General features: G+C 43.3%; 3 protein-coding genes across 4 annotated transcripts; 2 read left to right on the forward strand and 1 right to left on the reverse strand.

Moving 5' to 3' along the window:
* Nucleotides 1-8,969: 8,969 nt before the first annotated feature.
* On the reverse strand, nt 8,970-9,941 carry LOC110533104 (odorant receptor 131-2-like). The gene has a single exon (XM_021617198.3). The coding sequence runs from the start codon at nt 9,939-9,941 to the stop codon at nt 8,970-8,972; it is 972 nt and encodes a 323-aa protein (XP_021472873.1).
* Nucleotides 9,942-33,134: 23,193 nt separating this feature from the next.
* Nucleotides 33,135-41,995, forward strand: diablob (diablo, IAP-binding mitochondrial protein b). Its single transcript, XM_021618318.3, has 6 exons — nt 33,135-33,227; nt 33,508-33,640; nt 33,799-33,924; nt 38,176-38,286; nt 38,474-38,570; nt 40,906-41,995. Exons 1-6 carry the CDS (start codon nt 33,187-33,189, stop codon nt 41,097-41,099), a joined length of 702 nt encoding a protein of 233 aa, XP_021473993.1. The 5' UTR covers nt 33,135-33,186; the 3' UTR covers nt 41,100-41,995.
* Nucleotides 41,996-45,388: 3,393 nt separating this feature from the next.
* On the forward strand, nt 45,389-121,088 carry nectin3b (nectin cell adhesion molecule 3b). 2 transcript variants are annotated; one of them, XM_036990195.2, is made up of 8 exons: nt 45,456-45,617; nt 90,108-90,455; nt 91,947-92,246; nt 93,806-93,923; nt 94,037-94,188; nt 103,963-104,107; nt 118,791-118,893; nt 119,721-121,088. In XM_036990195.2, the coding sequence occupies exons 1-8, from the start codon at nt 45,512-45,514 to the stop codon at nt 119,886-119,888; spliced, it is 1,440 nt and encodes a 479-aa protein (XP_036846090.1). In that variant the 5' UTR covers nt 45,456-45,511; the 3' UTR covers nt 119,889-121,088. The 2 variants fall into 2 exon arrangements, with proteins under 2 accessions (XP_036846089.1, XP_036846090.1); XM_036990194.2 differs by lacking the exons at nt 103,963-104,107; nt 118,791-118,893; nt 119,721-121,088 and adding an exon at nt 97,540-100,777 and having other exon boundaries at nt 45,389-45,617.
* The last annotated feature ends 7,431 nt before the right edge of the window (nt 121,089-128,519 follow it).

Here is a 128,519-nt window from a genome sequence, read left to right on the forward strand (position 1 = left end):
ATTGTGTGTATTTTAATTTTTTTATTTAACCTTTATTTAACTAGGCAAGTCAGTTAAGAACAAATTCTTATTTACAATGACGGCCTACCAAAAGGCAAAAGGCCTCCTGCGGGGACGGGGCCTGGGATTAAAAATAAAAAATAAATACAACATAAATATAGGACAAAACACACATCACAACAAGAGAGACAACACAACACTACATGAAGAGAGACCTAAAGACAACAACATAGCAAGGCAGCAACACATGACAACAAAGCATGGTAGCCTCACAACATAACAACAACATGGTAGCAACACAACATGGTAGCAGCACAAAACATGGTACAAACATTATTGGGCACAGACAAAAGCACAAAGGGCAAGAAGGTAAAGACAACTATACATCACACAAAGCAGCCACAACTGTCAGTATGATTGTCCGTGATTGAGTCTTTGAATGAAGAGATTGAGATAAAACTGTCCAGTTTGAGTGTTTGTTGCAGCTCGTTCCAGTCGCTAGCTGCAGCGAACCGAAAAGAGGAGCGACCCAGGGATGTTTGTGCTTTGGGAACCTTTAACAGAATGTGACTGGCAGAACGGGTGTTGTATGTGGAGGTGAGGCCTAAGGGGGTTTTATAAATAAGCATCAACCAGTGGGTCTTGCGACGGGTATAAAGAGATCACCAGTTTAGTATAGAGGGATGTGTCCTATAAGGAGCATTGGTGGCAAATCTGACAAATAGTAAAGAACATCTAGCCGCTCGAGAGCTCCCTTACCTGCCGATCTATAAATTATGTCTCCGGTAATCTACAGTGCCTTGCGAAAGTATTCGGCCCCCTTGAACTTTGCGACCTTTTGCCACATTTCAGGCTTCAAACATAAAGATATAAAACTGTATTTTTTTGTGAAGAATCAACAACAAGTGGGACACAATCATGAAGTGGAACGACATTTATTGGATATTTCAAACTTTTTTAACAAATCAAAAACGGAAAAATTGGGCGTGCAAAATTATTCAGCCCCCTTAAGTTAATACTTTGTAGCGCCACCTTTTGCTGCGATTACAGCTGTAAGTCGCTTGGGGTATGTCTCTATCAGTTTTGCACATCGAGAGACTGAAATTTTTTCCCATTCCTCCTTGCAAAACAGCTCGAGCTCAGTGAGGTTGGATGGAGAGCATTTGTGAACAGCAGTTTTCAGTTCTTTCCACAGATTCTCGATTGGATTCAGGTCTGGACTTTGACTTGGCCATTCTAACACCTGGATATGTTTATTTTTGAACCATTCCATTGTAGATTTTGCTTTATGTTTTGGATCATTGTCTTGTTGGAAGACAAATCTCCGTCCCAGTCTCAGGTCTTTTGCAGACTCCATCAGGTTTTCTTCCAGAATGGTCCTGTATTTGGCTCCATCCATCTTCCCATCAATTTTAACCATCTTCCCTGTCCCTGCTGAAGAAAAGCAGGCCCAAACCATGATGCTGCCACCACCATGTTTGACAGTGGGGATGGTGTGTTCAGCTGTGTTGCTTTTACGCCAAACATAACGTTTTGCATTGTTGCCAAAAAGTTCAATTTTGGTTTCATCTGACCAGAGCACCTTCTTCCACATGTTTGGTGTGTCTCCCAGGTGGCTTGTGGCAAACTTTAAACAACACTTTTTATGGATATCTTTAAGAAATGGCTTTCTTCTTGCCACTCTTCCATAAAGGCCAGATTTGTGCAATATACGACTGATTGTTGTCCTATGGACAGAGTCTCCCACCTCAGCTGTAGATCTCTGCAGTTCATCCAGAGAGATCATGGGCCTCTTGGCTGCATCTCTGATCAGTCTTCTCCTTGTATGAGCTGAAAGTTTAGAGGGACGGCCAGGTCTTGGTAGATTTGCAGTGGTCTGATACTCCTTCCATTTCAATATTATCGCTTGCACAGTGCTCCTTGGGATGTTTAAAGCTTGGGAAATCTTTTTGTATCCAAATCCGGCTTTAAACTTCTTCACAACAGTATCTCGGACCTGCCTGGTGTGTTCCTTGTTCTTCATGATGCTCTCTGCGCTTTTAACGGACCTCTGAGACTATCACAGTGCAGGTGCATTTATACGGAGACTTGATTACACACAGGTGGATTGTATTTATCATCATTAGTCATTTAGGTCAACATTGGATCATTCAGAGATCCTCACTGAACTTCTGGAGAGAGTTTGCTGCACTGAAAGTAAAGGGGCTGAATAATTTTGCACACCCAATTTTTCAGTTTTTGATTTGTTAAAAAAGTTTGAAATATCCAATAAATGTCGTTCCACTTCATGATTGTGTCCCACTTGTCCCACAGTTTTATATCTTTATGTTTGAAGCCTGAAATGTGGCAAAAGGTCGCAAAGTTCAAGGGGGCCGAATACTTTCGCAAGGCACTGTACCCTACATTACTCATCTCATATGTATATACTGTACTACTCTACTGCATCTTGCCTATGCCGTTCTGTACCATCACTCATTCATATATCTTTATGTACATATTCTTTATTCCTTTACACTTGTGTGTGTAAGGTAGTCGTTTTGGAATTGTTAGGTTAGATTACTCGTTGGTTATTACTGCATTGTTGGAACTAGAAGCACAAGCATTTCGCTACACTCGCATTAACATGTGTATGTGACAAATAAATATTATTTGATTTTGATTTGATTCAACTGTGAGAGACGGAATCTAAAACAAAAATCCAGAAAATCACATAGGATTTTTAAGTAATCAACTAAAGTATTTGATCACCTACCAACCAGTAAGAATTCCGGCTCTCACAGACCTGTTAGTTTTTCTTTAAGAAACCCTCCTGTTCTCCACTCATTACCTGTATTAACTGCACCTGTTTGAACTCGTTACCTGTATAAAAGACACCTGTCCAGACACTCAATCAAACAGACTCCAACCTCTCCACAATGGCCAAGACCAGTGAGCTGTGTAAGGACATCAGGGGTAAAATTGTAGACCTGCACAAGGCTGGGATGGGCTACAGGACAATAGGCAAGCAGCTTGGTGAGAAGGCAACAACTGTTGGCACAATTATTCGAAAATGGAAGAAGTTCAAGTTGACCCTCGGTCTGGGGCTCCATGCAAGATATCACCTCGTGGGGCATCAATGATCATGAGGAAGGTGAGGGATCAGCCCAGAACTACACGGCAGGACCTGCTCAATGACCTGAAGAGAGCTGGGACCACAGTCTCAAAGAAAACCATTAGTAACACACTACGCCGTCATGGATTTAAATCCAAGGTCCCCCTGCACGCAAAGTCCCCCTGCTCAAGCCAGCACATGTCCAGGCCCATCTGAAGTTTGCCAATGACCATCTGGATGATCCAGAGGAGGAATGGGAGAAGGTCATATGGTCTGATGAGACAAAAATTGAGCTTTTTGGTCTAAACTCCACTCGTCGTGTTTGGAGGAAGAAGAAGGATGAGTACAACCCCAATAACACCATCCCAACCGTGAAGCATGGAGGTGGAAACATCATTCTATGTCGATGCTTTTCTGCAAAGGGGACAGGACGACTACACCGTATTGAGGGGAGGATGGATGGGGCCATGTATTGCGAGATCTTGGCCAACAACCTCCTTCCCTCAGTAAGAGCATTGAAGATGGCTCGTGGCTGGGTCTTCCAGCATGACAACGACCCGAAACACACAGCCAGGGCAACTAAGGAGTGGCTCCGTAAGAAGCATCTCAAAGTCCTGGAGTGGCCTAGCCAGTCTCCAGACCTGAACCTAATAGAAAATCTTTGGAGGGAGCTGAAAGTCCGTATTGCCCAGCGACAGCCCCGAAACCTGAAGGATCTGGAGAAGGTCTGTATGGAAGTGTGGGCCAAAATCCCTGCTGCAGTGTGTGCAAACCTGGTGAAGAACTACAGGAAATGTATGATCTCTGTAATTGCAAACAAAGTTGTCTGTACCAACTATTAAGTTCTGCTTTTCTGATGTATCAAATACTTATGTCATGCAATAAAATGCAAATTAATTACTTACAAATCATACAATGTGATTTTCTGGATTTTTGTTTTAGATTCCGTCTCTCACAGTTGAAGTGTACCTATGATAAAAATGACAGACCTCTACATGCTTTGTAAGTAAGAAACACTGCCTATTTTGCAGGTTATCAAATACTTGTCCTCCCCACTGTAGGTCCGGACCAAATTTGAACCAATAATAGATGTCTATGTTTCACAAGTTTGGACAGCACAGTATAGCACATTAGAGCACCGCAGAGTACAGTTCCGTACAGAACAGTAGAGTGCAGTGAGTACAGAACAGTAGAGTGTGGTAAAGTACAGTAGAATGTACTTTATTCTACTGTACTTTACTGTTCTCTACTGTACCGAACTAAACTGTGCTGTACTTTACTGTAGTGTTCTCTGCTGTACTGTACTGTGCTGTCCAATCTTGTGAGACATAGATGTCCTGTCTGGACAAAGCAAATGTGGTCTTGTTTTGGGGGCGGAACTCATTGGAATATTACCCAGCATGTTTTCCAAGTGTTCCTTTTTACATTTAAATTTGGAGCTTTTAGCAGACGCTGTTATCCAGAGATTCAACTAAGGTAAACAACCACATATCACAGTCATAGCAAGAAAAAGTGTTCTGGCGTTTTTTTTCTGTTGGTCTGGAAACATTGAACAGGAGCACTGCAAGCTCTAAAGCTTTTGAAAAAGCCAATATACACGACCGTTCAAACGTTTGGAGTCACTTAGAAATGTCCTTGTTTTTGAAAGAAAAGCACATTTTTGTCCATTAAAATAACATGAAATTGATCAGAAATACAGTGTAGACATTGTTAATGTTGTAAATGACTATTGTAGCAGGAAATGGCAGATTTTTAATGGAATATCTACATAGGCGTACAGAGGCCCATTATCAGCAACCATCATTAAAATAACATGAAATTGATCAGAAATACAGTGTAGACATTGTTAATGTTGTAAATGACTATTGTAGCAGGAAATGGCAGATTTTTAATGGAATATCTACATAGGCGTACAGAGGCCCATTATCACCAACCATCACCATGTGTTCCAATGGCACGTTGTGTTAGCTAATCCAAGTTTATAATTTTAAAAGACTAATTGATCATTAGTAAACCCTTTTGCAATTATGTTAGAACAGCTGAAAACTGTTGTCCTGATTAAAGAAGCAATAAAACTGGCCTTCTTCAGACTAGATGAGTATGTGGAGCATCAGCATTGTGGGTTTGATTACAGGCTCAAAATAGCCAGAAACAAAATACTTTCTTCTGAAACTCGTCAGCCTATTTTTGTTCTGAGAATTGAAGGCAATTTCATGCGAGAAATTGACAAGAAACTAAAGATCTCGTACAACGCTGTGTATTGCTCCCTTCACAGAACAGCGCAAACTGATCTAGGACCAAAAAGCTTTTACCCCCAAGCCATAAGACTCCTGAACAGCTAATCAAATGGCTACCCAGACTGTGTGTGTGTGTGTGTGTGTGTGTGTGTGTGTGTGTGTGTGTGTGTGTGTGTGTGTGTGTGTGTGTGTGTGAGTGAGAACCGGCCAACCACTCTTTTACACTGTTGCTACTCTCTGTTTATCATCTATGCTCACTTGAACTAATCTTACATGTACAGTTGAAGTCAGAAGTTTACATACACTTAGGTTGGAGTCCAAAATTTCTTGATAGCAAACTATAGTTTGGCAAGTCGGTTAGGACATCTACTTTGTGCATGACACAAGTAATTTTTCCAACAATTGTTTACAGACAGATTATTTCACTTATAATTCACTGTATCACAATTCCAGTGGGTCAGAAGTTTACATACACTAAGTTGACTGTGCCTTTAAACAGCTTGGAAAATTCCAGAAAATTATGTCATGGCTTTAGAAACTTCTGATAGGCTAATTGACATCATTTGAGTCAATTGGAGGTGGACCTGTGGATGCATTTCAAGGTCTACCTTCAAACTCATTGCCTCTTTGCTTGATATCATGGGAAAATCAAAATAAATCTGCCAAGACCTCAGAATTTTTTGGGGAGACCTCCGCAAGTCTGGTTCATCGTTGGGAGCAATTTCCAAATGCCTGAAGGTACCACTTCATCTGTACAAACAATAGTACGCAAGTATAAACACAATGGGACCATGCAGCCGTCACACCGCTCAGGAAAGAGACAGGTTCTGTCTCCTAGAGATGAACGTACTTTGGTGCTAAAAGTGCAAATCAATCCCAGAACAACAGCAAAGGACCTTGTGAAGATTTTGGAGGAAACCGGGACAAAAGTATCTATATCCACAGTAAAACGAGTCCTATATCGACATAACCTGAAAGGCCGCTCAGCAAAGAAGAAGCCACTGCTCCAAAACCGCCATAAAAAAAGTCAGACTACGGTTTGCAACTGCACATGGGGACAAAGTTCGTACTTTTTGGAGAAATGTCCTCCGGTCTGATGAAAACAAAAATAGAACTGTTTGACCATAATGACCATTGTTATGTTTGGAGGAAAAAGGGGAGGCTTGCAAGCCGAAGAACACCATCCCAACCGTGAAGCACGGGGGTGGCAGCATCATGCTGTGGGGGTGCTTTGCTGCTGGAGGGACTGGTGCACTTCACAAAATAGAAGACAAGTGATGTGGATATATTGAAGCAACATCTCAAGACATCAGTTTAAAGTTTGGTCACAAATGGGTCTTCCAAATGGACAATGACCCCAAGCATACTTCCAAAGTTGTGGCAAAATGACTTAAGGACAACAATGTCAAGGTATTGGAGTGGCCATCACAGAGCCCTGACCTAAATCCCATAGACAATTTGTGGGCAGAACTGAAAAAATGTGTGCGAGCAAGGATGCCTACAAACTTGACTCAGTTACACCAGCTCTGTCAGGAGGAATGGCCAAAATTCACTCATACTTATTGTGAGAAGCTTGTGGAAGGCTACCCGAAACGTTTGACCCAAGTTAAACAATTTAAAGGCAAAGTTACCAAATACTAATTGAGTGTATGTAATCTTCTGACCCACTGGGAATGTGATGAAAGAAATAAAAGCTTAAATGAATCATTCTCTCTACTATTATTCTGACATTTCACATTCTTCAAATAAAGTGGTGATCCTAACTGACCTAAAACTGATTTTTTACTGAGATAAAATGTCAGGAACTGTGAAAAAGTATTTGGCTGAGGTGTATGTAAACTTCCGACTTCAACTGTACATATTTTTTTATTGACCTTTATTTAACTAGGCAAGTCAGTTAAGAACAAATTCTTATTTTCAATGACAGCCTAGGAAAAGTGGGTTACCTGCCTGTTCAGGGGCAAAACGACAGATTTGTACCTTGTCAGCTCGGGCATTTGAACATGAAACCTTTCGGTTACTAGTCCAACGCTCTAGCCACTAGGCTACCCTGCTGCCCCATATTACCTCAAATAGCCCGACTAACCGGTGCACCCACACATTGACTCTGTACCGGTTCCACCTGTATATGGCCTCGCTACTGTTATTTTTTACAGTTTAAATAAAAAATGTCTTTACCTATCTATTGTTTACCTAATACCTATTAACTTACTTAAAAACTGCAACAATTTGTTAAGGCTTGTAAGTTAGCATTTCACTGTAAGGTAAACACCTGTTATATTTGGCACACGTGACAAACTTTGATTTGATTTGACCCTGAGGAGCAAGCCAGTCTTTTGTGAATCGCCTCAATGTCCTCTGTATTGACACCTTTCAGCTGATGTTAAGCGTGTTGTTTTACCTATTTGTCGCAGGCCATTTTTAAATGGTTTGCTGTTATTGTGTCATTTTTGCCATTTTGGGGCTAGTCTTAACCCGTGCTTCCCCTCTCAGCTTGGCAGTGATATCACTGGAGAGAAACGTGACCATCTGCTTCCCACTGAGACACACTCTGCTTGTCAACAGCATAAACACAGGTTGTGCCATCGCCATGTTGTGGATCCTGAAAACTGTCATTGAGCTGCTTGTGTTCACCACTATTGACCCTACCTCTCCTAAACAGTATATGCAGGACTTCTTTCCAAAGTGTTTTTGCACTGAAGGTGTATGAGGACATATACAAAGCCTTCACTACCATCTACATCAGTTTGTTTCATAATCATTTACTCCTACTTCGCTATAATGATGGTTGCCAGGTCAGCCTCCTCTAAGAAATCTTCCACCAGTAGGGCCCACTACATAGTACTGCTACACCTGGTTCAACTGGGCCTGTTTCTCTCCTCAACCCTCCATAGCGTACTACAGGATTTCATTGACAGTCACGTTGAGAGAATCACATCTATAAAGACTTGATATGCTCTGTTCCACTCATCACTATCCTCCCCAGGTGTCTGAGTCCTGAAAACACACAGAGAACGCATTTGTACAGACACATGAACTTGACTACTTACCATACCAGGCCTGGACCACAGTGTAAGATCAGCCAAAGCACAGGTCCCCCTCTATGAACAGAAACATCATTCTACACCTTTCATTTAACAATGTATTAATATTAAGTTGAGAATATCTTGATTCACTTTTTATTCATATTATTGGGGGGCAATAAAGGTTGACATTGTTGTGTTCATTCTGTGGAAATAAAAAAGTATACCCCTGTGATTTAGCTTGCCCAGCAGTCATGATGTGAAGTAGAAACACAAAATGCATGGTTGGTTTTTATTAAAAGGAAATTTAAAAACAATAGTGGTGTTTGTACAAGAAAACACGCACATTCACACAATCCCTTAACATATATATTTTACAGAGAATACGGACCACGGAAAATCCATGTTATAGCGCAATTTACATTTAAAGGCAATGTTAAATGCGTTCTCTGAGTTTGCATTCACGGTAAATGCTGCATATGTAAGCTCAACCGGAAATTACCTTTAAATGTCAAGCGTGGTATAACTCTGATCTTCCTCAGTCCGGATTGAATCTAGGCCTCATTGGTTCATGCTGGTTCAAAACAAATGAAATATAAAAGTGTGTGTTCCTATATGTTAGTGTTTAGTGGATCTGTGTGGGGGCTCCACCCTCCTAACAGAGCAGCAGATTAAGTGTTGTCTGAAGGCTGATCTGAAGACCTCGTCCCTCAGGCCATAGATGAGGGAGCTCAGGCAGCGCGGCAGGATCAGCACTACCATGAAATTGATAAAGCGCATTTGTGTGTAGATGGCTGGGGGCAGTTTGGCCAGCAGGGACTCCAGCACCACATACATGAAGGACATGATGGACAGGCCCAACTGGAGCGCGTGCAGCAGTACGGTACGCATGGCTCTTTGTGCCGACCCAGGTTCAGAGGATGAGGCAGACCGGGCCTCCAGCATGATGGCCACGTAGGTGTAAACCAGCACAGCTGTTACTGTCACAAACAGCAGTGTATTCAGGGCCACTCCCTTCTCCTGCTGCCACCCAGCTGTCTGCAGATGCTCGATGGTACACAGCACAGGTGACAAGAAGAAGGACGGCTCTGTGAGGAAGAGAGCACACACATCGATTAGCACGTTGATGACGCCCAGCGCCCACACCAGCCCCACAGCCAGCTGGGTTCTCCTTGGCGTGGCCAGCTCACTGTGCCGCAGCGGGAAGCAGACGGCTGTGTACCTCTCCAGGGACATAACAGCCAGGTTGAGGGGGGCATTGACGAAAGTGCAGGAAGACAGCAGCACCATGAAGGCGCAGGCAACGCGGACCACAAACAGATGGAAGTTCCCCAGCATGTATAGAGTCAGGGTGATGGTCAGGTGGATGGTGTCGTTGAACAGCATGTGGGCAAACAGGATGTAGCGGGCGGTGTGGCGGAATGAGGGTTTGCTCCACAGGGTGAACAGCATGGCCAGGTTGATGTAGATAAAGACCATGTGGATCCCCACCACCAGGAACATCTTGAAGATACGCTCCTCTGTGGTGGCCAGCCGCATGACCTGCAGCTGCAGATGAGTCAGACTCAGAGGCCCAGACACATTGGCCATTTAGGCTCCTGTTGGAGGAAGATACAACCAGAGTGAGGAGGGAGCTGAGACTTTACAGTATGTACAGTCAAATTCACACTGATGTTCAGGTTAACTGTGTGATGTTCAGGCTGACTGTGTGATGTTCAGGCTGACTGTGTGATGTTCAGGCTGACTGTGTGATGTTCAGGCTGACTGTGTGATGTTCAGGCTGACTGTGTGATGTTCAGGCTGACTGTGTGATGTACAGGCTGACAGTGTGATGTTCAGGCTGACTGTAGATTAAGTTTACAGTAAAGTGCACAACATGTCATGGGTAAATGGAGTTGACCTAAACTGCCTTTTCAATCCCTAACAAAGCATCTATACCTGATGATAATGTGTGTCCTTTATATCCAGCTGTGACACTGCAATGCTGCCCAATCTCACTGGAGGGTGGCCAGTTGAGTGGAAATATTATCTGCTGATCATGTCTCAGGAACTAATCTGATTCAATTTAAAGCTATGTATTGCAAAAGCTAGTAAAATAAAAAAAAATCAACAAAAATTAGCATCATTGAACACAACATGTTAAAAGCATTTTGAAAACTGGTTATTAAAACATTAGACTATGCAAAATCATTTAAATCCCTCTGTATCCAAACCTTGAAGCTTCCACTGATACTGTGTTTCTCTCTCTGTCTCTCTCTGAGGTGCCAGGTCCACATCTTAAGATCTAAAAGGTGCATCCCTTTTAATACGTTAGCTACTATAGTGTCACTCGCTGACGTTGACATCACCCAACGCACCCAGAGACTGGGCCATGAGTAAAAACACAACTAATGACCCCCAGATAACTCCTGCGCTAAGGGAATTGAGCTCACTACTACTTCACTAAGGAGATTGAATAGGTGCTGAATCACCGCCTGGTACGGCAACTGCAGCGCTCTCAACCGTAAGGCTCTCCAGAAGGTAGTGCAGTCTGCACAACGCATCACCGGCACAAACTACCTGCCCTCCATGACACCTACAGCACCCGATGTCACAGGAAGGCCAAAAAGATCATCAAGGACAACAACCACCCGAGCCACTGCCTGTGCAGACCGCTACCATCCAGAAGATGAGGCCAGTACAGGTGTAAAAGCTGGGACCAAGAGACTGAAAAACAGCTTCTATCTCAAGGCCATCAGACTGCTAAACAGCCATCACTAACACAGAGAGGCTGCTGCCTACATTGAGACCCAATCACTAGTCACTTTAATAAATGGATCACTAGTCACTTTAAACAATGCCACTTTAAATAATGCCACTTAAATAATGTTTACATATCTTACATTGCTCATATCATATGTACATACTGTATTTTATACCATCTATTGCAACTTGCCTATGCCGCTCGGCCATCGCCCATCCATATATTTATATGTACATATTCTCATTCACCCCTTTAGATTTGTGTGTATTATGTATTTGTTGGGAAATTGTTAGATTACTTGTTGGATATTACTGCACTGTCAGAACTAGAAGCACAAGGACACTCGCATTAACATCTGCTAACCTTGTGTATGTGACCAATAAAATGTGATTTGATTTGACGTTATGGGGAGAGATGACCAGAAGGTCTAAAACGCCCTCAGTGTGTCTGTACTTCTAAAGCAGGCCTCCCCTACCTGTCACGTGTGCTCCCTCTCTGGCCTCTAGGTCACCAGGCTGCTCGTCAGGGCACACACCTGTCAACAGCGTTAGGCGCATAATGACACTCACCTGGACTCCATCACCTCCTTGATTACCTGCCCTTTATATGTCACTCCCTTTAATTTCTTACCCAGTCGTCATTGTTGCTGTTTCATGTCAGTGCGCTGTTTGTGGGTCTTGTTGCATGCATGCATGCATTCATTAATTCACTTACTACATTTATTCACGCCTTGAACTTTCTCAGTGTACATAATTACACTACCACTCTCCTCAGCTCTGGGCCAAAGCTCACTGCTGCTGTTCTGGGAAAGACGAGCAGGTACTAGTCTAACCCAGACAAGACAATCACATCAGTGACTCAACCCACTCAGGTGATGCACCCCTCCCAGGGACGGTATGAGAGAGCCCCAGTAAGCCAGTGACTCAGCCCCTGTAATAGGGTTAGAGGCAGAGAATCCCAGTGGAAAGAGGGGAACCGGCCAGGCAGAGACAGCAAGGGGGGGTTTGTTGCTCCAGAGCCTTTCCGTTCACCTTCCCACTCCTGGGCCAGACTACACTCAATCATATGACCCACTGAAGAGATGAGTCTTCAGTAAAGACTTAAAGGTTGAGACCGAGTTTGCGTCTCTGACATGGGTAGGCAGACCGTTCCATAAAAATTGAGCTCTATAGGAGAAAGCCCTGCCTCCAGCTGTTTGCTTAGAAATTCTAGGGACAATTAGGAGGCCTGCGTCTTGTGACCGTAGCGTACGTGTAGGTATGTACGGCAGGATCAAATCAGAGAGATAGGTAGGAGCAAACCAATGTAATGCTTTGTAGGTTAGCAGTAAAACCTTGATCAGCCCTTGCTTTGACAGGAAGCCAGTGTAGGGAGGCTAGCACTGGAGTAATATTATCACATTGTTTGGTTCTAGTCATGATTCTAGCAGCCATATTTAGCACTAACTAAGTTTATTTAGTGCTTTATCCGGGTAGCCGGAAAGTAGAGCATTGCAGTAGTCTAACCTAGAAGTGACAAAAGCATGGATTAATTTTTCTGCATCATTTTTGGACAGAAAGTTTCTGATTTTTGCAATGTTACGTAGATGGAAAAAAGCTGTCCTTGAAATAGTCTTGATATGTTCTTCAAAAGAGAGATCAGGGTCCAGAGTAACGCCGAGGTCCTTCACAGTTTTATTTGAGACGACTGTACAACCATTAAGATTAATTGTTAGATTCAACAGAAGATCTCTTTGTTTCTTGGGACCTAGAACAAGCATCTCTGTTTTGTCCGAGTTTAAAAGTAGAAAGTTTGCAGCCATCCACTTCCTTATGTCTGAAACACATGCTTCTAGCGAGGGCAATTTTGGGGCTTCACCATGTTTCATTGAAATGTACAGCTGTGTGTCATCCGCATAGCAGTGAAAGTTAACATTATGTTTTCGAATGACATCCCCAATGTCAATGGCACTGCCCATGCTGTCACATACACCGCAATGGCATAGATACAAAGATGAGACTTCATTCCATCTAAGTAAATGTTCACAACACTCTTTCACCTGAGCAGGTGAAAGTTCAAGAAGTTGTCGTCCTCATCATTAGTGAGAGATGCCACATGAGCGGCTGTATTGCAGCAGGCCCTGGTGTCTGTCTGTGCTGTGAGAGGGAGGGAGGGAGCTGCTATTGCAGACCTCCAGGGTGCCAATCAGAAACATCCCCTCTGACCCTCTCCCCTGCCCCCTCATTAATACACACATACATATTTAATGTGATGATTTGACTTCTAATCCTTTATGCCATCATTAATGCTCTCAGTCAATATTTACATCATTAATGTCTGCTATGTTTGTGTTTACTAGAAGCCAGATCTCATCTGTGGCACTGTGGATGCTGTCCTCTGATAGGGCCCAGAGAGAGAGACAAAAGGCAGATAGGCCTCGGTCACATACATCAGGGTCACTGCACAATATCCTCAGTATTGTCTTTAACTCTTTGGATATAATGTTATGGAAGTGGATTTGTATCTGAAATTCAAATAAACAACCATATAAGACCTTGTCGACTGTATATGTGGCGAAATGGAAAAGTGAAGAATACTGAGCCAGCTACCAACAACTATTGGGTGTTTTGGTAGAGACATGGATAAGATGCATGTATGTAATGATTTATAGGAAGGGACAGGTTTGTGTGAAACTGTACACAGACTCAAAATACATCCCGTAATGTGGACTGAAGATATGATATGAGTTTGATGCCAAGAGTGTGCAAAACTGTCAAATGCAAAGGGTGGCTAATTTGAAGAATCTCAAATATAAAATATATTTTGATTTGTTTAACACTTTTTTTGGTTACTACATGATTCCAAATATTTCATAGTTTTGATGTCTTCACTATTATTCTACAATGTAGAAAATAGTACAAATCAAGAAAATATGGAATAAGTGTGTCAACTGACTGGTACTGTATGCCAATTAAATTCTGTATTATTTACTATGGTAAAGTTTTTTTTGCAGACATTTCTGTATTAACTAGTGTTTTTTGTGTATAATGCTGTAGTATTTACTACAGTATATTACAAAATGACATACCAACTACTACACATGATCGAGGGACACTACAGTGTTTAATATTCTACAGTATGCTACAGAATTCTATAGTAAGTACTGTAGTATTCTATAGTATATTTTATGTTGGCTCTGATCACAAGATGTTGAATTTCTTGTTGTTGCAGAGCTGGTGGTGACAGAGCTTTCTCCTACATAGCTAATTTGCTGTGTCGAACCATTTTCTTTTGTTTTGATTTAAAACATGTTTCTATTATTCCTACTACCTGCCTGCCTCAGAAGCCTGCACTACCTCCTACCCTGCCTTCTTGCGTCTCATGCTGTAACATTCCCCACCCCTTGTGTGTAATGTCCACAACATGGCTGTAGGATTATTTACTAGCCTTGTCAATTTTGGATGACAGCAAAGGACATTTAGGAGGTCAGGTGAAAGACAGGATATGCTAGACAACTCTACATTTCCCAGTGGATAAATCATTTAACATTTGACCCCTAATCCCTGACGAGCAAGGAGAAAAAAACACTACAAACCCCTGTTTCCTTCACAGAAATACAGGCGTGGTCATAACTGTAATACATGTCAATTTACCAAACCAGGCCATTGATGATTAATAAGGGGCTATTTGATATCAGCAAAAAAAAATGCTTTTCCATTTTCTTTAACCTTTGGCACTTGTTTTCTCACATACTGTAAAGGCAATTAGGATGTGTCATTACTGAAGAGTAGCCCAAGTCATTAAGTATAGGCCTAAGGCATTACAAAAGGGTCATCAATAATTCACAACAGAAAATAAAAGTGCAGCATATCCCAGGGACCACATTACTCCTGAGGGGAAGAGAGAGCCCACAAACAGAAAACAGACAACCCAGTCAGCACATAACATTTGGAGAACCATATGTTTCTTAGATCTTGGTGAGAGCGTGGTTGTCCTATGGTTATTTTGCATACAACCTTCCTACAAATTCTGGGAATGTTGCAGGATACCCAGCTAGCACATAACTTTCTGAGAACCATACGTTTCTTAGATGGGAATTTCAGTATTTCTGAATAACGTTTCCTACATTTTTCCTCTTGGTTTTATTTAAAGTAATGTTCTCAAATTGTTCAGAGAACGTTAAGAAACATTGTATTTCAGTACTTCAGCATAACATTTTCTGCAGGTTTCCTCGTGGTTATATTTAAAGTAATGTTCTCAAATTGTTCAGAGAACGTTAAGAAACATTGTATTTCAGTACTTCAGCATAACATTTTCTGCAGGTTTCCTCGTGGTTATATTTAAAGTAATGTTCTCAAATTGTTCAGAGAACGTTAAGAAACATTGTTTTTCAGTACTTCAGCATAACATTTTATGCAGGTTTCCTCGTGGTTATATTTAAAGTCATGTTCTCAGACAATTAATAAAACTTTCCATAAAAACATTAACGTTCCAAAAAAATTCTAAGAATGTTATTTAAAAACATGTAAATTCCGTTCTAAGGATGCATATGTAGGATACCCGCTTGAGATGTCAAAGTGGAGTCTGTCAGAGTGGCCAGCAGTGGTCTTACTTTGATTAATTGTATTTCTGAAGAACAGAGGAAGATTGCAGTGATCCTCAAAAGAATCCGGACAACAGAAGTTTTGTGTTTTGAACTTCAGAACTGAGCAGCCATCAAAGGAGTCATCTAAGGGGTGATGAAGAATATTCAGGTTGAATCCCTGAAGAGAGTTCCTGGTGTGGTTGGTGCCTGGCGTCTGTCCCACTGGGTGAATGGAGAAAATAAGAAAGTCTGTCGGTCCTGTTGTTTTTTGATAAAGAGCAAATACCTACGCATGTGAAGCTTGGTTATGTAAGATACGTTGTAAGAGCTTTCGTCCCTAAGCCATTGCAGTATAAGAATTGTAAAGGATTTGGCCATGTTTCAAGTATGTTCTGACGGACAGAGTATGTTGAAGAACGGTGTGTAGAAGGAAGACGGTGTTGCAATTGTGGTAGGGATCGTGATCAAATCAAAATGTATTTGTCACGGGCCTCCTGAGTGGCGCAGTGGTCTAAGGCACTGCATCGCAGTGCTAGCTGTGCCACTAGAGATTCTGGGTTCGAGTCCAGGCTCTGTGGCAGCAGGCCGAGACCGGGAGGCCCATGGGGCGGCACAGGTTAGGGAGGGTTTGGCCGGAAGGGATATCCTTGTCTCATCGCGCACTAGCGACTCCTGTGGCGGGCCGCTGACACGGTCGCCAGGTGTACGGTGTTTCCTCTGACACATTGGTGCGGCTGGATTCCGGGTTGGATGGGGGCATTGTGTCAAGAAACAGTGGGGCTTGGTTGGGTTGTGTTTCGGAGGACGCATGGCTCTCAACCCTTGCCTCTCCCGAGTCCGTACGGGAGTTGCAGCGATGAGACAAGACTGTAACGTAACTACTACCAATTGGATACCACGAAATTGGGGTGAATTATTATTTGTCACATGCGCCGAATACAACAGGGCTTACTTACAAGCACCTAACCAACAATTCAGTTAAACAAAACAAAAAATGTAAGAAAATAAATAAAAGTAACATAATTAAAGAGCAGCAGTAAATAGACAATAGTGAGGCTATATACAGGGGGTACCTGTACAGAGTCAATGTGCGGGGGCACCAGTTAGTCGAGGTAATTGAGGTAATACAGTTAAAGTTGGAAGTTTACATACACTTAGGTTGGAGTCATTAAAATCCTTTTTCAACCACTCCACAAATGTCTTGTTAAACTATAGTTTTGGCAAGTCGGTTAGGACATCTACTTTGTGCATGACACAAGTAATTTTTCCAACAATTGTTTACAGATTATTTCACTTATAATTCACTGTAGGCTACCCAAAATATTTGACCCAAGTTAAACAATTTACAGGCAATGTTACCAAATACTAATTGAGTGTATGTTAACTTCTGACCCACTGGGAATGTGATGAAAGAAATAAAAGCTGAAATAAATTATTCTCTCTACTATTATTCTGACATTTCACATTCTTAAAATGAAGTGGTGATCCTAATTGACCTAAAACAGGGGATTTTTACTAGGATTAAATGTCAGGAATTGTGAAAAACTGAGTTTAAATGTATTTGCTGAGGTATATGTAAACTTCTGACTTCAACTGTATGTACATGTAGGTAGAGTTATTAAAGTGAATATGCATAGATGATAAACAGAGAGTAGCAGCAGCGCAAAAGGAGGGCAATGCAAATAGTCTGGGTAACCATTTGATGGTCAGGAGTCTTATGGCTTGGGGGTAGACGCTGTTTAGAAGGCTCTTGGACCTAAACCTGATGCTCTGGTACCGCTTGCCATGCAGTAGCAGAGAGAACAGTCTGACTAGGATGGCTGGAGTCTTTGAGGATGTGTTGTTACCTACCCTTACCACCTGGGGGCGGCCCGTCAGGAAGTCCAGGATCCAGTTGCAGAGAAAGGGGTTTAGTCCCAGGATCCTTAGCTTAGTGATGTGAATCCAAGATGGTGTAGCAGTCAGGCGTCTTTGTCTTGTCGTGTATATATATTTTTTCTTCGCATATATTTCATTTTTTTTTTTTTTAATGTTTTTTTAACCTCAACTCCAACATACTCTCCTGCAACCTACCTTAACCAAAGTGGTATGGATCTGCTACTTTCTTTACTTTAGAACCGGAACCCCCCCAGCTAACTAGCTACTAGCTAGTAGTCAGCTAGCCACTGCTAGCGGTCATCATCTAACCTGGACAACTCCTGCCAGTCTGCACAGCGCAATTCAACCCAGAGCATACCAGACTCTTTTCCCCCACATTTCCGGATTCCTACTGTAAGATCAACCTTTTCACATGGATCTTCGCAGCTAGCTAGCTGCTATCCGAGTGGCTACTTTCTGGCTAACGTCTCTGTCCTGAAGCAAGCACCAATTAGCCTGGAGGTAGCATATGCTAGGCCCATCTTCCGGCTAGCTGAAAAGGTCCATCAGCCACTCCTTGGGCTACAATACCTATTTTGCCAATTGGTCAGGACCCCTTTTTTCTGCCGATACAGAGCCCCGCCAATCCTTCACGACTGGTGTACCGACGTAATCCACCTGAGGGGGTTTTCAACAGGCTCCTCCATCGCGACATCCCCTGAATGCCCATCTGATAACCTGCTATCCGAGGCCCGCTAGCTGTCTAGAGCATATCGGACTGTTAGCTGAAGAGGTCCATAAGCCAATTTTCTTGGTCTACTATATATATTTTGCAAATTGGCCTGGACCCTTTAACTACACGGAGCCCTGCCGATCCATCCCGACTGGTCTGCCGATGTAACCGCCCGAGGGGGCTACAACTGACTCTTCTGTCGTGATGTCCACCTAAGGCCCTTCTGCTATCCCTGGCCCGCTAGCTGTCTGAATCGCCGTGTCTCCAGCCCGCCTAGCTACTCACTAGACCCCATGATCACTCGGCTATGCATGCCTCTCCCTAATGTCAATATGCCTTGTTCATTGCTGTTTTGGTTAGTGATTATTGTCCTATTTCACTGTAGAGCTTCCAACCCTGCTCAATATGCCTTAGCTAACACTTTTGTTCCAACTCCCACACATGCAGTGACCTCTTCTGCTTTAAATGGTGTCTCTAGAGACATTACCTCTCTCATCTTCGCTCAATGCCTAGGTTTACCTCCACTATATTCACATCCTACCATACCCTTGTATGTACATTATGCCTTAAACCTATTCTTCCATGCCCAGAAACCTGCTCCTTTAACTCTCTGTGCCGAACGCAGTAGACAACCAGTTCTTATAGCCTTTAGCCGTACCCTTACCCTACTCCTCCTCTGTTCATCTGGTGATGTAGAGGTTAATCCAGGCCCTGCAGTGCCTAGCTCCACTCCCATTCCCCTGGCACTCTCATTTGTTGACTTCTGTAACCGTAAAAGCCTTGGTTTCATGCATGTTAACATTAGAAGCCTCCTCCCTAAGTTTGTTTTATTCACTGCTTTAGCACACTCTGCCAACCCGGATGTCCTAGCCGTGTCTGATTCCTGGCTTAGGAAGGCCACCAAAAACCCTGACATTTCCATCCCTAACTATAACACCTCTGCAGTAGTTGCAATCTACTGCAGAAATAGTCTGCCATATCAAATCAAATCAAATTTACATCAGCCGATGTCACAAAGTGCTGTACAGAAACCCAGCCTAAAACCCCAAACAGCAAGCAATGCAGGTGTAGAAGCACGTTGGCTAGGAAAAACTCCCTACAAAGGCCAGATCCTAGGAAGAAACCTAGAGAGAAACCAGGCTATGGGGTGTGGCCAGTCCTCTTCTGGCTGTGCCGGGTGGAGATTATAACAGAACATGGCCAAGATGTTCAAATGTTCATAGATGACTAGCAGGGTCAAATAATAATAATCACAGTGGTTGTCGAAGGTGCAACAGGTCAGCACCTCAGGGGTAAATGTCAGTTGGCTTTTCATAGCTGATCATTCAGAGTATCTCTACAGCTCCTGCTGTCTCTAGAGAGTTGAAAACAGCAGGTCTGTGACAGGTAGCACATCCGGTGAACAGGGTCCCATAGCAACAGGCAGAACAGTTGAAACTGGAGCAGCAGCATGGCCAGGTGGACTGGGGACAGCAAGGAGTCATCAAGCCAGGTAGTCCTGAGGCATGGTCCTTGGGCCCAGGTCCTCAGAGAGAGAGAGAAAGAAAGAGAGAAAGAAAGAAAGACAAAATACTTAAATTCACAAAGGACAACGGATAAGACAGGAGAAATACTCCAGATATAACAGACTGACCCTAGCCCCTGACACATAACATGACACACACTACTGCAGAATAGATACTGGAGGCTGAGACAGGAGGGGTCGAGAGACACAGTGGCCGTCCTTCAATCTAAGCTAGATGCCCTCAATCTCACACAAATTAGCAATGAACCTACCAGGTACAACCCCAAATCTGTAAGCACGGGCACCCTCATAGATATCATCCTAACCAACCTGCCCTCCAAATACACCTCTGCTGTCTTCAACTAGGATCTCAGCGATCACTGCCTCATTGCCTGTGTCCGTAATGGGTCTGCGGTCAAATGACCACCCCTCATCACTGTCAAACGCTCCCTAAAACACTTCAGCTAGCAGGCCTTTCTAATCGACCTGGCCTGAGTATCCTGGAAGGATATTGACCTCATTCCGTCAGTAGAGGATGCCTGGTTATTCTTTAAAAGTGCTTTCCTCACCATCTTAAATAAGCATGCCCCTTTCAAAAGAATTTAGAACCAGGACCAGATATAGCCCATGGTTCACTCCAGTCCTGATTGCCCTTGATCAACCCAAAAACATCCTGTGGCGTACTGCATTAGCATCGAATAGCCCCTGCAATTTGCAACTTTTCAGGGAAGTTAGGAACCAATATACACAGGCAGTTAGGAAAGCCAATGCTAGCTTTTTCAAACAGAAATTTGCATTCTGTAGCACAAACTCCGAAAGGTTCTCATCCCCACACTGTAAATTCCATGGAGAATAAGAGCACCTCCTACCAGCTGCCCACTGCACTGAGGCTAGGAAAGACTGTCAGCACCGATAAATCTACGATAATTGAGAATTTCAATAAGCATTTTTCTACAGCTGGCCATGCTTTCCACCCCCTTTCTACCCCTACCCCTCAGCAACTTGCCCAGGCCTCTCCCATTTCTCCTTCACCCATATGCAGATAGCCGATGCTCTGAAAGAGCTGCAAAATCTGGACCACTACAAATCAGCCAGGCTAGACAGTCTGGACCCTCTCTTTCTAAAATGATCCACCGCAATTGTTGCAATCACTATTACTAGTCTGTTCAACCTCTTTCGTATCGTCTGAGATCCCCCAAAGATTGGAAAGCTGCCGCGGTCATCCTCCTCTTCAAAGGGGGTGACACTCTAGACCCAAACTGCTACCTATATCTATCCTACCCTGCCTTTCAAAGGTCTTCGAAAGACAAGTTAACAAACAGATCACCGACCATTTCGAATCCCACCGTACCTTCTCCGCTATGCAATCTGGTTTCAGAGCTGGTCATGGGTGCACCTCAGCCACGCTCAAGGTCCTAAACAATATCATAACCGCCATTGATAAGAGACAGTACTGTGCAGCTGTATTCATTGACCTGGCCAAGGCTTTCAACTCTGTCAATCACCACATTCTTATCGGCAGACTCAACAGCCTTGGTTTCTCAAATGACTGCCTCGCCTGGTTCACCAACTATTTCTCAGACAGAGTTCAGTGTGTCAAATCGGAGGGCCTGTTGTCCGGACCTCTGTCAGTCTCTATGGGGTGCCACAGGGTTCAATTCTCTGGCCGACTCTTTTTTTCTGTATACATCAATGATGTCGCTCTTGCTACTGGTGATTCTCTGATCCAGCTCTACGTAGACAACACCATTCTGTATATTTCTGGCTCTTCTTTGGACACTGTGTTAACTAACCTCCAGACAAGATTCAATGACATACAACTCTCCTTCTGTGGCCTCCAACTGCTCTTAAATGCAAGTAAAACTAAATGCATGCTTTTCAACCGATTGTTGCCCGCACCTGCCTGCCCGTCCAGCGTCACTACTCTGGACGGTTCTGACTTAACAAATATGGACAACTACAAATACCTAGGTGTCCTTAGATTGTAAACTCTCCTTCCAGACTCACATTAAGCATCTCCAATCCAAAATGAAATCTAGAATCGGCTTCCTATTTTGCAACAAAGCATCCTTCACTCATGCTGCCAAACATACCATCGTAAAACTATCCTCCTGATCCTTGACTTTGGCAATGTCATTTACAAAATAGCCTCCAACACTCTACTCAGCAAATTGGATACAGTCTATCACAGTGCTATCCGTTTTGTCACCAAAGCCCCGTATACTACCCACCATTGCGACCTATATGCTCTCGTTGGCTGGCCCTCGCTTCATATTCGTCGCCAAACCCACTGGCTCCAGGTCATCTATAAGTATTTGCTAGGTTAAGCCCCGCCTTATTTCAGCTCACTGGTCACCATAGCAGCACCCACCCGTAGCAGGCACTCCAGCAGGTATGTTTCACTGGTCACCCCCAAAGCCATTTCCTCCTTTGGCTGCTTTTCCTTCCAGTTCTCTGCTGCCAATGACTGGAATTAATTGCAAAAATCATTGAAGCTGGAGCCTCATATCTCCCTCACATTCTATGTTTTGTGTGTCTAGGTTGTTTTTCTGTGTTCGGCCTAGTATGGTACTCAATCAGAGGCAGGTGTCGTTAGTTGTCTCCGATTGAGAATCATACTTAGGTAGCCTGGGTTTCACTGTTTGTTTGTGGGTGATTGTTTCCGTGTCTGTGTTTTACACCACACGGTACTGTTTTCGGTTTTCGTTATTCACGGTACGTTTATTTTGTATAGAGTGTTCAGTTTATGTGTTTAATAAACAACCATGGACACTTTTTTTGTGTTGTTAAAAAAAATTATTCCCCTTTTTCTTCCCAATTTCGTGATATCCAATTGTTGTAGTATCTTGTCTCATTGCTACAACTCCCGTACGGGCTCGGGAGAGACGAAGGCTGAATGTCATGCGTCCTCCGATACACAACCCAACCAGCGGTACTGCTTCTTAACACAGCGCGCAACCCGGAAGCCAGCCGCACCAATGTGTCGGAGGCTACACCGTGCACCTGGCCACCTTGGCTAGCGCGCACTGCGCCCGGCCCGCCACAGGAGTTGCTGGTGCGCGATGAGACAAGGAGATCCCTACCGACCAATCCCTCCCTAACCCGGACGACGCTAGGCCAATTGTGCGTCGCCCCACGGACCTCCCGGTCGCGACAGAGCCCGGGCGCGAACCCAGGGACTCTGATGGCACAGCTGGCGCTGTACTGCAGCACCCTTAACCACTGCGCCACCCGGGAGGCCAAACATGGACACCTAACACGCCGCATATTGGTCCTCCGATCCTTCTCGCCTCTCCTCTTCAGACGAAGAGGAGGAAAACCATTACAGAATTAGAACGATAAACTTCAGTCTAATAAGGTTTGGTCGAGACAAGTAGAAATGTGTGTGTGACTAAGAAAATACAGAGAACAATTAAACTGTGCATGACCTGACCTGGTTAGAACTCTGAGAAACTTACAGCAGGAAAGGGAGTCCCGTCAAGGTCCCTCTAATCTTGGGAGGATGGAACTGCCAGTGGTGAGAACTATGGGGAATGATACATCCCACCTACTGTTTGTGTGTCTGTATGTGCGTGTAGTAGGTAGGGAGGGGGTGAGTTATAAAACAGCATGTCTTTGTATTATGGACTTTAGAACGTTCTCGTGAATAAACTTTACAGACCTTTTGCATAAGAGTCTTTGCCTAACTATTATTAAACCCAGGGTCTTACAAACCTCGGGGATTAGTCCAAGTTTAAATAATTGTTAGTTATCATCATTGGGATTGAAAATTCTCGTGTCAGTAGTCCAATAGTTTGCCAGCCCTGCCACTTCGGAGCCGCTGTACTACGATTCTGTCACGTTCTGACCTTAGTTCTTTTATTATGTCTTTGTTTTAGTATGGTCAGGGAGTGAGTTGGGTGGGTTGTCTATGTTCCGTTTTCTATGTTGTGTTTGCGTTTGGCCTGGTATGGTTCTCAATCAGAGGAAGGTGTCGTTAGTCGTCTCTGATTGAGAATCATACTTAGGTAGCCTTTTCCCACTTGTGTTTCGTGGGTGTTTATTGTCTGTTCTGTGTTTGTATTTCACCGTTCAGGACTATTTTCGTTTCATTCTTGTGTTTTGTTGTTTTTGTTTGAGTATTCGTTTTCATTAAAAGAGAATATGAATACTTACCACGCTGCACCTTGGTCCTCCTCTCTCTCTCCCAACGACAAGCGTTACAGATTCGTTCTTAGTCCTGCATTGACGATTTGCCTGTTTGATGGTTCATCGGAGGGCATAGCGGGATTTCTTGTAAGCTTCCGGGTTATAGTCCAACTCCTTGATAGCGGCAGCTCTACCCTTTATCTCAGTGCGGATGTTGCCTGTAATCCATGGCTTCTGGTTGGGGCATGTATGTACAGTCACTGTGAGGGACGAGGTCATTGATGCACGTATTAATTGAGCCAGTGACGGATGTGGTGTACTCCTCAATGCCATCAGATGAATCCCAGAACATATTCCAGTCTGTGCTAGCAAAACAGTCCTGTAGCTTAACATCCGCTTCATCTAACCATTTTTTCCCACTGATGCTTCCTGCTTTATTTTTTGCTTGTAAGCAGGAATCAGGAGGATAGAATTATGGTCAGATTTGCCAAATGGAGAGCGAGGGAGAGTTTTGTATTCTGTGTGTGGAGTAAAGATGGTCTAGAGTTTCTTTCCCCTTTGGTTGCACATTCAACATGCTGGTAGAAATGTGGTAAAACAGATTTAAGTTTCCCTGCATTAAAGTCCCCGGCCACTAGGAGCGGCGCCTCTGGATGAGAGTTTTCCTGTTTGCTTATGGCCGTATACAGCTCATTGAATGCGGTCTTAGTGCCAGCATCGGTTTGTGGTGGTAAATAGACATCTACGAAGAGTTTAGATGAAAACTCTCTTGGAGATAGTGTGGTCTACAGATTGTCATGAGATACTCTACCTCAGGTGAGCAAAACCTTGAGACTTCCTTAGATATCGTGCACCAGCTTTTGTAAACAAATATAAATAGACCGCCACCCTTTGTCTTACCAGAGGCTGCTGTTCTATCCTGCCGATACAGTGTATAACCCGCCAGCTGTATGTTATTTGTCATGACGTTGCTCTCTTTGGGTATAGAAAGCCCCATCCCCCTCTCCTTGCCTCCCCCTTGCCTCTTTCAACTAGGCTGCTGTGGTCAGAGAGAGGTCATAAATTGCAGAGGAGAAGACCCTGCCACATGGCCACACAGTATAAGAGGCAGAGTAAATTTTCATAGAGAACAAAGGAATTTTCATAGAGAACAAAACTCTCCAACAGAAACAAACTTTTCAACAAAGATCCCGACGACACACTGAGTGTAAATATATATATTGATTGCAATTGTTCCCGAATGAGTGAGCGTTCATGTGCAAAGGATTAGTATTTCAATTGTTATATTTATCAACTTTGTAGTGTCCTACCTTCATTACCTACTTGGGCCCTGCCGCCCACGTTGGCTTGCCTATCTTACAACTCAGAGAGCTTGCAAGCACAGCTTTTGCGGCATCAAAAGTTAAGAGCCCTGACCACTCGGTTTTGAAGTTTGATCAGGAGCACTCACTCTAGTTAGAGGGTGCATTTTGAGGTATTGGAGCGTTGAGAGATGACGCACAACAACAGTTTCTACCACGAAACCATGATTCCAATAACCTCCGCGGTCGAAATAACTGTAAAGTACGTCGCCATCAACATGACTACCGCTACAATTGACCTGTTCACTACGTTCCTTCACCCAACCCACACAAAGTGTCAGAGCACAAGGGTAACAAAGGGTTAAAGGACGATCAAAACGTAGACCAATGTTCTCCAGAAGTTCCACTATGTGAAGAACTAAAGCGAGAACAATTTGAGAAAAGGGTAAAAGATAAGTCACAAGGACTAGATGAGGAATTACCGGACACCAGGTCCGCAGGAATTAACACCCATAGCAAGGACGTTAAAGTTCAAATTTCTCCCGCTCTCACTCGAGACCCTATCCAGGGCCCGCTTGATCAAGAAACAAGCCCCCGGGCTTTATCTATACACTCTGATACAAAGGTTGCGAAGAAAAAGGTCAAACGCTTCGTTAAAGCCAAGCCCACTCAAAATCGGAAAAGTCAATCTGCTTCCACCTTGAACATAAATTACACATCACGTCGTTGCGAACGACCACTCCACTTTGTGGGGAATATGTCCACTAACCACAAATCTAAACGGCCAAATCTAAACGGCCATACCTTAAAACAGTCCTGGAGGACTGCTTAACTTGTCATGCGCTAATTGATTCGGGTGCGACAATAACACTCATCTCTCAAACATTGTTTGATGATCTCAAAATGGCTTTGAAGCCAACTAAACGTTGGTTAAAAGTGGAACGATGCAACACTACACTTCGAGGGGTCACTCAGACTACCTCGCCTCTCACATTGAGAGTCATGCTGAAACTACACTTCAAGGACGTATCGCTCGTTCACCCTGTGTATGTTACCAGCCTCGAAACTGTAACCCTTCTACTTGGAGCAGACTTGATGGATCGGTTACTCCCATTGATGGATTGGAAAACCAACCAGGTATGGTCACAGGCCACCGTGCCTTCTCCACTGACCACACTGTCTTCCCCTAACGCTAGCTGCAACGCAGTCATTCACGAGGGGTATCTGTCGAAAGCACCACTTGGGAAAAATACCTTTAGAAACCTCTTGGGGCAGAATCCGATCCAAGGAGATATTGCGATATCTCGACACATTCCATCAGCCAACTTGTTTGACCATTCTTTTCATGATTTCGAGCCAGCTGTCTCTGTGAATAAGCAACTTCCCTCCTCCTTGCAGTCGTGCAATACGGTAGTTGAGATGAAATCCTCTTCCCCTTCGGACACTTCCGCAAGCACTGCGGCAGTCTCTGCAAGAAAAACATGGATGCACAGAGTATACTCTGCTTCCGATGATACACCTTCCGCTTTGTTGGGGACTGTCACCCCTTACAATGACACTAATGGCGTTAGTCCAGCAACTGACCCGATGACTCCCACTGGTGAAACACTTTGCGATATCACAGACCGATATCCTCGTCTCAGTTCGCAGGTACTGAAGAGGTTGCCAAACACGGACGCGGTGGTGACTGACATGCCTCGACAGCCACTGAGCGTTTTGAAGCACAAACACCAGGAGATTTTGTTGAAAGGTTACAGCCATTCTCATAACAAAGCGGTCGCTGACAACTCGTACATAGGGTCCGACCTTTTCGTTTGTGTCTCAGACACCAACACAACCCGCTGGTGGTGGGGGGTCCGGAGACACAAAGGGGGGAAATAGTAGCCAAGACCCATGATGAGCCTCATCGAGGCCGGTGGGGGGGTCGAGACTACGGACAACACCGTACGAGGCCGTCAGAGTATAAATCAAATCTAGTTGTAAACTCCCGTATGAGAACAGTGAGGAGCAGACAGGCTCCTAGACGGGGATTATTTTAGTACTATCTTAGATGTGTTCTAAGGTGTACCACACTGGTCGTAAAGGAAGTCCAGTGGACTTGTCCACCTCCAAAACAAATGGCAACAATAATCATTCCTTGTTATGTGTAGGTTCAACTACAACACAACTAGTAAAATGCTCCAATCATGTGTTCCGGTAGTATAATATTTCAGAATAAATCGGTAGGATAACTGGTCCCTTTGAGCACCAGTACAGTGCCTTGCGAAAGTATTCGGCCCCCTTGAACTTTGCGACCTTTTGCCACATTTCAGGCTTCAAACATAAAGATATAAAATTGTATTTTTTGTGAAGAATCAACAACAAGTGGGACACAATCATGAAGTGGAACGACATTTATTGGATATTTCAAACTTTTTTAACAAATCAAAAACTGAAAAATTGGGCGTGCAAAATTATTCAGCCCCTTTACTTTCAGTGCAGCAAACTCTCTCCAGAACTTCAGTGAGGATCTCTGAATGATCCAATGTTGACCTAAATGACTAATGATGATAAATACAATCCACCTGTGTGTAATCAAGTCTCCGTATAAATGCACCTGCACTGTGATAGTCTCAGAGGTCCGTTAAAAGCGCAGAGAGCATCATGAAGAACAAGGAACACACCAGGCAGGTCTGAGATACTGCTGTGAAGAAGTTTAAAGCCGGATTTGGATACAAAAAGATTTCCCAAGCTTTAAACATCCCAAGGAGCACTGTGCAAGCGATAATATTGAAATGGAAGGAGTATCAGACCACTGCAAATCTACCAAGACCTGGCCGTCCCTCTAAACTTTCAGCTCATACAAGGAGAAGACTGATCAGAGATGCAGCCAAGAGGCCCATGATCACTCTGGATGAACTGCAGAGATCTACAGCTGAGGTGGGAGACTCTGTCCATAGGACAACAATCAGTCGTATATTGCACAAATCTGGCCTTTATGGAAGAGTGGCAAGAAGAAAGGCATTTCTTAAAGATATCCATAAAAAGTGTTGTTTAAAGTTTGCCACAAGCCACCTGGGAGACACACCAAACATGTGGAAGAAGGTGCTCTGGTCAGATGAAACCAAAATGGAACTTTTTGGCAACAATGCAAAACGTTATGTTTGGCGTAAAGGCAACACAGCTGAACACACCATCCCCACTGTCAAACATGGTGGTGGCAGCATCATGGTTTGGGCCTGCTTTTCTTCAGCAGGGACAGGGAAGATGGTTAAAATTGATGGGAAGATGGATGGAGCCAAATACAGGACCATTCTGGAAGAACCTGATGGAGTCTGCAAAAGACCTGAGACTGGGACGGAGATTTGTCTTCCAACAAGACAATGATCCAAAACATAAAGCAAAATCTACAATGGAATGGTTCAAAAATAAACATATCCAGGTGTTAGAATGGCCAAGTCAAAGTCCAGACCTGAATCCAATCGAGAATCTGTGGAAAGAACTGAAAACTGCTGTTCACAAATGCTCTCCATCCAACCTCACTGAGCTCGAGCTGTTTTGCAAGGAGGAATGGGAAAAAATGTCAGTCTCTCGATGTGCAAAACTGATAGAGACATACCCCAAGCGACTTACAGCTGTAATCGCAGCAAAAGGTGGCGCTACAAAGTATTAACTTAAGGGGGCTGAATAATTTTGCACGCCCAATTTGTCAGTTTTTGATTTGTTAAAGTTTGAAATATCCAATAAATGTCGTTCCACTTCATGATTGTGTCCCACTTGTTGTTGATTCTTCACAAAAAAATACAGTTTTATATCTTTATGTTTGAAGCCTGAAATGTGGCAAAAGGTCGCAAAGTTCAAGGGGGCCGAATACTTTCGCAAGGCACTGTACCAATACCAGCAACAGTCAGTACAGCTACAATCAGTAAGAAGGTTAGAGACCTCACCAATCAAATTACCCTTGACAATAGCGACATAGGAGTCACTCAGAGTGCAACGCGTGGAAGGGAATCTCCAATGCACTCTTCCAATGGTTAACACACGTCACTAATAATTAGAATCCTCAATTCAGGAGGAAAGTTATTAGAATCGTTAACCATGATCACACCACGTACGACTGGTCCAAGACTTGAAGAGTACTTCCGTCGTGAGGTTAGCTCCTCCGTGATAACATAGCTATGAAATAGACTTCATACCTATCACCACTACAATAGTGGAAGACACAGTGACTTGTAGTAAAAACTACTACAGACTCCCTCTACACCAATTCTGACTGAACTCCAGGCATTGACCTGAAAATTACCTGACTACGTCAGACTCATTCTGTACAAGTTGTAATCTGCCAGGATACTTGGTTTTCTTCCCTTGACATGTGCGCTTGTGTAAGCATAAACACACATGCACAATGGAACATCCAATTAGGATTTATGTAAGGATCACTTAAGGGTCCAAGCAAAATACCAGCCTTAGTAAAGTTGAACATTTACTTCTGGGCCTTTGACTCTACAGCACTCACCAGTTTTCTTCCCAGAAGTCCATAGGTCATCCCTGTAGACTGCCCAAAACTAGTGTCTTACAGCTGTAAACGTATCATGTAGTTATCAACTTAGGATAGTGCCTAAGCAACACACCTAGATATGGCATTAGAGACAATGCCATGATAGTCATTTTGCCAGAACATTGGACGTATATAGATGTCGTGTCTTTGGCTATGCCGGATTAAGTGATGACATGCTATTCTATAAAATAATTTCTCCGTAATTAATATCACCTGATTGAGCTAATCATATAAATGTAATTAGCTAGAGAGTCGGGCAGTACAAAATAATATTTATAGAGCTGTTATCATCCGAATAAACTCTAAATACCTAACTAATCACACAGAATTACACATACACATGATTAAATCATAACTTGACTACAAATTACGTCATAAAGGAAAACGTCCCTAGTGGGCGGAACAGATATGACAGCTTGTTACACAAAGGAAAAGGGCTGGGTTTGAGTGAAAGAGCGGGAAGACTAAGGGACACAGGGAGAAGCTGTGCTATCGTAAATACAGTATCTGATGCATTCTAAATTACCGCCCATTTGGAAAAGAAAAATGCAATAAATATTTACTCTGAGCTGCGCTTCGGTAGGTTGGTGGTAGATGGAAGGCCATGTTGCCAAACCGAGTCCTTTGAAGAATGTCTCTGGTGGTCAATTGGATACGTTGTAGTAATGTCGTTGGGTGATAGACGGGATACTCTGTCTGTTCCTTCCTATTCCTCAAACTGACATCATATTCATTAAGTACCACCGCATATGTTCAATTGTTCGGATTACCAGAATATAGATCATTTCCCCCCACCTTCTGATGTTCCCAGAATATCTATGTTAACCAAGGTTTTTGCAAATGTAACATCAGTAGGGTAGACAGAGGAAAAAGGTGGGGAAGAGGTATTTATGACTGTCATAAACCTACCCCCCAGGCCAACGTCATGACATAGAATATAGTCCAATTAGATTATTTTTGTGTGAGAACTATATTTTGTATATCTTTTGCTTATGCTTTCATTCCTTTTCGGTTCAGTTCCTTTGACACTTAGGAAGTGATAGAGCCATAAACAAAGTCCCCATACAACCATCACTTAGTGCCACAACGCTGCTCATTGGGGAATTAATGTAATTATATATATTTCATGAGTGTGTGTGCGTTGTTAACATCTGCCTAAGTTACTGCTCAGATCTTCCAGTCTGGACGACGACCAGACGACGGGTCCGGAACGGCGACCCTAAATCCGGACACCCACGGCCCATCCTTGTGGCGGCATGCCCTGCTGTCAGAGAGCCTACCAAGGTAAACCACCGGGGGGGGGGGGGGGGGGCAACGGCGAGCACCAACCAGGACATCCCCTGGCCCGCCCTGGGGGGAAGCCTACCAAGTTCAACCACCAGAAGGGACTGCAACGATGATCTACAAACAGGACATCACGTGTTCATGATTTTATGTTGATTTGTAACTTGCAGGACAAACAAGATCCAAACCATCAGGGGGGGGGTATGTCATGACGTTGCCCTCTTTGGGTATAGCAAGCCCCATCCCCCTCTCCCTGCCTCCCCCTTGCCTCCTTCAACTAGGCTGCTGTGGTCAGAGAGAGGTCGTAAATTCCCGAGGAGAAGACCCTGCCACATGGCCACACAGTATAAGAGGCAGAGTAAATTTTCATAGAGAACAAAGGAATTTCTTCCACCTCACAGAACTTGAGGTACGAACAAACAAATGTTCCGGAGAAAGTATAAAAGATCGGTGAAGAATCCAGCTACGAACTGGTCCGTTTGTTACAACTTCGGGAAGCGGTGTGTCCGCAATCTGTTTTTTAATTTTTTTACCCCTTTTTCTCACCAATTTCATGGTATCCAAATGTTTTAGCTACTATCCAATATGTAGCTACTCGGGAGAGACATGAAAGTCATGCGTCCTCCGATGCACAACCCAACCAAGCTGCTTTTTACCGGCGCCATCCAACCCGGAAGCCAGCCACCTGGCAACCTTAGCGTGCACTGCGCCCGGCCCGCCACAGGAGTCACTGGTGAGTGATGAGACAAGGATTTCCCTACCGGCCAAACCCTCCCTAACCCGGACGACGCCCCACGGACCTCCCGGTTGCGGCCGGTTACGACATAGCCTGGGCGCGAACCCAGAGTCTCTGGTGGCACTGCTGGGGCTGCAGTACAGCGGCCTTAACCACTGCGCCACCCGGGAGGTCCACTGCAATCTGTTTTTTTGTTGACCTATCCGAAAATAATCATTTGGGGTATCATCTTCTGAGGGTTCCATCTGGATTCACCCGCCGACGTTCCTCTGCACTGCCACATAACTTTTTCTCAGCTGGCACAATTTGATTGGCTGCTGTCCGATTCAAACTGTAATCCGTTAAATGAAGAGTTGATGCACTGCACAGTTTTTTTAATAGCATCATTTTTAATATTTGGGCTTGGGGAGGGTATCAAGTCAGGTCGAGTCATAAGGCTCAAGTCCAAGTCAAGTCACGAGTCATTGGTGTTAAAGTCAAAGTTGAGTTGCAAGTCATCGTATTTGTGACTCGAGTCTGACTCGAGTCCAAGTTATGTGACTCGAGTCCACACCTCTGAATAATACCGATGGCACAGGCAGATTAGCCACTCACCCCAATCTCCTTCCGCGATATCTCTGTCTCTTTCTCCTGTGAATGACGGGGATGAGGGCCTTGTTGGGTGACTGGAGTAAATCCCTCTCGTCTGACTCATTAAAGAAAAATTTGTCCAGTTCAAGGTGAGTAATCGTTGTTCTGATGTCCAGAAGCTTTTTCCGGTCATAAGAGACAGTAGCAGCAATATTATGTACAAAATAAGTTACAAACAAAATAACACGGTTGGTTAAGAGCCCATAAAATGGCAGCCATCCCCTCTGGCTCCATCTTATACAAATTCCTAAGTTTCCTGGAGTGCCCTGTAAGAGTGAAGGAGATTGAGGTGGCAAAAGTTAGAGCCGTCAATTGAATCTCCTATGCGGAGTTGATTTAAAAGAATTGTGATAACTAGTGAAGATTTGGTAGTGGACGCACCAGAGCCTGTAGTAAATGTTTGCTGCCAGTCAAAAGATACCCTCTGTGTTAAAAAGGTGGATTTTGTGGCGTTCATTGCCACAGTTATGAACTGTACGGCACAAGTCTCAAAGAAATCTAAGAAACTGGACATTATTGTGTCTTCAGCAGAACAGTTTTGGGGATTTTACACCTGAAGACTTGCAAGGGATAATGGCCCCGGAAGACCCGCCCTTCCTGGTTTCCTTGAGCTTGTGTAGGGATCAGATTTTAAAAAATTGTATAAATATTTTCTTATTTAGTTAAGTTTATTTTTTGGTCGGTTGTTTTTATAGTTTTGGTTGGTATTTCGGGGAATCCTGTTTCCTTCCCGCACAGTAGGTGGCGAATGCACATTAAATTGTGCAATCGTCAAAATACCATAGACGAAGAATAACTTCCTCTTACGTCAGACTAATATGTCGGCGTTCAGGAGAGGTTTTTTTTGTATTGGCTTGAGGTAAGTTATCAGCTAATTCACGTACTAAATTATACATGTGTCAAGTTTGACCTAATATTAACAGCTAGGCTATGTAAGGCCGATGTATTTCCAAAGGGTTAACGTTAATTAGCGTTTGGATATGTCGAAACAAAACTAGCTATGCGAGCTAGCTAACATTAGCTAGATATGATTGTTTAGCTAATGTTACTGTTCTTAGCTACTTCATTACACGTAGGTAGTGGTATCTTGAAATGGCAATTCACTTCGTGATTTAAATTTTTATCTCTCTGTCCTATAGCTATGCCTCAAACCTGGGGAGACTCAGTGGGGCGTTGGTGCGCCGACAAGCCATGAAAATCCCCACGGTGATCCGGAAGAACTGGATATCGCTGTCTGCTATTGGTGGCCTATGTGCAGTGCCCTTCTCACAGGTTGTTTTACAAATTTAAACGATATACAGTTAGCTAGTCATGCATACTTGTAAGCCAGTTGTAGATTCCTTCATCAGTTTCATGTTTCAATTCAGTCGAAAACTAAACCAAAAATAAGACTAGCTAAGCTAACCATCCATCTCTATGCCCTCTTCTAGAAACAAGACAACCTATCTCATGAAGCCTTGGTCCGCAGGGCATCCTCTTTGGTCACAGATAGCACCAACACCTTCCTCTCTCAGACCACCCTGGCACTCGTAGACTCATTCACACAGTACGTTAAGGTAACCGCTTTTTCACATTACCATGTGTTAGGAGACAATTAAACTTGGGTTTTGATGTTATACTTTGTATCCCATGCTATATAGAAGCTTTGCAGGAACATAAAACACGTTGATTCATTAGGATAGGACTTACCATAGCTGAGATCTTATTTTCAAGTTATCGGAAAAGTTCAGTAGTCACGGCCAGGTCAATGTTAATCCTTAGTCAATTGTGGCTCCAAATCACCTGTTTGGATTCTTAAATTCAACACATTTAGTTTAGTATTTCAATATAGCATGGTCATATTGTAATGACATTTTCAGGGCTGATGTAGAGCAGGGATGATTCAAATGAAAGTATAATTTATTAAAATTGTATTTTATTCAAGATAGACATGTAATATACAAATTAGTCTTTATGGAATACGTATTTACTGTCATTTAAGCTCAATAATTTAAAGTAGGGTGGTAATATTAACAAATATGACTGCTTTATGCAAATCTGAGTTTGTAACAATTTATGAAATTAGAATACAACTTTTTGTACACATTTATGGAAATTAGTTAATACACACAGCACCTACACAAACACCATCTGACACACAGCCTAACAGACGCACACTTCTCACTAAGTCTGAACTTCAACGCAGAAGGCTACTAGTGTAAAAGCTTACTTCTAAGGTAGGCCTACCTGTTAGGTTACATTGTAATGTTATTTTTGGTGTTGACTAGTTGCTCTTGGCCATGGGAGGTTTAACTGAAGCAAATAATTTGCCTATGCACAGACGAGACAGTGAGCTGCCTCCTATCCAGCTTCACAGTAAGATAATGTAGATGGAACACATTTTCAATTCACTGGTATTCAGCTATGTTTTTATCGACTGTAGGGCTGTAGCTACTGAATTCTGGTAGTTTTTACTTTAAAGAATAAAACATCACAATACAGCCAATGCCACGCAACGTTGCCTCAGCCAACGGTGTCAGGTACTCCCACACAGCTAGCAGTTACCACTTGTCATAGAAATGTGGGTGGCTAAAGGTGAATTTGGACCAATTCCTGACAACCCATCTCTGAAAACATCTGAATGACAGAAGCGAAGAAAAAAACAATTTACCTTATATTCCAGTCAAAAGGCATCCGATGACTGTGAAACACCCTCAGGATATTCCTGCACTTCTTGGCCATACAATGTTATATTGATCTTAATCTGACAAGTTGAGGAATACACATCACAAATATTAACTCACCAATTTCGCGGGCTTCACAAAACAGATTAGAAAGTCCTTAGCACGGCACTTGCTTTACATTTGAGCTCATATTGTGTAAATATCATAATGTACAGTATTGGGATTTTTTTTTGTCATGGGTAACAACTGCCACAATGTTTTCAAAATATTTTTTTGTCTTAACTATCACATTGACATTTACCATTTTTGTAAAGTTCTTTCATATTGTCCATTGTTTGTTGTCACCTAACATCCTTCATATGTCACAAAAGTGATTATCCTAGGCCAGTGTTCAGCATACTTCACTGTATTAGGGGAGAGTGGGGTATGTTTAGCCAATTACATTCAGCATCACTACGTCAGGGAAATATAGAATTAGTTCTAACAAAGCTATCGACATATATTTCAGGATGTTGTGTATCCCTTTAGAAACATATGTTTCTGAAAACATAGCTTGTCCAAAAAAAGTGGTCTCTTGGCACACCCATTACCCGGGGTAGGTTAAGTTAAGCATAGGGACAGGGTAAGTTGAGCCGCCTTGGGATAAGTGGGTGATGGTGCTGGTAGGTCAGTTTAATTAATGCAATGTCGGTATGATATACAATATCTTAAATGTATGCCTACATTCAGATATAGATCTCTCTGTTTAATATTATTTACCCTTACATTTCTTGACCAGTTGTCTGGGACAGGGATGTGCCAATTCATAGGAAATTTCTCTACATTTGAGGTTTCTAAGCCCACGTGAAATTCTTGATAGGATTAGCAAGCTCAGACTCCATGGCATCGGATAAGACCTTGTGCACTTCTGCTACTCTGTCATAACCTCTCTTTTGCAAAGTACATGTTTTATTTTTGTCAATTTCTCTTCAGTGTTATTCAGTAAATAGGATCTTGCTGCTGCTCAAATGGACTTCTCGCACTTCCTTGGCTGCTCTCAATAACCTCGAGGGGGTCTTGTTTTACTTCAGTATACATGGGGTGGGAAAGTTGGCTCTAACAATGCAAATCTTGAGTTCATTGCAAAAATACTATACATGTGTAAAACAGACAAAATATAATCATAATTTGTATGGTGGCCTTTGGCTCAACTTACCCCCAGGCAAGCATTTTTACTATTAGCCCATACAGCTACCAGGATGCACTTTCATGATAGGTTCAGGACCTCATATTGTGGCTTATAAAGACCCCAACTGATGTAGAAAACTATCTACTTTGGTATAGTTTATTGATTGCTTGTATCTACAACACAGTACATTCGTTTGACTTTGTGAAAATCCTTTTTAATTTTTTTGACATGCGCTACATGACAAAAATTATGCAGACACCTGCTCGTCGGACATTTCATTCCAAAATCATGGGCATTATTAATGGAGTTGGTTCCCCCCCATGCTGCTATAACAGCTTCCACTCTTTTGGGAGGGCTTTCCACTAGATGTTAGAACATTGCTGCGGGGGCTTGCTTCCATTCAGCCACGAGCATTAGTGAGGTCGGCACTGATGTTTGGTGATTAGGCCTGGCTCACAGTCTGCGTTCCAATTCATCCCAAAGCTGTTCGATGGGGTTGAGGTCAGGGCTCTGTGCAGCCCAGGCAAGTTCTTCCACACTGATCTCGACAAACCATTTATGTATGGACCTTGCTTTGTGCACAGGGGCATTGTCATGCTGAAATAGGAAAGAGCCTTCCCTAAACTTTTGCCACAAAGTTAAAGCACAGAATTGCCTAGAATGGAATTGTATGCTGTAGCATTAAGATTTCCCTTCACTTGAACTAAGGGGCCTAGCCCGACCCAATGAAACAGCCCAGACCATTATTCCTCCTCCACCAAACTTTACAGTTGTCACTATGCATTGGGGTAGGTAGCATTCTCCTGGCATCCGCCAAAAACAGATTCATCCGTCGGACTGCCAGTGGGTGAAGCGTGATTCATTACGCCAAAGGAATGTGTTTCCACTGCCCCGGAGCCCAATGGCGGCGAGCTTTACACCATTCCAGTCGGCGCTTGGCACTGAGCATGGTGATCTTAGGTTTGTGTGTTGCTGCTTGGCTATGGAAACCTGCTGACAGTGCTTCCAGAGGCAGTTTGGAACTCTGTAGTGATTGTTGCACCCGAGGACCTATTTATTTAAAAAAATGTATATATTTTTGTTTCAGCACTCGCCAGTCCCACTCTGCCTGTAGCTTATGAATCTGAACTTCTAATATTGTCCAGTTTCAGTATATGTAGGTGTTCTAAACTAGTGCTTCTGCTTCTAGAATCACAGAACATAAGATGGCGGACCATACAGAACACAAAGAATGTACACTTTGCGGCTGAGTTGTTGCTCCTAGACATTTCCACTTCACAATTACAGCACTTACAGTTAGTTGACTGGGGCAGCTCTAGCAGGGCAGGGATTTGATGGACTGACTTGTTGGAAAGGTGGCATTCTGTGATGTTGTAAGTCACTGGAGCTCTTCAGTAAGGCCATTGTACTGCCAATGTTTGTCTGTGGGGGGTTGCATGGCTGTGTGCCTAATTTGTTTAAATATTTTTTTTTTTAAATAAATATATACGCCTGTCAGTAACGGGTGTGACTGAAATAGCCAAATCCACTCATTTGAAGGGGTGTCCACATACTGTATATTAAAAACTGGCTTACCAGTTTGTTCCATGTGGTTTCTTCCTTCATAAATTGAATAACTCTTCCTAAATGTGGTCACATGATTTTGTGTATTGTTTCCTAGAAGCAAGGGTTGGCTCAACAGACCCCACTCTCCTCTACTCAGCTTTTACTGTGGATTCATTCTACTGTCCATTCATAAACTCTGAAATATATTTGTCTGTGACAGTGGAAGTCTGCAATCTCCAGTAATGTGGCTTTATCTTAGGTTTGACACAAACATAGCCCTACTGTAGCTGCACGAGCAGTGTATGACATCACAGCACCGTTCAATTTAGGACACTCCACTTGTGTACACACATTATATACTTGCACGTGTTGGTTTGTAAGTTTGTGCGTCTGTCTTAGCCAGCTAGCTAATGTCTGCATTTTCTCTCTAGACTATACATACACTGGTGACCCTACACAAGCACTATGTTGCCTCAGGCAGCAAGCTGACCCCTTCGGAGGAGGACTCTGTTTGGCAAGTGATTGTTCGCCAGCGCCAGGAGGTAGGTGTCATCAGTGGTTTAAGAGGTCAAAGGTCATGCACTACTCAGGCTGCCTTGTTAGCTTAGACTATTCCCTGTCAACATTCACCCGCTGTATTTGTTAATTTAACGTCACAGAAATTTATGTTTTTACCGGATGAGTAACTCAAGTCCTGTCCTTGTCCCATCTCTTGCTGTCTTTGTCTAGGTGAGTGATTTGAGGGAGGACTGTAAGAGGTTTGAGTCTAACTGGATGATGGCCATCAACCTCTCTAAACTGGCAGCTGAAACGGCATACAACGCGGGTACTGTATCCTATGTACCTACTCCCAGATTGGATGGTAGAAAGTAGATTTGTTAGGATTTTTATGTTCACTTCAGGTTGACCCGCCTATACCCCTACCAGTTAGCCTGCGTACCAGCCTGTTTGTGCTATCATTCCACTCCTTGTCATGCCAAACATGACATGATGGCACAAACAGATCTGGGACCTGGCAACCTACCAGTGCTTCTGGGTCTATTGCAAGGAACATTTGCCAGTGTACTAACAAGGTAATCTCTTGTTAAACCATCAATACGTTCTAAAATTACCCGCACAGCTGATATCAATTGCAACCCATGGCCACTGATTTACCACTCCCTAAAGTGGATTTCCAGGTTCTTTTAGTTCTGATTGCTGCCAACATTTTTCAAGATTTTGCGCTCTTGTGGGTATAATAATCAGAACAAATGAATCCTACTTTTTAAACAGACTAAGGGCGACTTGATCTATTTGACAATCATTCCATACAACTGAAATAAAGTATTTACTATTTTACCATGGGTAATCTACTGTGATAATTTACCCTACATGTTGTATGAATGGAAAACTCATGTTTGTGCAGCCTCATTAATTTAGTTTCCAATTAATGGAATTTTAATTACAATTTATCATTAAAGTATAATTTCTTAGTCAATTGTGATGAGTCATATCATTTTATGAAATGTAGTCTAAAACTCAGCAAAAAAATAAATTACCTCTCACTGTCAGCTGCGTTATTTTCAGCAAACTTAACGTGTAAATATTTGTATGAACATACAATTCAACAACTGAGACATAAACTGAACAAGTTCCACAGACATGTGACTAACGGAAATAGAATAATTTGTCCCTGAACAAAGGGGGGGTCAAAAGTAAGTCAGTATCTGGTGTGGCCACCAGCACTGCAGTACTTAATGCAGCATCTCCTCCTCATGGACTGCACCAGATTTGCCAGTTCTTGCTGTGAGATGTTACCCCACTCTTCCAACAAGGCACCTGCAAGTTCCTGGACATTTCTGGGGGGAATGGCCCTATTCCTCACCCTCTGATCCAACAGGTCCCAGACGTGCTCAATAGGATTGAGATCTGGGCTCTTCGCTGGCCATGGCAGAACACTGACATTCCTGTCTTGCAGGAAATCACACACAGAATGAGCAGTATGGCTGATGGAATTGTCATGCTGGAGGGTCATGTCAGGATGAGCCTGCAGGAAGGGTACCACTTGAGGGAGGAGGATGTGTTCCCTGTAACGCACAGCGTTGATTACCTGCAATGACAACAAGCTCAGTCCGATGCTGTGACACACCGCCCCAGACTGTGACGGACCCTCCACCTCTAAATCGATCCCGCTCCAGTGTACAGGCCTCGGTGTAACGCTCATTCCTTCAACAATAAACGTGAATCTGACCATCACCCCTGGTGAGACAAAACGGCGACTCATCTGTGAAGAGAACATTTTGCAAGTCCTGTCTGGTCCAGCGACGGTGGGTTTGTGCCCATAGGTGACATTGTTGCCGGTGATGTCTGGTGAGGACCTGCCTTACAACAGGCCTACAAGCCCTGAGTCCTGCCTCTCTCAGCCTATTGCGGACAGTATGAGCACTGATGTTGGGATTGTGCGTTTCTGGTGTAACTTGGGCAGTTGTTGTTGCCATTCTGTACCTGTCCCGCAGGTGTGATGTTCAGATGTACCAATCCCGTGCAGGTGTTGTTACACGTGGTCTGTCACTGCGAGGCCGATTAGCTGTCCGTCCTGTCTCCCTGTAGTGCTGTCTTAGGCATCTCACAGTATGGACATTGCAATTTATTGCACTGGCCACATCTGCAGTCCTCATGCCTCCTTGCAGCATGCCTGAGGCACGTTCATGCAGATCAGCAGGGACCCTGGGCATCTTTATTTTGGTGTTTTTCAGAGTCGGTAGAAAGGCCTCTTGTCCTAAGTTTTCATAACTGTGACCTTAATTGCCTACCGTCTGTAAGCTGTTAGTGTCTTAACGACCGTTCTACAGGTGCATGTTCATTAATTGTTTATGATTTATTGAACAAGCATGGGAAATGGGAAACCCTTTACAATGAAGATCTGTGAAGTTATTTGGATTTTTACAAATTATCTTTGAAAGACCGGGTCCTGAAAAAGGGATGTTTTTATTTTTTTGCTGAGTTTAATTATTTCAAATGGCACACATTATTTTGGGATTTAATAAATAAATAAATAATAATAATTAAGATGAACGTTCATTATTTCATTGGGGGTGGGAATAGAGAACCTAGACAATGAGTGTCCACCTGTGTCTGTTTTGGTCCTTGGTTGTAGACAGTTTTTTTTTTTTTTTTTTCAGGTGCTGACCAGGCGTCTGTGACAGCACAGACCAGCCTCCAGGTGGCGCAGTCTCATGTCAATCAGATCAGACAGCTCTTTATGGAGGCAGAGAAGAAACTAAAGGAGTCCAAAGCAGAGGACAGTCAAAGGATCAAGCTACCTGCCGCCATGGAGGAAGAAGACATCCCTGAGGCATATCTGCGAGAGGACTAACTCTACTTTATTACATCCATTCCCACAGCTTTGAACCATTTACAGTCTTGTCCACCTGATTCTGTTTGTATGATGTGACTACTAGGCCACATGGACTGTACATTGATGCTGCCTGTATGGCAGCCTAGTGGTGATACACCTCTTGATGAATGGAATTTAGAGTGGAGGGGATTTTCTTGTTATGACCGCTGATCAGTTATTGATACGTTTTGACTCATCATGGGAACCAATTTGTGTGTCCAATACTTTGCATTGAGTGTGGGATATAAGCTCTACAAATTAAATATTGTTATTTTGTTGCTAATGTGAATATACTGCTGTTGTGTTTGTGTGCATTTAAGCAGAGAAGTGCAATTTGAGATTACAGCTTTCACTGCTGTGTTTTTAGATAATGTATTAAGTACTTTTAGGAGTTAAGTGCTGAAAAATGCAAGTATTGTTGTGACTCTAAAGGTAGCCAAAAGGTGACTTTTTAAATGTTTTATTGCTGTCTGATCTTGTTTGTGTATCAGTTGTCACTTTTAAATGCAAGTAAAAAAAGGTTGATTTCTGATTCTATTGTTACTAGTATGTAACATGCCAATAGCAGAGCGTTTGGTCTGGGCAGAAACACTTACATTTCTTATGCACTTTGCCTTAAGTTGACTTAACATGAACTAGAGTCAAATGTTGCCTTAAGTCCATGTTAAGTATTCTTATCTCAAGTCTGAACCGGGGTCCCAAATGAGTAGCAGCATGCTGTGTTCCCAGTGTCACTGCCTTTTTGATTTATTTATGGCCAGCAGATGTCGCTGTAGGTTCATGTCTTTTCTGTGCAGCTCTCAACTCAATCTACTCATGCATGATGAGGTGCAAGCTTGGGAGGAATAAAGATACTCAATGTGAGTGGAAATTCAGACTAGGTTCTAGTGAATGAATGCAACACTTTATAGTGGTATTATTATAATGCACTCACTTTAGAGATCTCTCAGTTCTCTCTTTCAAATGGTGTCTATCTTTCCCCTTCATTGACGCGTACAACTTGGTCTTCGGTGTGAACTCATCTTGATATTAGAGTGCTGAGGTTTAAAACGTCAGGCCCTTAGTATACCCCAGGTTCAATCACTTTAAGGCACAAAATCCATGGTATTTTTTTCACTGTGATTCTTTAAGGATTTAGCCTTCATGTGAAAAGCTGAGTGAAATGGTCTAGAACTCTAAAAGTAACTCAGCCTGAATAGAGTACAAAGTATAACTGTCCATGGGAAAACATGTTGTCCAATGAAAACCTTGTAGGGATACAGAGAGTGTTATCAAGGGGCACCTAAGGAGCTGCAGATGAACATTCGTCCATCCATCCCCTGGCCTGGGAAACTGGACACTTGATAGTGTTCAGTTTGTTCCCTCTGTTTTCTAAATGACTTATTATGCTAAACAGTCTCAGACCTGCCCATGGCCAAGACAGACACGTGTTTAAGAGGGCAGGAAAGATGGATAGATGTATGGGGGGAGGAGACCCACAGAATAAAAGGATAAAGGGGGACTTGCACTTATTACACTGAGCTTCACTTCCACCAGCCCCTCCAATCCCCCTGGCACTCACTGAAGAGCCCTTGAGGCTTACTCAACATTCCTCAGAGAGACAAAGTGCTCTGTGAAAGGCAACAATGTGAACACGGATTGCACGACGGGATGTTTGTTATCCCAGCCACAGGACAACAGTTTTAAAGAGACCACAAATCCACCATCAAAAATGTCGTCATAGTTCCTGTTCAAAGTGAAAGTTATGCTGTTACACAGTTCCTTTTCCTCTATCGCCCTCGGCTTCAATTTATTGTTTCATTTCATCAGTTATGCTTTATAACAGGTGTATTATGGTCCCACCAGAGAATTTGTGTAACTAATGTGCTCTGGTGTCTGACAATGGTAGTGCAATTGTTTTACTTCTCTACCTTTTAATAATGCTGCCTCTCTCAAAACAAACCATCCATGTTCCTGCTAAAGATATGCAGATGTGTTCTTTCATTAGCAAACCATGTGGGTAAGGTGATGACAAGAACATGCACAGCATTCATCAGACTAACATGGATCAGAGTGCAAAGTATTAATCTAAGATTAACAGGAGAGGACATTAACTGCCGGTGATGTTTCCATTTGTTTGTGTGTGTGTGCTTGCGTGTTTGTATGACCTATGTCTGGTGTAAAGTCTGGTGGGTGTGTGTGTTTGTTCTTAAGGGTAGAACTTGTGAAATGGGGTGATCGGGAGAAGAGGATTCTGCAGTCTGGTTCTAGATTATTTGCATAGCAACAGATGTATGTCTCTATAATGATATAGAGGGGAACATGCAAGCAGATAAGACACATTGATTTTAAGTCACACACAAACAAGTTCCATAGACTTAAAAATTGAGTTAATATGGTAGATCTGAGATTAAGAGTCACTTGCAAGACCAGCTTATTTTTATATTTTCTGTTGGTGAAGCAATAAACACACTGCACTGTGAACACAATAATGAAATATGTTTTATTTCATATTCACTTGACTGCTTTATGAAATCCTAATATATGTCCTCATTGCATGAATTAAGGTATTGCATCAGTGGAAAAGGTTGTGATGGAAAAAGTGAAGACACCTGAGGGATGTGAAAGTTTAAAAAAATAAAAACATTGAAGTTTGAGACAGCTAGAGGGGGAAATAGATTGAAATAGAACACGGTGTCGAGTTTCAGGTCTCAGTTGATCTAATCCATGGCAGATGAGAAGGTCTTGAGCTGAATGAGTGCCTCTGCTCTCAGGCACATCGAGGTGAAAGCTCTCTGGGCTCTGCTGCTGGGGCTACTGACAGGCAGGCACAATGTTTCTGTAATGACAGCCACTCGCTACCCCGTGAAGAGGGGTTGTGGGAGAGTTTGGTCAAACTTTGAAGTCATTGTATTTTGATGAGGCCATGAGTGTGGTGTAACCATAGATCATAAAATGAAACAAATGAAGCATGTATCGGTTCCACTTTTTCTCACCATCAAAACTCTGACAGACTCCCTAACAATAAGACTGCACCAACAGTAAGCCTGCATCTGTGCAAGTAATAATGGCTCTGGCTGACTGGTATCTAGCCTAGTAGCCTATAAACATTCTCTCTTTTTTCAAACAGTCGGATATCAGTGTCTGAGCACTTTATAACCCCATTATTAATGGAATTTCATTACTAATCTGACAATGTATCTCTTAGAATCCAATACTAGGACATTGTGCTTTTAAAAAAACAGTCTTCTTTTGTTGTGGTCGGAAAAGTATTCTTAGCATCCTTCACAATGGCTAGGGCACTTTAAGATAGATTCTTCCCCATCTCATAAATCAGATGGAAAGACATTCAGAACACATCCCAACACACACACACACACACACACACACACACACACACACACACACACACACACACACACACACACACACACATGGATGAATAGGGTGTCAGGAGAGTAATTGTGTCCCTGGTGGCTCTTGAGAAGACAGAATATGAGACTCAAATTAAAGCACTGACCTGGTTAGGTTCCAGCCAAAAGGAGGGGTGCCCCCCACAATTGCTGTTTGCAAGGATTAGCTAGCTAATTTCTGAACGCCCCAATTAGACTTGGGGTTGTGTGTCCTAGTTGTTGAAGAACGGCAGGGGGACGGATGCACAGATTGGGTTTTTGGAGAGAGGTTAAAGTGGGGGGATTACCAGTGGGGAACAGGGGATTAAGGCTGATGCTGGTCCTGAGTTAACTTGCCTTCAGAGAGAGGTGACTGGGCCAAACATGCATGGGAACAGGAAGGAATTCGGACATGGGGAGCAGAGATAGGCTTACAGCAATGGATGTGGACCACACTGGCACATGTGCCATGCTCAATGTGCTGCGTTCTCCATGCTGTATATAACAATGTGTCTGATTACAACCTCCACTTGCTTAGAATACATATTTGTGTAATATCCCTTTAACTAAAGATTTGTTGCAAACCGCAAAATATGTCTAATCAGCTGTTGATCAAAATTCAGGCCATATTGTTACTCATGTCTCTTATATTGATCTCATTCAGAAAAATCTTTATTAATTATTCAGTTAATTAATGATAGGTAATGTGTTTTTACTTACCAATTACCACGGGGAAATGACCCCCGTTCAGAAACACATCTTATTTCATAGGCCTACTCAGTAAATGTGCACTTCAACTGTAGCATAAATTTATAAATCTTTATTTACAATATGGATGACGTAATCTATATATGACACAATTTTTTCAGGGATGGTGTGCTGGAGGATTGCTTCTCATTTGACTGTATCGCTGGAATCAGGTGAGCCCCCCTATTGGGTGCTCTAGTGGTACAGTCCAATCGCAGTTTGGAGTTGTTGCTGAGGAGGTTTCGTAGTCCGGCGGACAGACAAACGTGTTCGATGGAAGACGGCTCTACTTTCAAAATGTTCCTGCCTTGCCTAAGGAATTACCCGCTTTACAAAGGACAGCATGCTGTATTTATTGTTCTTCTGTACATCTTGACAGGTATGCTATACACTGTGAACGCTCGGTAACATTATCCAATGTAAAAGATTTTGAGAAGTTCTGAGTGCATTCAGTGAGAGCGCGGCAGCAAGCCGACTTGGGTCTCGTCTTACACAGTCTACAAAACATTTGTTGTAGTAGTTTATTTGAGATTTGGACTGTAATTGTTTCTATACGAAAGGTTGACTTGTTTTTCGATTGCCATTAACGACTGTGCAAGGTAGGGGAACTTTTGTTGAGAAGTTTAGTGCTGGTATGGTGCCGCTGCCCGATGATGGTGTGATTCGCGGCTGCCATGGAAACATTGCCATAGGAAACCACCGAGGAGCAACGTTGAGGTAGATGCTCTTAATAAGTGGTGGGGCAATTTGAAGAGCCGCACGGTAGCACATATGTTGCTCTCATCAGTACATTTTGGGGCCCTTAAACGATATTTGGTTGGGCCTCCCCACCTTGCAGGCAAAACATAAAAGTTTGAAAGTTAATATCCTGCAATTCTACACATTTTGCCATGGGGTGGAGTAAACATTTTGCAGTTTTAAAGCAAGATTTTTCAGTTCTACACCATAGGAAGCTGCTGAGGAGAGAACAGCTCATAACAGCCAGAACAGTGTAAATGGAATCAAAAACATGGAATTCTGCTCCAGCCATTACCACAAGCCTGTTCTCAATTAAGGTGCCACCAACCTCCTGTGTTCTACACATTTTGCTATGGGGCAGACTTAGAAAAAAATTGCAGTTTTACCGCAAATTTCCTGCAATTCCACACATTTTGCCGTGTTAAATATTTCTGAGTGAGTGACAAGGTAAATGGGAGCCCCCTGGAGGTCAAGCATGTGCCAGTTGGTATTCGTTCATGATTACTACTAGTTTAGGTAGCTAAACTAACTTACCAATCTCAACATTATCTGAAATGGCTAATTGAGTGACTGTTAGTGACTGACATAACGAGGAAAGTTGCTGATGCACAACCAAATTTTGAACTTGCACCTTGTGCATTCTACCATTCGATCTCTCAACCGTCAGTTGAGACCCCGTAGGCAACCAGCCGGCCTAGAGACGACCCGTAGTCCTTTATCTTACCTGAAGATGTCTGACCAAACAGCCAATCCTTACATTTTGTTATTTAATTGAAGTTATCATCATTTTTGTATTTTTAAGTGCTCCAAACTATGACTCGTTTTGGAGAGTGGAGACCCATTGCTGCTCCTTGCATAAATTCCAGAATATAACATTGTCAGTCATCAGTGGTGTCTTATGTCCTAGAAGTAGGAACTAGGTATTCTCTGATATATGTAGGATTTGAGGAACGGGCCAGAACGAATCAATATGAGCTGTTACTATCCTCCATCTGTTTGATTTGGGGACAATCTGTTGAGCTTTTATCATCCAAGTCAGAGAATTTGACTTGGTAGCCTTTTGCTGGTTATAGTCAATTGTGGGTAATACAGTGCTTGATATAACTTACGAAGATGATCTATAAAGTTTATTTGTGGACACCTGTCTCCATTTACTAGACTGACAAATATCAAACAATGGTCCCCCATGACAGAAGATGAAATAAACGTGTGGCAAATTGGTCCAATTGGTCTGCAATAGGCAGCACCTGTCACCGGTGTTGAAACAGTTGCTGTCAAGCAAGGGGACATAAGCTGATTGATTTAGGGTATGTGTGAAGTTTGTTCAGTTTCTCCTCTCCTGGAATTATTGATATGCACTTTTGGTTGTTTTCAGTTCTTTATTTTGGGTGATATTATTTTGTTGTTGTGCAGCCTGCCCTAAAGATGACTTTCCAAGAATATTTGAGAATCAATGATGCCCCAATATGGACCGTATGGTAGGTAGTTCTGTGATCATTGAACTCACCTCTTACATGATAAATGGTGGGACATATTTTTTTCCTGGTTTTTCATGAGCTAGAGACCCGTTTCTGTTGTCTGTCTGGTTAATAGTCAATGTATTTAGTAATTATTAAGGATGCCCTATGCAGAATCACTCTTCCATTTCCTGGTTGCAAAAATGGCAGTTTGTGATAAAACATGCAAGTATAGTGTAGTGCACGTGTCAAACTCATTCCACAGAGGGCTGAATGTCTGCGGGTTTACACTCCACATTTGTACTTGATTGATGAATTAAGGTCAATAATTAGTAAGATACTCCCCTCACCTGATTGTCTAGGTCTTAATTCAAAGGAAAAAACAAAAATCTGCAGACACTCTGCCCTTCATGGAATGAGTTTGTGTAAAGAATCGTTGTACCGTCTAAATCGCTGTGAAATATATTTTCCATAACCAAAAATATTGTCTTTTCAGCAGTTTGAAGCTGATGTAAAAAAACATTAGTAACATGCAAAAAATGAAACTTAAAGTAAATATTCACCCATTTTATTTTGTTTTTGTGCATCTCTGAGCGACGTTCTATTAATTCCCTGGCTCAATTCATGTTTTCACGTGTATCTGAGATGAGATATTGCAGTTGGAGCAGGCAGAAATGTGTCTGGTATGACGTAGCATTGAGATAAAGCCACTCTCACTACACTAGAAGTGAATAGGAATACGACTTTTAGATCGCGGAAATGTCCATCATACGTGTCAGATTTCAATACTGGCCAATATCATGTCTTCTCTCGAATGAGCCATTGATCATATTTTTGCAATATTTCTACCTCGAGGAATGTCATTTAACAGAGGGTCTAACACATTTATCCTATTTGTCTGCCTCTTCAGTCCAGAGTGCATTGCATGGTGCTGTTGCAAATGTCAGACTCAACTCTGTGATGCACATCGAGCTGCAGGTTGAAAATGGTGTGTTTGTATTCCTAAATTGATAGCTGTAAAATTGCTTAAACAAATTGCACCAACTAGCTACTTCACATGCTGATATTGACTTTGGTATTATTGTGTGTAGCTACATTTGCTACCTAGCTACCTAGCAGTGCATTGTTGGTTTTGGAGTCAACTTGAGCTGCAACAGATTACCACAATGATTTTCATATATTGTTGCCAACCTTATTATAATGATAAAATGATTTTTTTTAACAAAAAATATTGTTCTCACATATTAGTGTTATGTAGCACTGTAAATGATAGTTATGAGTGGTTTTGGGTGGAGTTTTCTTTTAAGAATGGGAAGCATAGAAATAGCGCACAGAACATTATCTACTACTTTTTAGACTTGCTTTTAATGAGAACAGATCTTTAACTCACATTTCTATGTGAATTTTGGTTCAAGATCCCTATTGACTCACTCAATCTCTCTCTCACACACACACACACACACACACACACAGAGGTGTCTCCAGCCAGCATGTGACCTTGGGTCCGATGAGGTGGGACAGCTTCCCCAGGTGGCCCAAGCAAGGCCATTAGCTGCTGTGTTCAGACTGACTGATGGCAACAGGGGAAGGGGAGGAACTGTTAAAATACCACAGGGGAGCGGGGGATTACTGCCGGCATTCCTTCTCTAATATCACTGGTGACTGCTGTGTCTCTGTTCCCTCTGTTCTAGGAGAATCCTCTCTTCCTTTCCTCCTCTATTCTTAATTATATAGTCAGCCTCTGTCTCCTTCCCCTTTTGTCAGTATGTCTGCCTGCTTATTGCCTTGGATCGATGAAGGCACTGATGTGACTTGGGAATTGAAACATTAGTAGCCCAATCCTTCTACTGACCCCACACCCACCCTCTCAATGCATCACTGTTGTCTCTAAAGTATTTGTATGTCATTGATGGTAGGCATTACAAGACAACAGACACAATGTTAGATGGAATTTTATTGTTTGACCTGTAGTAACATTAAGACAGCATGTTGTGGCTGTTGCGCTGTGAAGGGCAGGCCAGGGGCTTCTAAGGAGAAAGAGGGGAAGCTGAATAAATCATGTTCTCTTCACATGGAGCCTTTCATCTACTTAGGTGTCAATGTTCCCACAAGCAGACCCCCCCCCCTCGTCACTGTTCCTACTGCTGCAGGTTGGCTTTTAATAGGCAGGTGGGAGATTCCACGCCAGGATAGCCTGAACATATCTAATTGTTCTGGCAATTCTCACAGAATCTTAATTGGGAGGAAGGATATTTGACATGCTTTGTATCACAAACGATATTTGGAAAAAAATTGTGGCAAAGTGGCAATTTGTTCAAGGCCCTTTTTATACCTTGACATGTTTACCCGTGGTGATATTATACTCATAGTGTGCTGTAAAATATAGAGTAAACTAGATTCTGTGAGAAGAAAAATCAAATTTGTCACATTTATTAAACATTTAAAATATATCTCAAGTATCCTTTTAGATTTTTTTTACACATTTATTAGTTCCAAATAAGGCATTCAACAATTACAGAGAGAATGTTCTTGTTTCCAGTTCCAATGCTTCTACAATATCACCCGTTTGCCAAAATAAACAGATGGATCCCAAATATCATGACAGTCTGGGGCTTTCTTTTTCACTATATAAATACATTTTTCAAGAGCTAGTCTTGATGTTCATTATTTTAACCAATGACCAAGTGAGGGGGAACTGACATACTTCCAGTGGAGAGCAATTAAACATCTAGTTTATAATAGACAGGTCAACCATTTTATTTTCTCTCCTATGTAAAGAGATATTCTGTAGGTAAATATTTAGGATGCAAAGTCTAGCGATTAGTGGCATTGGGGTAGGGGTAATCTCTGAGATATAGCTCAGTACTGAGCTCCTAAACTTGATCTCAGCACACTCCCATAAGCAATAATACAAGGTGCCTAGATGCATGTTACATTTAACACACAAGTCTGGGATATTAGCTTCACATTTGTGAAGCTTAATAGGGGGTGATACGTGTTCTCGTTATCCAATTGTATTGCAACGATCTCAGGCGGGCATTTATCGTCTGTATCTGAGCTCTAGTGCATATCATACCCCAGTCCTCTGCTGAAATATTTTCCTGCATATCTTAAATCCACGGAAGTATCTTACTATCAGAGTTGTCTTTAAGAGTAGCTACTATTTTCCCATAGTGACGTAATTTGACCTCTCCCATATTTGAGTGTGCTCCCGAGTGGCCCAAGGCACTGCATCTCAGAGCTTTAGGCATCATTACAGTCCCTGGTTCGAATCCAGGCTGTATCACATCTGGCAGAATTTGTTCTCAACTGACTTGCCTAGTTAAATAAAGGATAAATAAATAACACATTAACAGAGAGTGTTTCTAAAGTGGTCAAAGGACGTTGTAGGGCAGATTGTTTTAGACTGGAAAAAATAAAGATTCTCAATTGTAAGTATTTGAAAAAATGCTTTTGTGTTAAGTTACATTTTCCCTTTAGTTCATTCAAACAACATGAGCCCAGTTAGTCCATTACGCTAACAATACCTTTTCTAGCCCATTCTTTAACCCCCATGTCATTTTTACCAGGTGTGAAATTATCATTGCCCCAAAAAAGGGATTAGTAGTATTCTTCTTTAGTGTTTTAAAGGGAGCAGAGTACAAATATCCATCTAAAGTTAAGCCTTTTGTGGACATTTCAGTCAGCAGCTAGGGTAAGTATGGTTTCTTGGAGAACCAAATATTGCAGCCCAGTGATACCACTGTAGGTTTGCCCCCCCGTCGTAGGGCAAATAAGGAAGAGAAATTCTAAGCATTGGTTTTCTGTTGCTCCAGATACAATTTGAGAGGATCTTTGGGAAAAATAAAGGTGTTGGAGCCAGAGGAATTGATTGCAATAGATTAAGAAATCTGGGCAGAATATTAATCTTAATGATATTTATTCTACCAATAATAGATATAGGCAATGATGTCCATCTGTTGATGGATTCTGTTAATTGTTACTATGGGTTCATAATTTGTTCAACTCAAGAATCAAATTTCTGGTGATTTTAATACCAATATATGTGAAACCTTGTTCTGCATTCACAAATGGATGCTGTACAACTGGATTCTGTCTGTCTGTCTGTCTGTCTTGCTTGTTCAGGAAAAGGATGGAAGAATTGGTTTTATTAATTCTAAAACTATAGAAAACTGACAAGTTGTTCATTAAATTGGAGAGGGAAGATAATTATTTAGATCTCTTAGGAATAAGAAGGTATCATTGGCATACAGGGCCACTCAATGTTCAAAATCGTATGTTTTAATTTCACTAATTGACAGGTGGGCCTTTACTGCAATGACAAAGGGTTCTATTGCTAAAAGCAAGAGTCCTGGGCTGGCCGGACATCCTTGTCTTGTGCCCCCCAAAAAATTAAAAGCTTGTGAAATCAAGTTGTTAGTGGCAACTTCTGCAGTGGGGTCGGTATATAATATCTTAATCCATTTACAGAAGTAGTTCCCAAACCCAAATATCTTAAGCACTTCAAAAAAGATCACTCAACTGTATCGAATGCCTTCTCTGCATCAAGTGAGAGTATGGCAGTATCAGGGGACCCTTCACACATGTGCACTATGTTTAGTACTCTCCTCACATTGTGAAAATCTTGGTTTTTCTTGAAGTATTTTTGGTCTTCGTGTATTAAATATGGGAGCACTCTAGCCAATCTCCTGGCTAAGGCTTTACCAGCATGTTTTTTTTGTCCGAGTTCAAAAGAGATATCGGTCTGTAACTTTCCCATTTTGTTGGGAATTTATCAGGCTTCAGAATAAGAGTGATTAAACCACTCCTTACAGAGGAGGGGAAACAACCTTGATGAAAAGATTCAGCATACATTTCCAAAAGTGGCCCTAGAAGTTGTTCCTTAAACATCTATTGGGAGCCCATCTGGACCTGCCTCTTCACCTCCCTTCATATTGAAAATGGCATCAGAAATTTCAACACCATCCCATTCCTTTTCCAGATCAAATTCTGCATCTTCTGAAATAGAGGGAAAATCAAGACCATCCAAAAATGATTAGTTAAGTTCTCAGGAGATTCAGAGTTGTAGTATAAAGAAAATGTTTGGTTTATTGCTACAGGATCCATTTATAATTGTCCTTAGCTATTAATGCAATTCATAAATTGTCTGAATTTAACTTCTTAATGCGCCAAGCAGGCAATTTACCAGGTTTTTCACCTTGGTTATAGAAGGACTGTTTCAGCCTCATTAAGCTGTTTGGAGCCATTGAGGTTGAAAGTTCTTCATACTGAGCTTTAAAAGCAAATAATTATTGGTTTACTTCTACTGAGTTATCCAAAAAAGCTTCCCTCTCCAATCCTCTGATTTTGCTGTCCATCTCTCTCATTTTCAGATTTTATTGATTTGATTTGAAACTGGTAAAACGTATCATTTGCCCCCAAATATATGCTTTGAAAGGCTCCCTTCTGGTACTCGCTGATATTTGGTCAGTGTTCAATGTAAAATAAATGTAAGAAGTCTGGATCCTGTAACCATTTGGGATGCAAATGCCATCTAGAGTATCCTTTTACTAGTTTTGTATCCCTTTAGAATAATGACACAGGGGAATGGTCACTCAGAACAATACTATCATATCCACGTCCTGCTACATTGGGAAGCAATAAGCAAAAAACAAAAAAGTAGTCTATATGAGAATATGATTTAAATGTCGACGAGGAACGTGAATACTCCCTTTTACTCGGGTTCTGAGTCCTCCAAGGATCACATAGATTTAAGTCCTTAATGAAATGCTGTAATTTCTTTAGACACTTTCTGGGAACATTGTGCGTCGCCCCACGGACTTCCCGGTCGCGGCCGGTTACGGCAGAGCCTGGGCGCGAACCCAGTCTCTCTGATGGCACAGCTGGTGCTGCAGTACAGCGCCCTTAACCACTGCGCCACTCGGGAGGCCCTCGGTCTGGAAAGTTTTCTGTCCCCAATGCCTTGGGCAGTCATCTCTCAAAATGCAGCTGCATCACCATTTCCCCCTTTTTCAGGTAGATTAACCAGTGTCAAATTAGACCACCTGTGGTGGTTCTCGAGCGAGCTTAGTTTTGAGGTAAGGTCCGCCAACTGTTTTTCCAACTTTTTGGTTGTTGTTTTTACAGTGACGACAGTATCCACCATGCTAAATCGTTCCTCTGCTTCGTCCAAGCGTGTGGAATAGGCTTGAAGGTCACGTTTAACATCACTAATCCCTGTTAGGTTGAAAAGTCAACCCTCATGGCAGAGATTGCTAAAACCCCTTTGCTCTGGTTTAGGTTGTCGACATCGTTGGTTGCCATGTCGGACTCATGGTGTGAGGAGCTAGCTGAGCTTTCCTTGGCTTATTGGGTTAGTAGAGCTAGCTGAATTTGCAGGGCTAACTGGCCTAGCCTGGACCATGTTGTCGATGCGAGATGTTCTTCTTGTTTTAGGAGGATGTTTGAGTCGATTCATAATGGATGAAATTTTCCAAGAAAATTGCTGTTTGTGTTACGAGGATTTAAAATAAGATATTAAAATAAATGTAGCCGAAGTTGGCAGGAGAGCACAAACACTCCCGCTAAGTTTGTCATAACTGTATACCAGGCTATTTGGAAATCATCACGGGATGGTTTTTCAGTACCGTCAATACTGTTGAAACTATTTATTTGAAGTTTTTCTATTCATTTTAGTATTTCTAGCTACTTTTTAAGTAAATATCTACAGTCAACTTGTGCAACTTGTTAGAAGATAAAGCAGATTGCTTTATTTCTTAATTTCATCTGTCACATTATTTTACATTACGACACTTACCGTAGTTCCCCAGAACAGTTGGGCCAATCACGTGTTTGTTTGTAAATAGCACAACTGGAGAAAGCATGAGCAGGTGAGTCCAGCTGTGTATTGACGGGTCACGTTTTATATTGAAAGTCAAGTGTGTTCATTGTTTTTGCTTCAATAGAGTGATCAGCGATTTGCATCTATAGTTTTCCTTCACAGAAAATACATTTGTGCTACACATTTTGTTATAAAATAGCTTCATTTTCATCAGATGAAAACAAGTGGAACGCTATTTGCCTGGCAGCCACACAATATGGCAAAATGAGCTTACAATATAAAAGCAAGGTACTTTTTGCAAAAACTGTTTATCATAAAAATATAGCCAACATTCATTTCCCAATGTTTAAAAATGGGTAATTTTGCATTTTACAGGAGAAAACTAATCTGGCTACACCAAGAAAAGTACAGGAGAAAGGTAGCTACATATCAGTCAGAGCGCTCTGCTGATAGCATGCCCGTTTGTGAATTCTCATCTGAGTGGAGAAGTGCAACTGAAGCACTAAATTAGTCTAATGCCGAGCAGAAAAGACAATGAGAATAATTTTAGATCTGCTTTTACAAAACGCAGCAAGAGATTTCTTATGGATTAGAAATTATAAAGATTTCAGTGTTAACGTGACCCCTAAATTTAATTTACTAGTTATCTAAGTAAGTGGCTGAATTAATAAGGTGACGGGGCATCATATTGTGTTAGATTTCTGACGTGTTCAAGTTGTCAAAGCCCTTTGGATGAGTTATCTGTACAGCTGCCACTTCTATCTTTTGATTTCCTTGCGTTTTTCTCCTCTCCGTTCTTGCCGTCTGCTCCTCCCCCATTGAGGAACCTTGACTGGCTGCATCACCACTTGGTACGACAACTGCAAGTCACCCGACCGCAAGGCGCTTACAGAGGGTTGTGAGTCTGACCCAGTACATCACTGGGGCCAGCTCCCTGCCATCCAGGACCTCTATACCAGGCGGTGTCAGAGGAAGGCCTAAAATAAATTCTGACTCAGCCACCCAAGCCATAGAGTGTTTCTCTGCTACCGCATGGCAAGCGGTACCAGTGCACCAAGTCTGGAACCCTGAACAGCTTCTACCTCCAAGCCACAAGACAGCTAAACCAAGACTGCTAAATAGATCATCAAATGGCTACCTGTGTTGACCTTAGTTAAAAAAAAAAATTTAAAAAAAAGAACTCTCTTGCACTCACTCTATGCACACACTAGACTCTACTAACACATACTTACACTGACACGCCAACACACACTCACTTCATGCGCCCGCACACACACAAAATGCGCACACATGCATACTGACGCCACACACATGCTTTCACATTCACCACATGCGCTGTTGCTACAGCTCAGTCTATCTATCCTGTTGGCTAGTCATCTTACCCCTACCGATATGTACATACAGTAGCTACCTCAATTACCTTGTAACATCGATTCGGTACTAGTACCTTCAGAAAGTATTCACTCGCCTTATTCCACATTTTGTGATGCATCTTGAATTCAAAATCGATTACACACACAATAACCCATAATGACAAAGTGAAAGCACGTTTTTAGACATTTTTTGCTAATTTATTGAAAATGAAATACAGAAGTATCTAATTTACATTAGTATTCACACCCCGTGAGTCAACGCATGTTAGTTGTAATCGCACCCAAACGTGATTCTGAGTCTTTCTGGGTAAGTCCCTAAGAGCTTTACACACTTGTATAATATTAGCACATTATTCTCTTTAAAATTCTTCAAGCTCTGTCAAGTTGATCATTTTTAGACAGACATTTGTAAGTCTTGCCATAGCTTTTCAAGCTGATTTTAAGTCAAAACTGTAACTAGGCCACTCAGGAACATTTAAATGTCGTCTTGGTAAGCAACTCCAGTGTACAGTGGGAAGAAAAGGTATGTGAACCCTTTAGAATGACCTAGATTTGTATTCGATCTTCATCTGTCACAACAATAGACAAATACAGTCTGCTTAAACTAATAACACAAACAATGAATTGTTCATCTTTATTGAACACACCGTGTAAACGTTCTCAGTGCAGATTGGAAAAAATATGTGAACCCTTGGATTTAATAACAGGTTGACCCTCCTTTAGCAGCAATAACCTCAACCAAACGTTTTCTGTAGTTGCGGATCAGACCTGCACAACGGTCAGGAGGAATTTTGGACCATTCCCATTTACAAAACTGTTTCAGTTCCACAATGTTCTTGGGATGTTTGGTGTGAATTGCTCTCTTGAGGTCATGCCACAGCATCTCAATCCAGTTGAGGTCAGGACTGACTGGGCCACTCCAGAAGGCATATTTTCTTCTGTTCAAGCCATTCTGTTGTTTATTTTACTTCTCTTTTGAGTTGTTGTCCTGTTGCATCACCGAACGTCTGAGCTTCAATTGGCGGACAGATAGCCTTACATTCTCCTGCAAAATGTATTGATAAACTTAGGGAATTTATTTTTCTGTCTCTGATAGCAAGCTGTCCATGCCCTGAGGCAGCAAAGCAGCCCCAAAGCGTGATGTGTGCTGTGCTTTTTTTTCTAAAAAAAAACAACACAACTTTAGTTTCATCTGTCCACAAAATATTTTGCCAGAGGTGCTGTGGAACATCCAGGTGCACTTTCCCAAACTTCCAACATGCAGCACTGTGAATGTTTAAATTATGTATTCAATATATATATATAGCACACTGTTTGTCTTTTGTTGTGACTTAGATCAAGATCAGATACAATTCTGTAAAATTGATGCAGAAATCCAGGTAATTCCAAAGGGTTCACATACTTTTTTTTGCCGTTGTATGTTCTGCCTTGTGTATTTTAGGTTATTGTCCTGCTGAAAGGGGAATTTGTCTGTTGGAAAGCAGGTTTTCCGACTGAACCAGGTTTTCCTCTAGGATTTTGCCTGTGCTTAGCTCAAAGTTTATTTTTAACCAAAATAACTCCCTAGTCCGTGCTTGAAATTATGAACAGTGGTACTCATTGATGTGTTGTTGGATTTGCCAACACAACACAAATGTAACTTTTAGACAAAGTTCATTTCTTTGCCACATTTCTTTCAGTTATACTTTAGGGCCTTATTGCAAACAGGATGCATGTTTTAGAATATTTTTGTTCTCTACAGGCTTCCTTCACTCTGTCAATTAGTCGAGTAACTACAATGTTGTTGATCCATCCTCAGTTTTCTTCCGTCACAGCCATTAAACTCTGTAACTGTTTTAAAGTCATTATTGGCCTCATGGTGAAATCCCTGAACGGTTTCCTTCCTCTCTGGCAACTGTGTTAGGAAGGACACTTGTATCTTTGTAGTGACTGGGTGTATTGATACACCATCCAAAGTGCAATTAATAACTTAACCATGTTCAAAGGAATATTCAATGTGAGTCATTGGAAAACCTCCCAGGTCTTGGTGGTTGAATCTGTGTTTGAAATTCACTGCTCGACTGAGGGACCTTACAGGTAATTTTACAGTGGATTCGTTAAGTATTCAGACCCCTTTTTCCACATTTCGTTACGTTACAGCCCTGTTCTAAAATGTATTCAATTGTTTTCCCCCTCATTTTACACACAATACCCCATATTGACAAAAATTTGCATTTTTGCAAATGTATAAAAAATGTAAAACGCAAATATACATTCACAAAAGTATTCAGACCCTTAACCAGGTACTTTGTTGAAGCACCTTTGGCAGCGATTACAACCTTGAGTCTTCTTGGCTATGACACTACAAGCTTGGTACACCTACAAGTTTGGCACACTTGATGCTGTCACCACCATGCTTCACCGTAGGGATGGTGTCAGGTTTCCTCCAGACGTGGCGCTTGGCATTCAGGCCAAAGAGTTCAATCTTGGTTTCATCAGACCAGAGAATATTGTTTCTCATTGTCTGAGAGTCCATCAGGTGCCCTTTGGCAAACTCCAATCGGGCTGCCATGTGTCTTTTACTGAGTGGCTCCCGTCTGGCCACTCTACCATAAAGACCTGATTGGTGGAGTGCCGTAAAGATGGTTGTGCTTCTGGAAGGTTCTCCCATCTCCACAGAGGAACTCTGGATTCACCTAGTTCTGGATTCAACTCTCACACAGTGAGTCCATGCAACCTAGTATGTGACTTGTTAAGCACATTTCTATTCCTGAATTTGGCTTGCCATAACAAAGGGGTTGAATTGTTTTGTTAACATTTCTAAAAACATAATTCCAGTTTGACACGTGTATGTATGCGTGTGTGTGTATGTGTGTGAATCCATTTGAAATTCAGGCTTTAACACAAAATATGGACAAGTCAATTGGTGTGAATACTTTGAAGGCATTGTATACTTTTACTTTTGATACTTAAGTATATTTTAGCAATTACATCTACTTTTGGTACTTAAGTATATTTTAGCAATTACATCTACTTTTGGTACTTAAGTATATTTTAGCAATTACATCTACTTTTGGTACTTAAGTATATTTTAGCAATTACATCTACTTTTGATACTTACATATATGTAAAATCAAATACTTTTAGACTTTTACTCCAGTGGTATTTTACTGGGTGACTTTTACTTTAAAAGAAAATGACTAAAGTATCTTTAGCTTTACTCAAGTATGACGATTGGCTACTTTTTCGAAAATATAACATGAAAAACTGTCCGCTATTAGAAGAACCGAAAATAACATTTGTCACATGTTTGGAAATCAACAAAATGTTTTGGACTTATTAGAACATTTTAAATTATTTTCCCAGGCTTATCAAAAGACATGAACAGAATGCATCAGTGATAAGTAGGCAATGGAAAGGCTTTCCCAAAGACCTCAATTAAAAGTTAAGTACAAAGTAGCCTATGCCTACCTGGAAGGATCATGATTATTTGCATAAATCCAAATCTGTCCTCCGCTTTCTTTATTTGCTGTGTTATCATTTTGAGTATAGTGATCCTAAACCTGGCATCTGTGCCGAAGTCAAAATTCTGGTTGTGTGTGTTTTACTATACTTGAGGTCCAAATTTCCGCGCAAGAATAGTAAACCAAGGAAAATTCAGACAAGTGAGGACATTTGACTGGTCCTAAAAATGAAAAAGGCTATTTTAGGGTTATATTTAGAGTTAAGGTTTGGGGTTAGAAATAGGATTTTGAAAGGGATACAATTGCTGGTCCCCAAAATGTCCTCAAGTATAGTACCGGTAATAAAACACTATATTAAGGAGTATTGGGGTGCACTGGGGAGACTAATGCAGTGGCACAGCACAAGCTTTGGAGGTTCTGTCTTTTTGTTAGCTCTTTAGAGGATTAGATTCAAGCAATAACGGAAGGGCTAGGTTTAAGTGCTTTTCTGTTGATGTCTGTGTTTTGTTGTGGCTGAGTTAAGATAATGACAGGGGCAGGGCCTTAACTACATATGCGGACACAGAGGTCTGGACCTCAGAAAAAATTACTAATTTCATTTGAGTGTACAAAACATATTTTCCATGAAATAGACTAACTAGGTGAATCCAGGTGAAAGCTATCATCCCTTATTGATGTCGCCTGTTAAATCCACTTCAATCAGTGTAGCCTAGATGAAGGAGACAGGTTAAAGAATGATTAATTCTTGAGACATGAATTGTGTATGTGTGCCATTCAGAGAGTGAATGGGCAAGACAAAATATTGAAGTGCCTTTGAACGGGGTATGGTAGTAGGTGTCAGGTGCGCTGGTTTGTGTGTCAAGAACTGCAACGCTGCTGGGTTTTTGACACAACAGTTTCCCGCGTGTATCAAGAATGGACCTCCACCCCAAGGATATCCAGCCAACTTGACACAACTTGTGGGAAGCATTGGAGTCAACATGGGCCAGCATCCCGGTGGAATGCTTTCGACACCTTGTAGAGTCCATGCACCAGAGAATTGAGGCGGTTCTGAGGGCTAAAGGGGGGTGCAACTCAATATTAGGAAGGTGTTCCTATTGTTTTCTACACAGTGTATATATTTTGTACACTAAGAAAATCATCCTGCTTTTTGCAAATGAGTGGAATCATTTACAGTGGTTTGTTCATTATGCTCGCCTTTGTCCCCCGGATTTGCCTAAAGGTTTACCTTTTTTAGCAGCACATTCACCACTCTCTCAAATGTCTAACTCTGCCCTCTCGAGCACAGGCCGGGGCCTGCGACGTAAATCAAACTACCCCAGCTTGGAGTCGACTCAAGTAGACAATTAGAGACGTGGTTGAGATGGCGGGCAAAAGGCAATTTTAAAACCGTCCCGCGACTCCTGCCGTGTGTACAGACATCCACCAAACAAACAAAATCTGACTCTCTCTGAGAATGACTGACTGCACAACTGCCGGCAGTGAATTATATTGCAATAATGTTGAAGGGCTGTGGCTAGTATAACTTAGCCAGCTAGAAGGAGGAAATAAGAAACTAAAGTTATACAATGCTTACCTCAGCAGGATAAAAAAAATATGCTACTAAGTTCTCGTAATAGCTTTGCTTTACAGAGAGTAGGCTACTGAGACAGTGACGTGGTGAGGCTGAGGCAGGCTGCAGAGCATGAAGGAGGAAGCAAAGGAGATGAAGAGAAGAAGCAAGCTGAGAAAAAAGATTAGTAAAGTGGGGTCTACTGAGAAAATCTGTACTAATCTGATCAAACAAGATAAGATTAAAACTAAGATATTTTTCAATAGGCCATATGAACATGTCCATATGGCCCATCTTCTCTATAGGCCTACATTTAAAATGTAATCAAATTGAAAACAATACCGTTTTAAAAATGTCACACGTTTTCCATTTATTGGCGGTTGATTTAATTTTTGTATTTATTTTTTACCACTACACAACTGATATTAATACAGAATCGTAATTATTATTTGAATAATTCATGTGAATGTGATAATACAATCATCTGTGTGCTCCATTGATGTGTGTTTGTGCAGAGCTTGATTTAATTATGCCTAGGATTACAAATGTGAACACTATCTAATTTGAGAAAATGAGTGTAATCAGAACCCTTGACTTTTTTCCACATCTTCTTACGTTACAGCCTTATTATAAAATTGATTAAATAAAAATGATCAGCAATCTACACACATTACCCCATAATGACAAAGCAAAAACAGGTTGTTTGAAATTTTAGCAAATTTAACTTAAACCCGATCGAACATCTCTGGAGAGATTTGAAAATAGCTGTACGGCGACACCCCACATCCAACCTGATAGAGATTGAGAGGGTCTTCAGAGAAGAATGGGAGAAACTCCCTAAATACAGGTGTGCCAAGCTTGTAGCGTCGTACCTAAGAAGAATTAAGGCTGTAATCAATGACAAAGGTGCTTCAACAAAGTACTGCTTTGTCATTGTGGGGTAGATTGATTCATTAGTTTTTCTCAGCAATTTTAGAATAAGGCTGTAACGTAACAAAATGTGGAAAAAGTCCAGGGGTCTGAATACTTTCCGAAGGCACAATATATACAAAAGTATGTGGACACCCCTTCAAATTAGTGGATTCGTCACCGGTTTATGACAGATTTAATTAAATCAGGCACACAGCCATGCAATTTCCATAGACAAAAAATGGCAGTAGAATGGCCTTACTGAAGAGCTCAGTGACATTCAACGTGTGACCGTTATAGGATGCCACCTTACCAACAAGTCAGTTCGTCAAATTTCTGCCCTGCTACAGCTGCCCCGGTCATTTGTAAGGGCTGTTGTTAAGTGGCAACAACGGCTCAGCCACGAAGTAGTAGGCCACACGAACTCACAGAACGGGACTGCTGAGTGCTGAAGCGCTTAAAATAAATGTCTGTCCTCGGTTGCAACACTCACTACCGAGTTCCAAACGGCCTCTGGAAACAATGTTAGCACAATAACTGTTCATCAGGAGCTTCATGAAAAGGGTTTCCATGGCTGAGCAGCCGCACACAAGCCTAAATTCACCATGCGCAATGCCAAGCGTCGGCTGGTGTGGCGTAAAGCTCACCGCCATTGGACTCTGGAGCAGTGGAAGCGCGTTCTCTGGAGTGACAATTCACACATCACAATCTGGCAGTCCAACGGATGAATCTGAGCTTGGCGGATGCCAGGAGAACGCTACCTGCCCGAATGCATAGTGCTAACTGTAAAGTTTGGTGGCGGAGGGTTCGGACTCTTAACTCTACAGCATACAATGACATTATAGATTATTCTGTGCTTCCAACTTTGTGGTAAATGTTTGGGGAAGGACCTTTCCTGTTTTCAGCATGACATTGCCCCCATGCACAAAGCTGGCTGAATGGAAGCAAGTCCCTGCAGCGATGTTCCAACATCTAGAGGAAAGCCTTCCCAGAAGATTGGAGGCTGTTATAGCAGCAAAGGGAGGACCAACACCATATTAATGCCCATGATTTTGGTCATGTAGTGGATCTATGTAAAGAGTTGATGATTTTATGCAATTCATCATTGCAACTGACTCGGTGTGAATCATTTCTCCACCCGCCCCATTTCAGAGAGATAACATTACAATTGTATAGCTAATAGGCTGTGTGTTTTGTAGAGCGACTGATGTGAATTAACCTACAGCAGCGCCGGTGATAATGGCTGGGGTCATTTGTTGTTTTTGATGTGCTCCAAATAGCATTTTAAAGTTTAATTGTATAGAAATGCAGTAAAGAATGAGTTTCAACCAAAAAAATAAATCCTGGGGGGAAACTCCTTCCAGACCTCACTAAAACTCAAATCCTGCTTACGGCCTTGGACAGGGGCCACGTTGCTGTTTGTTTTTGTTTGTGTGGATTTGATATCAATTTATGTGATGAGCCTGATCTCCCAGACGGACTTAGCCTATCTCTTTCTAATGCGTCACCCCCTCTCTTGACAGGAATTTAATATAAGAGATGTACTACTACCAGATGCAGTTGTTTTTAACTGTGTTATTTTTAAAGAGCAACTGCCTTTAAAAGGCAACTAATCCCTTTTGAGAACGGCCTATGTGGCATGAGTCAGAAACAGTTTGTAAATAGGATCATTTTGGTCATGAAGTCAGTCTCGTTTGGAACTGCTGTGCGTCACAAAGGGTAAATGAAGATTTGGTTTTGATTTTTTTAGATGTAAAATTGAGCAACTAAAACATACAAAAACTCTAGAAATCTGTAATTAATTTGGAAGTTAGCTTAGATTGATTCTGGGGATTTTGAGGAAGTGAAATAGGCTTCTCGTTTTCAGTGTCTCATGGGAGACAAACATAATTAACCAAACATGGAATCGATCAGGAAATGCACCTCCCAAGACTGAAATCTCCCTTTTCTAATGAGCAACAGACAAACACACGTGCCCATCTGCATGTTCAGTGGCTCTTTAACTCATGAGACTAAAACTGAGAAAAATGTACCTCTCCCTCCCACTCTGTATTTGGCCTTGATTGAATCAATTTGTTGCAGACTTTGTCTTTGAGTTCCTATCAATGATACCCTTGTAATATATTCCCTTCCCTTTTTCTGTTATACTCAGAACAGTCTGTCTTTGCTGCTGTTAAAGTTCAGAGCATGGGTGGTTAAACATGTCTAACTTGCATTATAAATGCTCTTTTCCACTCTTTCCGCTGTATTTTGTGGTTATGAAAACTGAGATTTGCCGTTGTGCTTTAATAAGCGGGAGAGAGAGAAGGCAGTATTTAAGTGGGCTTAGACTATTCTCATTCTTGATCACACAAAGGCATTTTAACAGGAAAAGCAGCCTTGGAAAATGATGTCTTTAACCTCAGCAGAAAATGTGCAGCCAGTTGAGGAAATCTAGGACTGGGAGATGTTTTAATGCAAATGTAATTATACTAGAAAACCAGTCCTGGGTGAAAGAGGTCACTCCTAGTCTCCTACCCCCTCATCTTTAGCTCCTCTACTGACTCTTCTTCTGTCCATCTCTAACCCGTTCCCCTCCTTCTCTCTTCCTCCTTCCTTTCCTTGTACATGACCTGCAATGCAGATAGCAGCACTTGTGATCTATTATTCATCATTGGTGGTTGGTTAGGTCTGATGAGGCCCAGCTGGAGGCAGTGACTTCTCCACCCAGAGTCATGCTACAGAGGGGAGTTGACACTGACTGCTCTTGCAGGCTTTCCCTCTTTATGCCAACAAACTCCTAGTCAGCATAGAAGGCCGAGGAGGAGGAGGGAAAACCTGACAACCAACTTCATCTCATTTTATTCCACCCACCTACCCTCAGAACTTATCTTGATAATCTTACTGTAGACCCACATTAAATTATAATTGTGCGGTAAATTATTTATATTTCCGGAAACCGAAAAGCAGATGTAGGGGTTAAAATACCTCCAGGGTTTTCAGGTAGAGCTGGAGTCGACTGTGAGCCACTCTACTGTACTGTACGTGGATTTGTGGACAGACTTGTGAAACACTCTAACTGGTGTGTCATTCTTGCTATAGTTAGAACATAGGTTACTTCTTCAGTTCCCCCCCAGTCTACTGTATGGGTTGACGCTGCTTCTTCAGATCCCCCCCCCCCCCCAGTCTACTGTATGGGTTGACGCTGCTAAGGGAATCTGTGGGAATGCCAGGGAACTTGTAACCATAGGGTTGTGTGGTGGGGGTTGAGTCCCTCTGGGGAAGTTATAGGCATATCCATTCTTCCTCAGAACAAAATCACTTAACCTCCGCTATTGAGGTTGTTTTATAGTTGCTCTTACTGTTACTCCCACCCACAGACAGTGCAGAGAGGAGAGGGGCGCTGTGAGAAAGTAGGGCACTCCTTGATAATGTGTCCAAAGGGATGGGTGGGTTCATACACAGCTCCAAAAGCACACAGTGTTTCCTCTTCACTCAGAGAATCCCTGCAGTATGAGCACTTTTTATTCTTATAATCCAACCTATTTGTCAGTGCACTAGAAGACATGTCAGATGAGTAGAGTAATGCTGACAGGCTAAGGACAGAATGCTGCTGTGTGTAGCCGAGCATGTGCAGAGTTGTGAACACACTGTTCCATAACAGCAGCCCATCAATTATGAATACACTGCACTTGGTAACATTTGTTACCCTTTCACAGATAGTTTTAATGCCATTATGGCCCAGTGTAATCTCTAACTGCTCGGATGTTGTTTCCTGTTGGGGGACTCAGATGGGTATTGCATGAGGCTCCTCTGTGATGTCATCCTGTCCAATGCTAGTGGAGGTTGTTACATCCAACTGTGGTTCCTCGTCAGTCAGTCAGTGACTGAGTCTCTGACGGGGACCAACCACCAGGCCACTGTGTGGTGGGTCTGTGGGGTTCACTGTCAGTCCTCACCCTGTCTTTGTGTCAGCCCATGGACCTGGAAGGCTTTAATGAGCTCTTGTTGGCACCGGAGGACCAGCCTAATGTTTATCTGTGTGCACAGCGTGTTTGTGTGTTTTACCAAGTATGCCTGAACTGAGGTATAAAAAGGTAGTCTGTCTCAAGTTATACTGAACAAAAATGGTTGCATGAATTGAAATATAAGATCCCAAAAATGTTCCGTAAGCACAAAAAGCTTATTTCTCTCAAAGTTGTTTACATCCCTGTTAGGGAGCATTTCTCCTTCACCAAGAAATCCAACTGACAGGTGTGGCATATCAAGAAGCTGATTAAACCGCATGATCATTACACAGATGCACCTTGTGCTGGGGACAATAACAGGCCACTCTAAAATGTGCAGTGTTGTCCCACTACACAATGCCACAGATGTCTCAAGTTGAGGGAGTGTGAAATTGGCATGGATTTAGAATTCCTTACAATCAAATGCCAACTGCATTATCTACCAAGAGAATTCTCTTCGATCATAATCACAGTCGTGTATATTCCCCCCCCCCAAGCAGACACGACGGCCCTGAAAGAACTTCATTGGACTCTATGTAAACTGGAAACCACATATATCCTGAGGCTGCATTTATTGTAGCTGGGGATTCTAACAAGGCTAATCTGAAAACAAGGCTCCCTAAATGCTATCAGCATATCGATTTTGCTACCAGGGCTGGCAAAACCATAGACAACTGTTATTCTAACTTCCGCGACGCATATAAGGCCCTCCCCCGCTCTCCCTTTGGAAAAGCTGACCACGACTCCATTTTGTTGCTCCCAGCCTATAGACATAAACTAGAACAGGAAGCTCCCGCGCTCAGGTCTGTTCATCGCTAGTCGGAACCAATCGGATTCCACGCTTCAAGATTGCTTCGATCACGTGGACTGGGATATGTTCCGCATTGCGGCGAACAACATTAAGGAATACGCTGATTCGGTGTGCGAGTTTATTAACAAGTGCATCAGTGATGTCGTACCCACGGCGTCTATTAAAACATTCCCCAAACAGAAACCGTGGATTGATGGCAGCATTCGCACAAAACTGAACATGCGAACCACTGCTTTTAATCAGGGCAAGGTGACCGGAAACATGACCGAATACAAACAGTGTAGCTATTCTCTCCGCAAGGCAATCAAACAAGCTAAGCGTCAGTACAGAGACAAAGTAGAGTCGCAATTCAACGGCTCAGACATGAGGGGTATGTGTCAGGGTCTACAGTCAGTCACGGACTACAAAAGAAAAAACAGCCCAGTCACGGATCACGATGATCACTAAATGACTACCGCCCTGAAGCACTCACTTCCGTGCTTTGAGAGACTAGTCAAGGACCATATCACCTCCACCCTACCTGACACCCTAAGCCCACTCCAATTTGCTTACCGCCTCAATAGGTCCACAGACGACGCAATCACCATCCCACTGCACACTGCCCTAACCCATCTGGACAAGAAGAATACCTATGTAAGAATGCTGTTCATCGATTACAGCTCAGCATTTAACACCATAGTACCCTCCAAACTCGTCATCAAGCTCGAGACCCTGGGTCTTGACCCCGCCCTGTGCAACTGGGTCCTGGACTTCCTGACGGGCCGCCCCCAGGTGGTGAGGGTAGGTAACAACATCTCCACCCCGCTGATCCTCAACACTGGGTCCCCACAAGGGTGCGTTCTCAGCCCTCTCCTGTACTCCCTGTTCACCCACGACTGCGTGGCCATGCACGCCTCCAACTCAATCATCAAGTTTGCAGACGACACTACAGTGGTAGGCTTGATTACCAACAACGACGAGACGGCCTACAGGGAGGAGGTGAGGGCCCTCGGAGTGTGGTGTCAGGAAAATAACCTCAAAAAATAACACTCAATGTCAACAAAACAAAGGGGATGATCGTGGACTTCAGGAAACAGGGGGCTGCTCCCTCTGCTATCTACATTGACGGGACAGTAGTGGAGAGGGTGGAGAGTTTCAAGTTCCACAAGGAGCATGCCTGTTATGCGAATGCAGTAAGTCCAGGTAAGTTGCTAGCTAGCATTAAACTTATCTTATAAAAAAACAATCAATCAACGACTGTCGTTGCTCCAATGTGTACTTAACCATAACCATCAATGCCTTTCTTAAAATCAGTACCGAAGTATATATTTTTAAACCTGCATATTTAGCTAAAAGAAATCCAGGTTAGCAGGCAATGTTAACCAGGTGAAATTGTCACCTCTTGCGTTCATTGCACGCAGAGTCAGGGTATATGCAACAGTTTGGGCCGCCTGGCTCTTTGCGAACCAATTTGCTATAATTTTACGTAATTATGACAAAACATTGAAGTTTGTGCAATGTAACAGGAATATTTAGACTCATGGATGCCACCCTTTAGATAAAATACGAAACGGAATAAACTCGTAGGCTCATATTTCTGTGTGTTTATTATAGTAAAGTCTATGATTTGATAGAGAAGTCTGACTGAGGGGTGGTAGGCAGCAGCAGGCTCGTAATAGTCAAAGGTGTGGTTTAGAGAGAAATAGTTGACGCGTTATAATTCCTGTAATAACTTGCGGCTGAACTTGAAAGGGGTTCCTTCGTTATTTTACCGTTCATGTCTTCCATAGAGAATGTCTTGATCTACTTCAAATAAGGTCTGTGTTTCGTGCATTATTAAAATAGGATTTCCTGCATATAGAAATGTAGTTTTTGTTTTCAACATTCATCATTCATGTTATTTGAGATTAAATTGATTTTATTTATGTATTATATTAAGTTAATATAAAATTAATTCAGTATTGTTGCAATTGTCATTATTACAAAAGTGTGTGTGTGTGTGAGTAAAACATTTTTTTTTAATCGGCCGGTTTAATTGATATCGGTATCGGCGTTGAAAAATCATAATCGGTCGACCTCTAGTATATACTGTACTCTATACCATCTACTGCATCTTGCCTATGCCGTTCGGCCATCACTCATGTTTATGTACATATTCGTATTCATTCCTTTACACTTGTGTGTATAAGGTAGTTGTTGTGAAATTGTTAGGTTTTATTACTTGTTAGATATTACTGCATGGTCGGAACTAGAAGCACAAGCATTTCACTACCCTCGCATTAACACCTGCATGTGACAAATAAATTGGATTTTATTTTGATTTGACTGCAGGAATGTCCACCAGAGCTTGTTGCCTGAGATTTGAATGGTAATTTCTCTACCATAAACTGCATCCAACGTCGTTTTAGAAAATTTGGCCTCACATCCAACTGGCCTCACATCCAACTGGCCTCACATCCAACTGGCCTCACATCCAACTGGCCTCACATCCAACTGGCCTCACATCCAACTGGCCTCACATCCAACTGGCCTCACATCCAACTGGCCTCACATCCAACTGGCCTCACATCCAACTGGCCTCACAACTGCAGACCTTGTGTAAGCATGCCAGCCCAGGACCTCCACATCTGACTTCTTCACCTGGAGGACCGTCTGAGACCAGCCACCTGGATAGCTGATGAAATTGAGTAGTGTTGCTGTCTGTAATAAAGGCCTTTTATGGGGAAAAACAAATTCTGATTGGCTGGGCCTGGCTCCCAAGTGGGTGGAGAACAGTAACTCTGTAAAATCATTGAAATTGTTGCGTTTTTATATTTTTGTTCGGTAGAGTTAGTCTTGTCTTTTACGGCTGGGACGATACCAGTATTGTGATATATTTCCTGACAAAAATGAAAACACTAAGCAAACCAAACTCTTTAGTCCTTTTTAAAAACCTGGTGTATGCTATTTTCCTGACCATACTGTAATTTTCTTGATGATTTGAAACCTCTACTTTGAGGTGGCTGAGTAAGGGCATTCCAGGCCTTGTGATTGAGTGTGAGCACCTTAGCCTATGTTGAGGGCTTATTGCAGATCATGTGGTTTGTTCTATGAGTTACACAGTTAAACACAAGGCCTATTGGTTACCAGAGGAGGAAGGCTGTAAATACTACTCACAACAACCATAGGAAACAATACTTTATAACAACTCTGCAAACAATCACTTTCTTCAGAGACTTAACTGAAACGTAGCATGTAAACATGTCTTAGTGGGTAGTATGTCTCAGGAGTAACCACAGTTCAAGACTAACCTAGTTTTCACAGAACCGAGATACACAGCAGCCACCGTTAAGGCTATTATTACTATGTCAAGTTATTTTCCTAATCGCTCTTGTCTTGGTACTTTGTGGCATTGCCAACAAAGCTTGTTTTAGTTGGGGTTTTCTGTAAAGTAAAGGAGTCAGAGAGCGGGAGGGTTGTCGAAGGAGAAACCTCCGTGATCCACAGAATGCTGCCTGGTGTTGTGCCACATCCCTCATAACTACATTTCGCTTTGGGATAGGATTCACTCTCTCTCCCGCTTCTGGTCTTTCTTTCTCAAACACACACACATACACACACGTAATTACTGTGGCACTCCTGGCGACAGGCAACCTCTATTTAAACTAGCTCAAACCACAGCCAATCAGACCACCTCATTCATCCCCAAATCCACCAATCAACCAGTCTCAAGGCCTGAGGCTCATAGGCTGCATTTACAGACAAATTCAGATTTTTATTTATTTTTTGATCTCTGTAATTGCTCTGAAAAATATGTGATGTGAAAAGATCTGATATGATTGGTCAAAAGACCAATTAGTGGAAAAAAATATCAGAATTGGGCTGCCTGTGTAAATGCAGCCAAATTACCTTAACACTTACAAAACTTCAGCGGACATCATTCCCTCTTGCCTGGCTGTTGCTGTCCTTGTTTTTACTCCCTTACGTTCTTTTCCCAACTCTCTCTCTCTCGCTCTCTCCCTGGAGATTTCTCAGAAGGGCAATCTGTGTACAGCAGCTAGCAGCCACATCTCTGTAGTTCTACTACTAGTCGAGTAATGAACATGTAGAGCAGCTTTGGCTGGCATGCAAACAAAGTGTCTGAAATAGGTGAGAGTCATTGAGTAATGTGTGGTCTGTTTGTGTGAGTTTGAGTGCCTACACACACACACACACACACACACACACACACAACGCCTGGGCATTATACACCCTCTGCTGCTCTTTGATGCAAGAATGAGATGCAGAAATATGTGAAAAGCCTACATTAATGTGGACCCCTTTGCCTGAGGTTGAGTCATCATCAATCTACGAGGTGCTCTGTTTTCTTCCTCTACGGATAGGCAGTGCCTCAGCTTCCCTCTGCTTTCTCACTCTTTAAACTCCTATTACTAAGCAATCATATGTCTCTTATCTGACTCATTTGCACCAGATTTGTTCACATAAGTTCAGTGTTTGTGTCTGTCAGAGAGAGTTTATGGGAATTGGGAATGGTCTTTGAAGGGGATTTTCCCTCCACAGTCTGGCTGGCCAGATATGCTAGACAGTTTTGTGTCCTTGGAGTCCATTGTTCAATATGTTTTTAGGCATGCAGGCCGTGTTGGCTTGGTGCGTTCCTGGCATTCCCTCAGTGAGGTGACTGTGTGAATTGTTCACCGTTTCACACACACAGGATGTGTTCCCTACCTCATTAGCATGGGCCTGTACACTATCCATGACTGCTCCCCTGGCTGTCCTAGTGCGTCAACCCACAGTCATAGGCTCCAAGCCACTGGTGGTGCCTGTCTGTAGCTATCCTTCTGATTCTCTATCCACATGGACCTTTCCTCCTTGGTTGAGGACCCTTGTTTTCGCTGTCACGCCGCTGAATGATATGGGAGAGAGTGGTGCTCTTCAATGTGACGGTCCATTTAGGTTTCACCACATTTCTTTCATTCATCTCGGAATAAGGGTCGGTGAATGCCATGGCTGTATGCTTATGTGAAGGATGGATGGAGTTGAGACCTACTCTTTGTAAAGGATTAGGCCGCTCTTCTGTCTGTAGTTTATTAAGATGATCGAACTCCATGAGTCACTCCCCCAAGCCGCTCTCCCCCCGTATTGACCAACCTTTATATAAACATTCTGGAATGGTTTTGCCAGTGTTACCACAACATTATTACAGCATTAGTAAGGCATTATGACACCATTAGCAAAGCACTAGCTTCCACAGTATGAGCTCTGTGTTATCATGGTCATGGCATTACCCTAGCAGGCCTGGTTCCTCCATCACCCAGCAGAGATGTACTCTCCTGTCTGGTACAGGAGGCCTGGTTCCTCCATCACCCAGCTGAGATGTACTCCCCTGTCTGGTACAGGAGGCCTGGTTCCTCCATCACCCAGCAGAGATGTACTCCCCTGTCTGGTACAGGAGGCCTGGTTCCTCCATCACCCAGCTGAGATGTACTCCCCTGTCTGGTACAGGAGGCCTGGTTCCTCCATCACCCAGCAGAGATGTACTCCCCTGTCTGGTACAGGAGGCCTGGTTCCTCCATCACCCAGCAGAGATGTACTCCCCTGTCTGGTACAGGAGGCCTGGTTCCTCCATCACCCAGCTGAGATGTACTCCCCTGTCTGGTAAAGGAGGCCTGGTTCCTCCATCACCCAGCAGAGATGTACTCTCCTGTCTGGTACAGGAGGCCTGGTTCCTCCATCACCCAGCTGAGATGTACTCCCCTGTCTGGTAAAGGAGGCCTGGTTCCTCCATCACCCAGCAGAGATGTACTCCCCTGTCTGGTACAGGAGGCCTGGTTCCTCCATCACCCAGCTGAGATGTACTCCCCTGTCTGGTACAGGAGGCCTGGTTCCTCCATCACCCAGCAGAGATGTACTCCCCTGTCTGGTACAGGAGGCCTGGTTCCTCCATCACCCAGCAGAGATGTACTCCCCTGTCTGGTACAGGAGGCCTGTGGGTTATGAGTCCTTCCCCTTCTCCAGACAGAGTTAACCACCTCTGGAGAGTTCAGGATCTCTGGAGCTGGGGCATATGTTTTTTATTTTGGCGAGGACTTATGTCAAGTCTCCTGTGCATTCCAATGCTCAGAATTCAGGTGTGTGTGTCGGAGAATGGGATGGGGGTGGAAACCTGATGCCTCTAGAGCTGCTACTGTGCACAAAGTAATGATCTAACCTGTGACCTTGTGTGTAAAAGCAAACACACACGTAATGACTAAACCTTCTGTCCCTGTGTTCAGCGCTCATGTATCTGTGTGTGTTCAGTGTTTGACAGATGAAGTCCGTGTTAAATTCCTAGTCTGTTCCCTCTGACTAGAACACCTGCTGTCTGCTCGCTGAAGTGGCTCTCCAACCATGTCACCACGTGCATCATCCACCACACAGTCACCCTGCTCACTCTCCCAATTTCCCCACCATAGGGAGGGAGTTGAGTTAAATGATCAAACTTACAGTGCCTTGCGAAAGTATTCTGCCCCCTTGAACTTTGCGACCTTTTGCCACATTTCAGGCTTCAAACATAAAGATATAAAACTGTATTTTTTTGTGAAGAATCAACAACAAGTGGGACACAATCATGAAGTGGAACGACATTTATTGGATATTTCAAACTTTTTTAACAAATCAAAAACTGAAAAATTGGGCGTGCAAAATTATTCAGCCCCCTTAAGTTAATACTTTGTAGCGCCACCTTTTGCTGCGATTACAGCTGTAAGTCGCTTGGGGTATGTCTCTACCAGTTTTGCACATTGAGAGACTGACATTTTTTCCCATTCCTCCTTGCAAAACAGCTCGAGCTCAGTGAGGTTGGATGGAGAGCATTTGAACAGCAGTTTTCAGTTCTTTCCACAGATTCTCGATTGGATTCAGGTCTGGACTTTGACTTGGCCATTCTAACATCTGGATATGTTTATTTTTGAACCATTCCATTGTAGATTTTGCTTTATGTTTTGGATCATTGTCTTGTTGGAAGACAAATCTCCGTCCCAGTCTCAGGTCTTTTGCAGACTCCATCAGGTTTTCTTCCAGAATGGTCCTGTATTTGGCTCCATCCATCTTCCCATCAATTTTAACCATCTTCCCTGTCTCTGCTGAAGAAAAGCAGGCCCAAACCATGATGCTGCCACCACCATGTTTGACAGTGGGGATGATGTGTTCAGGGTGATGAGCTGTGTTGCTTTTACGCCAAACATAACGTTTTGCATTGTTGCCAAAAAGTTCAATTTTGGTTTCATCTGACCAGAGCACCTTCTTCCACATGTTTGGTGTGTCTCCCAGGTGGCTTGTGGCAAACTTTAAACAACACTTTTTATGGATATCTTTAAGAAATGGCTTTCTTCTTGCCACTCTTCCATAAAGGCCAGATTTGTGCAATATACGACTGATTGTTGTCCTATGGACAGAGTCTCCCACCTCAGCTGTAGATCTCTGCAGTTCATCCAGAGTGATCATGGGCCTCTTGGCTGCATCTCTGATCAGTCTTCTCCTTGTATGAGCTGAAAGTTTAGAGGGACGGCCAGGTCTTGGTAGATTTGCAGTGGTCTGATACTCCTTCCATTTCAATATTTACGCTTGCACAGTGCTCCTTGGGATGTTTAAAGCTTGGGAAATATTTTTGTATCCAAATCCGGCTTTAAACTTCTTCACAACAGTATCTCGGACCTGCCTGGTGTGTTCCTTGTTCTTCATGATGCTCTCTGCGCTTTTAACGGACCTCTGAGACTATCACAGTGCAGGTGCATTTATACGGAGACTTGATTACACACAGGTGGATTGTATTTATCATCATTAGTCATTTAGGTCAACATTGGATCATTCAGAGATCCTCACTGAACTTCTGGAGAGAGTTTGCTGCACTGAAAGTAAAGGGGCTGAATAATTTTGCACGCCCAATTTTTCAGTTTTTGATTTGTTAAAAAAGTTTGAACGACATTTATTGGATATTTCAAACTTTTTTAACAAATCAAAAACTGAAAAATTGGGCGTGCAAAATTATTCAGCCCCTTTACTTTCAGTGCAGCAAACTCTCTCCAGAACTTCAGTGAGGATCTCTGAATGATCCAATGTTGACCTAAATGACTAATGATGATAAATACAATCCACCTGTGTGTAATCAAGTCTCCGTATAAATGCACCTGCACTGTGATAGTCTCAGAGGTCCGTTAAAAGCGCAGAGAGCATCATGAAGAACAAGGAACACACCAGGCAGGTCTGAGATACTGCTGTGAAGAAGTTTAAAGCCGGATTTGGATACAAAAAGATTTCCCAAGCTTTAAACATCCCAAGGAGCACTGTGCAAGCGATAATATTGAAATGGAAGGAGTATCAGACCACTGCAAATCTACCAAGACCTGGCCGTCCCTCTAAACTTTCAGCTCATACAAGGAGAAGACTGATCAGAGATGCAGCCAAGAGGCCCATGATCACTCTGGATGAACTGCAGAGATCTACAGCTGAGGTGGGAGACTCTGTCCATAGGACAACAATCAGTCGTATATTGCACAAATCGGGCCTTTATGGAAGAGTGGCAAGAAGAAAGCCATTTCTTAAAGATATCCATAAAAAGTGTTGTTTAAAGTTTGCCACAAGCCACCTGGGAGACACACCAAACATGTGGAAGAAGGTGCTCTGGTCAGATGAAACCAAAATTGAACTTTTTGGCAACAATGCAAAACGTTATGTTTGGCGTAAAAGCAACACAGCTGAACACACCATCCCCACTGTCAAACATGGTGGTGGCAGCATCATGGTTTGGGCCTGCTTTTCTTCAGCAGGGACAGGGAAGATGGTTAAAATTGATGGGAAGATGGATGGAGCCAAATACAGGACCATTCTGGAAGAAAACCTGATGGAGTCTGCAAAAGACCTGAGACTGGGACGGAGATTTGTCTTCCAACAAGACAATGATCCAAAACATAAAGCAAAATCTACAATGGAATGGTTCAAAAATAAACATATCCAGGTGTTAGAATGGCCAAGTCAAAGTCCAGACCTGAATCCAATTGAGAATCTGTGGAAAGAACTGAAAACTGCTGTTCACAAATGCTCTCCATCCAACCTCACTGAGCTCGAGCTGTTTTGCAAGGAGGAATGGGAAAAAATGTCAGTCTCTCGATGTGCAAAACTGATAGAGACATACCCCAAGCGACTTACAGCTGTAATCGCAGCAAAAGGTGGCGCTACAAAGTATTAACTTAAGGGGGCTGAATAATTTTGCACGCCCAATTTGTCAGTTTTTGATTTGTTAAAGTTTGAAATATCCAATAAATGTCGTTCCACTTCATGATTGTGTCCCACTTGTTGTTGATTCTTCACAAAAAAATACAGTTTTATATCTTTATGTTTGAAGCCTGAAATGTGGCAAAAGGTCGCAAAGTTCAAGGGGGCCGAATACTTTCGCAAGGCACTATAATAACAGCCATTTTTTATATTGGTACTAATGGATCTGTCCTTAGTATGTCCATCAATACACTTGGATATTGCAGTATTTTCTCAGTGCCTTCAGAAAGTATTCACACCCCTTGACTTTTCCCACATTTTGTGTTACAGCCTGAATTTAAAATGGATGTTGTCATTGGCCTACACACAATACCCCATAATGTCAGTGGAATTACGTCTTTAGAAATTATTACAAATTAATTGAAAATGAAATGCTGAAATGTCTTGAGTCAATAAGTGTTATGGAAAGCCTAAATAAGTTCAGGAGTAAAAATGTGCTTAACCCTCGTCAATTTCCATGGCCCTGTGGAAATGTATTATTATTTAAAAAACTGTCTAACAAGTTACATAATAAGTTGCATGGACTCACTTGTGTGTGCAATGATAGTGTTTAACATGATTTATGAATGACTACGTCCTCTCTGTACCCCACACAAAATGATCTGTAAGGTCCCTCAGTCAATCAGTGAATTACAAACACAGATTCAACCACAAAGACCAGGGAGGTTTTTCATTGACTCACAAAGAAGGGCACCTATTGGGAGATATATAAAATAAAAAACAGACATTGTATATCACTTTGAGTATGGTGAAGTTATTAATTACACTTTGGGATGGTGTATCAGTACATCCAGTCACTACAAAGATACAGGTGTCCTTCCTAACTCAGTTGCCAGCGAGGAAGAAAACCCCTCAGGGATTTCACCATGAGGCCAATGATGACTTTAAAACAGACTAATGGCTTTGATGGGAGGATGTATCAACATTGTACTTACTTCACAATACTAGCCTAAATCACAAAGTCAAAAGAAGGAAGTCTGTACAGAAAGAAAATATTCATTTTAGCAATAAGGCACGAAAGTAAAACTGCAAAAATATGGCAAAGAAATGAACTGTCCTGTATACAAAGCGTTATGTTTGGGGCAAATCCAACACATCACAGAGTGCCACTCTTCATATTTTCAAGCATGGTGGTGGTTGCATTATGTTATGGGTATGCTTGTCATCAGCAAGGACTAAGGATTTTTTTAGGATAAAAAAAAATTAACAGAATATACCTAAGTACAGGCAAAGTCCTAGAGGAAGACCTGGTCTGCTTTCTAACAGACACTGTGAGACAAATTCATGTTTCAGCAGGACAATAATCTAAAACACGAGGCCAAATATACACTGGAGTTGCTTACCAAGACGACATTGAATGTTCCCAAGTGGCCTACTTAGTTTTGACTTAAATCGACTTGAAAATCAATGGCAACTTGAAAATGGCTGTCAAGCAATAATCAACAACTGACTTGACAGAGCTTGAATAATATTTTTTTAAATACAAATGAGCAAATATTGTACAATCCTGATTAGACGCCTGGTTCTAGTTCTCTGAGACCTCCAGTGATGACGGAGTCGGATTTCACCCAGGCATTGTTGTAGTAACTCTAACGCACGTCACGACCTAGAGGAACACCTCCCAATGAGTTGATGTCATTTAATATAATGTGTTCATGACACGTATACCCAAATACACTATCAAAGCCACTAACACAAACAATAGTTCCTTCCTATCACTAGCACACAGAGGTATAGTAACACACACCTGCTGCCACGTGAGTGGTGTATGTGAAGGTAGTGCTGACGGAGGGAGAATGATGACTTGAGTCTCCTCTGGGAACGATCTGTCCTTGCTGCCAGGACTGTGTGTGCGTGTGACAGAGGCTACAGTCGTGCTTCTTCTCTGTGACGAGTATGTGTGTGCTTCTCTTCATGGCTGATTTCATTTTGATACAGTAGAAAATGACATTTCATTTGTTTCTCTGAAAGTGTAGTTTTCACACCCGTTTATTAAGGAAGATCATGTCATCACAGGAGCGTTGAGGAGGAAAGCGTTTGTTGTCCTTTCCTCTTTCTCCTGGCGGTTAGGTGATTACATTGAAGATCATGGTGAAAGAGGCTCTCTGCTTTTGAGGGGAGCCTAAAAATAACAACAGAGAAGATGAAAGCTCTGATTGAGCAGATCTCTAGTGGTCTGGTTATTAATAGGATATATAACAATCTATTGCAATTTAAACCACCTGACTCCCATTATAAAAATCTCCATCTTAAAGTTCCAGTTTTGAGTAGTGAGCACCGATACAGCCACTCCTCTCCTGGACAACAGGATGGTTCTGTTCTACAGTTCCCCTCATCAGAACCACGTCCTGTAGGTCCTCCTCTGTGGATGAAGCTCGACCTCTGCTGGGTTACAGTGTAAATGGTTCTATTGTGGATTTCCTGTCTGAGAATACAGTCACTGTGTGTAACGATCTAACTAAATGAGCCACCAGGAAGTGACACAGCTGCCAGTGATCTTTGACATGTCTAGCAAGAGTCAACAGATGTCCAACAGTAAACACAATACTGTGTTTCCTCCTTGTTGACGTAAGAGCCTTGCAAAGTCAACTGTGGGCAATGCGGGGCCGTGCAGTAATTTGGAAAATTCAGACCTCTAGTCGTTGCGCTGCAAGCTAGTAAAATATCTGAGAATTCAGGGAGGGATTACAAAGAGTTTCTGACCGTTTCCCATCCTCTCGGTCTTATCCCACCCCTATAAAATGCCACATAACTCAACCGTTAATCTCCAGGGCACGACATGACCTTGGATGTTCAGAGAATGTTCTGAGAATTGTTGTGTTCTTTGATTAAATCCTGTCCTTTAATGAATGGCCATCCTCCTGTTGATTTTCCTCTCATCCCCCTCTCTTATCTCTGTGCTCAGGTCGCCCCAGGTTCAAAGGTTGGTGTTGTTAGGGGGACACTCAGGAAAAACCGTCTGTTTTCCGTTGGCGGGGGGGTTGGGAGATTGGGCTGGGATTGTTGTTGGCACGACAAAAACAGGCGGAATGTTTGGAGTCAGTTGCCAAGCAATGCTATACAATGACGTCTTCCCACTGGCAGCTTGTTGCAATTAGTGATTTCGTTGAGGGGGCTGGCGGCTTGCAGCATGATGGTATTATGATGTTTCGCATGTATTCTATCTGGGACTCATTCCTTACACTTGTTTTTCCTCTTCGCCAGAATCTCTTAGTGATACATTTGTTTCCTCTCCCTCTGTATTCTCCTGTTGCCTCTCCCTCTGTATTCTCCTGTTTCATCTCCCTCTGTATTCTCCTGTTTCATCTCCCTCTGTATTCTCCTGTTTCATCTCCCTCTGTATTCTCCTGTTTCATCTCCCTCTGTATTCTCCTGTTTCATCTCCCTCTGTATTCTCCTGTTTCATCTCCCTCTGTATTCTCCTGTTTCATCTCCCTCTGTATTCTCCTGTTTCATCTCCCTCTGTATTCTCCTGTTGCCTCTCCCTCTGTATTCTCCTGTTTCATCTCCCTCTGTATTCTCCTGTTTCATCTCCCTCTGTATTCTCCTGTTTCATCTCCCTCTGTATTCTCCTGTTGCCTCTCCCTCTGTATTCTCCTGTTTCATCTCCCTCTGTATTCTCCTGTTTCATCTCCCTCTGTATTCTCCTGTTGCCTCTCCCTCTGTATTCTCCTGTTTCATCTCCCTCTGTATTCTCCTGTTGCCTCTCCCTCTGTATTCTCCTGTTGCCTCTCCCTCTGTATTCTCCTGTTTCCTCTCCCTCTGTATTCTCCTGTTTCCTCTCCCTCTGTATTCTCCTGTTTCATCTCCCTCTGTATTCTCCTGTTTCATCTCCCTCTGTATTCTCCTGTTTCATCTCCCTCTGTATTCTCCTGTTGCCTCTCCCTCTGTATTCTCCTGTTGCATCTCCCTCTGTATTCTCCTGTTGCCTCTCCCTCTATCCTGTTTCATCTCCCTCTGTATTCTCCTGTTGCCTCTCTCCCTTTGTCTGTGTCTGTGGGCCACTGCTGATCTTAATGATGTGTGTGTGGACAGGACATGTAAATGACTGGAGGGGATGACATGGCTTTAGGGGGAAGTTCTGATTGGACACCGGGACAGAGCGAGCATTTTCACAAAGGGATGCTTTTAATTCCTGGATTCAGGTCAGAAGTAGGGCAGGCAGCTATTGCACCAGAATGCACTGATCTTCGGGAACACACGCAAACACTGGCCTGTGTATTATTATGATGGAAAACCAAATGCTGGTTGCTGTGGATTCATGATCAGGTCAACACAGATGTCTGTGAATGCTTAGTTTGATGGCACTGACTAAGCTTGTGTTTTGTTTGGAATGTCTAAGCGGGAGCTGACGTCAATGCTCTTTCAACTAAATATATATATATATATATATATCTGTCTCGGTCTCTCCCGACCACACACACACTATTTTCAGACACGATTAATGTTTTGAAAGACTATGATCATCTTCAGATGACACACACATGAAATTAAGATATCTACACTGAACAAAAATATAAACGCAACATGCAACAATTTAATACAGAGTTAAAGTTCATATAAGGAAATCAGTCAATGTAAATAAATGAATTAGGCCCTAATCTATGGATTTCACATGACTTGGCAGGGGTGCAGCCATGGGTGGGCCTGGGAGGGCATAAGCCCACCTACTGGGCCAGCCAATCAGAAGGAGTTTTTCCCCACAGAAGGGCTTTATTACAAACAGAAATACTCATCAGTTTCATCAGCTGTCCTGGTGGCTGGTCTCAGACTATCCTGCAGGTTAAGAGTCTGGATGTGGAGGTCCTGGGCTGGAGTGGTTACACATGGTTTGCAGTTGAGGCCAGTTGGACACACTGCCAAATTCTCTAAATGGCTTATGGTAGAGAAATTAACATTCAGATCTCTGACAACAGCTCTGGTGGACATTCCTGCAGTCATCCTACCAATTGCATACTCCCTCAACTTGAGATATCTGTGGCATTGTGTTGTGTGACACAACTGCACATTTTAGAGTCCCCAGCACAAGAGGTGTAATGATCATGCTGTTTAATCAGCTTCTTGATATTCCACACCTGTCAGGTGGATGGATTATCTTGGCAAAGTAGAAATGCTCACTGACAGGGATGTAGACAAAATTGTGTGCCAAATTTGAGAAATGAGCTTTTTGTGCGTATGGACAATTTCTGGGATCATTTATTTCAGCTCTTGAAACATGGGACAAATTATTTTGTTTTGTTTTTATGTTGCGTTTTATTTTTGTTCAGTATAGTTGAGGTCATCCATGAAGACGGAGTGTATATGTGTGTGTGTATATATATATATATATATATATATATATACTGCTCAAAAAAATAAAGGGAACACTAAAATAACACATCCTAGATCTGAATGAATGAAATATTCTTAATAAATACTTTTTTCTTTACATAGTTGAATGTGCCGACAACAAAATCACACACACATTATCAATGGAAATCAAATTTATCAACCCATGGAGGTCTGGATTTGGAGTCGCACTCAAAATTAAAGTGGAAAACCACACTACAGGCTGATCCAACTTTGATGTAATGTCCTTAAAACAAGTCAAATTGAGGCTCAGTAGTATGTGTGGCCTCCACGTGCCTGTATGACCTTCCTACAATGCCTGGGCATGCTCCTGATGAGGTGGCGGATGGTCTCCTGAGGGATCACCTCCCAGACCTGGACTAAAACATCCGCCAACTTCTGGACAGTCTGTGGTGCCACGTGGCGTTGGTGGATGGAGCGAGACATGATGTCCCAGATGTGCTCAATTGGATTCAGGTCTGGGGAACGGGCGGGCCAGTCCATAGCATCAATGCCTTCCTCTTGCAGGAACTGCTGACACACTCCAGCCACATGAGGTCTAGCATTGTCTTGCATTAGGAGGAACCCAGGGCCAACCGCACCAGCATATGGTCTCACAAGGGGTCTGAGGATCTCATCTTGGTACCTAATGGCAGTTAGGCTACCTCTGGCGAGCACATGGAGGGCTGTGCGGCCCCCCAAAGAAATGCCACCCCACACCATGACTGACCCACCGCCAAACCGGTCACCGGAGGTTGTTGCAGGCAGCAGAACGTTCTCCACGGCATCTCCAGACTGTCACGTCCGTCACATGTGCTCAGTGTGAACCTGCTTTCATCTGTGAAGAGCACAGGGCGCCAGTGGCGAATTTGCCAAACGTCCTGCACGGTGTTGGGCTGTAAGCATAACCCCCACCTGTGGACGTCGGGCCCTCATACCACCCTCATGGAGTCTACTTCTGACCGTTTGAGCAGACACATACACATTTGTGGCAAGCTGGAGGTCATTTTGCAGGGCTCTGGCAGTGCTCCTCCTGCTCCTCCTTGCACAAAGGCGGAGTTAGCGGTCCTGCTGCTGGGTTGTTGCCCTCCTACGGCCTCCTCCACGTCTCCTGATGTACTGGCCTGTCTCCTGGTAGCGCCTCCATGCTCTGGACACTACGCTGACAGACACAGCAAACCTTCTTGCCACAGCTCGCATTGTTGTGCCATCCTGGATGAGCTGCACTACCTGAGCCACTTGTGTGGGTTGTAGACTCCGTCTCATGCTACCACTAGAGTGAAAGCACCGCCAGCATTCAAAAGTGACCAAAACATCAGCCAGGAAGCATATGAACTGAGAAGTGGTCTTAGGTCACCATCTGCAGAACCACTCCTGTATTGGGGGTGTATTGCTAATAGCCTATCATTTCCACGTGGTGTCTATTCCATTTGCACAACAGCATGTGAAATTTATTGTCAATCAGTGTTGCTTCCTAAGTGGACAGTTTGATTTCACAGAAGTGTGATTGATTTGGAGTTACATTGTGTTGTTTTTAGTGTTCCCTTTATTTTTTTGAGCAGTGTATACACACACACATACACACACACACATCTATATATTATATACACACACACACACACACACACCTATATATTACACACGCGCACACACATCTATATATTATATACGCGCACACACACACACACACACACATCTACATATTATATACACACACACATATACACACATCTACATATTATATACACACACACACACACACACACATATATATCTATATATTATACACACACACACACATATATATATATATATATATATATATATATATATATATATATATATATAGTTTGAGTATAACAGGGAGTCCAGCGGTAACGATCGGTTCTTGAGTTTTTTAAATGAACAGCAAACCAGATAAAGCGGCACCTCATGGCACAACGCCTCTCCCCTATTTGACCTAGATAGTGTGTGTATTGATATGTATGCTACGTGTGCCTTAAACATTTTTTTTTTTTTCAATGTATTTCTGTTCTTGTTTATTAATGTTCTGTATTATGTCATGTTTTGTGTGGACCCCGGGAAGAGTAGCTCCTGCTTTCGCAACAGCTAACGGGGATCCTAATAAATTAGAAAATAGCATCCATGATTAGGCTATATGCTAGCTAGTAGGGATGTGCATCTTTCCCTTTCAAGACGATTCGATACGTATCTATATACAGGGGCTGGATACGATACCAGAACGATTTAGTGGGAAATGATTCGGTTGCATGAACACACAAATTTTCCATTCTAAATTAAAATCATCTGCTGATGGAGCTCAGGAGCTGGCTCTCTCTGAGCTGTCTCTCTCTGAGCTGTCTCTCTCTGAGCTGGCTCTCTCTGAGCTGGCATATTAAGTGTTTGAGCTAGTAATGCATCAATATTTATCATTTACAAATTAGCTGTGACAGCCAATGAATATCTAGCATAACTTTGGATTTCCTCTGAAACGTGATTCCGCGGTATACAGGGTAAAATGAATTAAATTAATAATTTAATATCTAAAATTGACCATATACACTGATTGTTTAATGCAAAAACTATGAAAACTATTGCTGATGGTGAACCTGGACAATCTAAGCCCCGTTCAGCAGAAAGCCTATAGCTAGATTAGGTGTCTCTCCAGTAGCTTACTTTCATTCTGGTAAAACACAATTTTAGATTTGGATTGTCCTCCTTACCTGTTAGCATACTTCTACACGTACATAGGCTCTGCATGTGTTTTTATGTGTGAAAAACCAAAACCATGCCGGCGGAGGAGAGGTACTCAGTGGTCTTCCTGTCTGACTTAGGAAGTGTGTGGTGTATGTTTCATGATTAACGACTCATGGTGTGATTGTGATAACGTACAGGAACTCAAGTCCTTTTGTTCACCCAACCTAGAATACCTCATCAAATGCCAACCGTATTATCTCCCAAGAGAATTATCTTCGGTTATAGTCACAGCCTTGTATATCCACCCCATTCAAGCCAATACCACCACGGCCCTCAAAGAATTTCACTGGACATTATGCAAACTGGAAACCACATACCCCGAGGCCGTATTTATTGGAGCTAGGTATTTTAACAAATCAAATTTGATAAAAAGGCTGCAGAAGTTCTATCATCACATTGACTGTAGTACTCGCGCTGCTTAAACACTCGACCACTGCTACTCCAACTTCCGGGATGCCTACAAGGCCCTCCCCCACCCTCCTTTTGGAAAATCTGACCACGACTCCATTTTGCTGCTCCCTTCCTATAGGCAGAAACTCAAACAGGAAATACCTGTGCTAAGGACTATGCAATGCTGGTCTGACCAATCGGAATCTGAGATTATCAGGAAGTGTATAGGAAATGTTGTACCCACTCTGACTATTAAAATCTATTCTAACCAGAAACTGTGGATAGAGGGCAGCATTCACGCAAAACTGAAAGCGTGAACCACCACATTTAACCATGTCAAGGTGACTGGGAATATGGCAGAATACAAAGTGTAGCTATTCCCTCACCAAGGAAATCAAACAGGCAAAATGCCAGTATAGAGACAAAGTGGAGTCGCAATTCAACGGCTCAGATATGAGACGTTTGTGACAGGGTCTACAGGCAATCAGACTACAAAAGGAAAACAAGCCACGTCGCAGACACCAACGTCTTGCTTCTGGACAAGCATCTACCTTCTACGGCTGCTTTGAGGATAACGCTACCAAGGACTGTGGGCTTTACTTCTCCGTGGCCGACGTGCCTAAGACATTTAAGTGTTAACCCTCACAGGGCTGCTGACCCAGACGGCATCCCTTGCCGCATCCTCAGCATGCACAGATCAACTGGCTGGTGTGTTTACAGACATATTCAATATCTCCTTATCCCAATCTGCTGTCACCACATGCTTCAAGGTGGCCACCATTTTTCCTGTACCCAAGAAGGCAAATGTAACTGAACTAAATTATCGCCCCGTTGCACTCACTTCTATCATCATGAAGTGCTTTGAGAGACTTGTCAAGGATCTACCTTACCTGTTACCCTAGACCCATCAATTTGCTTACCGCCCCAATAGATCCACAGACGATGCAATCACACTGCCCTATCCCATCTGGACAAGAGGAATAACTATGTAAAAATGCAGTTAATTGACACTAGCTCAGCATTCAACAACATGGTAACGTCCAAGCGCATCATTAAGCTCGAGGCCCTGGGTCTGCCCTGTACAACTGGGTCCTGGACTTCCTGACGGGCCGCCCCCAGGTGGTGAAGGTAGGAAACAACACCTCCACTTCGGTGATCCTCAACACTGGGGCCCCACAAGGGTGCATGCTTAGGCCCCTTCTGTCCTCCCTGTTCACCCATGACTGCGTGGCCACGCATGCCTCCAACTCAATCATCAAGATTTCAGACAACCCAACAGTAGCATGCTTGATTAACAGCAATGACGAGATCGTCAATGGGGAGGAGGTGAGGGCTCTGGGAGTAACCAGGAAAATAACCTCTCACTCAACGTCAACAAATCAAAGGAGATGATCGTGGACTTCAGGAAACCGCAGAGGGAGCACCCGCACCCCCCCCCCCCCCCATCCACAGAAGGTGGAAAGCTTTAAGTTCCTCGGTGTACACATCACTGACAAACTGAAATGGTCCACCCACACAGACAGTGTGGTGAAGAAGGCTCAACAGCGCCTATTCAACCTCAGGAGGCTGAAGAAATTTGGCTAGGCACATAAAACACAAACTTTTACAAATGCACAATTGAGAGCGTCCTGTCGGGCTGTATCACCGCCTGGTACGGCAACTGCACTGCCCCCAATCGTAGGGCTCTCCAGAGGGTGATGCGGTCTGCCCAACGCATCACTGGGGATTAACTACCTGCACTCCAGGACATTCACATTACCCGATGTCACAGGAAGGCCAAAAATATAATCAAAGACAACAACCACCTGAGCCACTGCCTGTTCACACTGCTATCCTCCAGAAGGCGAGGTCAGACAGGTGCTTCAAAGCTGGGACCGAGAGACAGAAGACATTTTTCAATCTCAAAGCCATCAAACTGTAAATAGCGATATACAGTTGAAGTTGGAAGTTTACATACACCTTAGCCAAATACATTTCAAATCAGTTTTTCACAACTCAGTAAAAATTCCCTGTCTTAGGTCAGTTACGATCACCACTTTATTTAAGAATGTGAAATGTCAGAATAATAGTAGAGTGATTTATTTCAGCTTTTATTTCTTTCATCACTTTCCCAGTGGGTCAGAAGTTTACATACACAAAGGCGTTGCCTTTAAATTGTTTAACTTGGGTCAAACGTTTTGGGTAGCCTTCCACAAGCTTCCCACAATGAATGTTTTTCTCCATTCCTCCTGACAGAGCTGGTGTAACTGAGTTAGGTTTGTAGGCCTCCTTGCTCGCACATGCTTTTTCAGTTCTGCCCACAAATCTTCTATAGGATTGAGGTCAGGGCTTTGTGATGGCCATTCCAATACCTTGACTTTATTGTCCTTAAGCCATTTTGCCACAAATTTGGAAGTATGCTTGGGATCATTGTCCATTTGGAAGACCCATTTGCGACCAAGCTTTAACTTCCTGACTGATGTCTTGAGATGTTGCATCAATATATCCACGTAATTTTCCTGCCTCATGAAGCCATCTATTTTGTGAAGTGTATCAGTCCCTCCTGCAGCAAAGCACCCTCACAACATGATGCTGCCACCCCCATGCTTCACGGTTGGGATGGTGTTCTTCGGGTTGCAAGCCTCCCCCTTTTTCCTCCAAACATAACGATGGTCATTATGGCCAAATAGTTCTATTTTTGTTTCATTAGACCAAAGGACATTTCTCCAAAAAGTACGATCTTTGTCCCAATGTGCAGTTGCAAACCGTAGCCTGGATTTTTTTATTTTTTTATGGCGGTTTTGGAGCAGTGGCTTCTTCCTTGCTGAGCGGCCTTTCAGGTTATGTCGATATAGGACTCGTTTTACTGTGAATATAGATCATTTTGTAACTGTTTCCTCCAGCAACTTCACTTGGTCCTTTGCTGTTGTTCTTGGATTGATTTGTGTTTTTCGCACCAAAGTACGTTAATCTCTAGGAGACAGAACGCATCTCCTTCCTGAGCGGTATGACGGCTGCGTGGTCCCGTGGTGTTTATACTTGCGTACTATTGTTTGTACAGATGAACATACCTTCAGGTGTTTGGAAATTGCTCCCAATGATGAACCAGACTTGTGGAGGTCTGCAATTTTTTTTGAGGTCTTGGCTGATTTCTTTTGATTTTCCCATGATGTCTAGCAAAGAGGCACTGAGTTTGAAATACATTCACAGGTACACCTCCAATTGACTCGGGCTACTTGACAGATTATTTCACTGTATCGCAACTCTAGAAGCTTCTAGAGCCATGACATAATTTTCTGGAATTTCCAAGCTTCCAATGGCATTGAGGAGTACACCACATCAGTCACTGGCTTTATCAATAAGTGCATTGAGGACGTCTTCCCCACAGTTACTGTACATACATACCCCAACCAGAAGCCATGGTTTACAGGCAACATTCACACTGAGCTAAAGGGTAGAGCTGCCGCTTTCAAGGTGCGGGACTCTAACCCGGAAGCTTACAAGAAATCCTGCTATGCCCTGCGACGAACCATCAAACAGGCAAAGCGTCAATACAGGGCTAAGATTGAATCATACTACACTGGCTCCGACACTCGTCTTATGTGGCAGGGCTTGCAAACTATTACAGACTACAAAGGGAAGCACAGCCGCGAGCTGCCCAGTGACACGAGCCTACCAGAAGAGCTAAATCACTTCTATCCCCCCCTCGAGGCAAGCAACACTGAGGCATGCATGAGAGCATCAGCTGTTCCAGACGACTGTGTGATCACCCTCTCCGTAGCTGACGTATGTTGACCTGTTTAAAAGGTCTTACAACTGGCAGGTGTCTTCACTGACATTTTCAACATGTCCCTGATTAAGTCTGTAATACCAACATGTTTCAAGCAGACCACCATAGTCCCTGTGCCCAAGAATGCAAAGGTAACCTGCCCAAATTACTACAGACCTGTAGCACTCACGTCTGTAGCCATGAAGTGCTTTGAAAGGTTGGTAATGGCTCACATCAACACCATTATCACAGAAACCCAAGTTCCACTCCAATTTGCATACTGCCCAAACAGGTCCACAGATGATGCAATCTCTATTGCACTTCCCTTTCCCACTTGGACAAAGGAACACTTATGTGAGAATGCTCTTCATTGACTACAGCTCAGTGTTCAACACCATAGTGCCCTCAAATCTCATTGCTAAGCTAAGGATCCTGGGACTAAACACCTCCCTCTGCAACTGGATCCTGGACTTCCTGACGGTCCGCCCCCAGGTGGTGAGGGTAGGCAGCAACACATCTGCCACGCTGCATCTTAACACTGGAGCTCCCCAGGGGTGCATGCTCAGTCCCCTCCTGTACTCCCTGTTCACCCACGACTGCATGGCCAGGCACGACTCCAACACCATCAAGTTTGCCGACGACACAACAGTGGTAGGCCTGATCAACGACGAGACAGCCTATAGGGAGGAAGTCAGAGACCTGGCCGGGTGGTGCCAGAATAACAACCTATCCCTCAACGTAACCAAGACTAACGAGATTATTGTAGACAGGAAAAGGAGCACCGAGCACACCCCCATTCTCATCGACGGGGCTGTTGTGGAGCAGGTTGAGAGCTTCAAGTTCCTCGGTGTCCACATCAACAACAAACTAGAATGGTCCAAACACACCAAGACAGTTGTGAAGAGGGCAGGACAGAGCCTATTCGCCCTCAGGAAACTAAAAAGATTTGGCATGGGTCCTGAGATCCTCAAAAGGTGATACAGCTGCGACATCGAGAGCATCCTGCCTGACTGGTTGCATCAATTACCTGGTACGGCAACTGCTCGGCCTCTGACCGCAAGGCACTTCAGAGGGTAGTGCGTACGGCCCAGGTCCTGCCATCCAGGACGTCTACACCAGGCGGTGTCAGAGGAAGGCCCTGAAAATTGTCAAATATCACAGCCTCCCCAGTCATAGACTGTTCTCTCTACTACCGCATGGCAAGCGGTACTGGAGTGTCAAGTCGAGGACAAAAAGGCTTCTCAACAGTTTTTACCCCTAAGCCATAAGACTCCTGAACAGGTAATCAAATGGCTACCCGGACTATTTGCATTGTGTTTCCCCCCGCCCAACCCCTCCTTTTATGCTGCCGCTACTCTCTGTTTATCATATATGCATAGTCACTTTAACTATACATTCATGTACATACTACCTCAATTGGGCTGACCAACCAGTGCTCCCGCACAGTGGCTAACCGGGCTATCTGCATTGTGTCCCACCCGCCAACCCCTCTTTGTTCATCATATATGCATAGCCACTTTAACCATATCTACATGTACATACTACCTCAATCAACCTGACTAACCGGTGTCTGTATGTAGCCTCACTACTTTTTATAGCCTCGCTACTGTATATAGCCTGTCTTTTTACTGTTGTTTTATTTCTTTACCTACCTTTTGTTCACCTAATACCTTTTTTGCACTATTGGTTAAAGCCTGTAGTAAGTAAGCATTTCACTGTAAGGTCTACCTGTTGTATTCGGCGCACGTGACAAATTAACTTTGATTTGAATAACATCTGCTAACCACGTGTATGTGACCAATAACGTTTGCTAACCACGTGCATGTGACCAATAACGTCTGCTAACCACGTGCATGTGACCAATAACGTCTGCTAACCACGTGCATGTGACCAATAACGTCTGCTAACCACGTGCATGTGACCAATAACGTCTGCTAACCACGTGCATGTGACCAATGTGATGTTATTAGGTAAATGATGTCCAACTGAGAGACAGATGGAGGGTTTAGTGTGTCGAGGGGAAGTCCGTATACTATTGCCACAGTCCTTTATTGCCGTCATCAGTGGGCATATTACATTTACAGCCATACACATTGCACACAGGCTTATGTTTCACTGCCCAAGATAAGTACAACTCTTTTGATTATACTTCGTGACTAACCACAGGGGAATGTGGTTATTATTTTCTTTTGATTCTTACAGTAGTTCTTCAGAAAAACATGGAATTAACTGATTGTTGATGGTGAAACTAATCATTTTCTCTTTCATTCTCTCCCTTTCTGTGCTCCAGGTGTGGGGTGCAGTCAGGTGTTGGTTCCCCAGAAGGTGAGTGCTGTATTGGGGAAGAATGTGACGTTGGGCTGTAGCGTGGAGGTGGGGGCCAACCTCAGTCTTACCCAGAGTTCCTGGGAGCGCCGGCTCCCCACAGGCTCGGTGACTGTGGCGGTGTACAATCCCGTGTTCGGCATCTCGATCCCCCCAAACTATGTGCGCCGCCTGTCCTTCCGCTCGCCCTCCTCCCATGACGCCACCATCGTACTGGAGGATGTGGGCTTTGAGGACATTGGAGTGTACACCTGCAAGGTGGCCACCTTCCCCCTGGGCAACACACAGGCCTCCACCACTGTCAGCGTGCTCGGTAGGAGTGTGTGTGCTTGTGTTGGGGGGTGTGCTTGTGTTGGGGGGTGTGCTTGTGTTGGGGGGTGTGCTTGTGTGTGTGTGTGTGTGTGTGCCAATTAGAGCTGGGACGATTAACAGGAAATTATTGACACTGACTATACCGATCACTTATCGAAGGTCATTTTGCTGATATTATAAGTAACCTATACTAGAGAAATGTGAAGTTTGAAATTAAATACGTTTGCTAATATGGGTGATTTGTTAATGGGACAATTGATGGCTACAACCAGTAGTAGTAGTTTAAAAGATCATTTTAAATAATAATTATCTCATCAATTCAGGCAATTTATCACAATATGGATTTTTGGCCATATGACCCAACGCTAGTGTCTGTCTCTGTGCAACACACCTCGTGTAAGTGTGTGTTTGTATGGCTGATGGTGTGCTTGTAATATTCTGAAACGTAATCCTGCATCTTAGTAAAGAGCCTCATGTAAAAATGTATGAACTACACATGGCCATTGTGGGGAGAGGATCCTACTCACATCACTGGGCCAGAGGGAGAGTGGTAAGACAAAGTGTGGAGAGAAAGGATGGAAGGTAGTGAGGACGAGGGGTTGGAATAAGGGTTGGTTGAAGGGGCATTGCAATGAGAACGGTATGGGTACAGTTGCGTGAAAGGAGGGGTGAAGGAATGGGAGCGAGGGAGGGGTATACAGGAACAGGGTGTTATAATTGGAGCTAGAGGAATGTGGTGGGCAATTGAGACGTCCCTCTTTTAAAGGATCCCGGGGAGTTAGTCGGGGTTAGATGTATTATTCCAGGCAAGGCTACACACACTGTTTTTGAAGGGTTACAGAAAGTCTCTGAGCTGCTACTGCGTAGTAGGACAGGGGAAAGGAGGGAGATGGAAAGGGGGGCGGCGGTTGAAAGACAGAGTGATGGAAAGAAGGAAACAAGAGCTTGGTGAATGACTGAACCACTTCCAGACCCTACTCAGGAACTCTGCTTCCCGAGAGCAGGGTTCCCCAATAGGTGGCCCACGGGCCATATTCGGCCCGCTGGTGATTTTATTTGGCCCCTGACAACAACAACAAAATCGGAATATATATATATATATATTTGTATATTTAGGATTTTCGTTTTTTGGATGTAAGACTGTAAAATCACCAGAAAATCATCTCAAAGTGATGTTAATTTAGGAAATCAGTTTGCAAATATTCTCACGCATAAATTAAAACGTGATCGTATCCCAATGTAAATCCAGGTTTGAAATTATTCTGTTTTTGTCAAATACTACACAGTATCTGTTAGGGATTTTTGTGGTCAATTTGTAGTGTAAAAATTATTTCTAACTATTTTCCAGCCCCCCGACCAACTGCTCAAGGAAAAATCGGCCCATGGCTGAATGTAATTGGGGACCCCTGCCCTAGAAGATACTGGAACACTGACTGAGCACTACAACCCCTTCTATCCATGTTTCCTCACCCCTTCTCTCTCTCTCTCTCAGTGGAGCCCAGGGTGTATGTGTCGGCTGGCTCGGTAGCTCTGATCGACGAGGGCAATGAAACAGTGGTGGCCACCTGCATCGCTGAGCGGGCCCGGCCCCCCGCCGAAGTCTCCTGGGAGACTGACCTGTTTGGCCAATCAGAGGTGTCGCTGCAGGACGAGGCAAACGGCACGACCAGCACCCAGGTGCGCTACCTGTGGCAGCCCACCCGCCACATCCAGGGTCACGCCCTCACCTGTGTGGTGCGTCATCCTGCCCTGCACACAGACTTCAGGATCCCCTACCAGCTCAACGTGCAGTGTGAGTCTCTCTCTGTCTCTCTCTCTGTCTCTGTCTCTGTCTGTGTGTGTGTGATTCAATACGAGTACCCACGAGACTGCCTTTTCTGTTCAGAATCATTCACACATACAGTACTAGTCAAAAGTTTGGACACACCTACTCATTCAAGGGTTTTTCTTAATTTGTACTATTTTTAGTGAAGACCTCAACTAGGAAATAACACATTGTGTTTGTAGAGGCCAGGTCATCTGATGCAGCACTCCATCACTCTCCTTGGTCAAATAGCCCTTACGCAGCCTGAAGGTGTGTTTTGGGTCATTGCCCTGTTGAAAAACACTAAGCTCAAACCAGATGGGATGGCGTATCACTGCAGAATGCTGTGGTAGCCATGCTGGTTAAGTGTGCCTTGAATTTTAAATGAATCACTGACAGTGTCACCAGCAAAGCAGCCCCACACCACCACACCATCACACCACCTACTCCATGCTTCACGGTGGGAACCACACATGCAGAGATCATCCATTCACCTACTCTGTGTCTCACAAAGACACAGAGGTTGGAACCAAAAATCTCAAATTTGGACTCATCAGACCAAAGCACAGATTTCCACTGGTCTAATGTCCATTGCTCGTGTTTCTTGGCCCCAGCAAGTCTCCTCTTATTATTGGTGTCCTTTAGTAGTGGTTTCTTTGTAGCGATTCGACCATGAAGGCCTGATTCACACAGTCTCCTCTGAACAGTTGATGTTGAGATGTGTCTGTTACTTTAACTCCGTGAAGCATTTATTTGGGCTGCAATCTGAGGCTGGTAACTCTGATGAACTTATCCTCTGCAGCAGAGGGAACTCTGTGTCGTCCTTTCCTGCGGCAGGCCTCATGAGCGGCAGTTTCATCATAGTGCTTGATGGTTTTTGCGACTGCACTTGAAGAAACGTTCAAAGTTCTTGACATTTTCCATATTGATTGACCTTCACGTTTTAAAGTAGTGATGGACTTTCATTTCTCTTTGCTTATTTGAGCTGTTCTTGCCATAACATGGACTTAGCCCTATTTGATATCATCTTCTGTATACCACCCCTACCTCGTCACAACACATCTGATTGGCTCAAATGCATAAAGAAGGAAGGAAATTCCACAAATTAACTTTTAACAAGACACACCTGTTAATTGAAATGCATTCCAGGTGACTACCTCATGAAGCTGGTTGAGAGAATGCCAAGAGTGTGCAAAGCTGTCATCAAGGCAAAGGATGGCTACTTTGAAGAATCTCAAATATAAAATATATTTTGATTTGTTGAACACTTTTTTTGGGATAATAGATGATTCCATATGTGTTATCTCATAGTTTCGATGTCTTCACTTTTATTCTACAATGTAGAAAATAGTAAAAAAAAATAAAGAAAAACCCTTGAATGAGTAGGTGTGTCAACTTTAGACTGGTACTGTAAGTGTCTTTGATGCTGAAATTTCATCAGGTTTGATTGATTCATGTAATTCCACACAAAAAAGGTTGGGGGTGGTTGAGTTTTCCACTTTTTCAGGTTCTGTCTGTTGCCCCTTCTCTGTGTCGTGTCTCTGCAGACGCCCCAGACATCGTGGTCGTAGGTTATGACGGTGACTGGTATGTGGGCCGTGAGAACATCCAACTGACCTGCAAAGCCAACGCAAACCCACCAGCACACCACTTCACATGGATCAGGTGTGTGAGCGTGTGCGCTCGCTACTCATGTTTTTATGTGCACAAATTTGTTCCCACTGCAGATTAAACGTTGAACCAGTGTATAATGTAATTGTGTTTTGTGGATATCCCAGACTGGATGGGAAAATGCCAGAAGGGGTGGAGATAGTGAACAACACGTTGCTGTTTCTGAGGCCCCTCCAATGGAATGACTCTGGAGTCTACAGGTGTGAGGTTGCCAATGACATCAACCTACGCAGCAGGGACCTGAGGATACGCATACAAGGTGAGCGGAGGAAACAAACGCTGCTGAATGTGCACACAGCTTGTTATTCCACACGTATTCTTCCTGTCTTTCTTAGGGAGAACTTTAAACATATTATGGCCTTGAAGCTTTCGGTGTCAACATAATAGCATAGAGATGAGTCATGATTTATATAATATATAATGCTGTCTTTGTGGCTCGTGCTACTAAACACGTTTTAATTGTTATGATTTTGTAACAACAGCATTTACAAAAAAATGAAATAAAAAAACATGATCCGTCCAGCATTTCGTCATTCTTGACCCCAGTCTGTCTAAGCTTGAGGGTGTGTTTGAAATGAAGCGAGGTGCCATGCTGTGTTAGGGCCAATTTATCTCCGGCCCTCAGATGTACGAGTCTTAATGAGGCCCTGATTATTCTTGATTAGGTCTCCAGATTTTCAACAGGAGAGGAGATCTCCCTGGTTCTTTGGCCAAACCCATGTCTGCTCATCCCCCAGACCATTAACTCACTCCTCCACTCTCCTCTGCTATGTCTCCTCTGTCATTCCCCTGGCCTGGCCTGGCCTGTGTCTCTGTCTCTCTGCTGTGCAATATGAACCCTTTTGGCCGTAAACCTCTCTTCCCCTCCTTAATGGAGCTTTCATTTCAATATCACGTTGACTACTGTACATCTCTCTGTCTCTATGCTCCATCTCTCTCCCTCTCTCTCTCTGCTTTTTCCCCTCTCCTCTATCTCTACCTCTTTCTCTCTTTCCTCCCTCTCTTTGTCACGGAGTGAAAGGCAGAAACGTGTAGCCTTGACTGAGAGATGAGGATGTCCCAGATTCATAACATTCACCAGCTCTTTTCAACTCCTATTCATTATTTATTAAACCTTTTTTTTGTTGCTTTTCCCTTTGAGAGGAGCTCTGTGGTTTTGTGTGTGGTGTGTTTTCGCTGTGTGCACGCCTCTGGGAGGGGTGTGTGTGTGTGTGTGTGTGTGCGCGCCCACACATTCGTGCAGTGTCTCCACATGGTGTCGCATAATTCATATGATTCAAATGGAATTCACAGGGCCATGACGCCAGAGATCGATATCTCTACAGACATCTGACCTGGAACTAGGAACTAAGACTGCGGTGTCATCTTATGTCCCTGTTTGAACAACTTTACAACAACACTTTTAAAGGGAACCGTTCACACATGAAGCAGTGGACACGTCACTCAGTCCTAATCCAACCACAACCACAATGGTTCAATACAGACTCGGCAAGTCCAGACAGAAATACTAGCAGACGGAATAAGGAGAGCAGATTGACCAGAGATGTAACAGCATGTCCCATCTGTGATACTAAGCTGTTGATGAAGGGCCCAAAGAACATTTCTAGGGAGTATTTGAAGATCTGGATCAAGTCGTTAACGCATATGCCTAAAACAGTTGTTCAAATTGGCTGAATTGTGAAGGAGTGATTCGCCCTTTTTGCCTATCCCTTTACCCAAGTATCCATCCCTGAACCAGTCCCTACCATTTTAGTAGTCCTTCCCATATCTCCAAGCCCCTAACATTTAGTGCTGACTCTATTCTAGACATCCCCTCCCTCCTACCTATCATTGCCTCACAACATTATCACTGGCAATGACATGTTTGTCTTTATTTGAAATGCTCAACATACTCTCTTCATAAAGCCGTCCATAAGCCCACATAACAGGCACAGCATTAAAGTGTTAATCGGTTAGTTAATTCGACCTGATTTTAATGGAGGTAGCTACAACACGTCATGTGAGTGTCCCTCAAACCCAACAGTAGATCTGTGCAATCCGGAACAAATCTTCTCTTGCATAGATTTACAGACAAGGAAAATGGTAACTGACTGTGTGTATGTCATGCTGCCTCTAGTTGTCAGCATTATTAACCACTTATACAGTACTACTTCAAATAAGACACTAACAAAAGCCAGGCAACATTCACTTCAATTGATGATTTGTTTAAAAATGTGTTTTTGCTTTGTAGATGATTTAGTTTCCTGATCACTCATCTCTGGTTCTAGACTAGTAACATCAACATCCCTCTGCCTTACCTTACTTTTCCATTGACCATTATGACACTAATCACAAAACCGTCTCTGGATTGCTACTGCTCTGCCTACAGCACACTTGGCTGCTATAGACTGCATGTCATTTTGGGTACCTTAGCTCAGTCCCAAGACATCAACTTAATTTGCCACATCTATACGTTTTGAAAGGGAACTTCTATCCTCAAGTGGTATGTCAAGATGTAACAACATACTTTGTACAGACAACATGCCAATGCAAGCCAGAGGCTGTTATGAACATGTCATTTTAGATGTAGAAATGTTGGTAGTGTTTTCATGTCAACCTATCCCCTTTCAGTAATATGCTGATGTAGTTGGCATTGACATTCTCTACTTTTCTGTCTGTATTTCCATCCCTCCCTCCCTGACCCTCCTTTCCCCCTCTACTCCTACCTCCCTCCCTGACCCTCCTTTTCCCTCTACTCCTACCTCCCTCCCTGACCCTCCTTTCCCCCTCTGCTCCTACCTCCCTCCCCTGACCCTCTTTTCCCCCTCTGCTCCTACCTCCCTCCACTGACCCTCCTTTCCCCCTCTGCTCCTACCTCCCTCCCTGACCCTCCTTTCCCCCTCTACTCCTACCTCCCTCCCTGACCCTCCTTTTCCCTCTACTCCTACCTCCCTCCCTGACCCTCCTTTCCCCCTCTGCTCCTACCTCCCTCCACTGACCCTTCTTTCACCCTCTGCTCCTACCTCCCTCCCTGACCCTCCTTTCCCTCCCTGACCCTCCTTTCCCCCTCTACTCCTACCTCCCTCCCTGACCCTCCTTTTCCCTCTACTCCTACCTCCCTCCCTGACCCTCCTTTCCCCCTCTGCTCCTACCTCACTCCCTGACCCTCCTTTTCCCATTTACTCCTCCCTCCCTGCCTCCCTGACCCTCCTTTTCCCCTCTGCTCCTACCTCCCTCCACTGACCCTTCTTTCACCCTCTGCTCCTACCTCCCTCCCTGACCCTCATTTCCCTCTCTGCTCCTACCTCACTCCCTGACCCTCCTTTTCCCATTTACTCCTCCCTCCCTGCCTCCCTGACCCTCCTTTCCCCCTCTGCTCCTACCTCCATCCACTGACCCTCCTTTCCCCCTCTGCTCCTACCTCCCTCCCTGACCCTCCTTTTCCCCTCTGCTCCTCCCTCCCTCCCTGACCCTCCTTTCCCCCTCTGCTCCTCCCTCCCTCCCTGACCCTCATTTCCCTCTCTGCTCCTACCTCACTCCCTGACCCTCCTTTTCCCATTTACTCCTCCCTCCCTGCCTCCCTGACCCTCCTTTTCCCATTTACTCCTCCCTCCCTGCCTCCCTCCATTAGATCCTCCCACCACCTCCATGCCCTCCACCACCCCTGCGCCTGTCCTAACCGGCTCTGCCTCCTCATCCACCTCTGTGGGAGACAAGCGACGGGTCTTCACCTCCCCCACCCTGGCAGCCCTGCCCCCTGACAACCACCTGGGCACCATTGTGGGCGGGGCTGTGGGCGGAGCCTTGTTCCTCCTTCTGCTGCTGGTAGTGGGCGGGGTCTGTTACCTACGACAACGACAGACCTTCCGCGGGGACTACTACACTAAGCAGTACCTAGGGCCTTCAGACATGCAGAAGGCTCCTCCACAGCACGAGCTCCACCCTACTAAGCCTGAAAATAACGTCTACCTAGACAAGGACCGCGAAGAGTGGGGCGACCGCGAACGCAACCACGTGCGGGACCGTGAACGCCTCCACCTGCATCCAACATCAACAACCATCATAAACAACCAAAGAGAACCGGAGTACCAGCCCAACGGCCTCACGAGGGCGATGAGGAACGGAGACCACCACGACCACCTGCGTAGCTACCCCAGCCCACACCAGACAGGCCATGCTAGATACGCTGCCCCGTCACACCCACTGAGCACTGGCTCCCCCTACCTGTCGGATGACTGCTATGACAGCGGGGCTGAGGGGGACTATGTCTCCCATATGGACGGCTCAGTGATCTCACGCAGGGAGTGGTACGTCTGATCCCACCACCACCAGGCACGCTACCCTGCCAACAGACTCTGCCACCAGAGAGAAGAGAGACCACAGCGCAGAAATCACAGGAGGATTTCATACATTATTTAAGAAAAGAGAATACTCACATGTTCTGCCTCTCTACATCTCTCTCTCTCTCTCTCTCTCTCTCTCACAAGCTCATGTTTGGACATTGTCTTTATACTGTAGTTTTCTCTTTCAACATGCTTTTTCATTTCTCATACAGGAGCTATTTTCCTCTGATTCTGATCCTCATACAGGAGGTGTTTTCCTTTGATCCTCATACAGGAGGTGTTTTCCTCTGATTCTGATCCTCATACAGGAGGTGTTTCCCTCTGATTCTGATCCTCATACAGGAGGTGTTTCCCTCTGATTCTGATCCTCATACAGGAGGTGTTTTCCTCTGATTCTGATCCTCATACAGGAGGTGTTTTCCTCTGATTCTGATCCTCATACGGGAGGTGTTTCCCTCTGATTCTGATCCTCATACAGGAGGTGTTTTCCTCTGCTTCTGATCCTCATCATGGAAGGTGTGTGGATTGCCTTCATTCTGAACTAGAGGACAAATCTGTTAACTAGTTCATGTGGCTCACAGTTCACTACACATGCACTACTGGGTAGGCCTTGTGGTATTGTTTTGATTGCAAGCCTTTAGCAATTTTCCTTTTTATGTTAATTACTTTGTAAACAAAGGCAGAACTCTTGCTCCTTTTCATTTCATGATTCTGTAAATGAAATGAAGTCATTTTTTGGGAATCTGTATTGGAGGAAGGAAAGAGGAAAAAGTGGACAGTATTTACTTGTTATTCCAGATTTCATTTCTTCTTGGTCTGTGGTTTGGTACCCACAGAAAGGGAAAAGAATGTACAGCTTTCTGGCACATACAAGTGTTTCAGTTGCTAAGTGGATAGCACGGATACAAATCACAAAACATTATTGTCATTATGTGCTGTTACACGCGTATGTGTGAGTGTATTATTAGTACCAGTGCCAACCTGGTCAATATTGTCACATAGCGTTAGATGCTGTCATTGCAGCAGGATGTCGTAGGTTAGAACTACTTCCTGCAATGTTCTGTATCAGTGTGATGGTCCGTCTCAGATAGCAGGACAGTAATGATAACTAACGAGTTACAACTGAGTATTAGTTGACTTGTTGTATATCACCTCTTCATACAGAGATGTTCAGCCCTTAATAGAATTAAAACATATTCAACTAGAGGTCCCTTTTCACAGATGGGGGGGGGGGGTCTGTATGTTCAGGAGCTACATGCTTTCTGTCAGCACCCTCTTCCTCTCGATTTGTATGTGCTTTTCTATATATAATCTGAAATGCTCATAGAAATAGAGTACGATGTATAGACTGTCTATGTTAAAGGCTGTTTAGAAAACAGTAAATGGGCATAATACTTCTACTTCTGTTGTTATTTCAGCTGTGCTACTGTGAAGTAAATAGAGAATCGTTGTTCTGTCTAGTGAGATTTTCTCTGTTACTCACTGCTCTGGGTTCAGTTATGTGACCGGTGCCTTATCCCAGGAGAGCAGTAAAGTAGTCAAGTAAAATGTACAGACAGAAGTGCAAGGCCCGTTTCATCCTCTGTTGAGTGAGGTGTTTGTTGCCTTTTATTTTCCTTCCCCCCCCCCCTTTTTATGTGTGTTTTTTTACAATGTTTTGATCAAGTCATTCTGTTTTTGTGGCATATCCTCTTTTCTCTATTCTCTGACGATAGCATTATTTTTGCTCATACAATGAATGACATTTTGCAAAGTCTGAGTTGCAAAACACCTGAACAAAGCTGAACTAAGCTAAAACAATGATTATGTTATTGTACAGTTCCTATATGGCAGTTTTCTGTCAGAGCAGCGGAGTTAAAGGGATAGATTGGGTTCCTTTCCCTGTGAGCAGTCTATAGACGAGGTATGACAGAAATCCATGCTTTGGTTTATATTCAGATCATCTAGAAGTGACTTTGTTGAGCTTCACAATCAATTTGAGATACTTTTGGATGATTTGGACATGATGCGTGAAAAATGCTAATATCATTCCCATGACTTGAATGGGAGTTGTCCCACAAAATTCTAAAACATTAGCTTGTGGAAACAGTGCCTGGGAAAGCATGGATTTTTTGTCATACCTTGTCCATAGACTGCTTACAGGGTAAGGAAACCAATGTGTCATTTGGGTGAACTATCCCTTTAAGTGTGCATGGTATATAAGAAAATGAAGTGGAGATTTTTGGACTTCCAGATGGTTTTGTTTAGTTCTTGTACAAAGTCTGCGAGAATGGAGAGTGGAGCACCCCAACACCTCACCAGGGTCAACCTCCAACCGTATTTCACATTCTCCTTGCAAGCACCTTCCCATTGTGTTCATGCTTGTTTTGTATATAAGAGAAGAGCTACTGTAAGTTTAAAAATATATAATGCAAGAAAACATTTAAAATAATCACATGTTGTATAATCAATGACAACAAGCATTATTTTGTACATATTTTTTTTGAAATACTTTTTGTTTTCAATAAAGCACCTTTTTTTCTGTGATTTGCATTTCCTGACTGATCTGAGCTCCTAAACAAGCTTCCTCGGGTAGCTACTGTACTCTCAAAGTGATGATTCTCCTCCCTGTGCTCTTCAAGGTGACGTCATCTTTAGCTCCCTCACTCATCATACAGCCTGTGCTCCGGTGCATCACACACTTCCAAACAAATCCATAGCATGTTACTGCCACTATCACAAGCCAGCGTTGCAATATGAGATTTCATTTGGTTTTTTCTCTATTTGACTGCTGCCCATCTTTCCCTTCTCCCCTCTCTCTTACTCTGCCTCTCTCCAAATGCTTTCTGTAGAAGTCAGCAGAGATCAAAAAAACCTCTCGTCTTTAGTCTCTTTCCCCTCTCTGGTTCTCTTGTCAACTCTCGTCTGGCTTTGTGACAGAACAGAATTTGCCCCCTGCTCCCCTCTACAGCTTGTCTCCTTTGTGAATTTCCCCTGTGCCTCTCTCCCAGTATCTCACAGCTGGTGAAATCAAGTGGTTAGTGTTTATATCTGCCCCTGAGCTCCCCCTCTCCGGGCCATTGACTCTGTCCCCATGGCAACAGTCTCATCTGGAGCTGGTGACAGGCGGGCTCCATCAGGGCCCCACCACATGTACCTGCAGACCGAGAGAGAGGAGGGAGCAAGGTTAAAGGGGCTGTTGAAGGATGGGAAAATGAGAGGTTTGGCCATCAGACATGAAATGGTCCTTTATGACAAGCTGACAGTTGCATAGAGTGGGCTCTGCGGGGTTAAGAAATCATTTGACCTTGGCATTGTGTTAGTGTATGTCATCACCACATCTTCTTTCTGCTCAGCTCTTATTTCAGTAGATTCTGTCCATGAAAGTTTTTCAAGGTCTCATTCACCTTGGACTGGAACATGCCTGATTCTATTGTACAGAGTGGGCTGTTGATTTAGCACCAGCTCTCCAGCAGTAATGATTTTCAGTCTGTTATGCTTGAATTATGTTGAAACCCCCATATACAAAAATCTATTCATTGATTTGTCTTATCACCTTCAGCAGATATGAAGAGATTCTAGGGATACTTTACGAACCAGAGTCGACCCACAACACAGACTGCAGGGTAGTGTACAATCTAAATTAATGTGAAAATGTTTAATTTAGGAATCAGTTTTAAATGAAGATGGAGTTTGACTACAACAAATAGAGTAGTGGGGACCACTAGTACTGTATCCCACTGTGCAGCTAGCTGGTGTCTAATTGGGACAGATGCCTGAGAGATTGACAGACCACGACCACCCACACACTTCCTGTCCCACCGCCTCGTCCCATCTGATCCGCCCACTACATAAGCATCTGCTTCCTCAGAGCTCGCTGATGTCCTGGTAACCACATGACCCTTGACCTTGCTGTTGAGATTTTTTTTCTCAGTTTGACCTCTGTAGGTCAGTGAGGTGTTCATTCACCTGGGTTTTAGGTTTGCCCTGACCTGGGTTAGGAACTGTTGTGGTCATACACCTCTGATTCCCGCTGTCCTTTTAGAGGAGTTTGAGTTGGGTTTTGTCTGTCAGCACTGTTCTGAGAGGAGTGGATAAGTAGACTGAGAACCTGAGACAGGATTAAGCCTCTACCTGGGTCAGGTTGCAGTTTGGGAATGTGTCGGCGGGATGTAGTGTCTATCAGATCCTCTAAGGTGTTGGCCATGGCAGCCTTAGAGCTAGAGAATCAGGACCCTTAAGGCTTGTGCACATCACACCGAATGTGGATCTAGCGTTAGTTTTAGGGACCATCCACTGCAGAAGTCTGACTGACAATATTTTTTTACGTGATTCTACATGTAAAATCGGTGCGCACTCGGTTCACAAATTACTTTCAGAGGTGCTGAGTACTCTCGCCAGCAAACACTATTGGTGTGTCTGATCCATTAGAGCTTGATAATCAGGATCCTTGTGATCAACCCTGGCAGCCACACACACACACCACTCCTCTCACCTACACGTCTGTCTGCCATTACCACCACCCCACTCATAGGAGCAGTATATTCACTCTTGCCTTGTCTGGTCAGATGTACGTTAGCTGAAGTGGGCAGAGAGAACAAGAGTCTTAAGGTCATTGTACTTGACTCATCATCTGCTGTCATGGTTATCAAAAGGAGTTACTATAGCCCTTCATGGAACGTCTGGCTAATCTCTCCTCTAATTTTCCCTTCCGCATCTCACTCAAGAGGCTGTGTTCTTCACTGCTCTGTAGTGAAGCGTAATCTCTCCCTGCGCTACTGCTAAATCCAATACCCCCTATTGTCGGTCATGTGAGGTGTGTATTGAGGGAGAGAGAAGGATGGGGGGGGGGTCACCCCAAGGTCCCACGCTGTTTGTTCTGCATCGTAATTGACATGTTATTTTGGATTCTCGTCTCTGCAGATTATAGATTTTTCTACCGCTCAAGAGCTAAGCAACTTGACTTGTCTGTCACTCTCTCGCTTCCTCCCCCCTCTCCGCTCAGTGTCTTAAGGATGCTTCTTTCCATGCAACTAACTAATTAACAAATACAACGTTGTGTTTGACCGGGACCCATAAGGTCCACTAGGTTGTATAAGGTTCTGTGATTTTAATTCATCTTAATTAATCGTGATCATTGCAAATCTCCTCTCCAGACCCCCGACATGGAGGATAACGAGACCACATTACACACAACATGAGCAGGAGCAGGAAGAAAGATGGGGAGAGAGAGAGAGATGGATAGAGGGAGGCTGAGGTGAAAAGTGAATGAGGCCCATTGAAGTATGGGGGAGCTGCAGGGGAGAGACTACAGAAGCAGGGCTTTAAGAGGAGCAGCATGGCGCCCCTAATCACACTTGAGTTACTGTAGTTCATACTGCTGGGAGACAGTCAGCAACCTGCCTGCAGATCTCTCTATCTCTCTCCCACACACACACATACACACACACGCAGCTTCTTACACTTAGGCTGTGTTTACACCGGCAGCCCAATACAGATCATTTGACCAAGCGAAACTGAGATCTTTTCACATCAGATCATTTTCAGAGTGGATCTGATTGGTCAAAAGACCAATTAGTGAAACCAATATCAGAATTGGGTTGCCTGTGTGAATGCTGTTAGAATGCTCCTGGATTTGTATAGTCAAATGTTTTGCCGCATGATTTCTACACTGCTCTGATATGTGGGATTGTGTCTGCTGTTTCATATCATCTGTCTGTGTTCTGTTCCAGACCAGTCTCAGGAAAAGAGGGCAAACTCTGTTGCTGTGGCAGGGGCAGTGATGGGGGCTGTCCTTGCCCTATTCCTCATAGCCGTCTTCACCATCGTCATCCTCACTGCACGGAAGACTTCGGCCCCAACGTACACAGACAAAGTGTGAGTGGAAGTGCTGTCACAGAATACTGCAGCTGTATTGGATCAATTCATCCATTAGTTAATATCGTCAACTGATATGTTGTGACTATCATATCATCATGGAGTTACAGTCTAACTCAAATCCAAAGTGCTTTCCTATACATACTGCACATGGAGTCATTCCACTGCAGTGTACCATAAAATGGAGTCTGGTGCAAGGAGGTAGCGAGGTGGTGGTACAAGGTTGAGGGGTGACAAGTAATTGCAGTCTTGGCACGAGTCCCTTGCCTTGTTTTGCTGAGTAAGTTTCTATTGCTAGACCTGCACTCATGTTAGCGTTGGGGCAAAAAGAAGGAAGGAACTTTTAGAGTAAATTATTTACATAAGAGTTGGGTCACTCCCTGCCCAAGATGTCTGTGACTGACATCTGGCCCTGTGTGTGGGTGGGTGGGTTCAAGTGATTGGGATGCCTCAAAGCAAGTGGCTAACATATTCCTCAACTCTTATATGTGTATCCTCCTGTCCTTACTTTAGGGTGCAGTTTCATGTCAGACACACACACATATGACCCAATAAAAACAGAGCGCTTTAACCAGTCTACCCTCCAGTTGAAACAACATTTTCCAACACAGGAAGTGAAGCAAAACAATCGCATATGTTTCTCATTGGTCTATCCTCCTATTACACCATAGATATGGAGCTCCATCCGGCATCTATATCCCCACAGGGATTACATCATCTCTGTTTTCCTTTTGTTCTTGAAAGGCCTCTTCAATCCCATTCCTCCCCTGTCTGTCTGCATTTCCTCACTGTACGTTCACACATTCAGCTTCTGACAACCAGGACAAGCTGGCCAATCAGCCACTCCCGTTCCATGGCGGTGGGAGGCCCCTAGCGGACCATCACTCCCAGATGATGTTCGTCATGAGGGAGACAGAGAGAGACACAGTGAGCTGAGGAGGATGTGTCTGATGTGGGAACAGACAGTCTGTGGTGCTACAGACTTTATTACCCTACTACATTACACACTGTTAAACAGGGCAGGGTTCCGTTACATTACACACTGTTAAACAGGGCAGGGTTCCGTTACATTACACACTGTTAAACAGGGTGGGGTTCCGTTACATTACACACTGTTAAACAGGGTGGGGTTCCGTTACATTACACACTGTTAAACAGGGTAGGGTTCCGTTACATTACACACTGTTAAACAGGGTAGGGTTCCATTACATTACACACTGTTAAACAGGGTAGGGTTCCATTACATTACACTCTGTTAAACAGGGTAGGGTTCTGTTACATTACACACTGTTAAACAGGGTTCTGTTACATTACACACTGTTAAACAGGGCAGGGTTCCGTTACATTACACACTGTTAAACAGGGTGGGGTTCCGTTACATTACACACTGTTAAACAGGGCAGGGTTCCGTTACATTACACACTGTTAAACAGGGCAGGGTTCCGTTACATTACACACTGTTAAACAGGGCGGCGTTCCGTTACATTACACACTGTTAAACAGGGTAGGGTTCCGTTACATTACACACTGTTAAACAGGGTAGGGTTCCGTTACATTACACACTGTTAAACAGGGTGGGGTTCCGTTACATTACACACTGTTAAACAGGGCAGGGTTCCGTTACATTACACACTGTTAAACAGGGTAGGGTTCCGTTACAGACGTGTTCAAATTTGTTGGTACCCCTCATAAAAAACGAAGATTGCACAATTTTCTCTGAAGAAACTTACAAAAGTAATTGTAATCCACCATTGTTTATTCCATATTTAATATAATTTTTTTATTCAACATAATATTGTAAATAATAAAACAAATGAAAATGGTATGGACAAAAATGGGACCCTTAATATTTTGTTGCACAACTTTTAGAGGCAATCACTGCAATCAAACGTTTTCTATAGCTCTCAATGAGACTTCTGCATCTGTTAACATGTAGTTTGGCCCACTCTTCCTGAGCAAACTGCTCCAGCTGTCTCAGGTTTGATGGGTGCCTTCTCCAGACTGCAAGTTTCAGCTCTTTCCATAGATGTTCGATAGGATTCAGATCAGGACTCATAGAAGACACTTCAGAATAGTCCAATGTTTTCTTGTTATCCATTCTTGTGTGCTTTTAGCTGTTTGTGTTTTGGGTCATTATCCTATTGGAGGACCCATGACCTGAGACAGAGACAGAGCTTTCTGACACTGGGAAGTACGTTTTGCTCCAGAATGCCTTGATAGTCTTGAGATTTCATTGTGCCCAGCACAGATTCAAGGCACCCTGTGCCAGGCACAGCAAAGCATCCCCAAAACAGAACCGAGTCTCCTCCATGTTTCACTGTAGGTATGGTGTTCTTTTCTTTGAAAGCTTCCTTTTTCCCTCTGTGAATGTAGAGCTGATGTGACTTGCCAAAAAGCTCTAGTTTTGACTCAGCTGTCCAAAGGACATTCTCCCAGAAGGATTGTGGCTTGTCAATATGCTTTCCAAATTCCAGTCCATCTTTTTTATGCTTTTCTTTTACAAGTGGAGTCCTCCTGGGTCTTCTTCCATGGAGCCCACTTTCGCTCAAAAAGCAACGGATGGTGCGATCAGAAACTGACGTACCTTCACCTTGGAGTTCAGCTTGTATTTCTGGCAGTTATCCTTGGTTTTTTTTTTCTACCATTCGCACAATCCTTCTGTTCAACCTGGGGTTGATTTTCCTCGTGTGGCCGTGCCCAGGGAGGTTGGCTACAGTTCCATGGACCTTAAACTTCTTAATAATATTTGCAACTGTTGTCACAGGAACATCAAGCTGCTTGGAGATGGTCTTGTAGCCTTTACCTTTACCATGCTTGTCTATTATTGTCTTTCTGATCCCCTCAGACATCTCTCTCCTTTGCTTTCTCTGGTCCATGTTCAGTGTGGTGACCACAATGATCCCAAACAGCTCAGTGACTACTTTACTCTGGTCCATGTTCAGTGTGGTGACCACAATGATACCAAACAGCACAGTGACTACTTTACTCTGGTCCATGTTCCGTTTGGTGCACACAATGATACCAAACAGCACAGTGACTACTTTACTCTGGTCCATGTTCAATGTGGTGCACACAATGATACCAAACAGCTCAGTGACTACTTTACTCTGGTCCATGTTCCGTTTGGTGCACACAATGATACCAAACAGCACAGTGACTACTTTACTCTGGTCCATGTTCAATGTGGTGACCACAATGATACCAAACAGCACAGTGACTACTTTACTCTGGTCCATGTTCAATGTGGTGCACACAATGATACCAAACAGCACAGTGACTACTTTACTCTGGTCCATGTTCAATGTGGTGCACACAATGATACCAAACAGCACAGTGACTACTTTACTCTGGTCCATGTTCCGTTTGGTGCACACAATGATACCAAACAGCACAGTGACTACTTTACTCTGGTCCATGTTCAATGTGGTGACCACAATGATACCAAACAGCACAGTGACTACTTTACTCTGGTCCATGTTCAATGTGGTGCACACAATGATACCAAACAGCACAGTGACTACTTTACTCTGGTCCATGTTCAATGTGGTGCACACAATGATACCAAACAGCACAGTGACTACTTTTCTCTGGTCCATGTTCAGTGTGGTGTACACAATGATACCAAACTGCACAGTGACTACTTTACTCTGGTCCATGTTCAATGTGGTGCACACAATGATACCAAACAGCACAGTGACTACTTTACTCTGGTCCATGTTCAATGTGGTGACCACAATGATACCAAACAGCACAGTGACTACTTTACTCTGGTCCATGTTCCGTTTGGTGCACACAATGATACCAAACAGCACAGTGACTACTTTACTCTGGTCCATGTTCAATGTGGTGCACACAATGATACCAAACAGCTCAGTGACTACTTTACTCTGGTCCATGTTCCGTTTGGTGCACACAATGATACCAAACAGCACAGTGACTACTTTACTCTGGTCCATGTTCAATGTGGTGCACACAATGATACCAAACAGCACAGTGACTACTTTACTCTGGTCCATGTTCAATGTGGTGACCACAATGATACCAAACAGCACAGTGACTACTTTACTCTGGTCCATGTTCAGTGTGGTGACCACAATGATACCAAACAGCTCAGTGACTACTTTACTCTGGTCCATGTTCAATGTGGTGACCACAATGATACCAAACAGCACAGTGACTACTTTACTCTGGTCCATGTTCCGTTTGGTGCACACAATGATACCAAACAGCTCAGTGACTACTTTACTCTGGTCCATGTTCAATGTGGTGACCACAATGATACCAAACAGCACAGTAACTACTTTACTCTGGTCCATGTTCAGTGTGGTGACCACAATGATGCCAAACAGCACAGTGACTACTTTACTCTGGTCCATGTTCAATGTGGTGCACACAATGATACCAAACAGCACAGTGACTACTTTACTCTGGTCCATGTTCCGTTTGGTGCACACAATGATACCGAACTGCACAGTGACTACTTTACTCTGGTCCATGTTCAATGTGGTGACCACAATGATACCAAACAGCACAGTGACTACTTTACTCTGGTCCATGTTCAATGTGGTGACCACAATGATACCAAACAGCACAGTGACTACTTTACTCTGGTCCATGTTCAGTGTGGTGACCACAATGATACCAAACAGCTCAGTGACTACTTTACTCTGGTCCATGTTCAGTGTGGTGCACACAATGATACCAAACAGCACAGTGACTACTTTACTCTGGTCCATGTTCAATGTGGTGACCACAATGATACCAAACAGCTCAGTGACTACTTTACTCTGGTCCATGTTCAATGTGGTGCACACAATGATACCAAACAGCACAGTGACTACTTTTCTCTGGTCCATGTTCAGTGTGGTGTACACAATGATACCAAACTGCACAGTGACTACTTTACTCTGGTCCATGTTCAATGTGGTGCACACAATGATACCAAACAGCACAGTGACTACTTTACTCTGGTCCATGTTCAATGTGGTGACCACAATGATACCAAACAGCACAGTGACTACTTTACTCTGGTCCATGTTCCGTTTGGTGCACACAATGATACCAAACAGCACAGTGACTACTTTACTCTGGTCCATGTTCAATGTGGTGCACACAATGATACCAAACAGCTCAGTGACTACTTTACTCTGGTCCATGTTCCGTTTGGTGCACACAATGATACCAAACAGCACAGTGACTACTTTACTCTGGTCCATGTTCAATGTGGTGCACACAATGATACCAAACAGCACAGTGACTACTTTACTCTGGTCCATGTTCAATGTGGTGACCACAATGATACCAAACAGCACAGTGACTACTTTACTCTGGTCCATGTTCAGTGTGGTGACCACAATGATACCAAACAGCTCAGTGACTACTTTACTCTGGTCCATGTTCAATGTGGTGACCACAATGATACCAAACAGCACAGTGACTACTTTACTCTGGTCCATGTTCCGTTTGGTGCACACAATGATACCAAACAGCACAGTGACTACTTTACTCTGGTCCATGTTCAATGTGGTGCACACAATGATACCAAACAGCTCAGTGACTACTTTACTCTGGTCCATGTTCAATGTGGTGACCACAATGATACCAAACAGCACAGTAACTACTTTACTCTGGTCCATGTTCAGTGTGGTGACCACAATGATACCAAACAGCACAGTGACTACTTTACTCTGGTCCATGTTCAATGTGGTGCACACAATGATACCAAACAGCACAGTGACTACTTTACTCTGGTCCATGTTCCGTTTGGTGCACACAATGATACCGAACTGCACAGTGACTACTTTACTCTGGTCCATGTTCAATGTGGTGACCACAATGATACCAAACAGCACAGTGACTACTTTACTCTGGTCCATGTTCAATGTGGTGACCACAATGATACCAAACAGCACAGTGACTACTTTACTCTGGTCCATGTTCAGTGTGGTGACCACAATGATACCAAACAGCTCAGTGACTACTTTACTCTGGTCCATGTTCAGTGTGGTGCACACAATGATACCAAACAGCACAGTGACTACTTTACTCTGGTCCATGTTCAATGTGGTGACCACAATGATACCAAACAGCTCAGTGACTACTTTACTCTGGTCCATGTTCAATGTGGTGCACACAATGATACCAAACAGCACAGTGACTACTTTTCTCTGGTCCATGTTCAGTGTGGTGTACACAATGATACCAAACAGCACAGTGACTACTTTACTCTGGTCCATGTTCAATGTGGTGCACACAATGATACCAAACAGCACAGTGACTACTTTACTCTGGTCCATGTTCAATGTGGTGACCACAATGATACCAAACAGCACAGTGACTACTTTACTCTGGTCCATGTTCAATGTGGTGCACACAATGATACCAAACAGCACAGTGACTACTTTACTCTGGTCCATGTTCAATGTGGTGACCACAATGATACCAAACAGCACAGTGACTACTTTACTCTGGTCCATGTTCCGTTTGGTGCACACAATGATACCAAACAGCACAGTGACTACTTTACTCTGGTCCATGTTCAATGTGGTGCACACAATGATACCAAACAGCTCAGTGACTACTTTACTCTGGTCCATGTTCCGTTTGGTGCACACAATGATACCAAACAGCACAGTGACTACTTTACTCTGGTCCATGTTCAATGTGGTGCACACAATGATACCAAACAGCACAGTGACTACTTTACTCTGGTCCATGTTCAATGTGGTGACCACAATGATACCAAACAGCACAGTGACTACTTTACTCTGGTCCATGTTCAGTGTGGTGACCACAATGATACCAAACAGCTCAGTGACTACTTTACTCTGGTCCATGTTCAATGTGGTGACCACAATGATACCAAACAGCACAGTGACTACTTTACTCTGGTCCATGTTCCGTTTGGTGCACACAATGATACCAAACAGCACAGTGACTACTTTACTCTGGTCCATGTTCAATGTGGTGCACACAATGATACCAAACAGCTCAGTGACTACTTTACTCTGGTCCATGTTCAATGTGGTGACCACAATGATACCAAACAGCACAGTAACTACTTTACTCTGGTCCATGTTCAGTGTGGTGACCACAATGATACCAAACAGCACAGTGACTACTTTACTCTGCTCCATGTTCAATGTGGTGCACACAATGATACCAAACAGCACAGTGACTACTTTACTCTGGTCCATGTTCCGTTTGGTGCACACAATGATACCGAACTGCACAGTGACTACTTTACTCTGGTCCATGTTCAATGTGGTGACCACAATGATACCAAACAGCACAGTGACTACTTTACTCTGGTCCATGTTCAATGTGGTGACCACAATGATACCAAACAGCACAGTGACTACTTTACTCTGGTCCATGTTCAGTGTGGTGACCACAATGATACCAAACAGCTCAGTGACTACTTTACTCTGGTCCATGTTCAGTGTGGTGCACACAATGATACCAAACAGCACAGTGACTACTTTACTCTGGTCCATGTTCAATGTGGTGACCACAATGATACCAAACAGCTCAGTGACTACTTTACTCTGGTCCATGTTCAGTGTGGTGACCACAATGATACCAAACAGCACAGTGACTACTTTACTCTGGTCCATGTTCAATGTGGTGCACACAATGATACCAAACAGCACAGTGACTACTTTACTCTGGTCCATGTTCCGTTTGGTGCACACAATGATACCGAACTGCACAGTGACTACTTTACTCTGGTCCATGTTCAATGTGGTGACCACAATGATACCAAACAGCACAGTGACTACTTTACTCTGGTCCATGTTCAATGTGGTGACCACAATGATACCAAACAGCACAGTGACTACTTTACTCTGGTCCATGTTCAGTGTGGTGACCACAATGATACCAAACAGCTCAGTGACTACTTTACTCTGGTCCATGTTCAGTGTGGTGCACACAATGATACCAAACAGCACAGTGACTACTTTACTCTGGTCCATGTTCAATGTGGTGACCACAATGATACCAAACAGCTCAGTGACTACTTTACTCTGGTCCATGTTCAATGTGGTGCACACAATGATACCAAACAGCACAGTGACTACTTTTCTCTGGTCCATGTTCAGTGTGGTGTACACAATGATACCAAACTGCACAGTGACTACTTTACTCTGGTCCATGTTCAATGTGGTGCACACAATGATACCAAACAGCACAGTGACTACTTTACTCTGGTCCATGTTCAATGTGGTGACCACAATGATACCAAACAGCACAGTGACTACTTTACTCTGGTCCATGTTCCGTTTGGTGCACACAATGATACCAAACAGCACAGTGACTACTTTACTCTGGTCCATGTTCAATGTGGTGCACACAATGATACCAAACAGCTCAGTGACTACTTTACTCTGGTCCATGTTCCGTTTGGTGCACACAATGATACCAAACAGCACAGTGACTACTTTACTCTGGTCCATGTTCAATGTGGTGCACACAATGATACCAAACAGCACAGTGACTACTTTACTCTGGTCCATGTTCAATGTGGTGACCACAATGATACCAAACAGCACAGTGACTACTTTACTCTGGTCCATGTTCAGTGTGGTGACCACAATGATACCAAACAGCTCAGTGACTACTTTACTCTGGTCCATGTTCAATGTGGTGACCACAATGATACCAAACAGCACAGTGACTACTTTACTCTGGTCCATGTTCCGTTTGGTGCACACAATGATACCAAACAGCACAGTGACTACTTTACTCTGGTCCATGTTCAATGTGGTGCACACAATGATACCAAACAGCTCAGTGACTACTTTACTCTGGTCCATGTTCAATGTGGTGACCACAATGATACCAAACAGCACAGTAACTACTTTACTCTGGTCCATGTTCAGTGTGGTGACCACAATGATACCAAACAGCACAGTGACTACTTTACTCTGGTCCATGTTCAATGTGGTGCACACAATGATACCAAACAGCACAGTGACTACTTTACTCTGGTCCATGTTCCGTTTGGTGCACACAATGATACCGAACTGCACAGTGACTACTTTACTCTGGTCCATGTTCAATGTGGTGACCACAATGATACCAAACAGCACAGTGACTACTTTACTCTGGTCCATGTTCAGTGTGGTGACCACAATGATACCAAACAGCACAGTGACTACTTTACTCTGGTCCATGTTCCGTTTGGTGCACACAATGATACCGAACTGCACAGTGACTACTTTACTCTGGTCCATGTTCAATGTGGTGACCACAATGATACCAAACAGCACAGTGACTACTTTACTCTGGTCCATGTTCAGTGTGGTGACCACAATGATACCAAACAGCTCAGTGACTACTTTACTCTGGTCCATGTTCAGTGTGGTGCACACAATGATACCAAACAGCACAGTGACTACTTTACTCTGGTCCATGTTCAATGTGGTGACCACAATGATACCAAACAGCTCAGTGACTACTTTACTCTGGTCCATGTTCAATGTGGTGCACACAATGATACCAAACAGCACAGTGACTACTTTTCTCTGGTCCATGTTCAGTGTGGTGTACACAATGATACCAAACAGCACAGTGACTACTTTACTCTGGTCCATGTTCAATGTGGTGCACACAATGATACCAAACAGCACAGTGACTACTTTACTCTGGTCCATGTTCAATGTGGTGACCACAATGATACCAAACAGCACAGTGACTACTTTACTCTGGTCCATGTTCAATGTGGTGCACACAATGATACCAAACAGCACAGTGACTACTTTACTCTGGTCCATGTTCAATGTGGTGACCACAATGATACCAAACAGCACAGTGACTACTTTACTCTGGTCCATGTTCCGTTTGGTGCACACAATGATACCAAACAGCACAGTGACTACTTTACTCTGGTCCATGTTCAATGTGGTGCACACAATGATACCAAACAGCTCAGTGACTACTTTACTCTGGTCCATGTTCCGTTTGGTGCACACAATGATACCAAACAGCACAGTGACTACTTTACTCTGGTCCATGTTCAATGTGGTGCACACAATGATACCAAACAGCACAGTGACTACTTTACTCTGGTCCATGTTCAATGTGGTGACCACAATGATACCAAACAGCACAGTGACTACTTTACTCTGGTCCATGTTCAGTGTGGTGACCACAATGATACCAAACAGCTCAGTGACTACTTTACTCTGGTCCATGTTCAATGTGGTGACCACAATGATACCAAACAGCACAGTGACTACTTTACTCTGGTCCATGTTCCGTTTGGTGCACACAATGATACCAAACAGCACAGTGACTACTTTACTCTGGTCCATGTTCAATGTGGTGCACACAATGATACCAAACAGCTCAGTGACTACTTTACTCTGGTCCATGTTCAATGTGGTGACCACAATGATACCAAACAGCACAGTAACTACTTTACTCTGGTCCATGTTCAGTGTGGTGACCACAATGATACCAAACAGCACAGTGACTACTTTACTCTGCTCCATGTTCAATGTGGTGCACACAATGATACCAAACAGCACAGTGACTACTTTACTCTGGTCCATGTTCCGTTTGGTGCACACAATGATACCGAACTGCACAGTGACTACTTTACTCTGGTCCATGTTCAATGTGGTGACCACAATGATACCAAACAGCACAGTGACTACTTTACTCTGGTCCATGTTCAATGTGGTGACCACAATGATACCAAACAGCACAGTGACTACTTTACTCTGGTCCATGTTCAGTGTGGTGACCACAATGATACCAAACAGCTCAGTGACTACTTTACTCTGGTCCATGTTCAGTGTGGTGCACACAATGATACCAAACAGCACAGTGACTACTTTACTCTGGTCCATGTTCAATGTGGTGACCACAATGATACCAAACAGCTCAGTGACTACTTTACTCTGGTCCATGTTCAATGTGGTGCACACAATGATACCAAACAGCACAGTGACTACTTTTCTCCATTTAAATAGGATGAATCACTGATTACAATATTGGAGACATTTGTGATACCAATTAAAGAAACTAATTAGTTTGAAATATCACTATAATCCAATTATTGATTTTCTTTTCTAAGGGGTACCAACAAATGTGTTCAGCCATTTTAGAATATCTTTGTAAAATAAGCAGTGACTCATCTCTTTTCACAGCTTCTTTGCATTATTCTATGACATACCAAAGGTATGCAAGTCTAGATGATAAAATAACTTTTAATTTCATCACTTTTCAGGAGGAATGAAGTATTTCAATGAGACGTAAGGGTACCAACAAATGTGAGCATGTGTGTACTTTACAGATTAAGATAATGGGAGTTGTTGGGGTGCAGGTACTGTAGTTCTGCTTAAAGGATCTTGTTTATCTGTCATGGGAGCAGTTTAGGATACAGCCTATGGAGAGAGACTCAGCTAGTGGGAGATAAATCCAAACAACCCTATCAGGTGGAAAGCATTTAGGTGTGTGTCTGTGCCTGTGTGTGTACAGTGCCTTGCGAAAGTATTCGGCCCCCTTGAACTTTGTGACCTTTTGCCACATTTCAGGCTTCAAACATAAAGATATAAAACTGTATTTTTTTGTGAAGAATCAACAACAAGTGGGACACAATCATGAAGTGGAACGACATTTATTGGATATTTCAAACTTTTTTAACAAATCAAAAACTGAAAAATTGGGCGTGCAAAATTATTCAGCCCCCTTAAGTTAATACTTTGTAGCGCCACCTTTTGCTGCGATTACAGCTGTAAGTCGCTTGGGGTATGTCTCTATCAGTTTTGCACATCGAGAGCCTGAAATGTTTTCCCATTCCTCCTTTCAAAACAGCTCGAGCTCAGTGAGGTTGGATGGAGAGCATTTGTGAACAGCAGTTTTCAGTTCTTTCCACAGATTCTCGATTGGATTCAGGTCTGGACTTTGACTTGGCCATTCTAACATCTGGATATGTTTATTTTTGAACCATTCCATTGTAGATTTTGCTTTATGTTTTGGATCATTGTCTTGTTGGAAGACAAATCTCCGTCCCAGTCTCAGGTCTTTTGCAGACTCCATCAGGTTTTCTTCCAGAATGGTCCTGTATTTGGCTCCATCCATCTTCCCATCAATTTTAACCATCTTCCCTGTCCCTGCTGAAGAAAAGCAGGCCCAAACCATGATGCTGCCACCACCATGTTTGACAGTGGGGATGGTGTGTTCAGCTGTGTTGCTTTTACGCCAAACATAACATTTTGCATTGTTGCCAAAAAGTTCAATTTTGGTTTCATCTGACCAGAGCACCTTCTTCCACATGTTTGGTGTGTCTCCCAGGTGGCTTGTGGCAAACTTTAAACAACACTTTTTATGGATATCTTTAAGAAATGGCTTTCTTCTTGCCACTCTTCCATAAAGGCCAGATTTGTGCAATATACGACTGATTGTTGTCCTATGGACAGAGTCTCCCACCTCAGCTGTAGATCTCTGCAGTTCATCCAGAGTGATCATGGGCCTCTTGGCTGCATCTCTGATCAGTCTTCTCCTTGTATGAGCTGAAAGTTTAGAGGGACGGCCAGGTCTTGGTAGATTTGCAGTGGTCTGATACTCCTTCCATTTCAATATTTACGCTTGCACAGTGCTCCTTGGGATGTTTAAAGCTTGGGAAATCTTTTTGTATCCAAATCCGGCTTTAAACTTCTTCACAACAGTATCTCGGACCTGCCTGGTGTGTTCCTTGTTCTTCATGATGCTCTCTGCGCTTTTAACGGACCTCTGAGACTATCACAGTGCAGGTGCATTTATACGGAGACTTGATTACACACAGGTGGATTGTATTTATCATCATTAGTCATTTAGGTCAACATTGGATCATTCAGAGATCCTCACTGAACTTCTGGAGAGAGTTTACTGCACTGAAAGTAAAGGGGCTGAATAATTTTGCACGCCCAATTTTTCAGTTTTTGATTTGTTAAAAAAGTTGTGTCCCACTTGTTGTGTCCCACTTGTTGTTGTTGATTCTTCACAAAAAAATACAGTTTTATATCTTTATGTTTGAAGCCTGAAATGTGGCAAAAGGTCGCAAAGTTCAAGGGGGCCGAATACTTTCGCAAGGCACTGTATATGCGTATATGTATGCATTCTACCCATTTCTGATAAAGAGCATTAGGGTTAATCCTGTCAATAATGGTGATAATAAGCCTAGATTTTTTTAATTAGTTTTGCCATTGATCCAAGGTATTATTTATTTATGATAGCAGTCTGGTCACTTTGTTAAATCCTCGACCATGTCCTTGACTCTCTTGCTCTTTCACTGGAGATTCACATTTGGATTCTACAGCTGTTTGTCTCCGCTGCCTTGGAGCCGACGAGTGTGAAAGCAGATTCTCAGACTGACTGTTGGAGAGGACTCTAATACAGCCTGTCTGGCCAAAAGAAACACAACCCTGATCTGAAACCCAGTAGTGAACAGCTGTGTGGAAGAGAGACTTTCTGTGCCTGCATGCATAGCTCCACTACTCAGGTCCAGAGTGGTGTGTCTTTTCTACTCTGGGCCTTCCTGTTTTGTGTCTGATGCCAAATGAAAGGCAGTCGGCCTGAGTGTGGCCCTGGCTGTGTGTCTCTGAGGGCATCCCTGTGGACCCTGTGGGCCTGGCTGAATGGATACAGGCCTCATCCCTCTGTCATCACACACACATTAAAGCCCACCTCTTCTTCTAATGGATCAGGTGCACTCTACAGTCCCACAGCCTTCTGTGGGAAACACATGCAAGGTCATTAACTATACATCAGATATGTGTTCTCTCCATGTCTCATCCAAGTCAGATAGAAGGAAAAGGAGACCTATGAGTTCTTATGCCTGGCTATGCTGGGCTGCACTTTAGAGCAGTGTTTCCTAACCCTGTTCCTGCAGTACCCCCAACACTACACAGTTTTGTTGTAGCCCTTGACACACCTCATTCAACTCATTGAGGGCTTGATGATTAGTTGACAAGTTGAATGAGGTCTGCTTGTCCAGGGTTACAATAAAAATGTGTACTGTTGGGGGTACTGGAGGACCAGGGTTGGGACACACTGCTTTAGGGTGATCGATGTTTTTAGAAATCAATGATTATGACATGAGATAATAAATGAACACAGGTCAAAGTGTATATGTTTTTGACCACTGGGGGAAAGTTGCAATAATGAATTATGACCTCAAGCTGCTCTCTCACTCTGATGTGTGAGGGTGATCACTATAATAATAGGAAGTACATCCACAGCCTAATATGACATGTTCCTGTGTGTATGCCCTAGCATGGAAATATGGTCAGAGAGAGGGTGACGGACAAAGATTTGGAGTTAGAGCAAAAGAGATGATACTAGAGCTCTCCAAAACTGGAGTAGAGTGTAGGTCAGGGCTAGGCAACGCTTGAAGGATGTGTGGAGGAGATTAGGTTGATTGGCGTGAGCTGGACCTTGATGAGGGGACGGCTGTTAACCTAATCACTCTATTTAACTCGGCTTAGCGCCTGTCGATTCTAGCCTGTAATTGATTTAATTCACAGTGGAAACCGTTCCTAACACAATTTTAATTCCTCTGGTTCTACAACTTTGCAATTACCTGGTTTGCCATCGCACAGTAACATGTCTTAAGGTGTGCGTTATAGTCACTGTCAGTTGACATTTAATTTTAGGGACAGACCATGTTTTTTTATTTTCTCCTCTCTCCCTGCAGGATTGATCTACCTCCGACGCACAAGCCTCCTCCTCCCTACACAGAGAGACCGTCAGTCATCCCTCTGGTTGTCCACGCACCACAGGTGGCCTCCCTTTCACAGGTAAACACTCCTATTATTGTGTGTAGGGTTGCAGGTGGAGCTACGGTTGGGGTTATATCTGGAGTTCAGGTTATGGTTAGGGACAGATTTGGGGTTAAACTGGGATGTGGACATGAAGCTAGGGTTAGGGTTGTTGCACTACACCACACTGCTCCTAACCGGTCAACTTCTCATTCAAGTAAACCTTAAATAAACAGCTCTGGGGAAGGAGAAGAGCCAGATTGGGGTTAAAATGGAGTTAGATTCATTCAGCTCAGTGAGATGCAAAAGCAAGTCTTTTAAGATCATTGAATGATTCAGTGTCCTCTGTTTCCAACCATGCATTTCTCTCGCTCGCTCGCTCGCTCTCTCTTTCTCGCTCTTTCATCCTACCCTTCTCCCTTCTGTTTCTATCTTTACCTCGTTTACCGGTTCATTTAAGAGTGTTATTAGTATTCAGGTCCATAAAAGGAATGTAATGGCTTTGGCCTGAACCCTACCTCACACTATTCAAACAGCACCAGTAAAATGGAGTTTATCTGTGTTTCTGTGTATGTAGAGCTACAGAGTCTAGTATTCCCAACAAAGACTGTCGTCTGTCTGGACTACAGGGAGAACAGTCAGTTCTATCCATCTAGCGTCTCTCCTCTGAGACCCTCTACTGATTCAGTGCCAATTCTCTTCAACTCACTCCCTCATCTTTGATGTGTTTTTCAGCTGCATATATTTAGGGTTGAAATGAAAAGTTTTGAGTTTTTTTAGAAAGTTGATATGACTAATTTCCGGAATATGTATTTATTTTGTATCAACAGCGACACAGTGAGTCATCCCATCCTCTATTTTTGCAGGCTCACAGGGCTGTGCGGCAGTTTGAGATGGCAGAGAGAACACCTGCCAGGCTCACACCCCGGGAACCCCGAAGCCCCTCCCACCAGCCTCTGTCCTATCAGGAGTGGGTGTGTCACCAGAACGGGGCGGATCGTATCTACATCAACCACCGGGAACACTATGTGTGACGGACACGTCCTAAACCTTCAATGGACCTGTCAATCAATCACTCACCCTGCCCCACCCATCGCCATGCAGGCTCACAGATGCCAGCCTTTTCAATGTGAAGAACCCAGGCAACGAAATAGTTTGACTTGACCAAGCCTTCATAGATGAGTCTACTCCACATTTAACATCATTTGAGAGCAGCAGTTATCACCTGTAAGAAGCAAGACTAATGAGGCCGAAGCATAAACTGCTGAGTTTCTCTGAGGAACGACAACCCAAACACCCCTCCACTCCCCTTCTCCGAACCACCGCACACACACCTGTTCTGTTCCCAACCACATCAATGAACAGAGGATAACAGCATAGGGAAGAGCAGGAAGACAGATTTGGTACAGTACCACAAAGTAACTATTTAAAATGGAACACTAAGCTCTGCTGTGTACTGTATAGGAGTGGAATAATATGAAAACACCATACTAAGCTCTATGTATAGTAGTTGAATGTGTTACTATGTCACTGTGGCTATGTGATAATCTTGTGTACAGTTATGCTCTTTGAATTAGTTAGAACTAATACTTTTTTTAGGATTGTGGTAAACACCAGGCATATCTTTGTACGGTTCTGGTAAACACACAGCCAATTAGGTAGGATTCTAACTTCATGGTATAAGAACAGAAATAGTAACATTGTCTGAAGGACCGTGCACCAGGACATCAGGATCTGAACAGAGATGGTAACATTGTCTGAAGGACCGTGCACCAGGACATCAGGATCTGAACAGAGATGGTAACATTGTCTGAAGGACCGTGCACCAGGACATCAGGATCTGAACAGCGATGGTAACATTGTCTGAAGGACCGTGCACCAGGACATCAGGATCTGAACAGAGATGGTAACATTGTCTGAAGGACCGTGCACCAGGACATCAGGATCTGAACAGCGATGGTAACATTGTCTGAAGGACCGTGCACCAGGACATCAGGATCTGAACAGAGATGGTAACATTGTCTGAAGGACCGTGCACCAGGACATCAGGATCAAGCATACCAGATAGCAACAGTATACCAGATAGAGTACAGCGAATTTCATTATATGTTACTATCATGTAATTTAAATGTTGGGAAAAGATTAATGTGGTTTAATGCTTCGAGAAGTTAACTGAATCCTAGAAAAAGGAAACTTTTGCACTTGGAATTGAAACATAAATCATTCATACATCAGTGGAATAATCCTATTTGTGTTATTTCACTGCAATTTCGTAGAGGTCTTTCTAGCGCCATTTATGTATTTAAAGGGGATCTTCTCAACTGTTGATGATTTTGTGTTCTCATTCTTCCATTGTGAGTAGATAATATATATGCAGTGTTTGTTTTTTACACATTGGTCAAGGTTAGAGTTTTTTAAACCATCATATTTCTACAGTATAGGTAGTCTGTGTACATGACGTTTTTATATGGGCAAACGTTCGGAAGAGCAGTCGCAGCCTTAGAGGCATCTGCTAAGGACGTTAGCCCCACATAGCAGTGTGTTAATGAGTTAGGCCTCCGTGCCTCTCCTCTCCTGTCCTGGTGGGGACCAGGGCTGTAGCTGAGCCAACCCACAATAAGGCCATTGTTTGTTTCCCTGCCACTAGTGAATAAGCTCTCAGGAATGCATTAACTATTGAAATATAAAAATGTGTCAGTTTCCATCAGCTAACAAACTGCCCTGCTGGAAGTAGAGTATGTACAGGGCAAGTTTTACCAGGCCATCCTGAGGGGCTGAATATTATGGACTGTTTTGGACTGTTACGTCATGTAGCCTATTGGTTTGTTAGGGAGGGTGGTTTGGGATTGGACTGCAAAACAAAGTTGAGGGATGAGAGGAGTACACTTTTGTAGCTCTTCTGTACAACTTAAGTATCGTCATGATTGTATGTGTAGAGTAGCATTGGTGTTTTGGGATCTGATCTCGGCACATTTTTAAAAAGCCTACCTCATCCTCAGCTCATTCATACTTAAATATAACGGTTCACGTCTTAAAGGACAAGACATTTTAGAAATGAAATATGAGTTTATGAATGGAGGCTAAAGAAGAAAGCCTTAGTTGTTAAACATGCCTTTTGCACTGTGAGTTTGTGGATGTGAGTGATTTGAGAGTTTGAGGATAAATGTGTACTTAATTTCTTCACAGAGGGATCTTTATTTCTGACCAGTAACCGTCCTCCGTCATGGCCTCTTCCAGACGTCCTGTAAAATGTGGTGTTTAGGTCATCCTCACTATGTGTTTTATGAGGAGGGCTCCTGTGTTTATGTTTTGATGTACAGGCTGGATAGAGCACTTCTCGCATGCAGTTACAGCCAGGAAATATGTCTCTAAAAGCCTATGTCTGCAGAGACACCTGAGGGAGCCCTGTGAGGAGAATGCAGCCAGCTCCCTGTCCAATGGAAAGAGAACAGCTCTGGTTCAGGTCAGTGAAGGATCATCATCATTTCCATCCAGGACATTTTCTGGCCATGGAGGGACTCCAACTCATCTGTTAGAGACAGCAGTAAAACGGTGACAGTGAGAGGGACATATGTGACCCATGGCCAGGGTTGGATAGTAACAGATTACAAGTAATCCGTTACATGTCAATTATTGCAAAAAACAGTAACTGTAATCCGTTACTTTACCAGCACAAATATTGTTATCAGATTACAGATACTTTTGAAAAGCTAGATGATTACTTTGAGGATTCAATTTGAATTCAGAAAGGATGTTTAAAAAAAAAAGAATCTGACACTTCTCTGTTTTCTCAATGACATTCAAATCAGCATTGAAAAAAGCGCAAGTTTAAATTTGTTCCACCTGAGCGAGTCTGACCAAGTCCGAGACCACTACGATGACAAACCAAACGTGTTTGATGGGTCGTGGGAAAATAGCTTTTGTAGGCTACAGTCCAAGCTATGTCTTCCAATGCTGCGACTGCTGTCGGCATCCAAAGATTATCCAACTTGAATAAAGGCTTGGAGGTGAGGATGACAGCAGTGGTGTAGTCTACGGCGATACGGATATCACTTGTTATTGATATCTATATAGTGCATTGATGTGAATCACACTGCTGCTCTCTCATTTAGCTATTTCTGCCATAAGGATAGTGGTGGTTGTGGATGGCTGTTCACAAATCTAAATGCGTATATAATGTCTGTCTGTCTGTCTGTCTCTGTCAGTCTCTCTCTCTATGCTTCTTGGCTGAGACATTGTCTTCTGAGAATAGCCTGGCCACCTGCCATCCTTCTCTCCCGTCAGACTATTAGTCTGTGTGCAGGGTGGAGGGTTAGGGGGAGGGGAGGCCACTGTAGGGAAGGGGGTGTATGGTAGTGGGCAGAGGGTGGGGGGGGGGGATGGTGGACGGGGGGATGGTGAACAGGGGGCCAGACTGACAGTTTACTGCCGTTAAGAGGGGCCTTTTGTTCTTCGCCTGAGCCTTTAGTCACCTTTATTTTACGTCTGTAAAACGTGGATGAAGAAATACTGTGCCATGGAGATGGGCATGGGATAATGGATGGCTGTATGGTGAAGCAGTGGAGAAAGAAGGGAGAGGGGAGATGAGTGGGGCAAGGCTTTACAGCCATTCAAGGGGGATCACGGGCACTGTACTTTGATGTGCCATCTGTTGAAATCGGCTGCATTGGTGTGTCTCTGTGTGGATGGCTCAATCACTGGAACTCAGAGCCAGCTCTGCTCTCTATAGCAATGTGAAAAGTCTATAAATCAAACTGAGAACACAATTATGAAACATGATCAAACATATCAATTATGAATGCATCTCAGTATTGATCTGTGTCTGCTTATAGAACAGTGGTTTATCACTGAACAACAGCCAGCAGATTGTTTACAGAGCAGTCCCCAGCAGGGAGACACACTATTAGATATGTCCAGCTCATGACATCTCAACGGGAGAGCAGCCTATTGTTTCTGAAAGCTCATCTATAAAAATCCAGACTAACACAGAGGCACAACAAAACCAGAGCAACTCTCGCTCATGAAGTCAATGGTATTTTTCGACAAACCCAAATATGTGTGTATGTATCTGACACTATGAGAGGAGGATAAATGTGTACCTCATTGTTGGATAATATACTGTAGTGCTTTTGATGGGGATAAATGTGTATGTTTTGTGTATGATACTCTACCTGTAACCTTATGAAAGGTCATGCTGGTTGTTTAAGGACATACAGCCTTTCTCCTTCTCTAGGATGCTTCCAGTAGGAGTGAAAATGCACAGAGACATGTTTCAGACCCTCCCTGTATTGGAATGAAACGTTTTCCCCTGCCTTTCTCCCTAATAATTATTTATGAGTTTCAGCCCAGTCTCATTCTGTACAGTGAGAAAAAAGTGGCATTTTGCAAGCGTACAAAAATGGCAGCCATTATTCTTTGTTAATGTATGTCTAGACATTTGCCAGCGCTAAGCGCACCCTTTTAAGGCCCTGTGATCGTATCTATGCATGTTTGTGTGTGTGCATGTCAGGGTGACAAAATGGCCTCTATGAAGGACTGACCCCTTCCATCGATCACCTTCATCTGATCATTATCTCTGTTTCCCTTGAACCATTTTCTCTCCCAGTTCCCTCTTCTCTCCCCTTCTGTCTTCCTCATACTGCCCTATTCCCCAGTTACCCTTCCACAGGTCTAACCCACCCACCATTGAAATTCCAAGTATTCTCACAAACATTGAAAAACCGCTTTAAACAAGGCCCCATTTGCTTTCTTTTGTAGCCAATGTATTTTGGGCGTTTATGTTGTTGGCTGTGCTTCTTTATTTGCCTTGTGCTGCACTGTTCCTATACTCAATGTACTCCGACTCAGTAACTCATCCACAGAGTCCAGAGAACATAGAGGAGATACTGAATGTGGATCCTTGCCTTCTCAACCCATTTGTTCTTTCTTGAGGGCTTATATGTATTTATGACTGTTGAGCCGATCTCTTCGTCTGGGCCAGAGCGGCTAGCCACACTACAGAGGCCTGCACTGCGCCGGCCAGCCTGCTGTCATTTTTCCTCTTCTTTGTGGTGGTGTGGCAATTAAAGCACGATTGCTGTTCAGACATCTCCATACATCACAACGAAGGAGTGTCTGTCTGCCAGACCTCCATCTGAGCAATGACACTGGAGTGTCTTGTGTGTGTACCTGTGTGCATGTTTTAAAGAGGGGTGTGGATGACGGTCTATTGATTTGCACGTTTTTTTAGTGCGTAAATGTAGAGAGTGAAGCAGGGTGTTTTTTGTGTATCACTTCATCCGGGATATGCATGTTTGTGGCCAAGACTAACGCACTTCAGACAGTATTTATTCTGTTCTGTGTTTCATAATGCAATCCAACTCATTCACAAAGTGAAAATAAACACAGAACACCTTCTTTGATCATTAGTGTTTCTCTATGGGACATGTCTGGGTCCGAGCCAACATTCCTCCAACAGAGGAGACCCAGGGCCTGCATGATGAACGCTGGCTAGATCAACCGAGACACAACCATGAAAATGAATTGACAAATCCAACACGCAAATCTTCTCAATTTCATTGAAACATTTCTAAGGAAAACTGCACATGAACTATGAAACAAAAGCAAGCCTGGTTGTCTGTATCCATGTTGCCAGACCTACTGTACACCCAGAAACGAACTAACAGGTCTAGTGTCTCATCCTCTGTTTGTTTAGTAGGTATCCATCCAACCTTAGTACTAATGTGGCTTCCAGCTGTGTCTGTGTCTGACTGGCTGGGGACAGCAGAGGAAAACCAGGCTCATGGTGAGGAGATGTCAAGGTCTGAAAGAGGGTGGAGGAAGCTACTAGTAAAATGATCTGGTCTTGGTTTTCTAATATAGTCAGACAACATATGTTGTTCATGAAAGCTTGAATGCATTTCTGCCTGTGAAGTGGTAGAAACTCGGCCATGCCCTTAACTTTAACGCTGAAAAAGTTCTGGGATTTTTTCCTGCTTCTATCAAATGTTTTCCCATTTAAGGTTTGCATGTTTCTGATACACACACTCAGCCGTATTCTGAGCAGCTGTCATTAGTCACATAAGGAGACACGTATACTGTACAAACACAGCGACTTAAGATCTGTGCATTTGCACACAGCTGGTGTAAACATTTTCATTTCAACCAGGAGTGAGCAAGTCATAAAGACGAGGCCATCCATGTAATTTAATATGATGATAATATAAGGCCTTAAAGGGGACACTATCTTAGTAAATGGCCCTGTTCCATCTGTGTGCTCACGCGTATGTCTGTGAAGCAGAGGCTGACTCAGCAGAACAGTGGCCCAGCTGTCGTCTGGTCACACGCCGGGCCCATTCATCTGTAACACTAGAGGTCAGAGGTCATAATATCAGCCCTGGGCTCTCCCATTGGGCCGTACCCTTCAAGGGGACAGACGTACATTGTTGTTTGGCTTGACCCTGCAAGGGACTAAAAGCATTAGTAGGTATTACTATTTACTCTATAATCTACTGATTATACGCATTGTACTTGATACAAAAAATTATTTGTTCCAAAATGTAACACCAATGTCATCTGAATACGGCTTTGTTTACCTGTTGCTTGCTGACTGACATGATAATAATATTTGTGGTTCCACAGCACCACCTTGTGGTGATAGAAGTGTAACAATATGACAAGTGGTTAATTTGGGAATTTGGAGTTGGGGGAGCCCTATTTGGGGTGAGGTGTAGGTATAGGATTGAACATACTTAGCCTCAACCATAAACCTAACCTAAGGTTGAACCCGGGATGTGGACATTAAACTCAAGTTAGGGCTACTGCTGTAATTACAATGTGTTACCAGTCTAGGGTTAGGGTAGTAACTAACCCTAACTGTAGTATCATATCCACTTCCTGGTTCAACCCCAACTGTAGTATCATGTCCACATCTGGTTCAACCCCAACCCTAACTGTAGTATCATGTCCACATCTGGTTCAACCCCAACCCTAACTGTAGTATCATGTCCACATCTGGTTCAACCCTAACTGTAGTATCATGTCCACATCCGGTTTCATTCCAAAGTTTCATTCCAAAACACTATGTATCAATTTTCAGAAATGTTGGTTAATGTACTTTTATTGTTTAATGAATTTAAGATTGGTGTTTCACTATTCAATCATGGTATTAAATACGTCACCCACAAAGCATCGTTACCCATCACTCCACAAAAAAACGCCGCCCTTGCAGAGAAAGTGACGTCACCGATTGAAACGCTATTAGCTAGCCATTTCACATCGGTTACACTCTCCTCCCTTTTCCGCAGCAACCAGTGATCCGGGTCACGGCACCAGTGTAACAGATGTAAATCGTACTCTCCTTGCTTGTGTTTTATCCAAATAAATCACATCAGCCAGTGGTCCCAGTTGAGCATAATTTATTTATGGTGTTAAAAAGGAAACGGCACGTTAGTTGTGCAGGGCTTAACGGTATTGATGGCAAAAATCTGTAGCATGAAGACAACTGTGTTAGCAGTGGGCTTATGTGACCATTAAGTCGGTGTATGCTAGCTAACACACTTATTTACAGCAATCATATGCCAAAGCCCCTCGATCCCTACCATATACCCACACATGTAAAAATCAATAATGTACAGCAAACTTGTACACGTTGTAAAATAGAAAACAGTATTCAGAACGTGACCTACACCGTGCATCACATTTTCATACTGGGAAGACCTGACGTTCGCGATCTCCCCTCTCTGCAAGCGGGGCCAATCACAACACGCCTTATTGTCATCACAGTTGAACCAACCAATAAGAATGCTTGAACATTAAATACCCCTTTCTTTAGAGGCAAGTGGAAACAACCAACCCTGTTACGTTTGTGTGAAACCTATCACTAGATGGACGTAATTTCAGAGAGACAAATAATCACATTTTGTTGCAAAACGAAAAAACAATATGACATCTGTTCTCTGGTCAAAAGTAGTGCCATTCGGGACAAGACCTAACTCTAACCAAACACTATAGCATGAGACTGGATTTATAATGGGTTGAATTTGTTAAATATACAGGATACGATACTTATAGCGTTTTGCAACAAAACCCATTTTAATACACACCTATGATTCTATTAATTTAAAATCTGAGAACAGTAATATTTTACAAACACAAAAAGGTACCTATAAGCATTCATTTCTCGTGAAAAATCTGTGTGTATATATAGCATTTTGAAAAACTCTTCAACCACAACCCTAATGTTGGTTTATGCTACTTTTTATCTTACTTTTCTCTTTGATCATGAAAGATGCTGGAGCTTGGCTCTCCCTTTAACCCAAGGTGCAGGAGTTGCCTCTCCCTTTAACCCAAGGTGCAGGAGTTGCCTCTCCCTTTGACCCAAGGTGCAGGAGTTGCCTCTCCCTTTAACCCAAGGTGCAGGAGTTGCCTCTCCCTTTAACCCAAGGTGCTGGAGCCTGGCTCTCCCTTTAACCCAAGGTGCTGGAGCCTGGCTCTCCCTTTAACCCAAGGTGCTGGAGCCTGGCTCTCCCTTTAACCCAAGGTGCAGGAGCTTGGCTCTCCCTTTAACCCAAGGTGCTGGAGCTTGGCTCTCCCTTTAACCCAAGGTGCTGGAGCCTGGCTCTCCCTTTAACCCAAGGTGCTGGAGCCTGGCTCTCCCTTTAACCCAAGGTGCTGGAGCCTGGCTC

This window comes from Oncorhynchus mykiss, chromosome 10 (genome assembly GCF_057628025.1).
Source record: "Oncorhynchus mykiss isolate SJ-2025 chromosome 10, ASM5762802v1, whole genome shotgun sequence".
NCBI classification, from domain to species: Eukaryota; Metazoa; Chordata; class Actinopteri; order Salmoniformes; family Salmonidae; genus Oncorhynchus; species Oncorhynchus mykiss.

Bases quoted from the DNA above. Each gene is read 5' to 3' on its own strand.
- LOC110533104 (XM_021617198.3), bottom strand. From the start codon at position 9,941: ATGGCCAATGTGTCTGGGCCTCTGAGTCTGACTCATCTGCAGCTGCAG.
- diablob (XM_021618318.3), top strand. From the start codon at position 33,187: ATGTCGGCGTTCAGGAGAGGTTTTTTTTGTATTGGCTTGAG. The intron at 33,228-33,507 runs GTAAGTTATCAG...TCTGTCCTATAG, and splicing joins TTTTTTTGTATTGGCTTGAG to CTATGCCTCAAACCTGGGGA. The intron at 38,287-38,473 runs GTAGGTGTCATC...GTCTTTGTCTAG, and splicing joins TTGTTCGCCAGCGCCAGGAG to GTGAGTGATTTGAGGGAGGA.
- nectin3b (XM_036990194.2), top strand. From the start codon at position 45,512: ATGGAAGACGGCTCTACTTTCAAAATGTTCCTGCCTTGCCTAAGGAAT. The intron at 92,247-93,805 runs GTGAGTCTCTCT...GTGTCTCTGCAG, and splicing joins CTACCAGCTCAACGTGCAGT to ACGCCCCAGACATCGTGGTC. The intron at 94,189-97,539 runs GTGAGCGGAGGA...TCCCTCCATTAG, and splicing joins CCTGAGGATACGCATACAAG to ATCCTCCCACCACCTCCATG.